A 119985-nucleotide genomic window follows, 5' to 3' on the forward strand; every position below is an offset into this window, starting at 1 on the left:
TTCATTGGAACGTCAGGAGAGAGGAAGCTTCTGGAGATTGTGTTTTTTCAGCCTGTTTTTCTACATATTGTCTCTATGTGAGAGAAAGATGAGAGGGGGAGGACTGTCATGAGGGTGCGAGTGCTTGTGAGTAAGAAACCTTTCCAGGAAAAACAAATCAACATTTATAGAGGAAATGATTTCTTCCGTTGGGTGAAGACCGCTGCCCACTTACTCAGCCAACGTTATTTCCAGTAATCTCTCCCAAGTGAGTCCTCAACCCCACCCACACGTGCTTCTCTTCAGAGTCCAAGCATTCCGAACTGTGCCCCTTGGCCATCACCAGGGGGCTTCAGGTCCCCCAAAGCTGGGTTTGTCAGGGGATGGGACCATCCTCAGGTCAGGAATGGTGACTGTTCTTTGTATCCTCACAGCCATGTTCCTTGTCTGACAGCTCGTATATTCTCCACACAGAAGAAATATCTGAGTGCCAAGACCCCAGGGGGATAGCGCTGAATGCCTTTCCTGTGCCTGCCTTGGTGGGTCCCACCTGTCCTTTGAGAAACTAGACCAGCTCTCCAAGACCCCAGGTGTCAGAACTGAGACCACTGAGTAGTAGTTTCATAGTCATGATTTCCAGAGGTCATGATTAAAAGTGTCATTGAAAATTTGGCGGGGAGGGGGGTTGCCTGGGTGGCTCAGCCGGTTAAGTGTTCCACTTCGGCTCGGGTCATGATCTCACGGCTCTTGAGTTCGAGCCCCACATGGGGGTCTCTGTTGTCATCACAGAGCCCACTTCAGATTCTCTGTCCCCCTTCTCTCTCTGCCCCACCCCATGCTCATTCCCTTTCTTTCTCTCTCTTTTTCTCTCCAATAAACAAACATCAAACAAATTTTTTTCTTCATGGCATCAGGTTACAACACAATGTAAGAAAGAACATCCTAGTTGTAGACATTCTCTAAAGATGAAAAGAAAGGTAGTGAGTTCCTGCCACCAGATACGTTCAAGCAGAGACCGGAGGAGAATTATCTTTACAAAGAGTATTTGGATATTCTTTCAACAAATATTTGCTTCCAGCAACCACTGGATAGATCAGAGCGTGGGGTTTGGATTAAAATTGGGAGGATTCTGGAGGTATCGTCATCTCTGTTATCTCTGGCACGTTAGCTTTCGGGGTCTCTCTTGTTTCATCTATAAAAGGAAGGAGTATGGAAGGGTGACAAAGAACAGGACCTAGTCGTCCCACTGTGGCAGCATTTGCTAAAAAATACAAGTGTGGGGCTGTAGGGGCACCTGGGTGCCTCAGTCAGTTACGTGTCCGACTCTTGGTTTCAGCTCAGGTCGTGATCCCAGGGTTAGTGGGTCAAGCCCCACATCAGGCTCTGTGCTGACAGCAGGAAGCCTGCTTGGGATTCTCTCTCTCCCTCTCTCTCTTCCCCTGCCCCATGCTCAGCTTTTCTCTCTCTTTCTCTATAAATAAATAGACACTAAAAAATAAAAAATACAAGAGTAATGGTAAGGGTATTTGTACCAGATGTCTTTTACAGCAGGGTTTATATTATTTGAAAAGCAAGTGGAAACCTTGTCATTATATCAGTGGGAGTTACTTATTGGTAAATAAATTACAATATATCCATTAGTGCAACTTAACAGCCTAGTAGTAGAAAGCTGATGCTAGAGATATGTGTGCCTTGGCCTGGGCATTTGATCTTGATACACACACACACACACACACGTGTGTGTGTATGTATCTGTATATATGTACATATGTATATATGTATATATGTATATATACACACACACGTGTATATATATGTCTATATATGTGTATATATATATCGATAAGCAATTACTACGTGTGGCTTACTGCATGATTCAACTATATGCATGCACCCATAAATCTATCTTTGCCATGAGCGTAAAAAAATCTCATGAGCAGATGTGATTGGTTAATACCAGTCGTGTCCAGAGGTGAGACTAGAAAAGGAGGAAGGCTTATCAGTTATAACTAGATCCAGGACCATTCAACGGAAAACTCAAACCACCACCACGACGGAAACAGGGGCTTAAGTAAATAGGAGCTTTAGTTTTCTCTCACAAAAGGAAGTTGAGAAGTAGGTGGTCCAGAACCAATGTGGTGATAGCTAGATAGTCATCAACTCGGGCTCCATCTTTCTGCGTCACTATCCTTGACTAATGGCCTCTCCTCAAGGCCACTTGTGGTCAGAGACAGTGGTTGGTGCTCGGGCAGCCTCGTCCAGGTAGGAACGTGGGGGAAGCTATTTGTGCCTCGTCCGCAGGCGCGATCTCAGAAGTACTGTCAAACTGTACCTAATTGCAAAGGAGGCTGGGAAATGTAGTCTTTCAGCTGGCCGCAATAATTGCGTGGTATTATATTGCAACATATTACATTTTATGATATCAGGCAGGCTCAATAACGTTAGAAAACTCTAAGAAGGCTATGGAGAATAGATATTGGGTAAGCAAGTAACGGTCATTGCCACAAGATGATTAACATTAAAAAAAAATAGACTTCCATGTTATCTGGCTAAATGCAATGAGAATGCATTGCTTTATAATTTAAAAAATCCAATTAGGAAAGGTTAACATTTTTTTTTTACATTCATTTATTTTTGGAAGACAGAGACAAGGCATGAGAGGGGGAGGGGCAGAGAGAGAGGGAGACACAGAATCCGAAGCAGGCTCCAGGCTCTGAGCTGTCTGCACAGAGCCTCACGCAGGGCTCGAACTCACGGACCATGAAATTATGACCTGAGCCGCTCAGCGGACTGAGCCACCCAAGCCCCCCAGGAAAGGTTTTTAAAAGAGAAGGAAGGAACTAACTTGTCTTAGCACACACCATGAGCCAATCAGGCATTTCATGTGTCAACTCATTTCATTGTCATGGTGACCCCGAGGAGGAGAGTGACTACCCCTTCTCCTTTCAAAAGGGAGAGTCCACGATGCAGAAGGATGACACAAATTTCCAAAAGTCTCGTTGTCACCGAGGAGCTGAGTCAGGATTGGAACCCGGGTGTGTGTGATTTTAAATTCTGTGCCACAATCTCTAAGACCCTTCTCAGGAAGGAGGGGAAAACACCAAAAACCCAAACACAACTTGTGTGTGATTCTAGAAGCCCAGATCTGGAAGGGATGGGATGCCCTACCCTATCATTAGGACGAGTACTGGACAGTGAACACGGAGTGTTGAACTGTCTGATCTCTGATGGATGTTATCTAATGGGCAGGCTTCGGAGGGCACCAACCTGTATTTCCCTCTCGGATGTATTCATTTCCTGGCAATGGGAATTTTTTCACTTCTCCTTCCTTTTTGTTTCTCTTGCTGATTTTCATGCAAACATTCAAACAAAGACAAGGAGGTGAAAAATAAAGAATACGTTTTCATTCCCCACCCCCCGTTTCCTAATATAAGTCTCATTACGTCAGAGGGACAAGGACAAGATCAGTCTTACACAAACACTGGGTTCCTCTCAGATTTTCATCCATGTGGCTTTATGAGGGAATCATGGAGGGGAACCTACCACAATAATACCGTTCCAGCCAAGATGCTGTCTTGAAGTACTTTCGATTCTAGACCGGACAGAAACAAACATAAAAAGAAGATACTGCCTTCCTCCGTCCTGCACCACATTGAGGCTGGACCCTTGGTCTCTCTATCTTACCAGAGATATAGTTTTGTCCCTGAAATGTAAGTGTTCCTCAGGGAAATAGGAACACCCTCAACGCAGAGTCTTTTCCATCTGGGGTCTTGGCGTGTCCCCTAAAAACTCCAATACGGGACTCGTCCTGCCCTCTTGAAGCCTCGAGAACGAGTTGGAACTTCCGACGAGAGCCTGTTGAATATTGGCACATGGCGGGCACTTCTGCTAAAGTGCATCATGCGCTTGCTTGGGTGTGTGGAAGGGAGTCTTCCCTTCCCTTCCCTTCCCTTCCCTTCCCTTCCCTTCCCTTCCCTTGCTGGGGTGGAGTCTGAGTTTCTTTCCTCACCTGCTGTGGGAACTCCGGCCAATCGCTGCCCTGGCTCTGTCTCCTGGTCTGTGAGATGGTGACAGTCGGTTCGTTTTTTCTCCCCCTGTAGACTGTACATCCTCCGCGGGTGGGAGAAGGTGTCCTTACTCCTCCCTCCAGGCAACAGCCACCTCCAGAAAATGTGGCTGCTTCTGGGGTCAGAGCTCACCAGGGGCAGGGCAACCCGTCCGGCTGTGCCCAAAGGGTTCCCAGACCCGTGCTCGGGCCCGCACCCCGAGGGGAACCCCCAAGACGGAATCTGAAGGAACCAACGCGTAACTGGAGAACAACCCGTCGGAAACCGGTGAACGTAGCCAGGTTTCGACCTTCACCTCCCAGCTGCACCGACAGCGGGACCCCGGGATCAGACAGAACACCGGTAAGTGAGGCGAACAGCCAATTTCTCAGCGGGGAAGACGTTATTGGACTGGATTCGCTGTGCCTCCGGGGCTAATCCAGGACCCTTGAGTTTGATGCTTTTATAACGTATCTCGGGATATTGGGTTAGGCCTGACTTTATCTCAAGCAGTTGGACCGAGTGAGCGCCTACTGCATACCGGCCGTTAGGTTAGCTTCCTTGCATATTCACTCTCTCAACAGCCTAGCTGAGTGTCCCAGTCGGTGCTAGGAGCCGTTGCCCAGCCTACGTGGCCCTGCTGCAGCCTGGCGGGTGAGCCGGCAGGTTCTAGAGTCGGTCCGCCTGGCTGTGAGTTGCGGCTCTCCCACTTACTCACTCCGTGGCTAGAGCAAGCTGACTGCGCTCCGCAAGCCTCAACTTTCTCGCGGGCAAAGTGGAGGTGACGACGCCAGGGAGCATAAAACAGGAGATCCGCACGGAGGGCTGGGCCACACCGTGTTCTCTGCCACGTCAGTAGATGCCAGCTCTGAGATGCGGGGACCTAGATGGCCCGGGCCCTGGGGGTGCACAGGTGATGGAGGCCCAGTCTCAGCTCTGAGACATTTGTGGTCTAGGGGGAAACACGGCAACATGAGGCTGGGATCCCAGGGCCCTCTTTTCCTGAAAGAGGACATCGAGGTCCACCAAGGTTCAGTGACTCACCAAGAACCCTCAGGACACAAGTGGAGGTCCCAGGATTGTCCTCGGGGCGCTTTATGCTGACCTGCCTAGTCCCTGTCATGTGGTTCTTCTCTTCTTGGGTGCCTCCTCTCGCCCAGAGGGAGATCATTGCATTTAGAGAAGGCCTGGAACAACCCCGCCACCGTGTTTCTTTCTGGGTCTGGGTGAGCGCCCAGGACGTGGGTACGGTCAAGGACAGGAGGGGCCTTGACCTTGGCAGATCTGCCTTTATCTGGAGGCCTTTTGCTTTGCACAGCCCAGCAGAGGAGGGACGGGAGGCTGGGGAAAATGCCGGTAGGCGTCGGTGAGGCTGGCCCTGTGTAGAAACGTGGGAAGGAGACTCAAGAGAGATGTGGGGGAACTTTCTAGTCTCTGCTGCTGCCCCTATCAACACACTCACCTTCAGCATGATCTGTGGGGTCTAAGTTACGCTCAGCGACAGGTGCTGACACCGGGGCTCCGGCAAACGTCTTCAAGGTCCACAAGCCAGGCGTGTATATTCGCTCTGCCTTTGAAACGCCCCCTGCCCAGCATTCCTCTGCCTTCTGGTCCTCTGCACATCTGGGTGTCAGGAAGTGGCTTTCACCCCCACCTCCTTGCGCAGTCTCCATCCAGGCTGGGCCCCAGTGGGGTGCACCTGCAAAAAGGAGCTAATTCCTACACCGACTTTAATTTCTAGCAGAAGGGTACCTTCCGGCCGGCGACCTAGTGGGTCGGCCCCATCTGTGAAGTGGAAATAACAAGAGCGGCTCCCAGAGGCTTTCCTCTGAGGATGAGGGACCATGGACAGCTGGAATCTATTGCCCAAGCGTGGCCTAAGTGCTTCCCCAGAAGGAAGTCATTTCGTCTTGACCGCACACGCTGAGGTAGGGATCGGCGCGGTGACCTCGGCTTTACGGAGGAAAGAAGCAAGTCCCGGAGAGCCGGGGCGAGTTTGTGCCTGTGTCTAAGTGGGAGTGAATAAAGGAGTTGGGGAGCTGGGGACTGAACCGGATGGCGCAGAAACTGAGTCTGGGACCCAACCCGAGGCTGGGGGCAGAAAGAGGGAGATGGGTCTGGGTTCAAATTCGGCCACCGTAGCTACAAAGGCACTGAGCACTGAGCCTCGATCTCCTCTTTTGAGCAAATAAAACGGAGCCCTGAAGGGTTTTAAGCAGGGTGGTGACATAGTCTGTCGTGTGGCTAATTGTGTCCTTCTGGCATGCTAGCCTGGGAATCCATGCCAAACCCCCAGGACAGTACCCGGGCCTCCGTGAGAGATTCCCCCCAAAACAGTCCTTGCTCCTTGGACAGGTTTTGTCTTCCCAAATAAATTTGCAAAGGGTGAAGACCTCTTGCTTCCTCTTGGAGCCCCCCCCCCTGGGTGCTCTCCAAGCAGAAAGGATATGAGCAATGCTGTAGAAATTCTCGAAGCCAGAGCTCTTGGAGGCGCCTGCCCGAGGCTGAGCCCGGAGGGGGGGAGAAGGAGAACAGAAACCGCCCGGGGAAACAAACACACCAACCTACGAACAAGGCCTGTGTTTGTTACAGAAAGAGAAAGGGCCCATTCAGCTCTGGGCCCTGGGTGCCCAGCGTTTCCTCCAGGCCCAGAGCTCCAGGCGGCTCTGCCTTGTCCTGGGACACGGCTTCCCAAAAGCCACCTGTGACCCCTGGCTGCAGCTTTGGGGCTCTGGGCTGAGGCCTGACGCATCCCCCAGTTGATGAGGATGAAGGCAACTGCCTTTTCCCCAAATGCTCACCAGAGCGGCTGAGACACCTCTGGCCTTGCCACACAGCCTGGGTGGGGTTTCCTTTTCCCTTCCCCTTCCTCAACTCGGTTCTTGGGATCTTCTCTCTTCATTCACTTCTGAAGCCCAGGGCCAACAGTGGAGCCATGGCTGGAATGGAGAGAATTCCTCCAGCTATCTTGGGGTGGGGCGGGAAAACGTAGTAACATTTATTGAATGCCTACTACGTGCCAAACATTCTGCTGAGCCTTATTAATCCACTACTCCCAGCACAGCGCAGAAATGGTTGGATCTGACTGAGAGTCCCTTCTCTTTCCAGCACAAAATCCACCCCACGGGGCTGGGATGGTGAGAGCTAGGGTAGGGAAGAGGAGAGGCTACAGCGAATGAGGAAGCCCCCAGCACACAGCAGGTGTCTTCAAGAAATACACCTGTATCCCGGCTCTGAGTTTCTACGGTACACTTGTAAAATGGGAGGAGAGAAAGAACGACTCTGCATAAGCAGTTCGTTTGTTTCATTCCACGAGCATTTAACAAGTTATTTACCGAGTGCCTACCGTGTGCCAGAAACTGTGTAGGGGCCAGAATACATCAGTGAAAGAGGCAGAGAGTGCCCCCGCCTTCGTGCAGCTCGCATTCTCACGTCACATCAGGGAGAGGGATTCTTTCCACGCGTTTATCCAGCACGGCGTGTGGACGGCCTGCCTGTGTGCCAGATGCAGTTCTTCGCCCTGTGTTCGCAGACCACGTCCCGTGAGGCCAGGAGGGAGCATTGCCCTGGGCCGGACTGCACCTTTGTGGGAACTTGAGGAAAGGGGTCTTCTCCTCGGACATCTGCCAGAAAAATTGTCCTGACCAGTATACGAATAGAGAGTAACAACCATGTGATGGTGTCGCCTGGGGTCATGCAGTGAACAAGCTTCACTGAGGAGGGGCTGTACCCCTGGGGCCACTCGGAAGCCACTAAAGCCTCCAACTCTGAGGAAGGCTGTCTGTGCTGTTCCAGGCACGGGACTGGCTCCGTCACGACAGCAGCAATAATAATTGTTTTTAGCTTTTTTTAAGTTTCTTTTTATTTTTGGGAGAGAGGGAGAGAGAGCGGGAGCAGGGGAGGGGCAGAGAGAGACAGAGAGAGAAAGAACCCTAACTAGGCTCTGCACCTCAGGGCAGAGCCCGATAAGGGGCTCGAACCCAGGAACTGTGAGCTCCTCCCCTGAGCTGAAGTCACGAGTCGGAGGCCTAACCTACTGGGCCACCGAGGTGCTTGGCAACAATAATAATTTTTTTTTTTAATTTTTTTTTCAACGTTTTTTATTTATTTTTGGGACAGAGAGAGACAGAGCATGAATGGGGGAGGGGCAGAGAGAGCGGGAGACACAGAATCAGAAACAGGCTCCAGGCTCCGAGCCATCAGCCCAGAGCCTGACGCAGGGCTCGAACTCACGGACCGCGAGATCGTGACCTGGCTGAAGTCGGACGCTTAACCGACTGCGCCACCCAGGCGCCCCAACAATAATAATTATTAACGAAAATTAGAGCTAGCATTTCCTAACGACTCCCTGATGTTCCAGAAACTGTGCTATGTGGTCCTGAATTCACTCAGTTTTCCTAGCACCCTATGAGGCAGTGTCATGGGCTGAACTGCGTCTCCCCCAAATTCGTATGTTGACGTCCTAACCCCCAGGGCCCCAGAATGTGACCGTTTTTGGAGACGGGAACTTTGAAGCAGTGATCAAGCTAGAATAAGGTCATGAGTGTGGACCCTGGTGTAATAAGGCCGGTGTCCTTGTAGGAAGGGGGATTAGGACACAGACAAGTACAGAGAAAGACGGGAAAGAGGAAAGACGGGGAGAAGACAGCCGTCTACAGGAAAGAGGCCTCAGAAGAAAACGCTGCTGATACCCTGATCTTAGACTTAGAGACGCCAGAATAATAAGGAAAGAAATCGTTGTTGTTTAAGCCACCCAATCCGTTGTTGTTTAAGCCACCCAGACTGTTATGGCGGCCCCAACAGACTAATGCAGGTGAAGTGCCATTTTCCCCATTTTACCCCTAAATACAAACTAAGTCTCAGAGAGGTTATGTGACTTGTTCCAAGTCACACAGCTAAGAAGTGGGGAGATGAGTTTAGAAGTCAGATCCGCCTGACCCCAAGCCCATGTGCTTAGCCACACTGCACTGGACAGATATTTTCGTCTTTGATGCTCTTTGGGGCCTTCCGGAGATTCGGTTTTAACTACATCCCTGCAGGTAAGGAAGTCAGGGGGAGGGAGTCTGGCACTGAGCCCGCCTCCACACCGACGTACCCTTCCCCGGAGCAGACCCCGAAGAAGCAGGCCGGCGGGCTCTCTTCTCGTCCGGGCGCTGCCCTTAGAGCCGGGCCAGGCTGAAGAAACTGTCCATTCATTTTGTTTTGTTTTCTAAATCATCTTGGTCTTTGGAGGCAGTGACCTTTAGAAAAAGAAAGAAAAATACAAAATATTCCAAAGACAGTGAGTCATCTGAAAAAGTCAACTCGAGACCAGGGCGCAGTGAGCTTTGTCACGAGTCAGATAGTAAATATCTCAGGTTTTGCCTGGCACGCGGTCCCCACGGCAACTACTCAGCTTTGCCTCCGTAGCCGTAGAGGATATGGAAATGAATGCGCGTGGCTGTGTTCCAATAAAACTTTATTTATAGGTACTAAAATTTGAATTCTACATCATTATCCTCTGCCATGAAAAATGTTACCTCTTCTTCGGATTTTTTCCTACCACTTGAAAATGTAAGATCTGGGGCGCCTGGGTGGCTCAGTCGGTTTAGCGTCTGACTTCGGCTCAGGTCACGATCTCGCGGTCCGTGAGTTCGAGCCCCGTGTCGGGCTCTGGGCTGACAGCTCAGAGCCTGGAGCCTGTTTCAGATTCTGTGTCTCCCTCTCTCTCCGACCCTCCCCCGTTCATGCTCTGTCTCTCCCTGTCTCAAAAATAAACAAAACGTTAAAAAAAAAAATTTAAAAAAAAAAAGAAAATGTAAGATCTATTCTTAGCTGGCGGGCCCCACGAAGACAGGCACTGGGTCGGATCCGGCCCGTGGGTTGTGGTTTGCTAGGGGCTGCTGTAGACAATCGTGTTTGACACTTTCTGCGAAGTGATTTGCGAGCTCTCTGGAGTTGCCGAAGCCTGACAAGAACGATTTTGCGTGTCCCGAACCGCACCAACCGCGTGTGGTATGGCCCAGGTTGTTACCGACTGCCCAGTCAGCCCCGGGCTTCCAGCTGTCGGGGTCACCTCTGTCTCCTGTTATGTAAGACACTCTTTCTGAAGCCCCCTGATGCAGGGATCAGGAGTCCTGGGAAACATTCCCAGACTGCCCGCCCCCTGGCTGTGCCTGCGTGTGTGTGCCTCAGTTTACACAGAACGGTTTTAAGGATCGGATGATATTAAAGATGCAGAGGGGCACCTGGGTGGCTCAGTCAGTTGGGCATCTGACTTCAGCTCAGGTCATGATCTCACGGTTCGTGGGTTCAAGCCGCATGTCGGGCTCTGTGCTGACAGCTCGGAGCCTGGAGCCTCCTTCGGATTCTGTGTCTCCCTCTCTCTCTGCCCCTCCCCCACTCATGCTCTGTGTCTCTCTCTCTCTCAAAAATGAATAAACATTAAAAACAATTTTTTTAGGGGCACCTGGGTGGCTCAGTCGGTTGAGCTTCCAACTTCGGCTCAGGTCACGATCTCGCGGTCCGTGAGTTCGAGCCCCGTGTCGGGCTCTGTGCTGACAGCTCGGAGCCTGGAGCCTCCTTCGGATTCTGTGTCTCCCTCTCTCTCTGCCCTTCCCCCCACTCACGCTCTGTCTCTCTCAAAAATAAATATTAAAAACAAAATTAAAAAAAACTTTTTTTTAAACAAAGTCAGGGTGCAGATAGCACAACTATCACGCAAGTCACACATGTAATTTAATACGGAAAATGCTCCCGTAACCAATGAAAAGAAGGAAATGAGCTTGACTCAGATTTCATATTTCTATTTAATCCAACATCTCCAATATCATTTCAATATGTAATTAATAATTAAAAATGGAGATATTTTATAAGCTTTTCTTCGTGCGAAGTCTTTGGAAACTGGCTGGCCTGTCTTGCAGTCAGGCTGAGCTGGGTTCGAATCTCAGCCCCTTGCATAAGTAATGGCCCCAGTCTGAGCCTCAGTGTCCCCACTCTGGCCTGGGAGGATTGCAGAGAGGATTACAGGAAGAGGCTTGTATGGAGCTTTCGGCAGAGCAACCCCCCGACACCCCCCACATCCCCCTGCACTGCCTTAATGCCCAGAGGGTGAGGATAGCTGGTCAGACAGAGGACAGGACCGGGGTGGGGGGAGGGGGGGGGCGGAGGTGGCCAAGAAAGTGGAAAGAACTTTCCAGGTGTGGTAGGAAGGAGCCAGGAGGGAGGGGCTGCCCCGCCCCGGAGCCCTGCCCTGCCCTGGGCCCTGCATCTGGCAAGGCGCTGAGTCACCTCTTGGCCTTGAGGGATTCCTGGGAGGGGCGTGCAGGGCTGCACGTCCCACTGAGGCAGGCAGGGCAGAGGGAGGGTGCCTGTCCGTGCCAGCTCTCTCTCTGCCCCAGCAGCGCCAGTGGGGAGAAAGACCCAGGTTTACAAGCAGTAGCTAAGGGCCCTCTTGGGGCTCAAGGACGCCAATCCCGCCCTAGCCCTCCTGGAGCCCAGAGTTCCACGAGGGGAGATAGACCTGTAATTTTATCCCAAGGCAGGTGGGCGTTGAGTGCCAGGCCCGCCTTCCAGCTGCAGTGACCGTGGCCTGGGCTCCCATCTCTCTGAGCTGCTGTTTACACGTCTGCAAAGGGAGCCTAAATAACACTTTCTGTATTGTAAATAACGCTGCTCTAAACATAGGGGTGCATGGATCCCTTTGAATGAGTGTTTTTCTATGCTCCGGGTAAATACCCAGCAGTCCCCTCGCAGGGTAGTTCTATTTTTACTTTCTGAGGGGCCTTCACACTGTTTTCCAATGTGGCCGCACCGGTTTGCATTCCCACCCGCGCAAACCAAGAAACAGACCCTTAGCTCTAGAGAACACACTGATGGCTACCGGAGGGGACGGGGGTGGGGGGTGGGGGAAAGAGGGGAAGGAGATTGAGGGGTGCACTTGTCACGATGAGCGCCGGGCGATGTGCCCAAGTGCGCCCTCACTAGATCGTACGCCTGAAACTAACCGAACACTGTATGTTAACTAACTGGAATTAAAATAAAACCTTAAAAAAAATTCAGGTCAACGGAAGAGTTAAAACAAACCCTTAAAAAACAAAACAAAACAACAACAACAACAACAAAACAAAAAAATACCTTCTCTGCCCTGTTCTTTCCAGACTGCTTCGGGCAAGTATCAGGGAGATGGCCAAAGGCTTCCGTCTGGTCAGGCGGAGAGGCTCCACGGAGGCCGGGCGCCTTCACGGGCTTGTTCTCCACTGTATCCTCAATTTCTGGGCTTCACGAGCCCTCGGGAAATGTTTGTTGAATGAATGAAAGAGAGTGAGTGGCAAAGGGCATGCTGAGAATGGTGTCCACTCGCCCAGGAGGTCTTGTGATTCCAGAGCAATTCCCGGTGAGACCCCAGGTGGGTGTCAGGATCCAGAGAGGTGAACCCAGGCTTAGGGCGCTCCCCGCGGGCTCCAGGAGCCTAGAAACACCACCAAAGGAGAGGAGACCCACTCCCTATCCCCGGAGTCCCGGAGGAGTAACTGACATCAGAGAGAGGACACTAGGAGACACTGGGCTCCTCCCGGCCAGCAGGACACCCAAGGGGGTCAGCAGGGCGCAGAGCGCTGGCCGACCGGCTTGGGTCTGGTTCAGCTGCTCAACACGTGCTCTGCGCCCGACCACGTGGGCCTTTGTTTCCTCCTCTGTAAAATGGGCAGTTTCGAAGATACACCAGATCCAGCCAGAACGTTCCCTGCTTTCCAGAGACACCCGGGTTCCCCTTCCTGGTCAGTATCTGCCCTTCCCCCTGAACTAACCCAGCTCTCCGCCTCTCCCTCTGCCAGTTGGCCTTCGCCGCACTTCACGTAAAAGGAATCCCGCAGCGACTTTGTGTCTTTGCGTCTTCTCCCTTCTCGTCCCTCCTTTTCTTCCGGTAAAGGTGCTCCCGTTTGCTCTTGGGGACCCACCCTCTCCCGGACTCCATGCCTACCCCTTCCTCCCCCAGCCCTGCATCCGGGAGCGGGCAGGTGAGCCAGACCATGTGGTAGCTTCCTAATGTTGCCCTAACAATCTACCAGAACGTTAGCGGTTTAAAACACCAATTTATTCTCTTACCATTTTGGAGGTCTGACATCTGAACCGAGTTTTACTGGCCAAATTCGGGGTACCGGCAGGGCCACACTCCCTCCAGAGGCCTTAGGGAAGAATCCGTACCTTTGCCTTTTCCAGCTTCTAGAAGCCATGCTGACCTCTGCCTCAGTAGTCACGTCACCTCTCGCTGCCTCCCTGGTTAAAGACCTTTGTGATTGTGCTGGGCTCACCTCGATGGTACAGGACAATGGATGTCCCCATTTCAGGATCCTTAATCTTTTTTTTTTTTTCAAGTTCATTTATTTATTTTGAGAGAGAGAGGGAGAGAAAAAGAGGGCGCCAGAGGGGGAGGGGCAGAGAGAGAGAGGGAGAGAGAGAGAGAATCCCAAGCGGGCTCTGTACTGTCAGCACAGAGCTTGATGTGGGGCTCAAACTCAAGAACCGTGAGATCCTGACCTGAGCCGAAGTCTCGAGTCGGACGCTTAAGAGACGGACCCACCCAGGCGCCCCTCAGGATTCTTAATCTAAATATCTGTGCAAACTCCACTGCCACATAAAGTTACGTATTCCTGGGTCCTGGGGATTAGGACGTGGACGTCTTTGGTGGGTCATTATTCAACCAACTACGTCTGGCCACCGGGAGCATCCCTGTACTCCTTCCTTCCTTCCTTCCTTCCTTCCTTCCTTCCTTCCTTCCCTCGACCTCCCCGCCTTCTTTCCTCTCTCTCTTCCTCTTTCTCTCTCTCCTCTTCTTCCCTCCCTCCTCCTCCTCCCCCTTCCCCCTTCCCCTTCCCAGAGCCACTACTGTGCCCTGCCTGCCTGGTTCCTGCACCTGCATTTTTGAAACTGTGGGGGCCTCAACCGACGTGTTGCTGGGGAAAGCACTGAGTAACTACAGTGAAATGACTTTAAATCCATTTTAGGGGTGCCTGGGTGGCTCGGTCAGTCAAGCGGCCGACTCCTGGTTTCAGCTCAGGCCTCGATCTCCTGGTTCATGGGTTCCAGCCCCGTGTCGGGCTCTGTGCCGACAGTGCAAGGCCTGCTTGGGATTCTCTCTCTGTCTCTCTCTCTCTCGCGCGCGCGTGCTCGCTCTCTCTGCTCCTTCCCCACCTGCTCTCTATCTCAAAATCAATAAAATAAACTGTAAAAAATAAATAAACAAAACCATTTTAAAACGCAGACTATCAGGGAAGGGAGCCAGGCAGGAATGTAAATGACTATAATCCAGGGCAGAGGAGGATACGAGTCTTGGAGATAACAGACCGACTGCTCAAGTCCAGGCCTTGGCCCCTGGGTTGCTGCACGCAGTTCATGGGACAGAGACCTAAACAGGTAATTATGGTGGTTAAGATAAGGGCTGTAATAGAACCCGTTGCAAAGGACTGTGGGAGCTGAGAAGAAACCAAAAACTTTGCCCCAGAAGCCAAGGGGAAGCTTCCAGAAGGAGGGGCCTTGTAAGCTGGGACTTGCAGAAAATGTCAGGGCTTGAAGAGCCCAGAAGGCGGGGAGGGTGTCCCAAGCTCAGGAGCGGCATGGCCAATATGCAAAGGCAGAGTGGACTCATGGGGTCTAGAAACGGCCGAAACAACAAGTCTGTGGAATTGGGAAGCTTGGACTCACGTTCTTTGCCGCTCCCCGCTTTCCAGGGGACCCAGGCAGGCAACACGGTCTCCCTGAATGTTTGGAAAATGGAGAGAATCACACGCACATTCAAGGCTGCTGCTGTAGTCAGGGTCTGGAGAGATGGGCGTGTGGCACGTGGACCTGCCGGCCGGCTGGTGACCAGAGCCGGATGCGACAGCAGGGTCTGGACTCGCTTTCCCCCCACATGGGAAAAGTCCCCAGCTGTCAGCGTCTCTAAGTCTGTGACACACCAGCAAGACACTGTAGGGTCCCCGGGACTTCCCAGGGACCTCAGACCTCTTCATGACTTCAGGAATGATAACAGCTGTCATTTATTGAGTGCTTAGGGTATACTGGGTGCCTCACATGCCTTATTTCTGACCCTCTGCAATTCGACGTTATCGCCTGCACTTTATAGATGAGGAAACTGAGGCACGGGACAAATTATGCATCTGGGCTGCACAGCTAGTAAGAGACAGAGCTGGGATCCGGGCTTTGCCCTGTCTGTGCCTGGGTGGGCACGGGGACATGCAGTAAATGTCTGAGGACAGATCGGCAGTGCTTAGGAGTGGAAAGTGGTAGGCACAGAACGAGAGCATTAGATCCTGCGGGTGGGGGACAGGACACCCAACGGTCCCGACTGCTCCCTCACAATCTTTCCGCTGTGCGTTCTTTATTACCTGGGGGACAGGGAGCTCAGTCAGGAACCTGAGCTCTGAGCTTGGCATGAGATTCAAGGGACCTTGAGGAAAGTCTCTCCCTGGCCTCACTCTTCCCGTCTGAGATATTTGGGTGTAGCTCACTCCCATTATCAGACCCTGCCCCCACAGGATCCGGTGAGCGTGAGCAAACATTTTATAGCAGGCAGGGCCCCTGTGGCCAAGATAAGCAGTTCAGGAGCCTGGCCCAGCCCTGGTAAGTGGGACATGGGAGGAAGGAGAAAATTCCTTTAGTGTTGGTTTGGGTCTTGAGGAGCAGGGGGGAAGGGGGTGAAGTGCGGAGAGGTGCGGGCAGGGTGCTGCGTGAGAAGGGCAGCAGGGAGTTCCAGCGCCCAGCCCTGCAGGGAAGCCGTGTCTCCATCAGAGCTCACCCTGGGGTACCCACTCAAGGGGGAGATTCACGTAATTCAAGTGCCTGTTTTCTCTCCTGTGGAACAGGTGGTAAGTTACGTAACGTGTGCGTGGCGTGTCTGTGCTCAGCGTACGTGGATAAAACTATAAACCAGCCTGTTGTGTTCTGCCTCCAGACACCCGGCCTTCTTGGTCGGGAGAATTTCTCTGTTTGGTTCCCCTGGGTTCTGGACTGGTCATAACCTCTCGGGCCAGCCGGGAAGGCCAAGCTGCGGTATGGAATCTCGAATCTCTGACCCCATGCGACGTCCAGGAGCTCAGTAAAAACCCACCTGCCCACCCGCCCTGGCGGTTCTGGTTGGTTGAGTGGGACGGGGTGGGGCCAGATCCCCCGTGGGATCTGGTGATTGATGGTTATCGTGTTTGTTTCCCAGGGCCACCTTAACAAATTACTGCAGACTGGCTCGCTTAAAATAACAGCCATCTATTCTCATAATCCTGGAGGCCAGGAGCCCAAAGGCAGTTTCTGGGCCCCAATAAGGGTGTCAGCAGGGCTGAGCCCATATCCGGGAGGAGAATCTGATCCTTGTCTCCTCCCGCTGAGCACAGCTACTGACGATGGCTGGTTTATGGTTGCACCACTCTGAGTTCAGCCTCTGTGGTCGCATCACTTCCTTCTCTGTGGCCAAAATCTCCCTCCGCCCACTCCTCACAAGGACACTTGTGATTGCATTCACGGCCCCCCTGGGTAGTGCAGGGTGATCTCCCCCTCACAAAATGCTTGGTTTCATCCCATCCGCAATATCCCTTTTGCTGTATGAGGGACCATTCACAAGTTTCGGTGATTTAAGATCTGATCTCTTTGGAGGCCATTACGGAACCGACCACAATTATTGTCCCCCTGGCCTTCCCTCGGGCAGGGCAATGGCTCAGCAAAGCTAAGTGACTTCCCCGAGGGCACACAGCTCTACAGAGACCCCAGCCTGGATTCGCTCTCTTCTATATTGCAGTCAACCCGGCACAACTGGATTTACATATAGTGATGGGACAATTCATAGGAGAGGCTGATAAATGGTGCAGATCGTGTGCAGCAGAAAAAAGAAAATAGGATATTTTCATTTGGGAAAAGAATATGGGCACTAAAAGCAATCGCCTGCCCACAAACAGAACAAAAAACGTCATCACTACCAAGGGGCCCAGGCTTCTCACTTCGGGAAAAGGGAATCACCGCGTCTGGACTGGCTGACTCCTGAGAGACGTGACGGTCTCTGGAGTTCACACTGTGCCTGATTCCTGCAGGGTCACGCGAAGTTATAGCTAATTCCAAGAATCGCCCCTTCCTTAATAAGGAGGTGCTGGGTTCCCAGACAGTGACTCAGAGAAGGAGCTGGTAAGGTCAGCAAAAACAAAACAAAATAAAACAAAACAAAACAAAACGAGATGGAAAGAAAAGAAAACCAAGAAAGAAAGGGAAAAAAAGAAGGCACGAAGCCCTGAGATAAGTGCCATCAGCCCCTCCCTGTCACTTCTACCTTCACTGCAGTGAAAAAGTGAAGCTTCCTCTCATCCAGGATACATGAATCATGAGGGATTTTGCTTCCTGCTTGAGAACCATCCGCGGTTTTCACCTGAACCCGATGTCGTCTAGATAAAACTGTTGAGGGACAGGCGGGTGGGCGGAAGGAGGAAAGCAGGATGGTGGAGTGTCACATGTCAGAAAGAAGCACGACACACAGAATGTTCCGGAAGGACAGGATCCAAGATGGTGGATCGCGACGGTCGAATCCCTTCCCACCGTCCACGGCACACAACGGACGGCCTTCCAAGTGAGGCCATGTGACCAAACCGTGGCATGTGGTTTGTGAGCAGAAGCGAGGTGGACAATCTCCAGAGCGAGTCTTGAAGGGGAAGCACGTCTTCGGCTCTCCCGCTTCCTCGCCTTTCCTGGTCACGGAGGTGGCGGAGAGCGGGGCACCACATAACATGGGTCCGGGAAGCCCTGATCTTGTTGGGTCCCGTGCAAGTGGCCCCGTGGGTTGTGCAACCGGGGGCCCGATGGATGGTGAGCCATCGCCAACTCTGTATTCCAACAAATAACCCTCTATTACTGGGCAAGTCAACTCTACAGCAATCTGTTCCTCAAACACCGTGGGGAGTTCTGGCTAAGACAAGACCTTTCTTGAAATGGGCATGATTTGGGAAGCAAATCCCACCTACAGAGTCCTGTCTAGAGTGCCCCGATGGCCGGAGAGCAGCTGGCCATGCAGTGCCACGTATGACCGTAAGCCCCAGCCGGGCAAAGATCATGGAGTGCATCAGACGGTTCTCCTCACGGGACCAAGGGTCCGTGGCTCCCACCGCACATGGTGGGGCTCAGCAGGCACCTGCAAGCTTAGCTTCAAACAAGCCAGACTGAGCAAAAGTCACAGAGGGTTCCCACATACCTCCTGCCCCTCCCTACACAGGCACAGCCTCCCCCACTATCGACATCCCCCCGCAAGGGTCGTGCCTCGAGGGTCGTACGTTTGTTACAACCGATGAACCCACACTGGCACACCATGATCACCTACAGTCTACGGTTTACCTTCGGGCTCCCTCTTGGTGCGGTACATTCTGCGGGTTGGGACAAATGTATAATGACGCGTGTCCACCATCTTACAGAATACTTCGACCGCCCTAAAATTTTTCTGCGCTCTGACTACTCATACTTGCCTAGCCCCTCTTCTCCCCAGGCAAACACTGATCCCTTCATTGTCTCTATAGTTTTACCTTTTCCAGAATGTCATAGAGCTGGAATCATACACTCAGTACATAGTCTTTTCAGACAGCCTTCTTTCACTTAGTGACGGGCACTTAAGTTCCTTCTATGTCTCTTCACAGCGTGGTGGCTCGTTTCTTGTCAGCGCTGAATGGGGTTCCATTGTCTGGATGGACCGCGGTTTATTTATCCACTCCCCTACTGAAGGACATCTTGGTTGCATGATCTGTGTTTTAATACACTCTCCAGGTGATTCTGAAGGTCACGAGCGCTTGGAAACAATATCTCGGGGAGCCTGGGTGGCTTCGTGGGTTGAGCTCTTGGTTTCGGCTCAGGTCATGGTCTCATGGGTCGGGGGTTCCAGCCCTGCGTCGGGTTCTGTGCTGACAGCAAGGAGCTTGCTTGGGACTCCGTCTCTCTCTCTCTCTCTCTCTGTCTGCCCCTCCCAGCTCTCTATCTCTCTCTCATCAAAATAAATAAATAAACTTAAAAAAAAAAAACAATATCTCCATACTACACTTCTACCATTAAAAAATCTTTTAATGTTTATTTATTTTTGAGAGAGAGAGACAGAGCATAAGTGAGGGAGGTACAGAGAGAGGGAGACACAGAAGCCAAAGAGGCTCCAGGATCTGAGCTGTCGGCACAGAGCCCGACGCGGGGCTCCAACTCACGCCGTGAGATCATGACCGGAGCCGGAGTCAGATGCTCAACCGACTGAGCCACCCGGGCGCCCCTCTACCTCCACAGATTTGACATTGCAGCCATTCCCTTTGCCTGAATGCCTTTCTTCCTAGCTCTGCTTACAGCGGTCCTGCTCATATTTGGGGGGCACCCAAAATGCCACCTTTTCCAGAATGCACAGTCTGAAATCATGACTCCCTGGGGACGTCCGTTCTGGCCGGAGCTGCTGGCCCCCCCCCACTGGAATGTGAGCTCTTGCAGAAGGCATCCGGTTTTCTGCAGCTCTCAGCCCCTCGTTCCAGGCGGGGTTTACAGTAGCGCATAATAAATGCCGTAAGCTTGAATCATGCGCTAGGACGGCAAGCTAGGAAGGCCTGCGTCCGGACTCACAAGCAGGCAGGCAACGTGGCAGAGGGATTCGTTTCACACTCCCAGGAACGACATCTTACATACACATGTCTCTCCAGACCAAAACATGTCCAAAAAAAAGAACTGATAAGATCGTTTTTTGTTTTTTGGGTTTTTTTCCCCACAACGGTGAGGAAAAGAAAAGAAGTGAACATAAACCAAGTACTGTCCATCTGCTGGCACTGTTTTTTGGTGTTTGGTTTTGGGTTTTTTTTGTTTTGTTTTTTTTCTATCTTCTTCCTCCTCGCCACCCAGGTGGGTGTGCGGAATTGTCTCAGGTAAAGACGAGTGATGCTCAGAGACGTTCAGTAACTTGCTCTAGGTCACACAGCTTCAATGTGGGCCCAGAGACCCATAGGACACACAGGACCGCCCTTCTTCTGTGTCAGTTCACTTCGAGGGAAGGGCCCAGGGGGATGAGAAGGAAACCTCTCCCAGCCTGCTCTGTGTCCTCTCGAAATCGCCACCTCTTCTAGAGGCACCACACCTCAGGCAGGCTGGGCCAACGGGAGGCGTCGCGCGGGACCTCTGCAAAGCCCAGCAGGCGCGCTTGTCATCCCACAGGCCGTTCGCTGGGCCAGGCCTCGTCTGGTTAGACGCCGGCTCAGTGTATAAGTGGAAGTCATAAAACAAGCTGTGTGGAAGTGAGCAGCCCGTCCCCGCCCGGCAGAAATCGACTCCGTGAACATTATCAACAGCCCGTGGCAGGCGGACGTGGAGGAGGGACAGGGACGCGGGCCACGCGAGCCCGAGTCGGCCTCTCTGGGCCCTCACGGGAACACCTTTGCGCGGACGGCGGGCAGTGGGGATGAGCGTCCGTGCTCAAGCCTCGTGTTTTAGCAGCACCTGCCACCTCGCAGGGGGTTAGAAATCCGGGGACCGCCACGCGCTCGGGCTCCTACATCGCTCTAAACTTCAGTCTCCTCGTCCGTGACGACAGTAAGGGGATCTGCCTCTGGGTGGCTGTGGCGATTCGGGGACATAATGTAAACCACGGGTGCCTGCTCAGGACAACCTTGGAGAGCGGCCACGACCGCTGTCTCTCCAGCACCTGCTCTGGCCCAGGATTTCTTCGCGGGCTGCTTCCTGAGCCCACAAGCAAAAAGGGGAGGAAAACGTAATTCCCGAGGCTCCCGGGAGAACAGCGTCAGGAGGAGAGCCGGAAGGTGCAAGTTCCTCTTCCCAATTCTGGCCACTGCTCCTGCTCCTGCGGGCCAGGCCTCTGGGGCTCGGTGAGGGGCTGTGTGGTTCGCCCACCGGGACTGGAAAGCCTAAAGCACGCTGAGTGAAGGCCAGAACTACCCACATTCGGCTGCTACGTCCCTGTTTGAAATCCACGTGCCGAGTTCACAGGATGCATCCAATGCCTCGCCTGGTTTTCCCTGCGGGGCTGGGGTGGCCGGAGGGGTGCGGGGACACAGCAGGAACCAGGGGACAGAGACAGGCACGGGGGCGTTGGCGCCTGGAGCATGCCTGTGCAGACTTGGGTTCAGATTTCGGCTCTGCCCGCTTACAGCGTGTCCTCAGGCAAATCTGCTACACTGAGGCTCCGCGGTTTCCTTCCCCGTGCAAGGAGGTGAGGGAGAAGAACCCATCTGTGCTAAGGATCCACAAGTATGCACGTAGCCTGCCACGTCCAGGGCAGGGCAGGGAGGGGCTTGCAAATGGAGGCCACCTACCCCGGGGCAGGACCTGGTCACCGCTGAAGGCTTCGGCAGGCCAGCACAGGGAGCCAGAAGCGTGTGCTCCTTTCTGGATTCTTCCACGCACCCCTCCTCCCCCCTGAGCCCCAACCCCCCACCTATTACCCTCTACTACATCCTGGAGCCCCTGAATTGGTAGAGGAACCAGAATTCGTGGTGGCCCTTTTGGCTAGCTGCGATGCTAGGTCTCGAATATACAGACAAAACCCTGGAACATGAAAATCAGATAAAAGAGTCACTTCAGGTCACACAGAGGGTAGGAGAGAATCAGGATTCCAGCCCTTTTCCCTCCAGGTCCCAGATCCAGCATCTTTCCATTAAATGCACTGGCTTGGGGGCGCCTGGGTGGCGCAGTCGGTTAAGCGTCCGACTTCAGCCAGGTCACGATCTCGCAGTCCGTGAGTTCGAGCCCCGCGTCAGGCTCTGGGCTGATGGCTCAGAGCCTGGAGCCTGTTTCCGATTCTGTGTCTCCCTCTCTCTCTGCCCCTCCCCCGTTCATGCTCTGTCTCTCTCTGTCCCAAAAATAAATAAACGTTGAAAAAAAAAAAAATTAAAAAAAAATAAATAAATAAATGCACTGGCTTGAAGGCCAAAGAAACCTTTGTGGTGGAGAAAAGCAGAACCTCTGGGAGCGATGCTTGGGCCTCCCGAAGACCTGCCCAGGGGGATTGTTAACTGCTTGTTAGCAAACATCTACTGTACTGTGTAAGCCTATAAGGGTTTTAAATATTTCACCTAAATTCTCACCACTGCTGTCCACAAGGGAGGCATTATTATGATCACCAGCCTCTATTTCACACCAGGAAATTGTCACATAGTGTTTAAGTGGCTGGTCCAAGGACACACGATTCATGGGGTTGAAAGGTTGGACTTGAATCTGGGCAGCCTGGATTCCAGCTTCCTGCCCTAACTAGAATGATGTGGAAGGCTGGCCAGGCTGTGCCCTGCGCAGGTGGAGGCTGAGATCCAGCGCGAAATCTGCTCTCTGGGCTGTGCAGGCTGGCACGGGCTGCTGGGGGGGACGGGGCACCTTTGTGTGACTTCCACCCAAGGACCGCAAGCCAAGCTTGTCCTCCTGGGAACGACAGCAGCTGACCACATCGCACCTTTGTCATTTGCACCATTGATTTTTTTTTTTTTTATCTTGACCTTCTCAAAGCCATTTAAGAGCACAGATAAAAAAGCAAAGCGCAGAGAGGCTGTGAAATGCAGCTCAGCGGCCAGCCACAACGGGAAAAGGCATTTGAACGCGGCCAGCTCAGACATTCTTCCTCCGGTGGATGGAAGTGAGTTCTGGACCAGTCTGCCCGGTGGGCAGCTCGGCAGGTGTGGCTGGCTGGCAGGGCCACACCGTTGGCCTGGCGATCCCTCTTCCAGGAATCCATATGGCCGAAATGCTCATCGGCCCCAGCGAAGACCTCTGCGGAGAACATGGTTTGTAAGAGTGGAACACCGGAAACCACCCTGCACGCCCTGGGAGGAGACTGGTCCGAGCCACTATGGTGCGCTCAAATGTGGAGTACCAAACAGACCTTGAAGTGAAGGCAGTAGCTCTGCCTGTGATAACAGCGGATGTTCACAAGGTCTAGTTCGGGCTCAGGACATTTCGTACAGCGCGAGGCTGTTGGGGTGAACGCTGTTTTCGTGCGGGCATATGGATTCACTCGCCGTGTTGCAAGCAGCAGAGAGCGGGGCTGACGCTGGTCTGAGCGCGGCTGAGGGTGGACAGGTTCCGCAGCTCTCAGGGCTAAGGGCCCGGACCCGGAGCCAGGTTTCCCGTGTGACTTGCACCGTGTGACTCACTGTTGCCGTGCCTCAGTTTCCCTGCGCAGAAAACGGGCGTGCTCGCTCCTAGTACTTTCCTCTGGGAGGTGTTTTGAGGATGGAATGCGTGCAACCCTGCGAGGCTTTGTCTCTGCAGGCCTGGAAGACAGTAAGCCCTGGAGTCTTCGCTATGTTGAAGCCCGGAAGAAAGTGCTGGAGAAATGTGCTCAGCCGGCACCGGTCACTGGTTGTCTCTGAAGAGTGTTGATTGTTGAACTCACGCATTCCACAGCGTGTAACATTTTTGGGAAAAAGAATGCAGTCGGGCAGAGAAACAATTGATGTCCAAAGGAGACCCTTGTTACCGGCCTTCGAGGATAGGTCAATGCCTCCTTCTACTACATTCCCTGGAAAAATGGGTGGGTAGACTCCGGACTCAGGCACAGGACTCACCACCCAGGCTGCCGACTCTCCCTGCCCACCACCTCCCTGGGTCTGGTGCTCATCACTGTCAGTGTTCTTAGCCCCTGGGGTTGTCCCTTTATAAATCGGCTTCCCCCGCAGGCTTGGGAGCTCCCCAAGGACAGGGACTGCTTCTAACCTGTGTCTCTGTGTCTCCACGCCTGGGCTGGGGCCTGACACACAGTAGGTGCCGAATGAGGGTTTGCTGAGTACTCAGTCTTGAAGGCATTACTCGAGGGTTGATACGTGACCCAAGGGTTTATTGGAGGAAGTTTCTTCCACAGTCTGACAGTAAACACTCCCTCTGACCCCTCTGGAATGCTCTTGGCACTTGTTTCCAAGTCAGGCCCTGAAAAATGAACCCTGTGTGTTAATTACAGAGCGAAACAATGCATTCTGGACTCCACCTCGGGGCGGCCATGTGGTCGGCCAGCTGCTGCAGAGGCTGTCCCCAGGGAAGGGACCTCTAGTCCCTCCAGGCCTGGGCGATAGTTCCCGGCATCCAGGTCCTCCAGGGGCCAACCACAGAAACCAGGGACCCACTTGGCATATCAACAGGAAGAGTTGTTATTGCCATGCTTGTGGGCATGCGCCCGTATGCACACCCACAGCCCCCCAAACAGAACAAAAGCAAAACCAAAACGTGATAAAAGAAGCAATGAGAAAAGGTTGGGGAGAGGGGGCCAAGAAAGGGACAAACAAATGTGTTTGTGGGCCATATAAAGCCCGTGAGTTCCCACTTCCCAAAGTTCTTCCCCATTTTAGAGATGAGTACGCTGAGAGGCAACAGCGTGCCCAAAGTCACCAGGAGTTAGTGCGTGGTCCGGGATGAAGTTTCTGAATTTCTGGCCCAGAGTCTCCCCTCTGTTTTGTCCTTGAGGCCGAGGGTCTGTAGGCTCCAGGGGCAGGACTTCTCAGGAGAGGAACAAGGGCCACCTGCCTCCCCAGCAACCCCCACGCCCACCTTTCCCCAGGAACCCTTTGTGACAGGGGGTGCTCAGTACTCACGCATCAGGTAGCTGATGCTGTCACCCCAGGAGGGGGCCAGAGATGAGGGACTGGGGCTATCACGTGAATACTGGGATCTGGGTAGACAGAGGCTTCTCTGAAATTGGACGTTCATGGGGAAGGAGGACCAAGGTCAGCTTTGGAGCTGTAGACCAATCTGGGTTGGAATGCGAGCTCTTTTCCTTCTAAGGCAGGTGAGTGTGGATAAGTGATGGAAGCTTCTGGGTGTCAGAGTACTCGGGTTTAAAATGGGACAGCACACAAGTCTGTGTGCAAGATCGAGTTCATATAAACGAGGCCCCAGGGCCCAAGCAGGTACTCCTAGGTCCAAGAATGCTGGATGGGCCAGAGGTGGATCTTGCAAGAGAGAATGTAGTCCTGTGTGTTTGTAGGAGGTGAGATCAGTGCTTCCCTGAAGGTCAGCACAAGGGGGTCCTCCTCTTTATGCTGAGACAGTTGTAGTCAGGGTCACAGCTAGTACTGGGGACAGAGACTCTCAGAGAGACCAGCTCAGGGCTTATAAACTCAGCTCCCAGCTCCCCCAAGACGGGCCGGGAGCGGGGAGCGGAGCAGAGGTGGGGGAGGGGAGGCTTCAGGGCCCGGATGGGGGGAGGGGATGGGAGGGGTGGCTAGCACTGGCCCCGGGAACAAAGCCTCCAATGCCCAGGACCTCCATTGGCTGTGCGACTTCGGGAAAGTCACTCAGCCTCTCTGAAACCCAGTTTTCACAACCGTAACAGGAAAAGTAGCAGATCGCAGGCTGGCGGTAGGGAGTAACCGAGTACGTAAAACGCTAGCGCGTAGTAGGTCCAAATCCACATGACGCCGGAGGTGGCCCCTCCCACACACCGGCTGTCCGGCCTCCCCTTCCAGGGCCTCATCTTCCCTGCCTGGGTTCATGGTTTGTGTCCGAGTAATAGTTACCAAATGGCAGTCTTTGGCGTATTACATTTATGATTTTTTTTACCATAATCCAAACACATTTTGCAAAATTTATTACTTCGTATCTTTTGAAAATTTAATGGATCCCCTTATAGAAGCTGAAATAGAAAAAAAAAAAAAATTAAGGCGAACACGACGTTGCCGCTCTAAGTGGAGAAGCCGTCTTGCTGGTCATGAACTGAAGTCACTGGTGAGAATAATCACAACCCAAAGCCAATGGGGTGTTAAATCCTGGCTGGGAAGGACCTGGGCACAGAGGCGGCTCTCCTTGTGAGAGAAGAAAAAGCATCAGGGAAGCATTCGGACCAATGCCAAATCAAGACTTGCTCCCTGGTAGGACCAGGAGGGCATAAAGGGTTAACTTGGGAATCATTTCCATCCTCCGTGATTCATTTAATGCCTCGAGTAATTCAGAAAGTGATGCTGGGGGGTCCCCACCCCATCTCCGTGAGGTTCACACACCAGGACAGGGCGCCTGGGTGATCCTGTTGGTCCCTCCTGCTGAGGCTCTCAGGAATCTAGAAGGGCCGGCAGGGCTGGGACATCGCAGCTGAATGGGAAGGAAGGTGTGTGGGGTGGGCAGAAGCCTGGATGGGCAGGGGTGGGGTCAGGACACGAGCACAGTCAAGGATGCCCGAGGAGGGCCCGATTGCCAGTTTCCTCTCGGCACAGGCCTGTGCCCATGAGCAAGCTAGGAAAGGGCTCTCAAGCTAAGAACCAACTCTGCCTTGATCTTTAAAAAAAAAAAAAAAAATTTTTTTTAATGTTTATATTTATTCTTGAGACAAAAAGAGACAGAGCATGAGCAGGGGAGGAGCAGAGAGAGAGGAAGACACAGAATCTGAAGCAGCTCCAGGCTCCAAGCTGTCAGCACAGAGCCCGACGCGGGGCATGAACTCCTGAACCGCGAGATCAAGACCTGAGCCAAAGTCGGACGCTCGACTGACTGAGCCCCCCCAGGCACCCCGACTCTGCCTTGATCTTGGACTTGCAGCCTGCACGGCTGTGAGAATAAACGTGGTTTAAGCCACCTGGTCTGTGCTATTTTGTCGCAGCAGCCTGAGCGGACTGAGGCAGGGAGCACGGGGCCCGTGGCTGGGTGTCGAGAGACTTCATTTCTGTCCCTCTTCTGCTAGTGTGACCCTTGGCCAGGGTTGCCCTTCTCTGGGACTCAGTTTCCCCATCTGTAAAGGCAGGACCATTAACTCTACAGGTAAGGGGTTCTGACCTTCTGATTACAGGAAATGCCTGCACCTTAGCTGACCAGTGCTGAGGGTCCAGAACAGGATGGCACCTGGGGCTGGCAGGCTTCAAACCGCCTAGAAGCACCCCTAGACGCCTAGAAGCACCCCCAGATGCCTAAAAGCACCCCCAGACGGTGGCGGCAACCCGGGTCAGGAATCTCACACAGCACTTTTTGGGATGGTCTGGGGTCAGCACTAGGGAATCTCTGCAGGCTCTGAGAGGCACAGGACACACCTGATTAAACATTTGCCCGCTTTGGCTCCTTTCCAGAGCAGCAGACACCGCCCTGCGCACACACGGGCCCAGGGCTTAGGCAGCAGTTTTGCGATCCGGGTTTTTATTTAACTCGAAGACAGATACAGAGATACCTGCTCCCTCCCTCCCACGTCCCCCACCACGCTGCCCAGCTGACCTTGGCTCCATGCAGGATCAAGGTCAGGCAGGGCCTCTCAGGCCACCCTTGCGGGGCAGAGAGCTGGAGGTCCTCATGCTGAAAGTGGGGGTCTGGATTCCCGCTCTGCCACGGGGTGGGGGGGGGGCGGTGCATCTGGGCAGTGCCCCCACCTCTCTGAGCTCAGTCTGTACTGTGGGCTAATAATCAGTCTGTGGGCTGAGCCCCCTGGGCCTCAACCCCGCCCCCGCACAGCCTGCTCTGTGAGCTCATTGCCGTTCTCATGGGCCACTCTTCCCCTTCTTGACCTTCGTGTTTCTGCCTGGGCCGCGTCTGCCCTTCCCTGGGGAGGCCGCTGGTAGGGGTCAGGCTCGGGAGTGAGCGGTCTCTCAGAGGGGTTTTTTCGCCTCCATCGCAGATAACAGGTGATGCTAGAGAAAGTCACCTCTCCAACGTCTGTGCAGCCGGGGGGGTCGGCATTCGGGTTTTCTTCTCGGGGCCGCGGGGAGGACGAAGGAACGTTCTGGGCCATCACCGGTAAGAACCTTGATGAAGGACAGAGTCACTTCCAGCGATGCCATCCCTAACCCTGTTGGCTGGCTCACTGTGCCCTGTCCCGCCTCGGGTTGAGTAAACATTTCCTCTTTTTGCCCCTGTGCCACACTTACCTCTAAAGGCATGTCCCCTGCTGGGTTTTACCGTGGCTTTGGCTTGTGAGGATGGTGAGTGCCTCCAGGGCAAGGACTGGGTCCCATTTACCTTCCAAGCCCCCAGGTCAGCAGCCTCTGACCAGAGCCAGCTTCTTGAATGAATGAATAAGTGGGTGAGTGAATAACTGAAATGACAATGACCTTCAAGCCCCGTGGGAAAATGCTCTCGGTCTTTGCCAATCAATAGTGATCTGTGCCCCACTTTCTAAGTCACGCCCTAGACAGCGGTCGCCAGGCTCAGATGCATGCCACAGTGATCCGCGGACCAGACAGCTGGGCGGGGCGGGGGAGGGAGGCCGGAGAGGTCACACAGCCCGGCCCCCGTGCCACACAGGCCCCCTGCCTGTCTCGGCGGGCGAAGAAGGAGTGTCGCACACGCCCCATCTTTTCATTCAGCCCTCCCTGGTGGCGGGCTCGTTGGGCTCATCGGTCGTGCGGGGACCAGCTTTCAGAGAGTTTCTTTAAATTGCACGCGAGGGTTGCCCTGGATGAGCTTGCCAGATGCGAAGGACCTCCGCCTGAGGGAGAAGACCCTGATGAGGTTGCCACCACCCCATTTTCACCTTCAGCCCCGGACGGGCCTGCATCCTAGAGGAGCACTGAGGCAGACTGGCATTTTCTTAAGGATCTCAATCAAATACCAAGAGGGAACCCAAAGAGACTATATCTCTTTTTTTGGGGGTGTGCCATGCTTTATTTTATTTTATTCTCTTTTGTTTTGTTTTATTTTATATTATTATTATTTGCATTTATTTTTATTTTATTTTATTTTATTTTATTTTATTATTTTCTAGAACACCACAACGATCATATACCTACTTCCTCAGAGCCAATAGTGTTCACATTTTACTTTTATTTTTGCTTTTATTTGCTGGGGCATTTGAAAGTGAGATACAGACGCAGTGACCCACTGACCTCCGAATACTCCAACAAATATTTTCTAACAATAGAGGCACTATCTCACCTAGCCACATTCTATACCTCAAATGAGAAGACACATTCCTCATATACTCAAGATATATATACTCCTCATATATAGAATATATATCTCATATATATATATATCTCATATATATATATATATATCTCATATATAGAGTATATATATCAAGAATATATACTCCTCATATATTCAAGACACATTGAATACTCGGTGCAGATTCAAACATCCAGAATTGTCCCCCAAGTCATCTTCATGGCATTTTCCCCCAAATCAGAATCCAAATGAGATTCATGCAGTGTTGTTGTTTTTTTTTTGTTTTATTTGTATAGGACACATTTTAAGTCTCTTAACCTAGACGCGTGTCTCCTGTCTGCACCTTTTTTTGTCTGCATTTCTTTTCCCTGACATCGGCTGCTGGTCTAGAGGAGGCTAGAGGTCGTGACGAATGGCCCACACCCTGGAAGTGCCCACCGTCCCCTCATCCGCCTGCCACTGGTTCCCAGCTGGGCCTGAACTCAGCCATTTGCAGAGCTCCCCGGAGGTGTTAGTGAAGGAACTTTCCTGACCTTCTCAGAGGTAAGGGGGTGGCACATTCATGGGGGCCCAGGAGGGCCTGAACAGAAGACGTGCTCTGCAGATGAGGCACCACGGTCACATCAGAGGTCACCCGGCAGGAGGTCAGGCAGGTGGGGGCATCTGGATGACTCTGGACCCTCGCACACCTCTATCACCTGCCGGGCCTCCTCCGGCCAGAGTGCCGTCTCCCTCCCTGTGCCACACCCCCACTGCCTTCTCCCCTCAGGTCCAGGAAAAGCCCTGCACCCCCCACAGACTTTGCCTCCACCCCTGCCCTGGTTCACCGTAACTTCCAGATTGATGAAAACGTTCCACGTCCCATCTAAAAATGCACACGTACATACAAACGTGAAACGAGAGAAGAGATACAGCTGGATGTCAGCGGACTTAACTGGGATGAGAAAGAGCCTCAGGCATGACCTGAAAAGCTGAAACCGTGCAGAGAAGAAGGGATAGATCTGACTAAATCAATCAGCTATAATGAAAAGTCAGACAAACTCTGGGGGGGGAGAAAATGAACCATGAAAATTAACTTCTGACACTTCAGATCTCCAACCCGTGAGCTTTGATCTGTAGAACTGACACCCATAGTGAGAGTTTGGGTTCTCTCTTGGGATACAACAAGCTATCCCCAAAGTAACGGCTCGTAAAGACAATCGTCGTAGGCATCTGCTCCTGATTCTGTGCCCGGACAGGGCTTGGCATGGCCAAGTCTTCTGTTCAGTGACCCTGGTCACCAGCGAGGTTGCCACCATTCACCTGGCTGGCTGTTGGGAGCTCAGCCAGAGCCCTTAGCTGGAGCCTCAGTTTTCTTCCTGAAGCTTCTCTTGGTGGCCAGACTGGGCCTCTGACAGTGTGTTACCCCATGCGTGGCTGCCGGCTTCGAAGCGAACACGGGCAGGAGAGGGGAGGCTCCCTGACGGCTGAGCCCTAAAACCCTCCCCGTGCTATTTCTGCCTCATTCTATCTGTTACAGGAGGTTGTACAAGTCACCCAGATGCAAGGGGGCGAGGCATTGAACGCCAGGGGACGCGGTCCATTGGAAACACCCAAGTAACATTCTGCCACAATAAGAAATTAAACAAAATCCCAACCGAAAAATCGACTATCGGTAAGAATAAATAATTCATATAAGAAATACAAAAGGCCGGGGGTGCCCGGGTAGCTCAGTTGGTTAAACGTCTGACTTCGGCTCAGGTCATGATCTCACAGTCCGTGAGTTCGAGCCCCGCGTCGGGCTCTGTGCTGACAGCTCGGAGCCTGGAGCCTGCTTCCAATTCTGTGTCTCCCTCTCTCTCTGCCCCTCCCCCACTCTTGCTCTGTCTCTCTCTCTCTCTCTCTCTCTCCCTCAAAAATAAATAACCATTTAAAGAAAAAAAAAAAAAAGAATTACAAATGGCCAACAGACAGCAAAATATAGCCAACCTAACTACTGTTGAAGAAACACGCATTTGAATTTCACCTAATTTCTCCCTACCCGAGGAAGGAAGAGGGCATTGACAGGATTCACAGAGCTGGGTTGGCGTGAAAATTTCTGTGAATCTTCTGGAGGGGCATTCTGATACAATGTATCAAGAATCCCTAAAAATAGTGATGCTTTTGAGTCAGCAATTCCACAGTTGGGATTTTCCAGAAGCTTTTTGTAAGGAAATACTTGTAAAAGTGTACAACGTTATTTCAAATAGTAAAAGACTAAAAGTAGATGAAATGAAGCGTTGCATTGATTTGGTCGGAATACAAGTCAGGAAATGACATCTCAGTGAGTTTGGCATTTAAGCCACTGACCTGGCATCAGGAAATACTTCCCAACCTTCCTGCCTTGTGTCATCCGCAGACATTCACTTACTCATCTGTACCACAAATGTATCGAGTGCCTCACGGGGAACAGTAGTTCCCTGCGCTCCAGCCCCTGCCTTTGGCGTGTTTTCACAGCCTTTGGAGAAAAATAAATACAAATATTAATTACTAAGTCTAACACGATATGAACAGCACGGATGAATGCGTGTTGACAAGCCCACCTCTTCCATCCAGAAGGCAACTAAAATTAGGTCCAAAAATGAATAAAATCGTACCTAATGCTGGCAAAAATGAAGGCAGACAGGCCCCTGGGGGGAGCATATTAAGTGACGCACCGTCCTTGTCTTCCAATAGAAGCTCGATTAAAGAAATTATTATGTATCCATTAAATGGAGCTCTACATAACTGAATAGGGAATGATGTGAAACCATCGCCATGATATTGCTACACGAAATAAAAAGATTTCTTTTTATTCTATTTATTTGATTTTTAAAAAATTTGTTTATCTTCTAACTGAACAGTTTGGACAGCATGTCCCCAATTGTGTAAAGCATACAAAAGGGAAACTTTTGGAAATATAAACAACCATTGTGTGGGTCGGAACATCTGGGGAGTGGTCTTTGGAGGGGGAAGAAAGACTCACTGCTTATTTTATGCCCTTGGGCACTGCCATGGACCCAATGTCTGTGTCCCCCACCCCCAAATTCCTATGTTGAAATTCTAGCCCCCTCCCAATGTGACGATACTAGGAGGTGGGGCCTTTGGGGGGTGGTTAGGTCACAAGGGTGGAGCCCTCGGGAATGGAATTAGTGTCCTTAGGTAAAAGACACCCCAGAGATCCCTCACCCCTTCCGCTGGGGAAGGATGGAGTGAGAACACTGCCGTCTGTGAACCCGGAAGCTGCTTTCTACCGACCTTAGTCTTGAACTCACAGCCTCCAGAACTGTAAGAAATAAATTGTTGCGTACACCACTCAGCCTATGGTGTTTTTGTTACAGCAGCCGAAATAAACTAGCGAGAGTTTTTTTGGACTCGGTGTGTGTGTTTTATGAAAAAAACTGTAACAAAATATTTAAAATGTCTCAAAGACAGTGTTTGCACTAGGGCCTCTTAGGTTGCCTTTGAAATTCACTCATGGACTGATCCATTTGTTGGTTGATTCATTCAACAATTTGGTGGCAGTCACATCCCAGGTAGGAAGACGCAGAGGACTGGACTCAGAGTCTAGGGGATGACCCACGGGAGCAGGCCCCAACCAGCGGGGGGCTCAAGAGACAGTGACGCCCTGCGTCGGCTGAGTGCATGTTGTGGGGCCGTGGAGGGGGCAGCCGGCAGGTGACGGGCTACAGGAAGAAGGGGCCATCTGAGGTGGGCTTTGAGAGGGTGAGTGAACTTCTGCCAGGTGGGGAAGGCCAGGGAGGAACTTGGCATCCAACAGCACAAACAATTAATGTTTCCAAATCAGCTGACCTATTTGGCAGGGATGGGAAATTCACAAGCCAGAGGGAAGAGAGAAAAGAGGAGAGGCATCCAGATCGGGCAGAACATGGGAGGCATTTTGTAGCTCATCACAGAAGGAACTACACTTTTTTTCCCCCCTCAAAGAGAGCAGAAAGCTTCTCTCGCCATTCCCAGTCACCATGACAACCGAAGACTGTGTCAGTGACACAGCGGCAGGCGGCTGAGAAGTTCTGGTTGGACCTCTCACCTTTCTGTCATTCGGGGTCCCAGTTAACAGGACTGGCGTACCCATGGCTTGATTCCTGGAGGTGTGACCCTGGGCGAGTCACTTTTCTCTCTCTGAAGAACCAGCAGCCCAGGATCAACCAGCTCTCAGGATTGGTCCAAAGATTCATGTGACATTGACCTTCCTCGGGTGCCACCCATATGAAGCTCATCATCATCACGTGCCTGAGCTCTGTCCTCCAGGCATGTAGGTGAAGGCTGGCCACCCAGGCACCTGTGGACAACAGCCATGGCAAGCCCCACCGTGCTCTTTCTCTCCTGCGTCTTAAGCGTCCTTCAGCCAAGTCCCCTTCCTGGTTCCTACAGCCACTGCCTCAGGTCGACGTTCATCATCTCTCCCTTCGGACCAGGTCACCAATGATGTGTCTGCTCGGATACTTCCTTCACACAAGGGAAGACGTCAAGCTTTTCTGAAAACACAAATCTGACTATGTCTTTCTCCTGCTTGCCGTCCTTCCGCGGTTCCAAGTTACCCAAAGGGCAATCAGAACTCTTTTGAGGGTACACAAGGACCTTCCTGGCTGGCACCAATCTACCCCACAGACTCAGTTTTCGACTCTCCAACCCCTGTACTTGGTGCCCAGGAAAAGTGATCGCTGATCGGTCCTGAAGCATGCCACGTTTCCTCCTGCCTCCTGCCCTCCGCAGGCTCTTCCCACTGCCTGGAAATATGCCCTTCAATCCCTGCCTTTGTCTGGAAGAGTTACCTCCAGGGTTATGGCCCTTCCGCACCGCCCCGATACCTGCCTCCCGGGCTGGGTTAGGTGGCCCTGGTCTGTGCTCCCATACTCTCGGGGCTACCTCAGCCTGGGCAGCCGAAAGGGCCTGGTTCGGGGAAGGCGCTAATCGAATGACGGAATGGATGACCCCACGCCAACCTGGTGCATGAGTGAAAGCCCTTTGCTTGCAGTTCCAGATACAGCCGCCCCTGCCTGGGAGCTTGCATGGCCTGTGAAAATGACTGGGGTGTCACCTTCCTCTCTGGGAGCAAGTTTTCCTTCCAAGGCCCTTTCCAGATGTATGGAACATGGTGGGGGGGGGGCGGTTAGCATCTTCCCATTATCAGAAGAGAGATTATGTCTGAATACATAGATTTCCCCTATGAGTGGCCATGTTTAAATTAACTTCACAGGGCTTCTGTGGACCAGTGGGCCCCAGAACACATCTTGTGAGTTCTGCCTCTGTACCTGTTTGGCCAATGGGGCAACTGAGAGCAAGAGACTTCAGGCCCCAGGCCCGCTGGTGGACGGGGCCAATCCTGAGGTCGTCCCAGCATGCCTTGCCCTCTGGGCGCGGCCCGACTCTTCTCTTCTCTCCACGTGGACCTTTACGGATCTCAAAACTCTCAGGGATGGGACTACTGCTCACACTTTCACAGAGGAGGAAACAGACCCAAAGAAGCACCGCGTCCCAAGGTGAGAAGGGTCCTCAAACTGAGGCCATACACCTGCAGCTGACACACACACACACACACACACACACACACACAGCCCATATCCCGAAAAGCAAAGAAACGTATTTCTGGCGACTTTAAAGGGCACAAGCACATGGAGATTGCCGGTATCTTAGAGGCCAGAAGGAAATACAGAGCAGAAAGCCAGGCAGGAATTACCGAAGGAACATGAAGTAATACATTCCCTGAGTGGTGTTTACATGCCTACAATTCCACCATGACCCTCCAGAAAGCACTTCTTGCTGACCTACTTATTTCCTTCTAAAAACCGAATGGCTCTAAAACTAAATATCCTGTGCTGTCTGGAAGTCAACATCATAGACAGCGTGGTCCGCGTCCACATGCAATGTTTAGGAAACACGTGTAATGCTCTATCTTTAATACAAAGGAGGAATCAAAGGAAAACGATTTGTAGCACGCCCATCTGGATCGCACTGTGCAAATACCTGGGCCCGGCTGCACTGAGAAACCATAACAAAGCAGTCAGCTTGCCCACACCTATAAATAAAAAATCACCACGAACACAATTACAAACGCAGACCGACATGGGTGTGTTTTGCCAGTGACTCAAAGCTTTTCTGCGGGTGACGTGATTTTCCAAAACAGTGAACAATTCTTGGAAAAACCCCAGAAGCCGACAAAGCACAAACGTCCCTTGATGGGTACGGTAGTTGCATTCTAGAAACTTCAGGGAATGTGAAAACCCTGCAAAACCCCCTCGGGCGTCTACGTAAAATGGAAGTAGCCTCTGAGCTCAGATCCCTAGAAAACACGATTTTGCTTGCATGGATGGCCAGTGGGAGATTTTTCAGTCGGGTGGGCGGTGGAGGGATCTGTGTTGTATGGTAAACGAGCCAAGCAGGGAAGGGCAGCGTGCCCATGGCATGGTACGTGAGGGTGGAGGCAGATAAATAGGATAGTAAATATTATCACTGTCACTTGTATACTTTTTACCACGTGTCAGGGGCTGTTCTAAATGCTTCTGATAGATATATAGATATAGATGATACATATAGATATAGATATAGATGATAGATATAGATATAGATATAGATATACACACATATGTGTAAATACACACACATATATATATTTTAATTTTTTTTAACATTTATTTATTTTTGAGAGACAGAGGCAGAGTATGAGCAGGGGAGGGACAGAGAGAGAAGGAAACACAGAATCCGAAGCAGGCTCTGGGCTCCGAGCTGTCGGCACAGAGCCCGACGCGGGGCTGGATTGAACTCACAAACCGTGAGATCGTGACCTGAGCCGAAGTCGGACACTCAACCGACTGAGCCACCCAGGTGCCCCTATATATATATATATATATATATATATATATATATATATTTTAAGTTTATTTAATTTGAGAGAGAGAGAGAGAGAGGGAGAGAGAATGAGTGGAGGAGGGGCAGAGAGCGAGGGTGAGAGAGAATCCGTGGCAGGCTCTATGCTGTCAGCCCAGAGCCCAATGCAGGGCTCGATCTCACGAACCGTGGAATCATGATCTGAGCCGAAATGAAGAGTCGGGCACTTAACCGACTGAGCCACCCAGGTGCCCCTAAATGCTGCTCATAGATTAACTCATTGAACCCTCACAAAAACCCTATGAGGCTGGTCTTACGAACGTACCCATGTTACAAATGAGGAAACTGAGGCACAGGGTGCTCACAGGACTGCCTCGGGGTCACGCCGATGAAAGGTGTTTAGTTAACCACAACAAATGCCCATGAGTCCCCACCGTATGTGGTGGGGGGGGGGGGGGGGCGGAGCTGTGGGAGCATGGAAATTCGTCCTGCTCGGGGTCCACGGGAGAGAGAGCTAATGCTTCCTGAGCACCTGTTCTGCCGCAGGTTCCGTGCCGGATGGCACCGCAAGTCGTCTCAAAGGCATCTCGGCTCTGTCCCTTCCCCCCACGGGCACTGCCTGCCCCAGGCCGGGACTGTCTGTCACGGGGACAGATGCCATCGTCTCCTCACTGCCCCGGACACTTCCAACCTCACTGCCACACCTCCACATGGCAGTCAGACGCATCTCCCCACTGCCCCCCGCTGCAGACCTCGGGGTCGCTCCTCACCCTGGACGGGGCCCGAGCTCCTGGTCAGCCCTCCCGCCTCCCTCACAAGCCCGCCCAGCCTTCCCCTCGGAACTCCAGCCCCCTGGCCTTCGCCCCGTCCCATCCCACCCACAGGGGGTGCTTCTGGCCATTCTGGCCATGGCCGGTTCCTTCCTGCCCTTCGGGCAGATCTCAGAGCTGAACCGAGGCCCCTGATGGCGCTAGGGCCGGCCACCCACCCTCCCCTCACTCTGGCTCCCTCCTCGCTCGTCTGGCGGCTCAGTATCACAAAGTCGTGTCACCTGCCTCCTCTGGAGTCCACGGGCCACCGGGGCAAACACCAGTTCTCTAAGGCACCCCGGATTCTCCGTGCGGGCGCACAGCTGGCCTCCACGTAGCCGGCTACACGGGTGAACGAGTGAGTGAGAAATAACGGAGCCCCACATTTATTTTTTTTTATTTATTTATTTTTCAACGTTTATTTATTTTTGGGACAGAGAGAGATACAGCATGAACGGGGGAGGAGCAGAGAGAGAGGGAGACACAGAATCGGAAACAGGAGCCCCACATTTAATGCCCACGCAGCTTGTGAGGTGAACATTATTATGCTGCTCTTGCGAGGGAGCCCGTGACGGCCTCGATGAGTCTACTGCCGCTGGACCCGGACCCAGCCCAGCCCCTGGGTGGTCCTCCAGCCCAGGAAGTGGGGGTGGCTTTCACAGGAGTGGGGGGCACCCACACATGAGGCTGGGCGGCCGGGCGGGGAGGCCTCCGGGGGCTCCGAACTGCACTCCTTCCCAGAGTAGATTCCTCAGGCTTGACTCACCCCCTTCCCAGGAAAACGTGAAGCACCGCCTTGAGAAGGTTCCAGAAGGGCTACCGCGTCCGTGGGCCGCGCAGCGGCCCGGTGGCTCCGCGCATTTGGGAGTCAGCCCCGGGAGAAGCGAGGCCTTGCCGCTTGGCTCCCCAGATAGATGACTTAATAGAACCCCGCTGGTAAATCCCTGTGGGGCCTCATTAGGCCCAGGCCCAAAACCTTGGGCCCGTTGTTTCTTTAGCCAAGACTCGGGGTTTGCCAAATTCCAGCCAGAGGACAACACCCACAAGCCCAGAGCGGAGAGTGAAGTCATCAACTGGGGAGGGAAGCGGGAGACAGGACAGGTAAGCTGGCAGAGAGCGTGGGCTCAGGCCGTCGGACTCTCAACTCCTCCCACCTGCAGGCAGCCAGACTTCCTTCCGTCCTCAGTTTACCTCACTGGAAAATAGAATGGGCCTGGGCGTGTCCATCACTGGACACGTCCCCGGATTGCTACGCAATTAAAGGAGAGAGCGATGTGAAGCAACCGCCTCTCCCTTAGTCTGAGAGTCTCTCCCACATGAGTGAGACCCTGGGATCTGTCCCTAATGCGGGGACACCCGTACGCCCAAATCATGTGGCCGTTCGTTCAAAGAAGGAACCGGCCTGAACCTTGTTCTCCCTCATCTTGGGAAGGCAGCCTGCTCATCCTGGGCTTGGGAAGAGAGCTGCAGTATCACCCCGGGGCCAAGACAACGGTTCGGGGCTGGGAGGCAGGCAAGGGGAGGGAAGGGGGAGGAGGAAGCGGGGCCTGTGCATTTTGCCCGGACTTTATCGCTGGCAGAGTGCTGTGACATTCTGTACCTCGCTCGTGCCTCACAAACAACTCGGGGGCAAAGTAATATTAAGTCTGTTATGCGCTTGAACACACAGAGGCACAGAGAGGTTAGGCGGCCTGTTCCAGGGCGCACAGCTGCCAGGACTCAAACCCAGGTCTTCGGATTCCAAGCCCAGGCTCTTCTCTCCTGCTCTGAGCACGTTCCAAGGGCATTTGGCGTCGTAACTGGTAGCTGGGGAAGGACTACAGGTGTGGTGAAGACGACACGGGGCTGGATACGGACCCTGACCCAGCTGTCTAAGGCCTTTCGTGACCCTGGTCCAGCCAAACATGAGCCTCTGCTCCCGCCTCTAGAATGGAAATTATACATACTCTTGCGGTGGCCGTAACAATTAAAAGGCACACACATCTAAACAAGGCTCGGCACTGGGCTTAGCACATACTCGGTGCTTTACCGAAAGCAGCGGTCTTCAAAGAGTGACGGATGGTTCATGCCTCTCAATTTTCTCCCACTGAACACGCAGGAGAGGTGATGACATCGGTGATGCACTGCTGGGAGGAAATCTCACTTTTGCACAATTCTTATCAAAGGGGCTGTAGCCGCACCCCTGGGTCCCCTCTCAGGATGCAGGTGGAATGAGAACATCATTATTACAAGGTCACCTTGAGTCAACAACATGCCATTCCGGGGTGCCTGGGTGGCTCCGTCGGTTAAGCGTCCGACTGCGGCTCCTGTCATGATCACGCAGTTTGGGAGTTCGAGCCCCGCGTCAGGCTCTGTGCTGACGGCTCAGAGCCTGGAGCCTGTTTCAGATTCTGTGTCCCCCTCTCTCTCTGCCCCTCCCCTGCTCACGCTCTGTCTCTCTCTCTCTCTCTCTCTCAAAAATAAATAAACATTAAAAAAAAAATACAACCCACCATCCCCACAGGCTATGTAATAAAGTGGTCCAGTGAGCCAGCCCTAAGACCCAGGCTGCCTGCATTCAAACCAAGCCCTATTGGTGAGCCTCGCGATGTAGAGAAGCTTCTTTGAACTTTACTCGTCCCTGCTCAGTCAGCTATAAGTGGGATCATAATCTGACCTACCTCCCAGGGCTGCAGTGAGGATTCCAAAAGGTAGCATGTGTGTTTCGTAAAAGGATTTTTATTATTCCCCCAAAGCAGCAGATATTTTGTACCTTCACAGTTAATAGTGATAGCACTTAACATTTTTTTTTAATGTTTATTTATTTTTGAGAGGGAGAGAGACAGAGTACGAGCAGGAGAGGGGCAGAGAGAGAGAGAAGGAGGGATACACAGAATTGGAAGTAGGCTCCAGGCTCTGAGCCGTCAGCACAGAGCCTGACGCGGGGCTCGAACTCACGAACTGCAAGATCATGACCTGAAGTCGGACTCTCATCCAACTGAGCCACCCAAGCGCCCCAATAGTGATAGCATTTTAGTATGCATGCATTTACAGCCACTCCAGTGCAGAAGGGGTTAGCAACGCGATCCCTTTCAGGTTAAGTTTGGGACCATCTATCTATTTCTGGTCCATAGACTGTGAGCACAGGTGACTGGGTGTCAGTTTCAAGCCCCATGCTCCCTCCCTTTTCTCACCTACAGCGACCTTGCAAGCCACTGCGCTCCCAGTGGCACAGGTACTACAAGGGGGAGGGCCCCCTGACTCAGATCTGACTTTGATCTAAGCAAGAAATCACTTATTATGAGAAGTCCCCGGGACACCGAGGATTTTTGTCATTGCTGCATAGCCTGGCCAAACCCGCCTAATACAGTGAGACGTATCGATCCTGACTCTGGCAAAAGAAATTCCTAGTGGTGAAATCCCAGAACTTGTGAGCGAGATCGTTCGGGTTTGGGTCGTATTGCTCAAGCTGCACTGGACTGTGCAGAAGTAAAACCCCAAATCTCAGTGCTTTAAACCACAAAGTTTTATTTCTTACCTGCCCTGTGTGTCTGGTAGACTGGGTGAGGGTCGCACACTATGTTGTCCTACCTTTCGGGGCTGACACGACCACCCCATCAGGAGCGTGGCAGCTCACTGTCGCAGGGGGAGTGACCTGCCCAGGCTCTTAAAGCTTCAGCTTGGAAGCCCCACCCACCACTTCCTGCTCGCACCTCATTGGCCAAGCCGGGTCACATGGCCACACCTTGCTTCGGGTGACGAGGGAGTCCTGCTTCTCGAGTACCCTAAGTCTGGCCAGAGAAGGGGAACCCCTAGCAGATGACATCAATGAGAGCCTCCAAGTTACAGAAGAGCCACCGTTACTTTGCCTGCTCCCCTCACCTTGACTTGAGCCTTATGCTCAAGCTTCTTTGGACTCATTGCCTCAGTTACCCTAACTCTACTGAGTTATCTCTGGCTGTCTGAAACCCCATCGGCATCCTCCAGGGAGAAGGCTCTCCCCACACGTTTGCCTCCATTAGCAGACTGAGAACCTCTTAAGGTCAAGGACAGCGTCTTGTTCCTGTTTCCCCACTTCCCAGGCCGGCAGAGCTCCTGAATTATTTTTGAGTGAATGAATTCTTGTTGGGTGTTTGGGCAGAGGCAAGTGCTCCCGGATAGCCAGCGTCAGCCTCGTCAGACTCCCACTGAGGTCGGGAGCCACGGCAGAGGCAAGGCTTGCTTGCCTCCGAGGGCTGTTTTGACACGTGCTGTTGCAATTTAAGTCATGAGCAGAAAGCCCAGTGGAAATCACTTCCTGACGATTCAATCCGGTTTTAAGCCTTGTCTGGGATCCTGGCCCGGCCACTGGCTCACCACGTGCCGTGGGCAAGTTCTGTCCCCTGTCCGGACGTGGGTTTGTCCGGGAGCCGGGAGGGAAGGACCTGCTCAGCTTCCAGGTTGCAGGAGCCCACGTGGCCCAGCCTCCTGCACAAAGAACCCTGGGCCTCCAGCTGCTTCGGAGATGCACGAAGCCTGTGGGTATTCACTCTCAGAACTTCATGCACGACGTCTGCTCACCCAGGCCCCCCGGGGCTCGAGGAGCCCCGTGATGTGTCAGACCTGATCTAAGCCTCTGCTCTCTCGGTGGACTTTTGTGGTTTCTGGAGAAGCCAGGAGAGCTGGGGCTGCTGGGGCTTCAGTGAGCGCCCAGAGCAGGGCCACGTCTCCCAGGACCAGAGCACATCCCCCTTTTTCGTCCCACCTGCCTGGGCCACCTCCCTCCCCGCCACCCCGCCTGTCCCTGAAGACGCTTTGCTCCAAGTAGCAGAGGGCTGTGACTATAGCTTTACTCGGCCAGTTTTGTCTCTTTTTGCTATGGAGGAGTCATTCGTATGCAAAATGTGTACTGAGTGTCCACTATGGTCCAGGCACTGTTTTATGCACAGAGGACACAGTAGTGACAAAGACAGCTGGGGTTCCTGTCCTCCCGGCCTTTCAGCCTCCTGTGGAAACCAGGCAACAGACGAGCTAGCGGAAACACCTTCTTCCATCAGCGCTGACTGCCACGGAGCAAACGGGAAACAGGTTCGTGTGATAGAGGAGAATGTGGTGTGGGCATCTTTGGATAGAGGCCATCTGGGAAGCCCTGCTCTGTGGCTCAGAGTTGAACTGAGATCTGGATGGCATCAGTGCCCTGGCTGAGGAAGGCGGGCACGCCCAAGGCGTGCCCCTTGGGCAGGGGATTTGTAGGGAACGAGAAAAAATTAACATGGGTTGAGAATGTATCACGTGCCAGGTTTTTAACATACAGTGTTTTACTTAATCCTCCTAAGACATTAATGAGGTAGGATGGTTTATGTCTATTCTAAAGATGGGAAAACTGAGGCTTAGGGGAGGAAGTGACTTGCCAGAAGTCACTCAGCGGGGAAGTGGGACTCAGGATATGAACTCAGTCCCTGTGGTAGCGCATTGAGGTCTCAGTCGTTGGGGCCTTAACGTTGCTTTGTGTATCAGATTACTTTATTCCACGGACAATCTGGACTTGTGTCGGTTGCCCTGTGCACTGTTGGGTGTTTAACAGCATCACTGGCTTCTACTAGAGATACCGGTAGAATCAGATACATCTCTTTAGTTGGAAAGACTGAAAATGTCTTCGGACATTGCCAAATGTCCCCTGGAGGCCAAATCATCCCAGTTCGGAACCACTGGCCCAGAACTTCCATGACTGTATCTTGGGGAAGACATTTCTAACCTGTGGAAGGTGAAGGGATACACCCTGTCTTGACAGGCCACCTACAACAGGCTGAGCTCTCCAGATTAGCTCAGACCTTTCCTTCTTTTCCCGAAAGATGTAACCAGTCGCCCACGGGACATCTCCAAGACCATGTACCCCACGTACCGCAACTTGCTTGAAACCAGGTTCAGAATCTCTCTGTCAACCCTCCTAGTGTGTCCCGTCTCTGTGAATAGTTTCTCCAGGCTCAGATTTGCTCAAGCCGGAAACCTAGGCATCGTCCTCACTCCTCCCTCTTTCTCATCCACCTCAGGCAGCCAACTGAATCGTGTCGATTCTATCTCGGAGCTCTTCTCGGTTCCTATTGGGACCCACTGGCTCAGTTATGCATACCGTGCCCTGCATAGGGCACTTTGAATCTTCCAATATTCCTAAGGAAAGAGCTCTCAGGAACAAACAAGACAAAGACTAGAAATCCAAAACTGGGCAAAAGATACCAATAGAAAGTTTTTAGTACAAAATACAGACCGCTTTCAAACGCATGAAGAAGGCGCATAGCTTGATACGACATAAAAGATGATCAAATCAAACAGTACTGAGGGACCACTTCTCACCTGTCAGATTGGTTTTAAAAATTAAATATTAACAACACGTTCTGTTGGTGACATTGGGCGGAAACTGGATTATTGCTGGTGAGACTGTAAATTGGTACAAGTTTATGGAGGGCACTTTGGCAATACTAGGAAAGTTATAAAAGCATTTACCCTTTGAACCAGCAATCCCACTTTGGGGGATTTTACCCAACTGGAAATCTTGCTCAGTTACCAAGTGACATGCGATATTGCAGCGTTGTTTGTGGTGAAAAGCTGGAAACATACCTAGTATCTATCAAGTGAACACTAATCAGATTCTCTAGTGATCCGTTCAGTGGAATGCACGTAATGTCAAAAAAACACTAGGATATTCTTTATGTGTTACCAGCTTCGGGGACTATTGTTACTTGAAATAAACACGGGGCAAGGTGTTGTAAACAACGTGCTAATTTTCACACAATAGAAGCAGGGGTGATGATCAGGGAGGGGGAGCCCGGCTGGCTCAGTGGGTAGAGCATGCAACTCTTGATCTCAAGGCTGGGAGTTCAAACCCCACATTGGGTGTGGAGCCTGCTTAAAAAAAAAAAAAAAAAAAAAAAAAAAAAGAATCACGATTACAAAAATAAACTTCTTCCGCGAAGTGGGGTGATAATCATAGATGTTCATACAGGAGTGTGTTTTCTCCGGGAAACTCAGAACGGATATACGCAAAAGTAAGATAAATGGTTTTTTATGGTGGGCGGGGCGAGGGTGGGGGTTGGGAGCACAATGGAGAGACAGGAGTGGGAATAAGAAATTTTCACTTGTCCCGCTTTATATTGCTTATTTGTTAAGCTATTAGAGTATATTCCTTATCCAAGTTGACTTAACGTTGAAACAGTAGCAAAATTAGCACAAAAGCAGTCCAAAGGAGAGGGAACCGAAGTGAGAGGGGAGAGAAGGCTCCTGAACCCCCGTGATGAACCCACTCAGGCCCCTTGGGTTCTTGGCCCACAGGCAAGGAGCTGGTGGAGATAATGCAGGGTTTAAAGCTCCCAGTTCTGCTAGAACAAACAACCCCAGACCATCCAGGCAGCCCTGAGTCAGCACCCAGCCCTGTCTCTGCATGCGGAGAAATGACTACAGATGAGTCCGGGAAGAACGTGTTCCTACCCCAAGCTGACCTGTGTGGGCCAAAACACAGGTGTTTCCCAACCACCGGAGGAACCACACAACTGTCCGTGGTGGAAGCCAAGGCTGGGTCCCAGAGTCAAAGCCAAATGGGGGCCGAGGATGTTGCCTGGATAACTCAGCAAGGGCAGAGTTCAAGAAAGAAAGCTTCTGTGATTGTCAGCCTCATGGGATCACAGTGTGGCTGAACGGAAGATTCCAGCTCTGCCTCTTAACAGTCACTGAAAGGTCCTGATAAGTCGCTTTTACTCTCAGAAATCAGTTTCCCCAACCTGTAGGATGGGTATACTTGTGCCTGGCTTGCGAGATAGTTGGGAGGTCAGAAACAAGGTGTGTCAAGAGCTTAGTCTTCTGTGCTAAGTTCTGGGTAACTTAACACAGGATCTTTCAACATGGAACTTTCAGCTCTACCTGGAGGGGACCTACGCCAAGGGGAGGGCTCTGAGCTAGTACCTGGCTATTCACTAGCTTTACTGGGTTTAACCAAGGAACCAGCTCAGGGATGACAAATGCCCTAACCGTGTGCATACGCTCCCATTTTTGTTCTTTGCCCAGGGCAGACATCACTAGTTGTTATGAAGGACAGACATCACTAGTCGATATGACACAGAGAATTCTCAATACAATATACTCCAGGTGGCCATTTCTCATCCACCGCCAGGCGGGAGAGATGAAATCCATTTATCCACTCCCGACTGGTCTTCAATACCCCATTACAATTTTGCCCACTGGTATCTCTGATTCCATGAGAAAGTAAAAAAAAAATTGATGTTTCTTCATTTTTGAGAGACAGAGAGAGACAGAGCATAAGCCGGGGAGGGGCAGAGAGAGAGAGGGAGACACAGAATCCAAAGCAGGCTCCAGGCTCTTAGCAGACTTTGAGGTCAGTATTAGTATTCCTATTATTAGGGAGAATCTGTCACCTATTATACAGGTGACAAAACTAAGGCTCAGAGAGTTAAAATGGCTGCTTCTCCAAGGTCCCTGAACTGGTAAGCCGATTGAAGGAATTTCTTGCCTGTTTAAATAACTGGTAGGTGGCAGGACAGACCCCTCCAAACTAAACCTGTCTGGGTCAGACTTCTGCCCCGTGATCAATGACCTAGGTTTCTTCTCTCATTGTTACATTTCATTCTGAAGTTTACCTCATCGTCCATCGTGGCTGCTGGAGCCCCAACCATTGCATCTCATTCTTGCCATCATTAACAAGGAAGCAAATTTATTTATGCATCCTTCCTCCCTTTAAGCATATTTCTTAGATTTCAGCTACTTCTACTTCGAACCTAGTATTGTCCAAAGCTTAGTCACTTACAAAGGAAACTGGAAAATATATTTATTTGGGCCGGTTTTGTGTTAAAATCTGGTGTCCTATTATGGAGAGTGAAGGGGAAAATGAATAGAACCCATTCTTTCTTGGGTGATTTGGGGCTAAAACAAGGGCTTGGGCTGGGCATTAGTTTATTCATTGTTCATTCATTCCTTCCTTCATTCATTCTTCAAACAAATATGTAGGAAAGGTCTACTTTGCGCTCATCTGCTTTTCCATTCTGGGGATTCAGGGAGACGAAGACACAATCCCTACCCGCCTAGGTTCACACTCCAGCTGGGTATCCTGGTTCCAATCAGAATACGTTTTGTGGCTTCAATGAATCGTATTCCTTCTCTGAGCCTCAGTGTTTTTGGCTGTAGAATTGTCGCAGCCCATAACTGACGCGGATCCCCCAGTTACAAAACTCTCTGGCAGGGTGTGTCCAAGGGGGAGGGGAAAAGAAGAACCGCAAAGAACTTGGCCTCCGTTTTCTCCTCTTGGAGATAACACTCACTCACTTGCAGCGTTATTGTCTGCGTTGGACGGACCCTGGGGAAAGACCCAGCAAGGTGCCTGGGGGAGAGGAGAATCTTTTCTTCTGGCCCCACGTCTGTTGCTCTGCTCCAGGGCAGGGGAGACTCCTGGCCACGGAAGGAGATCCGTTTGGAGTTTGAGAGCTCCCAGAGAATGTAGGGTTCCCAGGGTTTAGAGAGCCGTGAGGCGGGGCTGGACTTGGGAGACACCAACCATCGCTCCCTGTCACCCCCTGCAGGTGTCCCCTGCTCCGGGACTCCTCCGGCCTCGTCTCTGTCAGTCACTGTGGCAATTCTCTGTGAGCTGCAGGAGCTTGGAGCCACCAGCCTGGGTTCAAATCCTGGGTCCGCCTCTGTGTCCCCCTCGAATTCGTATGTTGAAGTCCTAACCCCCAGGACCTCAAAGTTGACTGGAGACCGTCACTTTCTAGAACTAGTTCAGTTAAATGAGGTCATTAGGGCGGGCCCTAATCCATTGTGACTGTGTCCTTATAAGAAGAGATTAGGACAGAGTCACACAGGGCGGGGAGGGGGGAGACCCTGTGAGGACACAGGGAGAAGGTGGCATCTACAAGCCAAGGAGAGTGACCGCAGAAGAAACCAGCTCTGCTAATACCTTGACCTGGGACTTCCAGCTTCTGGAATTGTGAAGAAATACACTTCTGTAGGGTAAGCCCCGAGTCTGTGGCACTTTTGCGAGGCAGCCCTAGCAGACTCATACAAGCCGTGGGATGCTTTTTTCACTTAAATTCTCTGTGCCCAGGGGCACCTGGGTGGCTCAGTCAGTTGAGCATCTGACTTCTGCTCACGTCACGATCTCCCGGTTCGTGACTACGAGCTCTGCATCGGACTGGCTGCTGTCAACACAGGGTCCCCTTGGGGTCCTGTGTCCCCCTCTCTCCGCCCCTCCCGCGCTGGCACTCTCTCAAGAATAAAAACGCACATTAAAAAAAAGTTCTCTGCGCCCATTTTCCTCATTTATAAAATGGGAATCACAAAAGTATCTCCCACGTAAGAATGTTCGGAGGCTTCCAATATAGAAAGCACTTAGGACAGGACCCGCGCAGAATTAGCACGCAGTGAGTGGGAGCTATAATCGCGATGATTACTACCCATCTACCTGCCCGACCAGAGGTCAAGGGCAGGGTTTCCTCATCAGTTCCTGGACCTTCCAGCATTCAGTGAAACAGCAGAACACTTTGCTCATAGTAGGCAATATTGTGGGACAAGTGGGTGAACGAATGAATGGATAGATGGATGAATGAATCATCAGTCAATCAAGCAAGGCTGTTTCAAATGTTTCTTGGAAGAAGATTAAAGTGCCACAAAACTATGTGGTCAGCTGATACCTCTCTAATACCGAGTGAGAAACGCTCAAAGACAAAGTGAGTGCCCGAGTATGAAAAGAGGGGTTTTCTTTACTCGTGGGGAGGAGGGGCAGTGGCGGGCACAGTCACCACCTCCCAGCAGGGGAGAGCACCTGGGCCCTGGCCAGAGGCTTACCTGCATCTTGGGAGGCTGATGCAGCGTGTGTGGGGGACGCAGCGGACGAGGAGGACGTGACCGAGCACGCAGGCAAGCATGGGCAGGGTTGAGATGTCAGAGAAGCAGTGAGATGGGGCTCCGGCTGGGCTGAGTGATACCCGCACCCGTGCTGGGCACCCAGAAGGGCTTGTCTACCCCAAATACCCCACGTACATCGGCCTTTCTCCTCCTCTTTGGTCTATTGAGTTTCGGCTTCCCCTCCCCTCCCCACCCCTCCCCACTTTCTGGTCAATGATCTCTCAGCTCTCCCAGCTGTCACCCCAAAGCCTGTTCTGTGAACCTAAGAAAGCAACGGAGAAATCTGGGATCACTACAGAGAGTTCTCTGGCTCTAAAACCCATATGATTCTGCCCAGAGCTAGAGGTTGTAATCAGCAAAGATTTCCTGGAAATGATGAGGTTGAAACCCAGTTATGTTGGAGATCAAAGCCAGACGCCCCAAGCCAGCCTGCCTTCTGGTAACATATCCATCCGTCCATCTTGTCAACATTTATTAGGCACCTACTGTGTGCCAGCCGGGGGTACGCCAGTGACCAGGAGATTTTTCTCAAAGAGCTAGCTAGCACCCAAAGAGAAGAGACAAAATTGCAATAGAAAATGAGGCCTCTAGGGGCGCCTGGGTGGCTCAGTCGGTTAAGCATCCGACTTCCGCTCAGGTCCTGATCTCCCAGTTTGTGGGTTGGAGACCAGCGTCGGGCTCTGTGCCGACATCTCAGAGCCTAGAACCTGCTTCTGACTCTGTGTCTCCCTCTCTCTCTGCCCCTCCCCTGCTCGTGCTCTGTCTCTCTCTCTCTCTCCCCCAAATAAATAAACATTAGAAAAAGAAAATGAGGCTTCTTTTTTTTTTTTAATTTACTTTTATTATTAAGTAATCTCTATGCCCAATGTGGGGCTCGAACTCATGACCCCAAGATCAAGAGTTGCATGCTCTACTGACTGAGACAGGAAAAAAGAAAAAGAAAATGAGGTCTCAGCGGGAGGTGGGCATCCTACGTCCTTCCTCGGGGTGCATAGTGAAAGCTTCACCTCAAAAGAGCATCCTGGAAGGCCTCAGAAGTGACCCACAGAGGTGCCTCCGAGAATAAGGTGGCTACAAAATCCCCATGAACTGGAATACTAGAAATCATTCGAGCTGTCCCTGAAAACTGGTAGAGTGGACAAAGTTTGCTTCCCGTCGCTCCCTGGGGAACTGCCCTGTGCTCACTGGCACCATCTGCTAGAACTTTCTGCCATGCTGGAGTTCCATCGTGTGTGCTGGCGAGAGGACAGTGGCCACTGGGCACGTGGGGCTACCAAGCCCTTGAAATATGACGACTTTTAAATGTCATCGCATTGGAATTAGTTTACAAGTAGCCGCCCGTGGCTCCTGGCTATGGCATGAGTGCAGGTCCGGGCATTCAGGAGGCCGCCCCCCCAGACCTGCCTCCACTGTTTCCTGGCGCTCTCTCCGGGACCCTCTGGAGAGGGTGGGTGAGGATACCGTAGCCCCTCTTCTGCCTCAGGACACAGCGTCAAGGGTCCTTGCTGCTAATGGAACCCCAGGTCCTGCCCCCACCCCTGGCAGAGGGGTCTTCCTTTCCCCCCCTTCCAGCTTCTCCCCTTCCCTTCTGGTATTCTTGGAACAAAATCTTTCTTAGTTCAGCCATTCCCCAAGCAAACGCCTGCAAGGTCCGTGTCTTGCGTTGAGCCCAGTCATCTTACCTCCGGATGGAGAGGGCTCAAAGGGGCCAAGGTTCTTCCCTAGAGCCCTGCGGCAAAAATAAAGAGGAGAATCCCACTATTTAATACCGCAATAAATCATACCTCCTCATACGACTGTCACGCCCCACAGTGGAGAAAAGGGTGAGAGGCCAGGAAAAGACAAGCGTGTCCAAGGGAACAAACAGCATGTGCAAAGGGACAGAGGCAGTCAAGCCCTCCAGCAGCCAGAGTGCACCGTGGGAGCCTCAGAGTGACTGATCCTAACAGTGGGTCGCTGCGTGTCTGCAGCCCTCCCCACAGCTCAGAGGTCACGCCCATCTCAAGGTGAGGTTCTAAGAGGTTAGACAATCTAGCCAAGGCTTCCCAGGATATAAACCCAGGTCTCCTTGCCCAGCAGCTTCAGTTCCTGCAGACGGCCTGGGAGAAAGGAGGGAAGTGAGACGGCAACTTGCCTTGAGCCTGGGGTGCCCCAGAGGTGGGAGGCCAAGCCCCCCAGCAGGGCGCTGAGTCAAGGGAGCCAGCCTAGACTCTGAATCATGCAGGTGACTCCAGAAACCAAGAGACCAAGCTGGCCTGGCACCCCAAAACGCCAGCCTGTGGCCGAACACGCACACCTTCCCGGGCTCCTATTAATAATCAGCCACAGGAAGCCTCCCTTGGTCACTCACCTAATGATTAAACCCATTATCACCGCTTCAGACAGCTCAGCCTCACTGCCCCTGGCGGTGGGGGAGGGGTGGCCAGGGAGGAGGTGATCTCATCAGCGAGGCCCTTTTCCCTTTCAGCAGAGGAGGTGTGGCTGCGGTGAGACTGGATTCAGAGTCACAAGACGAGGACAGAGAGCCAGGTGCATTGTCTCTGGTTGTCTGGGTCCCTCTGGCTAGAGTGTTAGCTCCAAGCTGCTCCCCACCGACATCACATAAAAATGCGTGCAGAGCCCCTTGGCTTTAGAAGGCACTTGGTGGTTTAGGAGAAGAATGTGGGTTTGGGGGCCATCCAGACACGGTGGTGAGGAACATACTTGGGAGCTAGACCGCCCCGATTTGGTTTCCAGCCCTACCCCTTACTCGCTAGGCGTCTTGGGCAAATGACTTCATATGTTTTCTGCCTTGGTTTTTCCACTTATAAAGCAGGGATGGTAAAAACAGTACCCTACGTCTTGGAGATGTGGCGAAGGTTAACATTATTACACGCAAACGGTTTCCAACAGCCCCCGGTACCTTTGTGCTAAATCGGTATTAACTATGCTTGCTAGAAATATTATACGAAACGTTGTCCCATCCATGCAACGGGATAAATATTATATGTTGTTAGGAACAATCTCCTTGCCTCGTGGATGCTGGGGATAGCGGTGAGGGTTCCCATGGGGTGGTCGTGTTCCCTGTCTTGGCCCAGGTGGGTGCTGTATATTCTCGGACGTTCATTTTATAATTATTCCACTATCCTGCACGCGTAACGTTGGATGCATTTTCTGTTTCGGACAGGCTGTATTTTATGATAAGAAAGTAGAAAAGAAAGGTGTGGGCAGACTTTTTTTTCAAACGCAAAGACGTTCATCATAAACGGTTATGTGAAAAAGGCAGGTCATAACAAAGTCAATAGTTACTTTTACAGGCTGTCATCCAAATACCTACTTACAATTAAATGCTATCATAAACTCTTAATACATATTTACCCATACATGCAAACATACATATCCACAGAAAAATTTCTGCGGCAAGAAGCACCAAAATGTTAACAGAGATTCTTACTGAGTGTGGGGTTATTGTAATTTTTTGTGATTTCTGTTGGTGTTGTATGTATTCAGTGCCTATCTGAATTTTTTTTTTTTTTTTTTTTGAGAGAGAGAGTGAGCAGGAGTGAGGAAGTAGGGCAGAGGGAAAAAAGAGAGAATCTTCAGCAGGCTTCATGTTCAGCACAGAGCCCAACACCTGGTTGGATCCCACCGCCCTGGGATCACGACCTGAGATGAAATCAAGAGTCCGATGCTCAACTAACTGAGCCCCCCAGGCACCCCATGCTTATCTGAATTTTTTTTTTTTTTTTTAATTTTTTTTTTTTTAATTTTTTTTTTTTCAACGTTTATTTATTTTTGGGACAGAGAGAGACAGAGCATGAACGGGGGAGGGGCAGAGAGAGAGGGAGACACAGAATCGGAACCAGGCTCCAGGCTCTGAGCCATCAGCCCAGAGCCCGACGCGGGGCTCAAACTCACGGACCGCGAGATCGTGACCTGGCTGAAGTCGGACGCTTAACCGACTGCACCACCCAGGCGCCCCGATGAATTTTCTAATAGCTCTACATGCAACGTTTATTTTTGAATCGTTTTTGTTGTTGTTCTGGGAGCAACCATTTCTGTGGCATTTCCTAGTGTACGACACGCTCAGGATTAAAGCGTGGTCTGCTGACCCTGGATGCTCATGTGCTAAAGGTGAACTCACTGTCTACCCGGACAAGTACACCTTTAGTCTCGATATAAACTGGGGATGGCCTGTTTGCTTTAAGGAAGACTGGGTGACTCTGAATGCACCTCGGCCCCAGACGTGGCTCTGGGGGCTCCGGCTTCACCTGGCTGGCCGGTGGGACCGTGACAGTCACCTCTTCTCTTCCTCCTCCTCAGAGACAGCCTGCTCGTGCCACTAGCTCTCTGTCCGGCAATGACTGTGTCATTAGTCAACTCTGGGCCTCAGCTTCCTCATCTGTGAAATGGGCACCGACGTCGCCCACTGGTCAGGTCGTGGGTGGGCGTGGGGGGGGGGGACCTTCCCTCTGAAAAGTCCCATGGGCTCCATAACCCACCTGCTCAGGTGCACTTTGACCCTCCCCAGATTGTGGAAGGGCATGTTGGTTTCCCCTCTACCTCCCCCCCCCCCCCGCCCCGCTTCTTTGCATTCCTGATTCGGGTCCCCAGTGACGGTGGGAGGGGACCAGCAGTCAGGAGCCAGTGGGGAGACTTAGGCTGGCTCAGGCTTAACCTCTGGTTCACTCAGAACATCAGTCAATGATCACCTGTAAGGGTAAGGGGATGCATCCTTGGGAGGGGGTGGGGGAGGAAGCAGAGTAATGTTCTGAAAGTCCAAAGGAGCATACAAAACCTGGAGGAGTGATGGGAGTTTTGAACCAACTGTCTGCACTTAACATTCAAATCTCCTTCCTCCCTCCTTCCTTACATTCAGTCAGCAAATGTCCCTTGAGTCTTGCCTGCCCTGTGTAAGTTGGCGTGTTCCCAGCATAGAGGGACCGTGGCCCCTGCGGACTCACAGGCAGGATCCCAGCTGTGTGAAGGTACCCGGCGTGACCGGCCAGGGCAAGCGGGCAGGTTTGACTGGAAGGTGCAGTTGTTGCTGTAGGTAGTGGTGACGGTAGATGGTCAGGCCAGAGAGGGGGGTGGAGAGCAAAGGGCCGGCAATTTTCGGATGAGCGGCCGCCAAGCATACATTCAGGCTCCTCAGAGCCCCCGTGACCTCTCAGAGAAAATGAGGGGAATCTCCCAGGGCTCTGTCCTCCTTAGAGATAAGGAATTCTCCAGCTAACTGACCTACATTTACTTGATAACCTCCTGATTGAATCTACGAAGGACCTGCCTTCAGACAAAGCCAACTTGGAGTGAAACTTATCTGAGAGCTACTGAGAGCTGGAGAGGCAGGGGCCTGGTGACCTCAGGCCCTGGTTCAAGCCGTGCCTGAAGCCAGCTTCCTCTGGACTTCACAGCTATATGAGCCCAGAGATACACCCTTCTTTTTTTTGCTTAAGCCATTTGAAATCGTTTATGCCACATCCACATTAGAGAATTATAACCAACAGGGGCGCCCGGGTAGCTCAGTCCGTTAAGTGTCCAACTCTGGGTTTCGGCTCAGGTCATGATCTCCTAGGTTCATAAATTTGAGCCCCACATCGGGCTCCGACAGTGTGGAGCCTGCTTGGGAGTCTCTCTCTCCCTCTCTCTCTGCCCCTCCCCTGTTTGCTCTCTCTCCCTCTCTCTCAAAAATAAATAAAGCTTAAAAAAAAAAAGAATTCTAACTAACGAAAAGAAAGGAAAACATGCAACCTCCAGGGATCAGTAGGTGGCAAGGTCATGGTCACCCATGCCTCATCTAATGGCTGCCTGCTTCAATATCCCTTTTCCAGAAAGGCTTTTCCAGACCTTTCGGAGTAGGTTAGAATCTTGGGTCACTGAGTCTTCTAAGACTCTCTATTTTTTATTTTTTATTTTTTAATGTTTATTTATTTTTTAGAGAGAGAGAGAGAGAGAGAGAGAGTGTGAGCAGGGGAGGGGCAGAGAGAGAGGGAGACACAGAATCAGAAACAGGCTCCAGGCTCCCAGCTGTCAGCACAGAGCCCGACGCGGGGCTCGGACTCACAAACCGTGAGATCGTGACCTGAGCCACAGTCGGATGCTTAACTGACTGAGCCCCCTGGGTGCCCCTGAGACTCTACTTAAGGACACTTAGAAGTCCACGGGCCTGCCATTGTTGTATTTATCCCTTTGTTCCTGCCCCTCACGCTGGGCCTGAGTGGCTTGTGAGTGCTTGACAACTAGGTATTGAATTTGAAAAATGAACTGGTTGGAGATGCATGAGAGGTTTCCAGGAGGGAACTGACATGTGGCATGGCCTTGGAGGACGGTGATCCAGTCCGGGGGAGGGGAGGTGCGAGGCAGCTGTGGGGGCTCAGCAGTGACAAACCAGCTCAAAATCCTAGGGGCAGGATCTTTGTTCCTTTTTCTTTTTTCTTTCCTTTTTTTAATATGTAATTTATTGTCAAATTGGTTTCCATTCTTTTTTTCTTTTTTAAAATGTTTATTTTTGAGAGACACAGAGCACAACTGGGGCATGGCAGAGAGAGAGAGAGAGAAAGAGAAAGAGAGAGAGGGAATCCCGAGCAGGGTCCTCACTGTCGGTGCAGAGCCCGATGCGGGGCTCGAACCCACGAACCAGGATACTGTGACCTTCGCCGAAGTCGGACGCTTAACCCACTGAGCCATCCAGCTGCCCTGGCAGCTAACTTCTTCCCCATGTCCCATATCTACTTGGGGTCAGCCGGGGGCTCTGTTCCATGCTTCCTCCTGCCAAGCCCCAAGGGAAGTCACCTACACTGTCTGGGGTAGTGCTTGTGGCCGAGGCAGGAGAGCAAGGTGAATCCCATGCTGGCTATTAAAGGTCTCATCCTCACTCTTATGTGGATCCTGAGAAACTTAACAGAAGACCATGGGGGAGGGAAAGGAAAAAAAAAAAAAAAAAAGGTTAGAGAGAGAGGGAGCCAAAACATAAGAGACTCCTAAAGACTGAGAACAAACTGAGGGTTGATGGGGGGTGGGGGGAAGGGGAAAGTGGGGGATGGGCATCGAGGAGGGCACCTGTTGGGAGGAGCCCTGGGTGTTGTATGGAAACCAGTTTGACAATAAATTTCACATTTTAAAAAAATAAATAAATAAATAAATAAATAAATAAATAAAGGTCCCATCCGAAGTGACACAGGTCACTTCCGTTCCCCATCTGTTGACAATGAGAGGCACACCTAACCTCAGGGAAGTAGGAGAGCTGAAATGGCGGGGTGGGGTGGGGTGGAGAGCACCCCTAGTGTTCCTCCCCAATGAATGGAGTCTCCATAGGGGAAGGGGGTGTGTGGGGGGGCTCTCTAGAAGGAGAAACATTGTGGGCCAAGGTTCAGAGGTGAGGATGTTGGGGGGAAGCAGTGAGTTACCCAGTGCCTGGGGGAGGGAGAGGAAAAGTCCGGGCATGTGCAGGGGCATGGGCACAGCCACTCCAGGAGGGGGTGGGTGGTGAACTTGGCCGGCAGCAGGAGCAGTGGAAGGTTTAATTAGGCAGGACCTGTGATTAGGCTGCTCAGGACGAAGCCAAGCAGAGGCTGAAGGGAATCGGAGAGGGCCGATGACACCAGGGCGGCTGGCGGAAAGCCGGGCAGGAGCCCCTCGGAGACCCTCCGAGAGCAGCACCCTCGGGCCCGACCCGAGGAGGCCAGGGCGTGGGTCCTTCTGCAAATACGCTACAAATATTAAGTACACACTAACCGTGTGCTGGCTTGAATCCCGTCCCCCCAAAATTCATTTCCACTGAGAACCTCGGAATGTGACCTTATTGAGAAATGAGGTCTTTGCAGATGCAATTAGTTAGGGTAAGATGAGGTCATACCGGATTAGGGTGGGCCCTTAATTCAATCTCACTGGTGCCCTTATTAGAAGAGAGGATCTAGAGACAGAGACACCCAGGGAGAAGGCCATGTCATGACAGAGGCAGGGATCGGAGGGACGTGGCCACAAGCCAGGAGACATCAAGGGGTGCCAGCAGGCACCAGAAGCTGGGAGCATCATGTGCAAGGAAGGATTCTTCCCCAGAGCCTTCAGAGGGAGCAGGGCTCTGCTGCCCCCTTGTTTTTGCACGTCGGGCCTCTAGAGCTGTGAGATAATGCATTTCGGCTGCTTTAAGCCACCCAGTTCGTGGTAATTCGTTACAGCAGCTTTGACAAACTCGTACGAACCAAGAGTGAAGAGAAATTGATTTTCCATGGGCCCAACCTCGCGCATCTCTTTATGTTCAGAGTACGGGATCATTTCGTGCCCTGAGCACAGGCTTACATCCAGCCTCGCATGGAATTGTTTTCCAGCCGTTTTTCCCATGGCCCACCGCGGGATGTTGCGGGGGCAGACCTGCTCTCAGAGCACTGGGAGAATTTACAGAGGTCCACGCATGGGCTCCGCAAGCAAGTCGACAGATCCCTTCCCCTCCCGACAAAATCTGAGCCAGGCTGCACGAAGTAGGGAGAATCCAGAGAGAAGGACTTGCGTCCCCCCACTTACTCCACCAGTATCTGCTGGATTTCCGTATGAATCGGGCACCATGCAAGATGCCAGGGGTGGCGGTGGCGATGATGGAGTCTGCTAACAGTTTATCAAGAGCTTTTTATATGCAGACACTGTTCTAGGCACTTGACATGTGTTAACTCCTATATTGCTCACAGTGACCCTAGGAGTTAATTCTATTATTACTCTACTGTTATGTGGGTTGTTTGGTTTTTTGTTATTTTATTTTATTTTATTTATTTTTTTAGAGAGCGAGCCACAGTGAGCAGAGGAGGGGCAGAGAGAGAGAGAGAGAGAGAGAGAGGGAGGGAGAGAAAGAATATTCAGCAGGCTTCACGCTCAGCACGGAGTCTGACATGGTCAGGCTTGATCTCGGGACTCTGAGATCATGACCTGAGCCAAAATCAAGAGTCAGAGAGTCGGATGCTTAACTGATTGAGCCATCCAGGCGCCCCTGTTTGTTTGTTTTGTTTTTTTCTTTTGATGAGGAGGCTGAGGCAGGAAATCAAAGCACTTGCCCAGGGGTGTAGAGCTTGTGAGTGGTGAGGCCGGGAGGGGGTGGGGAAAGCTATTGTTTTTCCTAACAAGATTTGCAGAACTGTTTGGCCAGGAACTTGATAAATTAAACCCTTAAAAATAAAGGGAAAGGGACTGAAGGAGGTGGAGGCCTGTGCCTAGACACGCGGTTAGAGTAATTCCATGGAGGAAGCGGGGAGAGGAGTAGGGCTACAGTAACCAGAGGGCAACTGGGATACTAGAAAGGGTCGCGAACTGCAGTGAATGTGTACTCCTTGAGTAGAATGATCTGGAAGGGAGGGAGATAGGGATTCCGGAGGATGGGGGGGGGGGGGGCAGTACTCTGGAATCCCTATCTCCCTCCCTTCCGGATCATTCTACTCAAGGAGTACACATCCACTACAATTCATGGAGCTGGGGGATGCTGGCTTTTCAGGGACATTTCCTCATCCCAGCAGGAAAGAAATATGGCACCACGACGTCAGGCTTATACATTGTGGTGGAAAGGTCTGATGGCTTCTCTCACCCGTTTGTTCTATGTGCATGCGGAGGGGACGGAGGTGCAGGGAGGTGGGGTAACTGCCCAGGTGTCACAGCCCCTATGGGAACCAGGTGTTCTTCTCCTGAACTCTAGCTTTCTCTCGGGTCTCTCTCAACCCCGAGTACCATTACCTTCCAAGAAAGAGGGTGGGGAACAGGTGAGCCCTAAGGTCCTTTTCGTCCAGCTATTCTGTGATAAAACTGAAGGTGTTGCTAAACAGAAATTTCCAGAGGACATTAGTCCAGAAACTCCAGTCTCATCCTGTGACGGATTTGCAGCACACACGCATTTACTAAGCAAATCTAATTCTATTGCTGACCAGCGAGAAAGAGAAATAATTTAAACAGCTCAACTCAATTGCACCCACATTTGGCTCCAAGGGCTTCTGCTGCCTCAGCTGGTCCGGGCTGGGGGATGTGGGGGTGTGGGCGGCTCGGGGCTCCCAGGCGCACTCTGTAGGATGGGCATCTTCTACTCCCGTGTGCATCCGGACTTGAGCCAAAGTCCGTATTTCCTATAGTGTGGCCACCTTGAGGGAGCTGGCTGTGTTGGGTCTATGAGACAGGGAGTGTGGGATCCAGCGGGTTTGGACTCTGCAATCATCGCCTTTCAACCTCGTTTTAGAAAGCCTCAGCTCTGGGGCACCTGGGTGGCTCAGTCGGTTGAGCGTCCAACTTCGGCTCAGGTCACGATCTCACGGTCGGCGAGTTCGAGCCCCGCGTCAGGCTCTGTGCTGACAGCTCGGAGCTCAGAGCCTGGAGCCTGCTTTGGATTCTGTGTCTCCCTCTTTCTCTCTCCTCCCTCACTCTTCTTCTCCTCTCTATGCCCTTGGTACCTTCCCTCCCCTGTCCCTGAATTTGTTCTCCTGCTCACTGCCTTCTGGAAAGTTGGGGTTCCCATAGAGCAACTTTGGGGCCTCTGGCTGCAGGTCTGGGTTGCTCTGTGTGCACCGTCCCAAAGACTTCCTCACAGGGGCAGGAAGGGGCCTCTCTTGGCCAAATGCCCTCCTTCAGCACACATACTAGTGTTTTAATTCGTTATCGAAGGAGTAGGCAGGCTCCGCCATCGTTTTAAACTTGACTCTGTATCTTTGGCGGGTAACAAACCACAGGTGCTCAATAAATGTTTGTTGAAAGCCAAAACAGAAGGTAAAGGAAAATGGATGCATGTGAGTGGGGTAAAAAGACTGCTAGATCTGGGAAGGCCTTCAAATAGCAGGGTGGCTTCGGAGGAGGCAGATTTTTGTTCACGACCATATCTGCAGGGTCTAAGACTGTGCCTGGGCATAGTAGGGGCTTGATCCGGGTACTGAATGAATGGGCTCAGTGTAGCCTTTGTGTTGCACGGATGGGGAAACAGAGACTCGGTCCCCTGAGGGAAAGAGCTTTGCCTTCTCAGTCCTTTTCCCCCCTGTGGCTGAGCACAGACCCCAGCTCACTGCAGTGGCTCGATAAATATTTGTGGATTAACAGGAGAAATAAATGTCAGGGCGTATGGAGGCAGACGATGCACAGGGAGCCAGGTCCCTTGGCGTGAACAAAGCACCGGCAGGTGGAGGGAGTGGGTTTATCATCAGCCAGAAGCCATAAGGCAGGGGGAAGGAGACTGGAGCCTGCAAATACAAGGCCTGGCAGGGGCCTGGGGACAGTGACAGGGTCTTCCTTTACTTATAAAATGGTGTTCTTCCAGTCCAGTGGTTCTCACCTGGCTGCACCTTAGAACTACCTGGAGAGCTCCCTAACCTTCTGATTAATCTGGTCTAGGACGGGGCCCAGGCAGGCCCCTTTCAAAAATAAGTTCCTCCGGGGATTCTCATACGCAGCGAGGGTTGAGAACACCGAGACCATCTTCAAACAGAAACAAGGAACGGGAGAAGGACAGCTAAGGGTGGAAAGGGTGCTCGAGGTCAAGTACTGGGAAGCAGAAGAGGAAGGGGTGAGGACCCTCCCAGCCACGGCTCCCAGGGGCGGGGAGAAGGCCAAGGGCGGGAAACTAGTGGGACTGGTGGGCTTAGAACTGGGGAGGGGCAGAGGCAGGGGCGGCTCGGCTCGCAGATCAGGTGGGATGGGGTGAACCAGACGGATGAGATTCAGCGGGAGCTAGGATTTCAGGGGAGAGACAAGCCAACAGGGGGACATGGAGGGACAGCCGCTGGCAGCTGGTCGCGGGGAAGCCGAGGAGGCAGCCTCGGGAAGGCGGTTAAATGGGGCTCGGAGCTAAGACCTCGAGACTCACTCGGAGGAAGTGGGGAGCAGCCCACAAGGGATGTCAGGGCGTGGCGCAATGGGACTCGGCGGAAGAAACTCCGAGACGCCGAGGGGGCCGTTCGGTCACACGGAGACACACGGAAATCCACACGCACAGGCACGAGCGTGCACGTGGCCACGCGCGAGCACACCAACGCTCCCCCCCCACCCCGACCCCGTGCACACGCGCCCGCGGCACACGCGGAGGCCCTGGCTTTCCGGGCGAGAGAGGCGACCGCCGAGCCGAACCGCAGCCCGGCCCGGGAGGGCCCTCCCCGCCGCGCCCCTACAAAGGCTTGCGCAACAGGCAGCGGTTCTGGCGGGCGCCCGCCGCGCTCTGCCCCAGCCCGGCCGGGCCCGGCTCACTGGCGGGAGCGGGAGGAGCGCCGGGGAGGAGGGGGCGGCGAGGGGTGTGTCCCCGCGGTGTGCGGGCTCGGGAGGGGCGGGGCGGGGCGAGCGCGGGGGCGGGGCCGCGGCGCGTATAAAGTCGCTCTCCGCTCGGGCATAAACAAACCTAGCCCGGCTCGCCGCTTGGACGCCGGAGCGCACGCACAGCCTCACCGCTCTCTTCCGCGCCCGCTGGCCGCCGCGCCTCCAGCCGAGCTCCGGCCTCTCTTGCCTTCCTCCCTGTACCTTGGGTAAGCCCGACACGCTCTTCCTGCGGGGCAGGGAGGCGTCGATCGCCCACGGGTGCCGCCGCAGCCCCTGGACCGCCCTTTGTGGTCCCCGAGCGGCAAGTGCGTGGCGACCCTGCGGCGCGGGGAGCAAGGAGGGGCTTTGGGGCGCGGCCGCCGCTGGAGTGGAGGGGTCGGTTAGCGAAGAGGAGGAAAAAAGATCCCCGCCCACCTTTCCCCAGCCGGGAAAGTGGGATCCTGAGGGTCGGGGACGGCTGGAGAGCCGGCCGGGGAACACCTTGATCGCGCTTCCCAAAGGCACCCCGGAGTCACGGCTGGCGTCGCAGGCCTGAGGGCGCGCTGGAAGGGGGAGCCGGAGGAGGGCCTGGGAGAGTGCGTGTGTGTGTGTGTGTGTGTGCGCGCGCGCGCGTGTGTGTGTGTGTGTTGGGGCGGGGTGTGTCCTCGGAGTGGGGTGTCTGGGGAAGCAGGGCTTGAGCGCGCGTGTGTAGAAAGGAGGCTGGTAGGGACCGCTCGAGCTGAGGCTGGAAAAGGGGCCGTGGGTGTGTCTGGTTTCCAGACTGCGCCCCGAACCGATTTGCATCCGAGGGGCGGGGGCCGATTCCGCCTCGAAGCCAGGGTGGGGTGTGTGCGCGTGTGATGGGAGGGGGAGGGTCCGAGTGTATCTCGACGCGTGCCGTACGCGCGGGAGCCCGGGTCCGCCAGCGCCGCTGGGCCGGGTGCGCACCCCGAGGTGGCCCGGGGTTGGCGCTGTGGCTGCGCGGGAGAGGTGGCCTGCTCCAGAGGGGTCGTGTGGGCAAGTGGCGGCCCAGCGCTGGCCGGGGCTGCGGGTGGCGTCATTTTCGCCTCCGCCCACCTCCCCCGCTCGCCTGGTCTCCCAGCCTCCGGGACCCGCCTCTCCGGCCCTCCGCGGGGAAGAGCAGCTGGAGTTGCTCCGACGTTCCCAGGAGATCCGCGGTCCCTGATCCAGCCTGGGGCCGGGAGGGCAGGGCGTGACGAGCGAGGTGGGCTGGGGGTGGGGTGGGGGGCGACAAACCGCCTCCGTCGCTTTAGTGACTGAAGCCCGGATTTAGTGGATCCTTTCCTTACCCGCCCCCCGTCGCCCCCGCCCCCCTCCCGGAATTTTCCCGTCTGTCGCCTCTGCTGTCAGATGTCCCTGTGGGTCAGCGGCAGCACCCGTCTGTGGCTGGGAAGAGGGAGGTGCCTGGCAGCCAGTGGGGGAGGGCCCAGGCTCAGCCCTTCCTCACAGATGTCCTGGCCACTTGGATTTGTCCGCTTCCTTTAAGTTCCTGGGGAAAGATTGAAGACTCAAAGAGAGTTCAGCCCGTGGCCACACTGGAGAGCTTTATTCTCTTCGTCGCGTCCATCGGCCACACTTACTGTTCTCAAAGAGCAAGATATCTAAATACAGACCTGTGTTCTCGCTGTGAAAATGCAGTGTCCCCGCAAACCCTCCAGCCGTGCCTCCTGTACCGAAATTCGGCGTCGGTACCGGCTTTCGCTAACGTGAACTGAAGTAAGCAAGGTACAGAGAGAGCACATCCCAGCACCTGTTTGCAAGGGGTTCACCCATTGCGGGGACAAGTGCAGGGAAAGGGGGGGAAGTGCTGATGTGGCACCTGGCATGGGGGGGGGGTAGGTGAGGAAGAGGTGGAGGTGATCCCGAAGTGGAGGGGGAACTGCCAGAGGGACCCTGCCCTGGTGTAAGGGGTCAAACCTATAAAATGCCCTCACCTGTGACTTGTTAGTTTTGTGGGACTTTGTCCCCCACAAGAGGCTGAGAAGGAAGGCTTTGCCTCCCTCGCCCTGCAACCTGATGATACCTGGCACTTGAGAGGAGTTCAAATCCATGCACTGAATGAATTGAGTGGCTCCTTCCCTCTGCCCCATTCCCCTCTAATGTCCCGGGTGGGGTCCCAAGCAGGCAACTGACCTTTGGGGTGGCCGTGTTGGATTTGGCTTTGCAGAGAGACCTTGGAGCGCCTGTTTGGGGGTCTTCTCTCCCCCAGAGGGAGATCTCCAGGCGCGACATGCAAATTCAGGATTACTTACTGTCGGTCTGATAATTTGGAATGGAATGAAAAACCCACACAAGTTCCTCATCCAACTTCTGCCCGTTTTACAGATGGAAACTGAGGCCCAGAGATAGGGTATGGCTTGTCAAGGCTTAGCCAGAGCTGGAACTTCACCTTCCAGACCCCTCTGGTTGGGACTGAAGGTGGTGAAAGGGGTTCTTGGTCTTGATGTTGGCCCCTCTGCCGTGAGGGGGGAGGAAATCAATAGGATCCTCACTGAGTTTCTGGCGAGGAAACTTTCCGGGCGGAACGTGGTCATCCTTTATTTATTTAGTGTAAATCAGATTGTTCTTGAGAGCTTAGCAGAATCAGACTAGCGAGCAGGGGCTCCCGCTGAATTCTGGCTGCCCCCTCCAGGTTGGACCTTAGATCTGAACAGAGCTGGGGAACCCTCCCCGCCCCACCAGGCTCATGAAACTTCCTGGCCTGAGCTTGCCTTGGCGTGGCTGGGGAAGAAAGATGGCATTGTGTTTTCCTGGTGGCCCAAAGCTTCACTTCTTTCTTGGGACCCAACTCTGGAGAATCCCATCCAAGGCGTGACTCAAAGTGGCTGTGCCTCGGGGAAAGGAAGCCAGGATGATGACTCAGCATCTAAGACTCTGGTGGGGAGGAGGCCTGACTCAGGCTGGGAGGGGGTAGAGGGGCAGGGCTCTCTCTCTCTCTGTCTCTCTCTCTCTCTCTCCTAGCCCTCCACTGCATCCCTGCTTTCCCTTTCGTCCCTGGGAGAGTTCTGCCTGAGCTGTATTGGCTCCACTGAGTAGATCAGAGAAACGAGGCTCAGAGAGTTTAAGGGACTTGTTTGCGGCCACCTGGCTGAAAGTGGGAGAGGCAGCTTTGGACCCAGAGAGCCAGACTCCCAAGCGTCTGTTCTTTTTCACGACAGCATGTTGGGGTGACCGGGAAAAGCTGGAATGAAAGGTCCAGAGATGCAGACGGGAGCTCCCTGCCTCAGTTTCCTCTCCGGTAATGTGGGAATGACAGACCATGTCTAGTGGAGACCTGTAAATGTTAATGGAGTTAATCCACATACACAGCTGAGAGTAGTGCCGGGCATGTGGGAACGCCATGTAGGTGTTTGCTGTCGATGATATCCACAAATTACATTTCTCAAGGCATTTCCTTGGCAATCAGTGTCCGGGACTTTTGTCCCAAGCTTACCCATGCTAGTGAAAGTGCCTCCAAGTGCTGAACTCATGTTTTGCTTCTTGAAGCTCTTCCAAAAAAAAACAAAACAAAACAAAAACTAAGCTTCTGCAGACTGCATAAAAATGTGATGAGAACCTTGTCCGAAATGCAGATTTCCAGGCCCTGCGAGTTTGGGAGGGGCCAGGAATCTGCACCTTTTCAAAGTTCCCTGCACTGGATTAGAGGGAGGGAGTAACGAAGGCAGCCAGGGTTGAGGACGTCTGCTCCAGAGCGATGGGCGGGAGGGAAAGGAAAGGAGAGGCCACGTGTCCCCTGCTCCTGTGTTACCAGACCGGGGGACTCCATAAACAGCCCTTACCTGGCTAAGGTGCCTTGTGGTTTCAGTGTTGTCACCTCATTCAGTTGAAAGATGGGAGACATTCTTGCCGTTTCTCAGGTCAGAAAACTGAGGGTTGGGCAGGTGACCTGTGTGTCTCGAATCAAGCGAGTGGGGTCCTGTTCCAGGTGAGCTGCCCTGGACCTTTCCCCTACCAGTGTCGACCTTTCCCACCCAGACCCTTCTGGACCTGTTTTTGAAGCATGTACTTGGCTTCCTGGATTTGTTTCATGCTGCCCTTCCTACCTCCCTGATCTCAGTCGGGGCCCAGGCCTGCCTGTCTCCTTGTTCTTTCTGTTTCCATTTGGAGACCAGAGATGGATGGAAGGCAGCGTCTGCTGCAGAGCTGGAGGTGAGTTTCCCGATACTCTCTTGGCCTCCTCCCACACCAGCCCAGGCTTATTGGAGGTGGGTGCGCGGAGGGACTGGGGCACTTTGGGTGCGTGTGGAGCCCAGTTCTCCAGGGTGGGTGTTGTGAGAGGTGAGGGAAATCGGGGGGGTCTGATTTGGCATTACAGAAGGGAACAGATTACAAATTCAGGTCCATGAAGGGACTTTTCTGTGTCCAACCTTTGCCTTGCCATCTTACATTTACTAAAGACCTGCCCGCCCCCTACCTGCCGGGGCTCTGCCTCTAGGCTTTTCCAGTCTAACAGGGTGTTCCTCCAACTGAGCCCATAGGAGATGAGGCTCATTAGCCCTCTGGGGGGCCTTGAATGGCCTGCTCAGGGGTTCATCTTTTGTTCTGTAGTTTTTCTCTCTTAAGTCTGTGGCAACCTCAGTATACGTGGGGATGTTTACACCTGTGTTCAGCTCTGCTTGAAGAGATGGATGGGGGCCAGGACTCCATCCTGCTCCCCATCTAATCCTAGCTTTATTCCCTTGGCTTTGAGAAGATTCTGAGCAGCTCTCTGGGCACCACCCACATGTGTGTTTGAGCAGCAGTCTTAAGAGGTATTCAATTCTGCGGACTCCCAGCTAGGAACCCTGGCTTCCTCTCCTCTCTCTTTCTAAGCATTGAACTTGCCTCCTTTTCTCCAGAACGCCCTTCCTGGCCTTCCCCTCCAGGCAGGCTGGCATGCTGGGGTGGTGCCCTCCTTGGATCATTCTGGGCTGAGTCTGCTTACCTTTTTCCTGCAGACTTAGTAGGCACTTAACGTTGATCAGAAGAAGCCCTCCATTTCTTAAGGAAATAACTTGGGCCGTCTTGGTGTAGGAAAGATTGGAAGGCCATCCAGAGTGTAGAAGCAGCGAGACCATCTTGGGGAAGGATCCTGTCTGTGTGGCCATCATGCCATCTCTGGAACAAAGGGTTTTGTAGGAGGAATCTACATCCTTGCCCTGTGCTGGCATTGGTTCCGTTGGTGTGCGTTTGACAAATTATCTCACGGACCATCTGGTGCAGCTTGTCCCTCAGATTTGCAGAAGAATCCTTGAATCCTACCAGTGTCCTCCTTTGGACTTGCCATCGTTCTGCTTGTCCCCGCAGACAGTCTTCTCTCTACCAAGCCAATTTATCGGGCTGCCAAAATTCTACTGAGAACCTTCAGGATGATCCCCGGGGGGTGTTGCAGAGAGGGGGTGGGTGCCGCTGGATTGCGAACCCCTCCCTCTTCCTGCTCTATGTCCTGGACCCTCTGGCTAGTTCTGTGCTCTGGTTGAACCCAGAGAGGAGGTCCCACTTCAGCTCTGGCCCCGGTACCTGTGGAGTGAGTGCAGCAGGGGTTTGCCTTGTTTGGGGAGATTCCTTTTTTGTTTTTTTTTTGTTTTTGTTTTTGTTTTTGTTTTTGTTTTTTGGTATCAAACGATTCCTTGAATGCCTGCTGAGTTTCGGGCTCCATGCGGAGCAGGAAGGGGCCCTCCAGGAATTCCTAGTCTGGCTCTCTCCTCCGCGTGGCAGTTGAACCCTTTTATTGACTTTGAGAACCCTGTTCTCGACTTCTGTTCCCCTAAACTGGAGAGCTCTCTTGAGGGTTCAGGAAGTCCATCCGTGTCACTTACTAGGTTGATTACATAAGAAGAGCATGGAGAGTTAAGGCCACCAACTTCTTCACCCTCCCAGAGCCTTGGGTTTCAAAAGGTCCAGAAAATCTCAAGAGGACCCGTGAACTGCCTTGTAGGTTGATATCAAAACCTCTCTGGCAAGAAAGAACGGTATGCACAGTAAGGCAGCGGTTTCCAAGGCATACCCCAAGGCTGCTTTCCTTGAGGTTAATGCAGGCATGAGTCTGTTCTCTGGAACCTTCGGGAATTGCAGTAGTCGGGGAAGATGCTGTGCCTAACAGCAGCAGCACACATTGATTTCCACCCCCCCCCCGCCCCCCTTTTAAATTCTGTCCTATAAAGAGCCCAGTGTGCTGGAAAGAACACCACTTTCATGTGGCTTTGAAACCAGGCGTGTTATGGAGGGGACAAAATCTGGGCCAGTTGCTGACATTCCGAATCGATGCAAGCTTGCGAACACTCCCCCCTGGTCGGCCTCTTTCTCTGCTTCACTACAGGCCTCCGGGAGCCCGCTGTCTGCCCGCCCCTGCCCCCCACACTTGCACCCACGTGGAAAGAGTGGGTGCCGGCCTTTAGGAAGTCATGCGGGCCTTTGCTTTGGAGCCTCAGGCTACCCCTCTGTAAGCTGGGGTGACAGTATCCACCTTCTGCCAGGGACCTCCGTGAGCAACAAATAGAACAGTGAAGCGAACACTGTTTCAAAGTATCGGAATGGCCGAATCAGCAAGGCTCCTGGGGGAGAGCTAAAACGGAAGGCTTTCTAGGGGTTGTGAGGCAGAGTAGGAAGGTCTAGGGCACGGACTCCGTCCAGAGCCCGGGCCACTCATCGGGGCTCGCTGTGGGACTGTGCAGGTGGAGGAGAAGCTCGTGACTCCCTCGGCCGATCCACATAGGAAAAGCCTCCCAGTTCATCCTTAGGACGTCCTGCCTGGACAAAGGGTGGGTGTACAGTATTCCTGCGTATTGAGGCCAAGTTGACTTCAAGGTCAACTTTCCCCTTTAACCTGTGCTGGCTTGTTGCTTGGTGACTTGGGGCACATTTCTGAACCTCCCCGTGCCTCAGTTTCCCCATCTGTCAAATGGTGCCCTGACTGACTCCTAAGCCAGTGCTCCCGCTGCCTCGTCAAGGCTTTCGAGAGTCACGGGCTCTGTGTGTCCCTTCGCTGCCCCCGTGACTGGTTAACAATTCTCTCGAGGCCTCACATTGCCTGAAATGGCCTCTGTCCACTGCCCTCCCAGGCCCCCCGGGGTCATGTTCTTCTCTCCTCTGGGCCAATGCCAGTCTTGGCTTCCCTCGGAGCCCACGAGGTCCAACTAATTGCTGACTGTCTTCTGGGTCTATCGAACCGGAAAGGTATTCGCCCAGCTTTCCTTGGGCTGTCGTTACTCATTGACGGACGTTGCTGACGGAGGGGAGACGTCCATGGTGGTGCATTGGGTCTGATCGCTGGAAACCCACGTGGCACTTGCTGCACTTCCGTGGGGTCCCCCTCCCTGCTGGGCCTGCTCTGGGCCTCACGGGTGTAGAACACACAGGCTGGGTCCTCCCAGATGTCCGCGGGTCTCCGTGGCGACCGGGAAAAGTAAATGCACTGATGAATTAAGCAGCTACCCCCTTGTCCGTGGTGTCAGTTACGCGCGGTCAGCTGAGGTCCAGAAGCAGATGATCTTCCCTCTGACAAAAGGTCGGAAGGCCAGCAGTAGCCTAACGCTATGTCACCGCGCCTGTGTCACCCCCCCACCCCCCGCCCTCACTCCATCTCTTTCTGGAGGCCTTTTACCACCTTCTGTCATCATAAGAGCAAGGGCAGACGCAGCTCAGTAAGATATTTTGAGAGAGAGTTCGTACTCACATAGCTGTCGCAGTATATTGTTACAGTTGCTCTATTTTATTACTAGTTATTGTTAATTTCTTACCACGCCCAGTTCGTACATTGCACCGTATCATAGGTGTGTGTCTGTAGGAGCAAAAGGGGTGTAGAGGGTTCGGTACTATCGCGGTGCCAGGTGTCCCCTGGGCAGGGAGGGGGGATCTTGGAACATACCCCCCCCCCCCCGGTGGGGAAGGGGGGCCGCTATGCTATGTGCCAGATTCTACGTTCCGTTATTTAACTTAAGCCACCCTGCTACTTTCTGGGAGCCAGAATAGTACCCATTTCACACACGAGCAAACTGAGGCTACGAGGCCAGAGAACTTGGCGGGGACTGTAGAGCTAGTACATGATGATTCTGCCCCCAGCTCCCGGTGACCTTTCACTTGTCTCTGGGGGGTTTCCTCCAAATTCCTTCTGGGGAGAGCGGGTGGGAAAGGAAGAAGCGGTCCAGTGAACGGGGCTGGCAGCGGGCGCTGTGGCCTGGAGCCGCGTTGCTGGCCCTGAGGGGGGGCGGTGTTTAGCAGAAGGAGATGTGTCCTGGCCTAATTCCCTGTCCTGAGGGTTGGCTGTCTGTGCTTCTTGGAGACAGGGATGGCGGGTACCACACATCCATCGTCATGCAAGGTGGGGCTGGAGGACTGGAGGCCGGACCGCTGGGCTCCCACTCACTGTGTCCTGGGTGTCCTTGCCCTGTCCCCCTGTCTGCCAAAGGACCGCCTTGGCCCTTTCCAATCTGACACTCTGTTTAGGGGCTTTCCAGGCGGTGGTGGAGACCGGCAGGACCTGGCGTCCAGCCCTCGGCCTCAAGCCCAGGGAGGACCCTGCAGCACCAAGCGGGATCTCGGGGAGCCTGAGGGGAGTGACCCCTGAGTGTGGGCTCCCGGTGGCTCCTGGCAGGGGGAGGCAGGTGGGGGCGCTGGCCAGAGCACTGCAAACCAGGCCACCTCCTCCCAACCCCCACCCGTCCCTCCCTCCTGGCGAAGAACATCTCGATCACCTGCAAAGCAGCATGGAACTGCTCTCCTGAACGAGCCGTGTGGTCTGGATGCTGTGGATTTGAACCCTGAGAAGAAACGGTTTTAGGAAGAAGGTGGTGGAGAGGTAATTGTGGGCATCAGAGGCTTCTGCCTCCCCGCCACCCCGCCTGCCACTGGCTTTGTGCCATTTTAGGACAGTCCCTCGACCCCTGGGGCTTTGGACTCCCCCTTGGTAAAGTGAAGGTGGTGACAGTGGTGGCCGTTGGGGGGATCCTGTGACTCTAGGAGAGCGTAGCCTCGTGGAGGGACAGGGCAGCCGTGCCTGCGCCTGGGGGGGAGCAGGACTGTGAGCTCGGTGGGGCAGGGCTGGGTCTGTTTGTTCATGACCTGTCCCCAACTTGTCACACAATAGGGCCTCGTCAGCGGAACTGTTACAGGTACGGTCACACTTTGCTCAGTGCTGGGCACACAAGAACCTACAGGAAGCAACCTCTGAATGCGTCACTGTTTCAAACTGTGCTTCCTGGAGCTCAGATGGTGTTTGAGGGTGGGCATGGGGGGCATGGGCGGTGGAGACCCACGGTGGGCTGGAGGAAGACAGGGGGGCGGCAGGCCCTTTCCCTGGCTTTATCCAAAGCGCACGTCAGCTTTTTTGTTGTTGTTGGTCTTTGCTAGATCTGTTTTTCTATGTTGAGCTTCCTTATACAATTTCTTCTAGACAAACGGGTTCTGGAAGAAAAGTGGGAAAAGTTTTTTGGGCTCAGGCAAAGGAGAATTGGGTGAAGGCTGGCCCTGGACTGGCCCAAGTCAGCAGAATTGGGCTGAAAGCAGTCAGCTGTCTCTCTGCCCCTGGTAGGCTGAGCCTGGCACAAATGGTGTTAGAAGCTTCCTCTGCTTTATCCAGTCTCCCTGCAGACTTCAGAGTCCCAGGGCACTTATGGATGTTCCTTGGTCTAGACCAGGGTGTCTCAGCCTCAGCGCTATTGACAGGCGGGGCCAGATAATTGGGCTCCTGTGCACTGGAGAATGATCGGTAGAGGACCTGGCCCGTCCCCATAAGATGTCAGTAGCATCTCCCCGTCGTGACCATCGAAAATGTCTCTGAACATTGCTCAATGCCCCCCGGGGGACAGAACTGCCCGTTTTTCTCGCGAAACACCGAGATAGTTCTTAGCGGCCCCACCAGAGCCTCCCCACGGCCCCCAAGGGCTCTCAAGAGCAGTAATTCTCAAACACTCGATATGTAAGAGACCTGCCGCCTCACATGGGCTGGGAAGCTGAGTTGTAGGAAGGAGGAGGAGGTGTGGGGTAAAAGAGGCTTCACCAGGAGCACGGTTTGGAACCCGTGCAGGCTGGGATCAAACTCTCTTCTGTTCTGGGAGAGAATGAGGGAGCTCGTGGAGGCTGAGATGCCGATGTGATCACAGCATCTGGAAGCCAAGAACTGACCAGGCTGGACGGAACTATGGCATATGCTTGAGGCCGTATAAATGGAGGCTTGTTTAAAGTCACTTCACTCTTGCTGTTCAGCAATGATTTAAGAGTGAATTTAAATGCAAACATTACCGTTAAGCTGCATAAAACCTGTTCGTGTATTCCGCGGGGGAGTTGTGGTCCAACTTTGGGAATGAGATCGGTTAGGCTCCCTGTCCTGGGAGCCCACAGGTGGGGGGCTGCTCTGCCTGAAGGAGCCCCTCACACTCTCAGCGTGACAGGCCAACGTTGCCAGAGCCCTGGGCTTCTGGAAGGCTCCTTAGGCTGTGTAGGCGAGGTGTCCCACGGGCCAGGGTCTCGGGACCATGAACGCGCTGAATTAGCAAGGCCGACAGACCTCTGCTTTTCATGCCTCCTGCCTCCGAGCTGGCAGCTGTCCAGGAATGCTCACAAATATAAAACCGACTTTGTTTTCAGAATGTTCTGGAGCATAGACTCCAAAGGCTGCATAAAGGCATTCTTGTGGGGCTGGTTATCTACTGGGGAAAATCGTGCTGGGGCCCCAGACCAGAGCATCCCCGGGGATCCGCCCACGGAATGCCATGTGTTGGCACGGGGGGTGGGTGCAGGGTGGCCCCGGTGCTGTTGACAGCTGACCTCTGAGAGGTGCTTCACAATGAGACTCTCCGTGGGTTCTAGGAGCCGGGGCTTCAGAGGATTTAATAGGCGTGCGCGCTCTCTCTGGCCCTTACACCTCTGGGGTGTGGGGCACCTGGGGGGGCCAGGGCCCCACCCTGGAAAGTAGCAACGTGAGGGCTTCGGTCAGGCTGGTTTTCACCAGCTTTCCCGATTCTGGAGGTCTGGGCTGTGACCTGGGGGCCCTCCGACTGCCCTCCGTCACTTACACCTTCTCCCACCTCCCCCCGCCTCGGCCCGCAGCACCTGAACACATTCTGGCTTCTTTGTGCCTCGCCCTGGTGTTGGGGGCACTTCGTTCTTCTAGTCTGATTACGGAGCTCCAAGAATAAATGCTTATACCTCCCGCTTCCAGGTTAAGTTCCCAGAAGTAGGCTTGGTACGTGTCACCACCCAAAGTTGGCTCCCCAGGGAGTCCATTGTGGTGGCTTTCCACCATGCAGGACTCTGCCCCTGCCCCTGCCTAGCTCTGCGGAGGTCACCTGCCCATGTTAGAGCCAGGCAGGGACCTTTTCTGGCCCACCCTTCCTGCCCCCCCGGCCCCACCCCTGCCCCTACCCTTCCCTCCATCCTTTTCCCCCCACCCCTGCTCCCCATCCCTGCTCTCACCCCCTCCCCCTGCCCCCTCACCCCACCCCTGCTCACCCATCCTGCTTCCTGCATCCCTGTCGTCACCCTTCATCCCCCTCACCCCTGCCTCTCACCCTGCTCCCACCACCCCTGCTCCCCATCCCCGCTCTCACCCCTCCCCCTCCCCCCACACTTGCTCTCCCACCCCTGTCCCACTCTGCTCTCCTTTTCCCCCCACCCCTGCTCCTCATCCTTACTCTCATCCCCTCTCCCTCCCCCTTCCCCCCACCCCACATCTGTTCTCCAATCCCCACTCTCACCTTCCATCCCCTCACCTTCTGCCTCCCCAGCCTACACTCCCACCCCCTCTTGCCCACCCCCCTGCTACCTTGAAGGTGCTCCCCCCCCCCCAGAATCCCCCTGAATGTTCAATCCCATCAGACCCCTTGAGCTGGAGGTATTCCCCGGCCTGGCCCTGTCCTCGCCAGCAACGAAGCAGAGAGCCCCGCACACAGGTGGGCGTGGTGATGTCTGTCTGGCCACCCCCTCTTTGGGGCTATTCTGAGGATGAAGAGGGATGAAGCTTCGGCCAAGCTTGCAAACGGGGAGCCTCCTGGGACTTCCTCTCTTTTCGGCCGTCAACCTGGGGCTGCCTGACTTCGGGATCGGTGAGGGGTGCCCCCTAAAATGCGGCAAGGTGTAGTCCTGGTTGGTTATTTTTGCTTTTGTTGCCCTGGCCTGAAGCGGCACCCCCCAGATATCGCTTAGACCGACGTCAAAGAGCCGACTGCTCACACCTTCTGAAGCGGCATAGGCCACACGGTCGATGATGTTGTAATAACTGTGTAGGGTGACCAGGCCTGTCGTGATCCTTTCCTAATGTATCCAGTTACTCTGTTGTATACAAATGAATGTCAATTACCATTTAATAAGAAGAAGAAGAAAAAAAGGCCGTGAGGAATGCCCTGGGTGTGGGGGTTGGGCCGGGGGACTGCATGTGAAGACTTGGGTTGGAACAGCAGTCCGTCCATTTTGTCAGAAAGGTAGTTGCGTCCATGGGCCTTGGTTTCCTGCTCCAGGGAATCCGCCTCCGTGGCCCCGGAGGCGAGAGTGGCATGGGCCATCGGGTTTGGGGCCTTGGGACTGTGATGGGCGTGCAGGAGGTAAGGGCTGCAGAACGGGGTTCATTCCCCGGCCTCGGATTTGCTTCCTTCCGGGAACCATCTCAGCAGGAAGTGCTGACCCCACGCCCTTTGTTCCTTTGCAGGCAGGTGACAGCAGGAACATGTCTCGGGAGCTGCAGGATGTGGACCTCGCCGAGGTGAAGCCTTTGGTGGAGAAAGGGGAGGTGAGTGGAGACCTCCCCTGACACGCACACCCATACGTATACTCAGAATACAAACACGCACGCGTGTGCGCAGGGGCCCGCGTGCGTATGCACCTACACGTGTCCAAGAACGCCAAAGCCCAGATCCACCTTGTCCTTTTGGTCAAACGTTTCGCGTCGAGAAGGCCTCCCTGTTGGAGACGGAGGCCCTTGCCGTCCAGCGTGGACTGGAAAAGCCTTTACGTTTGCCCAGTTGACGCTGTACTTTAAACTACATTCACATCCTCGTCCTTACGGAGCTGTGTAGCTGCCTGTGATGGTACATCTTTTTATTTTTTTCTATTTTTAAAAATGATTTTTTTTAATGTGTGTTTATTTTTGAGAGAGAGAGAGAGAGAGACAGAATGCAAGGGGGGAGGGACAAAGAGAGAGGGAGATACAGACTCGGAAGCAGGCTCCAGGCTCCGAGCTGTCAGCACAGGGCCCGACGCGGGACTCGAACTCACGGACCACGAGATCACGACCTGGGCCGAAGTCGGACGCTTAACCGACGGAGCCACCCAGGCGCCCTGCAGCCACCCAGCTTTACAGTAACACTATGAAAGCAGCCATAGACGATATGTGAACAAATGGGCTTGTTGTGTTCGAATAAAACTTTATTTACACAAATAGGGAGAGGGCCGTAATTTGCTGATCCATACTGTGTACTGTCCCTGCTCCAAATTCATTTCCTTTTCTACTGGAGTCTATGACAGAGTCTTAAAAAAACCACCCAACCGACGGTAGGGAATACAAATACATATCGATACGTTCTTACTTCTTCTTTTAAAGAGTCATGTGAAACAGCATATAGCTCACTTTGCTTTAGTCACTTAACGAACTACCTTGGAGACCTTTCCAACGTCAGTCCACAGAACCCTTTTCCCTTCCCGTTTCACAGCATCCCACCAGCTTTATTTGACCAGTGCCTTGTCTCGACGTGTGGGTCTTTCCAACCCTTTGCTGTCACCGGCAGCGCTGATGGGTATTTGCAACACTTGGACCTTGGATGTAGGTCATTTATATGTGTGCAGGTGCGACTCTAGGATAAGTTCTCAGACGTGGAATCTGTGGGTCCAAGGGTAAATGCATTTTTAAACACAGTATTTCTGTTTTTCAGGCAGCCTAGTGGTGTCCTTGGAAAATCTTATTTTCATAACAAACACCTAAGAGGTTATCAACTGTGGGTTACCTGTCTATCTCTAAGCGAATATTTGCCCTTTCTTTCAAGGTTTCGATGGGAGTAAATCTTCCAACTCCTTAGACTGCTCAGCAAAGTGTCTTTGGTTTTTAATTTTTTTTAATGTTTATTTATTTTTGAGAGAGAGAGAGTGAAGAAGGGGCAGAGAGAGAGGGAGACACAGAATCCGAAGCAGGCTCCAGGCTCTCAATGCTCAGCACAGAGCCCGATGCAGGGCTCGAACCCATGAACCGTGAGATCACGATCTGAGTTGAAGTCAGCTTAACCGACTGAGCCACCCAGGCTCCCCTCAGCCAAGTGTTTTCAATTAGAATTGCTTTGGGAGGTTCTTCCTGATGGCTGTCCTCAATCTGGACGGCTGCTCTGTTGACCCTTTGAAGACTGGGGCTACACAGAATGGCTTTTCTGCTCCCTCCTACCAACACACACACGTACATAGGGTGGATGTCGGCCACCTTTGCTTCTGCCTGAAGTTACCAGCCTCCCTGGTGCTCTTTACCCGGCCCCAGGGTGTGTGAAGCTATTTTAAGCCCCGACCGTCTGTTCTTCAAACCCCACTGTCCCGAGGGGTCTCCGTGCGTATTTCCTTCCCCTCTTTTGCATTTCTCTCTGCTGGGCTGTCTTCTTTCCCGGTGCTCGGTGATGGGGTCTGGCTGGGGCTTAGTTTTCAGAGGATCCGTCTCTGGGCCAGAAGGAAAACTTGCCGGCCCCGTCTCTTGGAGACGTTGGCCACGTGTCGCTCCACTTTCTCCTCGGAGTCACGTTTTCACTGATCCCCAGGGGACACGGACAGCCATGGAAGAAATTTAGGGACAGTGACAGGGTCAGGTTTGAGTTTAAAAGTGTAACGTGGATGGAGACAGGGAGACTAGTTCATAGGAAATGGCATTCCTGTATCTCTCAGGCTTGGGGCCGGCTTAGACCTTCGGGTCTTTTTTCACCAAGGCTGTAGTCGGCAAGGAATCTGGGTAATGCATCTCCTTTTCTGCCGGACTGCTATTCTTTGAGATGAAAAGAGAAGTGTCTCTTTGTAAGAAATTGGAGAGGCCCCACAGAGGAGGGAGGGTGGAAACAGACTCAGGGCTCGGACAGGCCCGTGTATTCCAACATTGTTTTTGTCCCCTCCCTGGCAACTGACAAAACTGACCATCTCTCTTGTCTCTCCACAGACCATCACCGGCCTTCTGCAAGAGTTTGATGTTCAGGCAAGTAGAGGGAGTGCTCTCCCGTCTGCCTTCCCTGCTCTGCCTTTTCTGTTTCCTTCTTTCCATTGGTTGAAGAGCGTTGTTCGGACACGGGGGGCAGGGGAGGGGAGGAAGTTGCGTCAGCTGGTTCTCCACAGTCAGCTCCTTCTCCCCAGAAAGAAGCTGGTTTGAGTTCTGGCCCAGGAAGCAAGAGCCCGTCCCCCCCCCCGTGAAGGCCGGAAGGAGAGGCTGAGGTGTGGGACCTGTGCGGGAGGGAAATGGGGAGCAGTTGGGTGGGCTTGGGACCACGTGGGAAGCCGAGCAAAGGCTTGATGTTCTTGGCTCTGCTTGGGAAAGTGAACCCAGCCTTCTCTGTGGTTTACTGGCTCCATCCGCTCTCAGGGTTGGCGCAGGCACTGGGGGTGTGTCTGGAGTTTTGTCCAAGAACAAGTTTTCAGGAGAGGAGGCTGGCTGGTCTTGGCAGAGGGGAGGGTCAGAACCCCAGGAACTGTAAGCCCTTGACTCATTATCTCAAGGCTGGCATGGGTCCCACGCTGTGGGGGACCCTGATGGGATGTGTCCTGGTCAGTATTGGGTCAATAACACACCCTAAGTCTATTTTTTTTCCAATTTGTGTGCGTGTGTGTGTGTGTGTGTGTGTGTGTGTGTGGTGAAATAGACGTAACATTCAACACCATGACCATTTTTAAGTGTTTCGTGGCATTAAGGACATTTATAATGTTGGGCACCCATTACCACCGTCTGTCTCCAGAATTCTTTCCATCTTGCGAAACTGGAAGCCTGCCCCCATTAAACACTAATTCCCCACCGAATCCTCCTCCCAGCCCCTGGCCACCGCCGTTGCATTAAGTGATGTCGTACAATGTTTGTCTTTTTGTGATTCGCTTATTTCACTTCACGTAACCGCTTCAAGGTTCATCCGTGCTGTAGCACGTGTCAGATTTCCCTGCTGTTTCAAGGCTGTATAACATTCCATTCGGTTTATCGGTTCGTCTGTCAGTGGGCACTGGCTGCCTCCACCTTTTGGCTGTGGTGCATAATGCTGGTATGAACGTGGGGTACACATTCCTGCTCCGGAACAGATTTGCTTTCAGTTCTCTTGGGTGCACGCTCCGAAGTGGAATTATTCGATCATGCGATTATCGTAGCTATTTCAAAGCTTGGGCATTGATTCGGAGAAACCTGGAAAGCATAGTTTATGTGTTTCCTCTGAAGATAATTCCTTATATTTCTGTCCCTCTTGGTAGTTTGCAAAGCGCTCTTAGGTGCTCTGATCCCAAGGCACAGGTGGTTGGTAGAGCAGAGAACGGGACCTCTGGCCCCACCTGCCGGCCCAGGCCCACCCTCTAGCCTTGAAGGAGATGGTGTCCAGGCAATGGTTTCCCAGGAGGGGGCGGGCGAGGGTGCCGCGCCCTCCTGACATCAGCAAAGGGGTGACCACGAAGGGAAGCCTCAGCGAGGGGCTGGGAGAGACAGGGTAAGGTCTACCCACATGGTCCACCAGGCTGGGCCGGGCCCGCTCATTTAATCCCAGAGCTGTCCTGTGAGGTGGGAGCTTTTTTCTGATTGCCCATTCCTTTGTTCCTTTAACAAATGCCTGTTTTGTGCCTGGCATTGTCTTAGGCGCTGGGGACACAGTGGGGAGCGTGACAGGCGGCGATCCTTGTTTTCAGGAACTTAAATTCCAAACTAATCGCTCAGCACTATTGAGCCCTGAATATATGCTAGGCGTCAATTCTGAGTGCGTTGTGTGTTTTGCTCGTGGGGCACCTCATAACGATTCCTGTCTCCATTTTGCAGAAGGAGAACCCGATGCACAGAGGGGTTAAGTAGCTTGCCTGCAGTCTCAGGGGCAGAAAGGAAGAGGGCTGGGGTTTGATCTCAACCAGTGTGTTTCCAGAGTGCATGTTTAAAACCACGGCTTCTGACTCCCCAGAAGCGGGGGAAAGTAAACACGTCAATGCCAATGCCAACGCCAATGCCAGCTACCGTAGGGGTTTTGAGGACAATAGCTCGTGCTGCGGTCTTGGGTTGACGGGGTCTTGGGAAGGCTGTCTTGGGTTGAGGGGGTCAGGGAAGGCTGTTGGAGGAGGTGACGTTGAACCTGAGACTGATAATGATACCTGGAGCCAGTCACGTGACCAGGAGAAGATTAGGGACCGATCATCCCATGCAGAGGGATGGCCCTACATCACACGCAGGGCCCCCCACCCCCCACCCCTGCTTGGATTCTGAGCCTTCTGAGGGTGAGCTGAGCTCTTCGCTAAGCTAATAGGCTCAGTCTTACGAGGGGATCACAATATTTGCGCTGAATCTGAGTGCTGAATGACACCCTTTCAAGGTTGTCTCCCAAAACGTTAACTTTGTATAAAACTATATTAATGCGGATTGGGCTCCTAAACCTAGTTGACTCATGGTGTTTATGAAGGTTTCCTTCCACCTGCCAGCAGTCTCCAGAACCACGGGGCGGGGGTTGCTGTGGCATTTTCCTCCGGACGATGCGTTGTGCCATGATGCTGTCTGCGTCCTGACGGGTTACTGACCACAGGCGCAGAGGCGGGCAATGACAGAGCCTTGGTCAAGGGTGGCTGCAGGACAGGCCAGCACAGGGACTCACCAGGATTCACACGGGGCTCTGGCAGGATGTCTCCTGCCTGCTGAGGACTTCGTGGTCCCCTGTTGAGCCAGGCCAGGGCCCGGGGCTTCCTCACGCTGTCTTGCTGATCCTTCAGGGACCTGTACCATCATCCCTGCTTGGCAGATGTGGAAACTGAGGCTTCCCGGTGACCAGCAGCTGTGAAGGGGCCCCACTGAACCAAGGCGGTCTGACCCTGACCGTTTTTCCTCAATTATTGCAGCGATAAATGTGGAAGGGCCAATCTGGGCTAGATTCCAGCATCGCTTTGCAATTCCTGTCGGGAAAAAAAAAAAAAAAGAAAAGCCTGGCCCCGTAGATAATCTGAAGGATGCTTTGGTGGGCTAACGTTTAGCCCATTGAAGGCAAGCCGATGCGGGAGTCAGGAGTGGATGTGCCTTAGCGGTGCCCCACTGTCCTCTGTGCCTCTAGTTGGTTCCTCACTGCTCCTTGCGGTGGGGCCCCACCCAGCCCGGCAGTTCCTTGGAAGTCAAGTGTAAGGAGTCTGAGCAGCCTTTCTGTGTGTGTCCGAAAGCGGCCAATGTTATTTCTTGAAAAATATTCGGTGCTTCAGCATTTTGACTAACTCTAGCAGATTCTTTGTTCTTTGTTCTTTTCCCGAAGCACAATTCCCCCCCACCCCCCCACCCCCCAAATCCAAACACACACCGTCGCCCAGAGCTTAGCAGCAAGAAACCGCTGGAGGGTCTGTTGCCCGAGCTGCTGGGCTGCCCGCCTCAGGAGAGGCCCAGCTGCCAAAGCGGTGGCCTCGTGGCCTTCTGTCTTCCTGGTGGCATCATCTCACGGTGGGCAGTTTGCTTTGGCCTGCGGGATGTTTTGGGGCAGGTTGATTGGTACCCGGGCATGTGAGGTTTTGCAACCTGCTCTTGGGACCCCACTTTACCTGTCTTTCCTGGAGACCCTCTGGGACCCTCGGAGCACGGGGCTGGGTGGGCACGGCTGAGGTGCCATGACTGCAGGAAGGATGTAAGATGAGGTGACTCTGCAGAGAAGTTCCTGGCGTCAGGATCTAGGTAGCTGTGTTTGCAAATTTGGTGAGTGGGGTAGGTGGGAGTGTTTCGGGTTCCAGCTTACTTCCTTTGGCTGGAATCCTGGAATCCAAGAATATCAGGGCTGGCAGATGCTTTATGATCCAGCCCTTCCCTTTCTGCTCCAGGCAGGGAGGCTTGATGGAGGGCCACTGAGGAGGGGGGGCGGGAGGGAGCCAACGCATATCCGCACATTGATTGTCTCAGGGCTTTCTTCCCAAGGTGGGAATGTTACCCTCTCCTGCAGATGAGAAATCAGTCTGGAGATGTTAAGAAGGGTCCTCGCCAAAGGGTGCTATAACCCTCAATTTTGGCCCATGTGACTCTGAGATCTGTGATAATTATGGGGGGCGTAATAGCTGACTTCCGGGCATTAACTGTACCCCAGAAACAGTGCTGGCCTCTCCTGCGTTGTCTCCCTCATGCTTACATCAGCCCTTAGGAGAGGTGTTAGCACCACCTTATTTTATAGTGGAGGAGACAAGGCTCAGAGAAGGTTTAGGGCATCTGGCCGGGGTCACTGAGAGCTGAGATAGATGATGAAGCCAAAGCCAGTCCCCGGGGCCAGGAGTCAAGGTCCGTATAACCAGTAGGGGGAGGGGGGGCGCAATCTGCCGCCCACTGACCCTCACTCCTCCCCTGAGACAGGAAACTCTCTATGGCCCCAAATCGCCTCTCTTGTTGGCTTTGCTGTTTCTAATTCCTTCCACCTGGATCTTTAGTTATTCAGATAGTTTGATTTGATTTCGTTTCCATGGGAATCTGTGTCTTTGTGCTCCCCAGGGGTCCCTGGGCAGGGAGCTGATGTCACCCACAGGGCCTCCCGGTGCAGGGCATTGGGGGCTGGGGCACAGGAGGTGGTAGGCAGGGTCTGCTGGGGTCTGGCTCCCACTCTGGAGCCCAGTCTGATCCTGGGGTGGGGGGGGCGGGGGGTGGGCAGAAGTGATCTCCCCCCCCCCCTTTTCTTGGAAGCAGAGCAGCTTCTAGGGAAAATGGAAACAGTGACCTTTTACTAATTTCTTTTCACACAGTTGCTTCTTGTTTCCATGCTCCCTGACTGAAGGTGGGCAGAACTCAGGCTTGGAAATCCTCAACCCACCGTTTCCCATCTCTGCCCTCCCCCGGCCCCACCTCCCAGCAAGGCCACTGGAGCTTAGAGCGAACCCTTAGTGACAGATGGCAAAGCGTTCATCTGGGTCACCGAGAAATGAGGCTTGCCTCTTGTGCCCCCCTCTGCGGGTTTCCTGGGGGTGAGGGGTGGGAGAGGAGTGCCTCTCCCACCGAGCACCCCCATGGTGGGGCTTGGCTCTCCCCGGGTCTGTCCAGCCCAGGCTGTCACGTTCACCGAGGGCAGATGCCCGTCTCCTGGTGTCACAGGCCTGGTGCAGTGGACAGAAGCGGGTTCTGATCAGCTCTGTCTTTGCTAGTCGTGTGTCCTTGGCCAGTGGCCCGACCTCCCAGGGGCTTTCTCTTCCGATCTGAAATTTGGGGGAGTATCACCACCCCTGAGAGGGTGTTGTGAACATGAAATAAACACAGCATGGGACTCAGCACGCAAGCCTCCCTCTTCTGCTGGACGGATGGATGCTGGGCGCTCCTCCCTCTCTTTTCTCTGATCCGACAAAGACCCTTCCTCCTAATTCTTTCTTCCTTGGAGAATTGGTCTTCCCCGTGGGTTCCGGCTTCCCTCTGTATTCCCAGGCTGATGCCTGTCTTCCCGCAGCGGCCGGTTTCCTGACTCTGTAGCTTTGCTATGATGTGATGACAGCATTAAGGAAACCTGAGAAACGGGGTGTGGGGGGGGCAGCCACGAGTTCCACTGGACGTCTTTGAGGTCTTATCTTCTAGGGGCACCCGGCGTGCCTTCGGCAGCCCTGGGCTCGGCTGGGAATTAGGACCCGGTGGCCCAAGGGCTTGTCCTGAATCTTGACTCCACCGTGTGTGTGTGTGTGTGTGCTGGGATGCACAGAAGCTGGCTTTTTCCATTTGTGAAATAGCTGTCATGGCGTTTGCCCAGTAAACCGATGACTGTCCCTAGATGGAAATAGATAATATATGTTTCTTCCACATGGGTGGCCCTCCCTGGCACCCTTCATCCCTTATCTGGTTCTTATTTAATGGGAAGGATAAGATAACAAGGATAAGGCATAGCCAGCCTACCCCTTCCCCACTGTGGGCCCTGGAGATGAGCCAGGAAGACGGGGGTCGGGGGGAGGGTATAATTTACAGAAAGGACGGTGATGGGGCGAGCCCTTGGCATTTTCTCTTCAGCCTCACTTGTCACGGTTAGCCTTTCCTGCCCCAACAAGGCTTGAGTTCATGCTGCGTTTGACTAGCCAAAGAGTGCCCTCTGCCCTTGGCCACGCCTTGACCAAGATGTGCTAGACTGAGGGGAGGGGCAGCCCAGCACCCCAGCTGACTTAGTGTCTGTCTCAGGGTGTCATCCCTTAGAGTCCAGAGCATTCAGCCTCTCCCCAGGGCCTGCTGGGAAGGAGGGGGTTGGGGAGGGAGGTGGCGGCAGCTGGTCTCAGAGCTCCCCTGGATCACTCAACCCGTTGACTTAAGCCATTGGGACCCCTTGTGGCTTCAACGCTGATTATCTCTGCGATGGGCATCCATAATAAGCAGCATCGAGAGAGTTCGCAAAACACTTCCCAGTGTGTCTAGCTCGGTTTTCGTCTTGGGAGCAGCTCCCTGAGCAGATAGACTTATTACTGCCCTCAGTTGACAGCCGAAGGGATTCCCAGACGAGTCTGGTCACTTGGCCAAGGGCACGTGCTGAATCTATCACTAGAATTAACATCCCTCCACAGATACTGCCCTAAACAAGGAGATGTGGCTTGTTGCCCCTCATCTGGAAGACCTGTGAATGTCACCTGGTCCCAGACTCCTTCAGCCTCCTGCTCTGTCTTCCTGGGCATATGGTTTTTGTCCTCATGCTCCTAAGATGGCTGCTGCACCTCCAAGCATCGCATTCATATTCCAGGGAGGAAGCAGGTGGAAGGGTGAAGGGAAAAAAATCAAAAGGCCACGTTTGACTCTTAAAAAAACAACACAAAACAAAACAACTGTCCTCAAAACTCCAGCAAGTTCTGCTGACATGAGTCAGAAATGAGTCTCCGGACCACCCTTGGCTACAAGGGAGATGGGGGAGGAGAGAATTTTATCAGACGCATTGCTGGGAATTCTGTCGCAAAGGAGGGAATAACAGATGTTTAAGAGGCCAGCCAACACACTCAGCCCTGGCTTATAGAGCTCCAAAGCCAGGACTCAGCCGAAAAGACGGACACTCTTGGAGGAACACTTCGTGGTAGGTGCTGTTTTCACCAGCTGCCATCTTGCAAGCAGTGTAGACGGCAGGGATAGGGTGGAGCTGGCTGGCAGGTGGGAAGTGGCTATGAAATGGCTCTTTGCGCGGGGGGTAGGTGCTCCAAATAAAGGAACGGTGCAGCACAGAAGGGCCTGCCCAGCCCCGCGATGTTTGCGCTGAGACCCTTCCAAGTCAGATACCCAGCAGGCCTGCTGCATTATGGGGGCAGACACACGTTGCGGGAGGGGCAGGAGGAACCAGTGTTACTCCTTGATTCCACGTGCCAGTGTGTCCCCCGCGCATGGCCGTGGACGGCTGGTCCCTGGAGATGCCGGGGAGACGGAAAGCCATCTGCGGTCACATCAGCGTGGAGGGGGAGCGGGGCTGGCTTAGAGAATTACAGTGCGCCTTTGCATTAAAGGCTTCCTTTCTTCATGTAGCACCGGGCACGTGGGGTAAAACAGAAGTCAAAGAGCACAGGCTTTGGACCGTCTCGGGTTCGAATCCCGCCATGCTGTTCCGGCTGTGTGACCTTGGACAGATAACTTACCCTCTCTCGGCCCGTCTCCTCCTCTAAAATGCGGGCAGGTGTCACCCAGTGGAGGTGCTGCGTGCCTTCAGGGACGCAGCGCTCAAGGCAGGGCCTGGGTACAGCGGGAGGGCCGACTTGGTGACTCCTGGCCACCCTGTGCCGTCTCTTCTATGCCGTGAGAGAGCGCCTTTTCCAGAGGAGGTGAGAGGAAAACTCTTGCGCCCTGGCTTTGCTCTGTTGCACGCTTCTGGCTGGATCTTGTCTGTGAGCAGGGACTTCTGAGATCTGGCTCTGAAGTGTGCAAGGGCTGAGGTTGGAGACCTGGCTGACAGAGGAACCGAGTGTGTTATTTCCAGCCCCCGTCTCAGCCAGAGAGAGGACCCTTGACGAGCCCCAAGACGGGCGCCTTCCCGTATCCGGCAGGAGGCCGAGGAGTATCACGGTGCCTTCTCTTTGGGAGAACGTGGGGGATTGTGAGGTAGGTCCCTCCTTACAGGACACTAGATAGTGATTCATCCCCACGGAGACAGAATGTTCCTTTGGGTCTAAAGAGGACAAAGGCACGTGTTTGTGAGTGTTTGAATTCCTCCATCCAGTCTCAGGCTCAGTCTTGGCTTTGGCCAATGGAGAGAGACCACCAGGGCCGGCTCAGAACTGTGTGTGTGCGTGTGCAAGCACATGTGTGTGGATATGTACGTGGATGTGTACACACATAGGTGTGCACATGGGGGCTTGTGCATATGTATGTGCACGTGTTTTGTGCATGCATGTGCGTGCATGTGTACATTATATGCATGTGCGTGCATGCATGCATCTGTGACTTAAGGAATGGGCACAGGAAAGATCGTACTTGGCCTTTCCTCTTCCTCCTGCCTGTGTGGGCTGGCGGACACAGAAGGGGAGGCCTGATGGGTCCAGCACCAGCAAAAGGGCCCGGAAGACTCAGGTTCTGATCCTGGTTCTGCTACTACAAGCTGTGTGACCTTGGGGAAGTCTCCTCAATTTCTTCATCTGTGAAATGGGATAGATAGGCATAGCTGGGGGCGTGGAGGCTGGGCTCCCTGCCTGCCTCTTGGTGGGCACTTGGCAGATATTGCCCCTCAACGTGGGCTCACCCGGACCCAGGGGACGGTGCCGCGCCTACCCATCTGCACCGCGTCCCTTCCGCTTTCGGAGACCGGATGGGTCGTGCTTCCAAATAAGGCTAGCCATGGCCGAAGCTTCTCACCGGGCTAGGGGTGAGGGGGCGGGGCCACAGCCACGACACTCCTGTGGTTCCTCTTGGGGGCAAAGCGTAGGGCTCAGTGGGGCTCGTGCAGTCCCGGGAGGTTTTACACCAATCCTGGGAGACGTCACTGCAATCCCGGAGCTTACGAGAGGCTGCTTGCCGAGACTCTCACGGCCAGTTAAGGGGCAGAGTGGAGCCTGGACCCAGAAGAGTCAGGACTTTCTAGAGAAGTTATGTTACTCTGGTCATTTGGTCTCGGGTGTTTCACCAGCGGCCTGATGCACCTGCTCTGCGCTCTGACCGTGTGCCAGGCCTCGGGACAGAACAGTAAGCGGGGCAGGGGCAGCGCCTCCCTTCTTGGACAGATTCAGTTCTGGTTCCATGGCCGTGTAATTTTAAGGCCTCCACAGAGATGAGTCAACTCATCCCCACCCCTGGGTGCTGCCAGGGACATCCCTGATGCCGCCGCCAAGGGGCGTCCCGTATCTGCCACCAAGATGGCTTCCAGGCACCGCATTAACAACGTGTGCTACCACGTACGAAGGGTGTCCTTTCCTCCCGGCACTGTGTCTCAGACCACAGGGTGACCTCCTCTCCTGAGAAGCTGGGGTGAGGGGGCCCACTCCTGTCGTACAGATGGCGACCCAGGGCCCAGAGGGGTCGAGGGAGGGCAGGGCTCGGCTGTGAACCCCGATGACCCCAGGCTGGCGGGCGCTGCCTGGCCTGGCCTGGCCTATTTTTAGAGGGCGCCATGTGGGTCAGCTGGGGAGACAATGGAGAATGTGGCCCTCTCAATGGGCCATTGTTCCCAATCGGCTTCAACGCCAGGGCTGGGCCCAGCAGATGATCCGTGGGGCCCAGGCTGTTGCTCCCTCGTCTGTGGATTTTTCCACTGTTTTTCCAGTGTTTATATAGGCGCGAGCCAAGGGTCGGGCACTGAGGGGAAGAGGGAGGGGGCCAGGCGGATGGTGGGTTCCATGGTCGGGAGACTCCCTCTGTGGCAGGTGATGAGGCAGGCGGATCCTCGTGATGGGGCTGGGCCTGGGCGCTGACGGGGAGGGGGGGGTCCCCTCCGCGCTGTGCCCTGGGTGGGCCTGTGGGCCTCACCTGGTGACCGCTCACGCACCCCGGGACGTTCCATGGTTCTCCCGTCTCACACACGCGACGGCAGCCTGGGCGCTCCCCCTTGGTTGGTTATCCGGCACCCCACTTGCTTGCTTCAGGGCTCTTCAGGGCGGGGGCTGGAAGCCCCCACATCCCCGTGCTTGGGATGGGGGAGGGAGCGGCTTCTTGCTAACAGCACGGGTACCGCGCTCCCCGTTCTGGAGGTGGAGCCTGAGAACTGGGGCGTATTTCCTTATTTTTGAGCCAGGTTTCCCAGATCAACAGCCCAGCCGTTGACCTCAAAGGATGCTGGGGGTGGGGGCTACCCTGCTCCCCTTCCCACCCTGCCCCTCCCCCCTCAGTGGGTTCTACACCCTCTTTCTTGCTGTTCCCAGAGCACCATGTCCGCACGTAGCAAGCTCTTGACACGTGTTACTGCAGGCCTGGGGCCCACCCCGCTACCCCAACACTAGCCTGTGAGCTCTTACCGACTCCTCTCGGCACACGCATACAGTAGGTGCATAATAAATGTCTTTGGGTAAAGTCGCACTGGCTTAAGTGGAGAAGGAGCAGGGGTGGGATTTGGTCCCCAGCCTGGTAGACTGCGTGCGTGTGGCTACACCACTCTGCCTCAGAGGTGACCCTTCACAGGCCTGAGATCAAGGGGCTGCAGGCACAGTCCCTCCTGCCGTGTCCTGTGGGCCTCCCGGCATCCCCCAGGGCTGGCAGGACCCAGGCCCGTTTCCATTGTGCAGGCAGCTGGGGGAAGGGGCTGCTTGCCCAGATCCACGGGGGTCCTAACTGGGGGGGGGGGGGGGTCTGGCCTGTTTCTTCTTCTCGCCCGTGAGGGCGGGACACAGACCTCTCCCCTGCACTTGGTCAGTGACCGATATGATTCACATCTAGGCTGGCTTCTGGGAGCAGGTTAGACGGCGTCTGGAGTGTTCCCTCTTTGGGAAATGAATGTCAAGTGCTAACCTAACGTGGCCTCCTAAGGAGGGAACATGGTTTGAGTCCTCGCGCCTCTCAGACTGTGAGGGAGTAAGAAGCGTGTGGGGAACACTGGCCTACCGGGTGGGTGGGTCCTGACCGTGACTCTGGGCAGCCGACTTGGCTTCCCTGAGCCAGGGTGGCAGCATCTGCCAGCTCGGGGATGTGCCACCCTCGCAGGGCCCTTGTAGGGATGCAAGACGTAGAGGGAAATGGCTCAGCGCTACCCCTAGAACGTGGGAGCTCTCAGGGTCCTGTCCCCAGCATGCTGGTGGCCTCCCCCGTGCCCGCACCAGGTAGGAGGAGAGCCAGGAGTTGGGCGGGGGGGGGGGGGGGGTGTGAGGACGCAGGCAGCGCTTGGGAGGGGAGGTCACGGCTCTCAGACATGAAGAGGGACAGGTCCTTGGAGCCCCTGGGGGACTTTGAGGAAGGTGGGAGCCCAAGACGGGGGTGGGCTGAAGGTGAATCGAAGCAGTGGGTTGAGAAAATTCATGACCGCCACCCTTTGGAGAAGTTTAGTTAAAAACTGGCAGGTGAATTTATGGGCTTGGAATCAAGGCAAGGCCTTTTTTTTTTTTTTTTTTTTTTAATTAGGATAGAGGAAAAGTAAACATGTCTTTAGATCTTTAAAAAAAAAAAAAAAATTCACAGTATAGTCCTGAGAAACGTGGGGCTGACTGGCTGAGGGAGCCAGCTTGAGGCCACAAGCTGGAGCACCGGCCTTGACCAAGGGAAGAGGGACCCCGGCCCTCCAAGAAGGGAGGACAGGACAGAGATGGCTACGGCATCATTGAGGATTCTTGTCGTCAACTCAAAATGCCTTAAGGGGGCTTGGAAGTTGTTGGCCTGTGGTCCGAAAATCCTAGATGATGGATGCCATCAGCAGGACCTCCTTTCTGTCTTTTCCGTCTCTGGGCTGGCTGTCTGTTCAGACAGGCCTTTGCCTCATGGGAACAACATGGCTGCTGCAGATCCCCCCGCCTCCCAACACTGCTGGGTCAAGTCTAATCCACTTCCCCAATAGCTGCGGTTGGCTCTGGTTGTCCTGAGTCAGCTCTTCTGCCCTTCTGTGAACCGGTCCTGTAGCTGGGAGGGGGAATGCATGAATTAGCCTTGGCCCATGAAACATGGGCAAGCGTTGTCAACAGACCCACTAGGATGGACGGGGAGACTGGAGTGGATTGCCGAAGGAAATTGGGGGCTGTTCTTGGAAGTAGGGATTGAATTTGGGGCAGCCCCAGGCCATCAAATGCTAGTCACCGTTGTAATGACCCTGTGGGACGGGTGAGACTTGGGAGCAGGGAATCTAGGAAGCTCGTGCTTTGATGACCTCAGTTTCCCAGATGGAGAAACCAAGGTCCTGGGCAGAGAGGGCCGCTGGGGCTGGGGCTGGTGCCTTCCCCAAGTTTTGCGCAGTTAATGGCACAGCCTGAGCCAGGACTCTCTTCTTCCTCCTGACTGAGTTCTCCTTCCCTCCCTGGTTCTTGGAGGAATCTGCTGCCCAAAGGCCAGGGCCCTCCTCACCAAATGAGAAACGTACTCGGAACTTCCTCAAAACACAGTTGGAAATACGCGGGGCGCCTGCCGTCGGTAGTCACAGCCACACTGATGCTCCAAGTGCCACATCACAGGCCCCTCTGTCTGCTGTCTTTCCTCAGGAGCAGGACATCGAGACTGTGCATGGCTCCATTCACGTCACGCTGTGCGGGACCCCCAAGGGAAACCGGCCTGTCATCCTCACGTACCACGACATTGGCATGAACCGTAAGTTTCCGGGAGTCTCTGTTTCTGATGAGCCAGTTCCCGCTGAGGGTGGACGAATAGGACAGCTAGGAAGGGCTGGTGGCAGGGAGTCTAGCTGTTTCTCTTTTGCTGGCACTTCCCGGAGCTGTTGGGGGAAGGGATCTTGCCACAGACTGGAAGAGTCTGGAATGCACCCCATGGGACACAGAGTTGACGGTGTGCCTGGGCGTGCTGGGAACCCGGGCTCTCCCCTGTCCGCGTGTGACAGTGACATCTTTTGAGCAACGTGTACTGTGGTTTTTAGTATTTTCAGAGAGTTGTGCAACCATCAACGTACCCCATTTAAGAACATTTTTATCACTCTGAAAAATCTGTACCCTTAATCTATCGTGCCCCAGTCTCCCTTACTCCCCAGCCTCCGGTAGGCCCTAGTCCGCTTTCTGCTTCTAAAGATATGTGTACTCTGGACATTTTCTGTATATGGAATCTTCTGTATATGTGCTCTTTTGTGACTGGCTTCTTTCCAAGTTCATCCATGTCGTGGCATGTGTTAGCACTTCCTTCTTTGTGGCTGGATGATATTCCATTGAGTAGCTACGCCATACTTTGTTCACCCATTCTTCAGCTGATGAACACTCGGCTGGTTTTTCCTTTTTGGCTATTCCAAATAGTGCTCCCATGAATGTTTACAATGTATTCTTGAGATTCCCAGGAAGTGTCAGCCTATGTGGGTCCCCCATTTTTCACGGACGCTAAAGGCATAAGGTCTACTGCATGTTAAAATCACACAGAATAGAAGTGAGTATTTCTGCCGGTGATTCGGAAGGCGTTTACAGCCCTCAGGGCCAGGCATCTCTGTAAACCTGAGTGTTGCAACACTGTGCAAGTGTGGTGGTGTTACGCCCCCATTAGAGATGTTCACGGTCATCAATAAGCCAACTGGGCCAACTGGGGAAACAAAAGACCCTAAGACCTCTGTGGCTATACGCGATATACATCTATTCCTAACTCATGTAATAACTCTTGGGCGTTCTGTGGGGCATCTTTCGCATGGGGATTCCGGGACCCAGGCTCCTACCAGCTGTGGCACCGCCATCCCCTGGGGTCTTAGCGGCTTCTGCATCTGGCAGGTGACGGCAGAGGGAGAAACCTATGGGAGAAACCTACAGACCGGGCAGCAGGTGTTAACAAGAAACAGCGAGCACTGTGTGCTATTGGCCAGAACCTGGTCACATGGCTGCCTCTCATTGCAAGGGAGGCTGGGAAATGTAGTCCTGCTGTGTGGCCCAGAAAGAAAATGGGGATGGTTTGGTGACCAGGTGGCCATCTTTGCCTCAGGCCCTCAGCAGTCGGGAGACTCCTCCAAGGCCACGTAAGGAGTGAGGCTGTCCGTGCTTTATCTCCTAAGCGCCTCCTTGTTTGAGAATTGTGTGCCCTGGCCATTATTTCCAGCGTGAGGCTTTAGGAGACCCAGACAGAAAGAGAATAGCAGTGTGGCAGCCCGGTCCCACACTGGGGACATCACAGCCACAACTGATAGGGGAGAAGCAGGGCCCGGGATGGGAGTCTCCTCCCAGCACCAGCTAGAGGCTTAAGCTTCAGCCACCAGCACATACAGCAAAGTTTATTGACCATTTCCACCTCCGTGCCCACTTGCCTTTCATCACCAGAGGGACGGGGCGGGGGGTAGAGGGGGCAGGGGGGAAGGAGGCAAGCTTCTTTCCTGTGTGTTCATCCCCCCCCATGGATGGGGGTGAAACCGGCAAAACGCCTCACATGCTGCTGAACACCCTAATGTAGTCTCTCCTTCCTTCTTCCTTGTCTCTGTCCCCTCCCTGTTCTGCAGACAAAACGTGTTACAACCCCCTTTTCAACTCCGAGGACATGCAGGAGATCACACAGCACTTTGCTGTGTGCCACGTGGATGCCCCTGGCCAGCAGGACGGTGCTGCGTCCTTCCCTGTGGGGTAAGACCTGGAGGCTGGCACCCCAGGAGGCGGAGAGGATGGCCGCGCAGGTGGATGGGGGGCAGGCGTTAGACTGGGTTTTCCATTTGTTTCATTGCAGAAAAAAAAAAAAAAGAAAAGGAAAAGAAGAAAAAAGAAAATATGTATATATATATATATACATATATATATATATATATATATATATATATATATATATAAAACCTAAAATGTACCATTTTAACCATTTTTGCGTGTGCAGTTCAGTTGCATTAACCGCATCGGGCATTCGCAATGATGGGCAGTCGTCCCCACCGTCCGTCCCTCTCCAGGCCTTGTCACCATCCCAAACCGAAACTCCGTCCCTCTGAAACACTAACCCCTCATTCCCCGCCACCACCCGCCCCTCCGATTTCACCCACCCAGGTAGCTAGTTTGTTAATAGGTGGGCATGAATGACCTGGGCAGGACTGAGTGGGAGAGGACCTTGACGAGCAAAAATAGTTAGGAGAGAGTTCTAGAAAGGTTGGAAGAAAAAGAGAGGGGATGATAGGAGATTATGTTGATGAAGTCCTTCCTGTGGTCCAGGGTTAATTTTTTTTTTTTTTTTTTTTTTTTTTTTTAATGTTTATTTATTTTAGAGACAGAGAGACAGAGCAAAGCACGGTCAGGGCAGAGCAAGAGGGAGGCAGAATCTGAAACAGGCTCCAGGCTCTGAGCTGTCAGCGCAGAGCCTGACATGGGGCTTGAACTCACGAACCGTGAGATCATGACCTGAGCCGAAGCTGGACGCTCAACCGACTGAGCCACCCAGGCACCCCCAGGCTTAATTTTTATATGCACATGTCACTTGCACTCAATCCTTACGGCTACGTGGCTGGTGTTGTTCGCTCCAGTTCCTGGGTGAAGAAACTGAAGGGTGGAAGGGCTAAACATTGCTCAAGGTCACACACAGCTAGTTTCATTGGGGAGTCGCAGAGTCTGCTGACTCCAAGGATCGCGTTCTCGTTAGAACGTCAGGTTCACTTGTCCGAGGTGTTTACACCGCCTGCTCTCCCCAGCGTGCAGCCAGCGGACAAGCTGATGGGTGCACAGGACAGTTAGTGTCACCGGTGGGAGGCAGACGTCTCAGAGGCACCTCCTTGCAATGCTGTCATTAAGCCAGGATGGGAGCAGGTTCTTGGGTTTCAAGTCTCCCAGAAGGGACCTTCCTGGCATTCGCAAATAGATTTCCTTATTGGTGTTCAGAATTATCCTTCGTAATCAGCCTTTATCAGAGTAGGCATACATGGGGCCAGGACCCAAAATTAAAAGCTTTCTAATACAGTGGGGACACCGTTACCTGTTAACTAACAGATGGAACCAGAGATCTGTCAGGAAATCCATTTTTATTCGGAGCCGTGGTGTGAAAGACTTGAGGTAACCTGGTGGCTCTTAGCTCTCCACGGGGAGATTTAAAAACTATTCTAAGATTGGGGCCTCACCCCCTGGAATTTTCATGAAGCTCACCTGGAGGCCAAGCTGCAGTGTATTTGTCCCTCCCACCCCCCCCGCCCCCCACTAGCAGGTGATTTCAGTGCGTGGCTGGTGGGAACTCGGCCTGAACGGGCCCTGGCTTCTTCCCGCCACCTGGAGTCGGGGGTCTCCTAACACGGGGTGCCGTGTGCACCTGCTCTGACGGCAGCCGAGGCCTTGGGGAAAGGGATGATTCTTCGAGTTCTTCCGGGGAAGACGAGAAAGGGAATGAGAATGTGCAAGAACTCTGGCTGAGGTTGTGGGCCCTTGGTGAGGCAGAGGTCTCCGGCCTCCTTTCTGGAGATTCCAGGGAGGTGAGCCCACGGTGGCTTGTGAAGAAGCAGAGGGAACAGCAGGTGCGAAGGCCAGGAAGAGAGCGGGCCCCGAGATGCCTCCAGAGACACCGGGGACAGGGTTGTTCTTGGACGAGAGGAAGGAACCAGCCTGGGAAGTGGCTCCTTATACTCCGGGTGTCTGACAACTGGTATCCCCACTGGAGAGGTGGGCACAGTGGGAACAAGAAACCCCTTGTGGGCCCTGCTGAGGACTTGGAGAACAACAGGAGACTTGTTCCCCGCGTTCCGCGATGGGAAACCGCCGCCTTAATGCACGGACGCGGGACAGCCTGCAGACTCCGTGGTCTCCAGCGTGGGTCTGTCCTCACCACTCCCGCCTTCTCCATCCCTGCGGTCGTGATCCAGTTTTGACAGAGGGGAGCCTCCCCCCCGCCGCCCAGCCCTCTGTTAACAGGAGCTGTGGGCCCAGAAGATGTGTGAATTGAATTGAAGCATCCCAGTGCCTTAAAATCTCCCTGGCTTATCCATTTCCCAAAGCCCCCCGGGCCCAGCTCATCAGCGTGGCCCAGTTCTCTGCAGTCTCTCCAAGCTCCTTGCAGAGCATCTCTGGGGGACACGGGCGAGAGGGGAAGGACTTCCCCGTGGCCCGGAATGTCCTACGGGCGAGCTGCCGGGAGGCCTCCTTTTGGGAGGTGAGCACAGGAGTCTTGAAACCCTAGAGCCCACGTGGGATGCCGTGCCAAGTGCCCGCCCGGCCGGGAAGCCAAGTCACTTACCCCAGCCTCAGTGATGTTTCCGATCTGTGCGCTGGGGCAAATCATGGCAACCTCACAGAGCCGTTATTGTGAAGGATTAAATGGGCTTCTAATGCTCCTCAAATGCTTGGTGCGGAGCAAGGAAGCAATCGATCAAGGGTCAGTTTACAAAACGGGGAGGATTGGGATGGGGTGTGGCCTTGCACGGGGCAGGGGGTGTGCAGGCAGGTGCACGTCACTCACTGCTGGGAAGGAGGGCTGCGGGGGGCCAGGCAGGGGGCCTGGGCCCTGCCCTTCTGGCGTGTCCCTGTTTGAGTGATTCATTTCCCCTGGGGTCTGGCTCTCGCTAATGGCCTCTGTATGGCTTCTCCCAAGGTACATGTACCCCTCCATGGACCAGCTGGCTGAAATGCTTCCTGGGGTCCTCCACCAGTTTGGGTAAGAGTGACAGATCTGCTCCCCCACCAGCCTGCCTTCTCACTTGTGTCTCTCCCTTGGCCTTGACCTGGCCTGGCCACTGAAATGACAGATTTAGAGGTCAGGAAAGGAATTAGACCTCACGCTTGGTGAAACTGTTTTCAGACAGTCTCTCTAATCTGTCTCTCGCCGGCTGGGCTTTTCTCCTTGAGCCAACACATCACCTGCAGACAGCCACCCTGCCCATCCTTTCCGTGCCCCTTCCTCTTTCGCCGTTTTCTCCTACCGACGGAATGTTCTGGAATAGGGTTGCCCCAGCCCTCGGTTTCTCCCTCCAGGCTCTGTTTCTCCAGAGCTCTTTCCCTTTTAGTTGGGCCTTCTGTGTGAAGATAATACCTCCGAGTTCTTGCCCGATTTAATTCCATTCCGAGTTTTAGAACGTAAAATAGAGCTCCAGAGCGGGAAGAAAGCAGTGCCATAACGGGCCCTCCCATAAATGTCAGACGGTCTCTCAGCGCTCGGGCTGCAGTCGGGGGAGAAGCGAGCAGGAGGGCCGAGTCTCTCCGAGGTCATGTCAAGCCGTAGCACTTGATGTGTTCCGGGTCCTCCAGTCACATCACGGCAGCGTGTCCCCACTCTGTCCGGCTCTCCAGCCACGCTCGTGATGCCCCCCGGGACAGATGCTGGGGGCGGCGGGCTTCCTCGGGGACCAGGAGCGGGGCAGGTGTTAAGAGGGTCGTTAGGGCTCCCCTCGCTCTTTCCTTCTGCGACATGAATTTTCACTTCTGCTTCCAGGCTGAAAAGCATTATCGGCATGGGGACCGGAGCAGGTGCCTACATCCTCACGCGATTCGCGGTGCGTTCTTGGGCATCTTTAAAAAAAATAGCATTGGGGCGCCTGGGTGGCGCAGTCGGTTAAGCGTCCGACTTCAGCCAGGTCACGATCTCGCGGTCCGTGAGTTCGAGCCCCGCGTCGGGCTCTGGGCTGATGGCTCAGAGCCTGGAGCCTGTTTCCGATTCTGTGTCTCCCTCTCTCTCTGCCCCTCCCCTGTTCATGCTCTGTCTCTCTCTGTCCCAAAAATAAATAAACATTGAAAAAAATAAAATTAAAAAAAAAAAAATAGCATTGCATTTTAAAGAAAGTTAAGCCAGGATGGAGGAGGACAATTGGAAAAGCGTCACAAAGCCCAGAACGAGGAAAGAAATGACCCGTGATTTCATTTCCGAAGGGAGATTCACAGTTCACAGTGTGGTTTGTGGTCCAGAGTCGTGTGTGTGTGTGTGTGTGTGTGTGTGTGTGTGTGTGGACTCACGCACGTACTTAAAGCTTTCCTTTTTCTTTTTCTTTTTTTTTTTAATTTTTTTAATGTTTATTTATTTTTTGAGAGAGAGAGAGAGAGAGGCAGAGCATGAGCGGTGGAAGGGCGGAGGGAGAGGGAGACCCAGAATCCGAAACAGGCTCCAGGCTCCGAGCTATCAGCACAGAGCCCGACGCGGGGCTCGAACTCACGGACTGTGAGATCATGACCCGAGCCGAAGTCGGACGCCCAACCGACTGAGCCACCCAGGCGCCCCTAAAGCTTTTCTTGAATGTTCCTCAAACGCACTCTTTCATCCCTGGTTTCGCTCACCTAGCAGTGGCTTGTGGGCAGGTCCCCACGTCACCGCGTGGTCTCCTATACTACCTCGGTGATACCCCCATGGCTTTTGGGTCCTGGCTGATTCTGTATTAGAATCTGAGACACATGGCATTCACGGGACCGTGGGCCCAAGCCAGGTGCTGCTGAGTGTCACGTACCCTTGCCAAACACTCGTTTGGAAATGCAGCCACGCTCATTTATGCGACCGTGGGTTTTCCGACCGCCCATTATTTGCTGGGCTTTGTCAGCGGTTAGAGACGCTGGTGTGGATAGAACGTGGCCTGACCGTCTAGGCTCTGAGCAGACCAAGGAAGGTCTGTAGTCTACGTTAGATGGATGTATCTCCCAGGAGTGGTCACTAAAGAGCGGCTACCTGCCCTGCCTCACTTGGAGGCTGGAGGTCTGATACACCCCCCTGACGGCTGGGTAAGAGGAAGTGCAGGCACAGGCGCCTTGCCCGAGGCAGGTTTGCCAAACACGCACTCTTGTGCTTCCTGCTTCCTCCCCCCAGGCTTTCAGGGGCTCGGTCCTGTGTCTGCTGAGCTGGGGCCTCGGTTTTGCAAGGTGGGGGGGGAGGGGTGTGGGATTTGAAGTCTCTTGAGAGCAGCAGCCGGCTCTGGTGGCCCCCACCAGGGCCCTTTCCTGGTGTTGTCTCAACCTTTGGTTTGACCTTTAGAAGTTCGCGGTGGCTGAGATTTCTGGGCTGCCGCTCACCTTGTGTCTTGAATTAACATTAACAGTTGAACAACCCGGAGATGGTGGAGGGCCTCGTCCTCATCAACGTGAACCCTTGTGCCGAAGGCTGGATGGACTGGGCCGCGTCCAAGGTGAGGCTGGGGGCCAGGGCCAGGCAGGTGGAACAGTGTGCCCTCCGAGACCTCTCCTGGCCTGTGCGCCCCGCCCCTCCCCTTTGCTTTGCTTGGAACAACAAACGTGACCTGGGCCGTTTGCCCTTCCGAAGATGTTGGTAGGATGCTGCGGTCTAGACCAGACATGCCACGGGGACGTGAGCGCTCGAGCCAGCTTAGATCAGCATAGCTTAGGTTAAGAGGTATTTGCTGAGGACCTAACACGTACTGGACTTTGCTCAAGACACAGGAAACAAAAAGATGAACAAGGCAAAGGCCTCTGATCTCGGGAACCCACCCACTGTCGATGGAAAAGAGGGTGCATTTGGTACCAAACCCTGCCACTTAGTTTGATGACCGCGAGAATCAGCTACTGTGCGCGGAGTCCTTGCCAGGGGCTGTTTGTACTCTCTGTCGCTGTACGTGCGTGACCTCATTGAATCCACACGGTGACTCCAGGAGGTGGGATTGTCGTAAATGACGTGTTATAGAAGAGGAAACTGAGGCTCAGAGCGGTTATGGTTCGTGGTGCCCAGGGGCCCGCAAAGCTAGGCAGCGGGAGAACTGGGGCTGAGTGCGGATCCCTCGTACTCCGTGGTCCTTGGGCCTCACCTCGTGCCTCCCGGTCTCGTCCAGCAGGTGTTTGAATGGCACCTTGACCCCAGCACTGCAGGTCTGGGAATACAGAGGGGCCGGACACAGGCCTGCCCGGGGGAGAAGGGACCCACGCTGTCTCGGGAAGTTCTGCTCTGGCCGGTGTCCTAGGGCTCCTTGTTTATCTTTTAAAAACGATTATTGTGTTTTCTTCGTAAAGGCGCCAGCATTTGCCAAGGAGAGGGGGGAAATTGTTCCAATTGAAACAGGACAAAACCTCTCAGGCCGGGGTGATCCTGGCTTCTCATTTTGGAAGTGTGTTTTTGCCAAGTTCTGGGTGGCTGTCGCGGACAGAGCTTTGAAGGGGTTGTGCCCCTCCCCCCTACCTCCCACCCCTGTCTTGGCCGCTCTTCCTGGAACGTTCTGCCGGAACGCAGGAGCCCGTCCCTCCCGTCTGCGTGATATGCGGGAGTGGAGCACACTCCCTGTTTTTTATTTTATTTTCCAGGAAAGGAAGTGATGTTCCAGTCAGCCAGTTTGGCTCCTCTTGTAACTGTTCTGAGCCAGACGTGGAGGGCCGGGGACATTGACCGTTGGCTAAAGTGCGGCCTGAGGAATGTCTGTGTGGCTTTAGTATCTGTACCGTATCCTTCCTTTCCAACCCCAAGAGAAAAAAAGACCTGTATCCAGAGTCCACTATGGGTCAGGCGCTGGCGTCAGATCCTGTGACATGGGTACTGGCCTCATGCTGTCCTCACCTTGGCCTTGTGACTTTGAAGCCCCCGGCCACCTCGGCTTGTAGGTGAGAGGCCTGAGGTTCAGAGGCTCTGCAACCTGTCCAGGACCACACAGCTGGGATCCAACAAGACCTCCGATCTAGAGAACCCCCAGGTCTAGAACTTCTCTATCCTGCCAGTCCCTGCCTGCCTGACACGGAAGTTGGTCAGCATACATTTATGGAGCTCCTGCTGTATGCCTCAGCATTTATGAAGCCCCTGCTGTATGCCTATCCCTTATGGCGCTCCTGCTGTGTACCTGGCGTTTTGTTGGGGAGAGGTAGAGAGGGGAGAGTTGGCAGTGTCTTTAGTAACTCAGGATATCCAAAGAGAGGATACTGGCTTGAGGGGGGAAAATGTAGAGGATGATACAGGAAGGCTAGTTCAAGGTAAGCAGGTCCCCTGGGGTCTAGACTGGCAGAGTTCAGTGTGTGTTTTGAAGAAATGGATAGGGACCCCTTGTTGTGAGGACTTAGTGTGCTACGGCCCAAGCTAGGAGAAGGTTGGCTCTCTGTTCAGCACGTGTCTGCCCTGCATGGGCCCCTGAGAATAAGCGATTGACAGAGACCCAGGCCCTGCCTTCCGGCGCCCCCAGGTCCAGTCCACAACTGGGACTGGAACCAAATTCCCACAAGGGGGCCGTCCTCAGCCCTGAGTGCCGGGGAGCCCAGGACTTCCAGTCTGCCCCCGCGGGCAGGGAGGCTTTGCTGACCTAGTCTCGCTACCGCAAATGCGGGCTTTCTAGTGACACCTGCCTTTGCCCTCCCCAGATCTCCGGATGGACCCAAGCCCTCCCAGACATGGTGGTGTCCCACCTCTTCGGGAAGGTGAGTAACGTGGACCAGCATTCTGTCATCCACGCTGAGCGAGTGTGTGCTGCCCGTGCGTAGGGCACAGAGACGAGCAAGACACAAGCCCCCTGGGGATGCCTACCATGTACATAGCTGACGGGATCGGTTTACAATCAGGTTTATCGCTCACCTTTTTTTTTTTTTTTTTTTCAAGTTTATTTTTATTTCGTTTTGAGAGACAGAGCGAGTGGGTGAACAGGGAGAGGGAGAGAGAGAGAATCCCAAGCGGTCTCGTGCTGTCCGCGCAGAGCCCGATGCGGGCCTCGAACTCACGAACCATGAGAGCACGACCTGAGTTGAGATCAAGAGTCGGGCGCTTAACCGACTGAGCCACCCAGGCGCCCCTGTATCGCTCGCTCTCTTTTTAACGTAAGGCTGTTTTAACTAGCCTGATTGAACTATAGTCAACTGCACGCATTGGGAATACAGAATTGAGTAGATGTTGCCGCGTGTCTACACCCGTACACCCACACTGCAACTGGGGTAGCGGACATCCCCATCACCAGAGTCCCCTTGTGCCTCTTGCTAATCCTCCTTTCCCTGCTCGTCAGGCAGCCTCTGCTCTGCTTTCCGTCACTAGAGAGGAGTTCGCATTCCCCAGGTTTTCATATAGAAGTGGCATGATGAGGTATGGAGTCTTGCTCGAAAAGAACAGCAAACAAAACCCAAAAAACAGCTGTGGCTTCTCTCGCCGCACGGTTATTTTGACCTTCATCTCTGTCGTTGGGTTTATCGGTAGTTCCCTCCTTTTTAGCGCTGGCTGCCGTTCTGTGTGTGAGTGTCCTGTGATTTGCCCTTCCGTCCGCCTGTCGATGGGCATTCGGGTTATTGCCAGTCTGGGGCTATTACAGATACGACCTGTAACAGACACACCCATGGAGTTTGCTGTGTGCCCCGCTCGGTCCTAAGGACTTTTCAAGTATTAACCCATGGAGTCCACTCAAGAGCTCCGTGAGCCATGTGAAAAGTACTAATTTGATTCCCACTTTGTGGATGAGGAAACTGAGACCAGAGAGGTTGACTGACTCGTGTGAGGTTGCACAGCCAGGGAGAGGTGGGGCTGGGATCAGAGGCTATGTGTCTTGCTCCTGTATCCAAAGCAGGGCACTGACCATCTGTGCTTCTGCCGATGGGCTGTTCTGCGGTCACCCCAGGCGGGCCCCTGTCCCTGTCTGGCCAGCCGGCATGGCCCCCGACTCTGGCCGGCAGCCCCAGGAGAGGATGTGCAGGGGTCCTGACGCAGGCCCAGACACCGAGAAGCCCCTCGGTTGCCCAGCTCGAGGGTGGCTTGCTCTGTTTACCGTGTGGCCCACTCAGCACTGTCTGTTCCCGAGCGGGAGAGTGACCTTCTGAGATGTGACCGGCTGCTCTCCTCTGGGGCTGGCCAGGTGCATCCACTGGGCTCCTTCTTCACATTATTTCCTGGGCCTGCTGTAACAGCCCCTCCAAACCGGGAGGCTTGCAACAACAGGAACTTAACTGTGTCGCAGTTCCGGAAGCCAGCACTCTGAAAGGGGGTGTCGCCGGGCCACACTCCCTCCAGTGGCCCTAGAGGGACAGTCCTTCCTTGCTTCCTCCAGCTTCTGGTAGCTTCAGAATCCCTCCAGGCTCTGCCTCCGTCTTCGATGACCTCTCCGTGTCGGTCTCCAGTCTCCCTCTGCCTTTGTCTTAGAAGGACCCTTGTCATTAGATTTAGGACCCACTGGGATAATCTAGAATGACCTCACCTCAGGATCCTTCACTTAATGATATCTACAGAGACCTTTTTCCCGAAGAAGGTAGCCTTCACACTTCCCCGGGGTCTTGACGGGGACATAGCCTTCGTGGCCCCCCGGCAGCCCTCGGTGGCCTTCTTCCCTCTTCCATGCTGCATTCGGTTTGCGATTCATTTTCTTCACCCTGAGTGTATAATCTGAACCTGATAGGAATATGGAAACAAACAGAGCCAGCTTCTGAGTTTCCTTGCGGGAGAGGGCATCAGGTACAGAGGGAGAGTCTGGCCTGATTCTACCCCACGCGATGTGAGGCATCTGTCGATGCCCCCAACTTGCCGCGGTTGTGTTTTGACCTGAAACCCCAGCACAGCTAATTCTTCAGACTGTACAGTTCCCGATTTTCTTCTGCGTAGGCTCTTGGCCTCTTTGCTGCTTCAGTGATCAGGGGCTGTTTAGACAATAGCTCGGGCTTGATGTGGGGCCCCCTCCGCTCCCTCCCTGTCCTGCTCTGGTCGCCACTGATCACATCAGGCCGCTTTGTGAAACCTTCAGCATCCGCTGTCGTACAAATGAGAAACAGAGCAAGCTCGTAACTTGTTTGTTTGTCCCAAATCACATTCGGAAAGGAACCAGAGAGAGGGAAGGCTGCGGCTTCTGCAAGACTCCGGTTGGCCCCCCTCGGGAATTGAGATGGCCCTTCTTTCCAGCAACTTCCCGGGACTTGCGGGAGTTGGTTTTGTTTTTCCGGCGTGAAAAACCTCTCAGCTCCCCCTTAAAACCATTAATTGCTAACAGTTGCATCACGTTTATTATTTACAAAGGGCTTTTGTGTGCACAACCTCTGTGAAATCCCATAACCTGCAGAGGTAGGTAATACACACACACACACACACACACACACACACACACACACATTTATTTTTGAGGGAGCTAAGGCTCAGAGAGGTGAAGACATGTACTCCCGTCCCTCACCCCCCACCAGAAAAAAAGAAAAAAGAAAAAAAAAAAAAACAACCAAAACACTGATGGATCCAAGCTCCAAATCCAAGAGGACTGACTTCAAATAAAAAGTCCCAAAGTCATGAGCCCAGAAGGGCCTGCTTTGCCCTGGCGGGTTTGTACTCCTTTCTGCTCTCAGCTGATATGCAAAGTCAGACTGGCTCCGGGTGGGGACTTCCGCTTTGGGGACGGTGTCCTCAGGCTCCAAGGCAGTCGAGCGGATTAGACGGTATTGTCTCTGTACCCTGTATAACCTGAAGAACATGAGATAGCGGTGGCTGGCCTGGGACCAGTCCTAATGCGGGGCACCTCCCCCCTCTCTCCACGCAGGAGGAAATGCAGAATAACGTGGAAGTCGTCCACACCTACCGCCAGCACATCGTCAAAGACATGAACCCCGGCAACCTGCACCTGTTCATCAATGCCTACAACAGGTGCGGTCACGCGGTGGCCATTTGTCAAGGTCCTTTTGTTGGCCTGGAACGGGGCAGGGGTAAGGCAGAGGGGGTTATAACGTTAGGAGGAGCTGCAGCCCCTGAATTCAAGCAAGTAGATTACCCGGACAGGGGTGCGCCTGGGAGTCAGGTACATCCGCGGGTTTTGAGTGCTCTGCAAGGCGCTGAGCCACCACTCCAGACAACCCGGGCGCGAGAGCACGAGGAGGGGAGACGCAGTCACGCCCTCGAAGGGTTTTGAGTGATTGCCTGTGTCCCGGCTGGCCGTGGGAAGGGCCAGGTGTGGGAGAGCTAAGAGAGCGAGCGAGCGAGCAGAGCCCTGGGGGAGGAAGGGGAGGGAGGAGTCCAGGAAGGCTGCCGGGAGGTGTCACTCCAAGAAAGAGCATGTTCCTCCAGCCTTGGGCAAGGGGCTAGGCCTCTTCACGATAAGTAGCTGCTGGCGTGGACCTCGGCCAGGGAAGGGGACATCTCGGGAACACCGGTGGCAGCTGGGGGGACGGTCTGCAGACCCCGGCGTGGTCACTCAGTCTGCCGGACCGGCTCTACCAGCCCCCTTCCCAAGCAGGGGGCGGGAAGGAGCCACAGGGGCCGTCTCTGCTCACGGCCAATAACTTCACGAAGGGCATTAGTGTCTGTGACAAAGTTCAGCGTCCGTCTCTTCTTCCCACCCGCCCAGCCTCTCAGTGCGGGAGGGAGAGGTAGTATCGCCCGTGGGCAACTAGAGACGCGGTTCTCAGCAGCGCATTTCTTCAGCAGACGCTTCCCGAGGACGGGCGCGGTCAGGCTGTGGGCTGGGCAGTGGACACACAGAGACCAGAACACCCTCCCCGAAGCCCCACCCACTGCCTTGCCCTCACGATGCCCATAGGAATCAAGGGGCTTCTCTTAAAAATGCTGGGACACCGTGACCATCGTCCTTTCCTGTTGAGGAAACACGGGCACAGAGAGATTCAGCATCCTGCCCGAGGTCACACAGCTAGGACGTAGAGGGACGTGATTTGAATCTGTCCGGGGCTCCAGGCCATGAGCTGGAAAGGCCGTCGGTGGGAGCTGCCAGGAGACGACAGAGAGAGAGAGGGGGGGCGGCTCGGTGTAGGTCCGCAGGGACAGAGTCCAGTGGGAAACGGTGGCAGGGTTTGAGATGAGGGGGGTGAAAGGATCACATCTAAGATCTAAAGAGATTGGGTTACTGTGTGAGAGGACTCCGAGTTGGGGCTAGAGAGACTCAGGGCTCCAACTAGGGGGACGGGAGGTATGGACCCTCTGTGGTGGAGAACATGGCCTGTATTGCTATATGTATATATATTTAAAAAAAAGCCACACTGGGGACAAGGAAGTGTCTCCACGGGAAATACATGAGTCCCGCTGTCCCTGAAACCATTGATATGGACCCCAAGAGGCTGTGATGTCCCGAGAGCCGTGCGGGTTGGGACACGGGTCGTTTGCCAGAATGGCCAACGACGGGACCCCCTGGGATGGGCGAGACGGGAGGGGCCGCCTCCGGGGCGGGGGCGTCTGCCCGTGTCACCCAGTGACTGTGCGTTCCTTGCCCGCAGCCGGCGAGACCTGGAGATTGAGCGGCCCATGCCCGGAGCCCACACAGTCACCCTGCAGTGAGTGGATTTTCTCCTGTTCATCATCTGCGTAGCCTCGCTCGGCCACCGGCAGGGCTCTTTCTGAGTTTGGTTAGCAGTGCCACCCGGTGCTGGGACATCGGCGGCGGCGAGCCCGGGGGTGCCTTCTTCCTAGGAGTCAGGCATGACCCAGCTTCACTTGCCTTCTCCTTGTGCAAGCGTTGAGCTCCTGGGATGTCCCTGAGACGAGGGTCGGAGCCTTGGATGTCAGGGAAAGAGTCCGCTTCGGATAGGACTTATTAAGCACCTACTTTGTGTCGAATACGGTGTTAGGCTTTGCTTTCACAGAGCCTGGAGACGAGTCAGACACGGGACAACCCACCCTAAAGGCTGGCAGGAAAATACGGTTGTGCATACCGCTAACTGCATTCCCCCAGTAATGTCTGCCTTTTCACAGTTTCCTAAGTGAACTGTATTATTTGATACCTGAACTTGCCACATGCCATTTCCTTTGTCAGGTACGTTCCCTCGGTCTCTGATCTTGACTCACGGCAAAGTCCTACTCCTCCCTCTTTGAGGGGAGGATGCTTGAGGCTAAAAACACCAGGCCACGGAAATTCTCTGGCTGAAATTCATACTAAGGCGTAAAGGACTGCCAACCCAGTTTATCCGAAAAGCAAAGCAGAGGATGAAAGGAGAAGGAAATAAAAAGAGCAGAGGCTACTACTGGGGAAACGAGAATAATTTTTTTTTTGGAACCCTGGTCCCAGCCTGGCGGGCCTGGGAGCGTGTGAATCTTTCAGTGAATTTCGTGTTCCCTCCCCTCTTCTCTCCCTGCCCCCAGGTGTCCTGCTTTGTTGGTGGTTGGGGACAGTTCTCCTGCTGTGGATGCCGTGGTACGTAGAAATCGTCCACCTGTTTCTGTACGTTGTTCAACAGTCCAAATCTGCTTGGCCTTCGGACAGAGGGCCCAGACCCCGGCTCCTTGGCCCGGTGACTGCCAGTCCTGTTTGCTTGGTCGCGGGCCCTCTGACTTTTCTCCCAGGCGCCATCACCTGCCCGTCTGCCTCCCACTCGTTTCCACGGACGTGTTTGCCACTTGGCTTCCTGGCCGAGACACTCTGCTCTCGTCTGGGAACCCGTTTGCAGACCTGGTTGGCGCCTGATTGTCTGGCGGGGCAGAGAGACACCGGGGAGTGGGGCTTAGACAATGCCTTCTGGGTCATTCCACCCCTGATTCCCACCTATGATGTTGTGGAGGCAAAGCAAAGACTGCCTTTCCAACATGCCCCTAGCAGGGGACAGAGGGACTTAGGGGCTACTGAGCAGAGTCCTAAAGTGGTGATGTGCCTCGTGCAGTGGGCTGCAGAATGAGATCTGCAAAAGCTCATTTGGCAAAGAGCTGAGAGGTCTTAATGGACTGTGGGCGTCCTGTGATCTAACCCACTGGGCGTAATCATAGGATGCATCAGTAGAGATACACTTCTCACATCAGAGGAGGGGATAGCTCTCCGGTAGGCACTTCGAACATCACAGGTTACATGTGGGCATTTTGCCCAATTTTGGATGCACTGCTAAGATGGTCACTGACAACGCGAAGAGGGGAAGCAGCTTATAGTGGATCCCAGTCTGCATGGTGGTCAGGACTGGAGATGTGGAACTTGTAGCATCTGTGGCTGCGACTGGTGAAACAAGGCCATTCAATTAGCAGCTCTTTCCAGAGTCTCCTCTGGGTTTTAGCGAGTCTTCATAACAACCCTTTGAAAAAGACATTCCCCCATTTTCTTGATGACGAAACTGAGGCTCAAAGAAATTGCCCAAGGTCGCTGCACGACAAGGTTGGAATTTACGGCCACCTTGCTTAATCTCGAAGCCCGCGTTCTTCCTTCCATGCTAGCGGGAACGCTGGGGTCGTTGATGCCAGTGGCCGGGAAGTGAGGAGGGGGGAAAGACTATGACTGGGGCTCCAGATAGAAAATTAGCACATTTCTTCCCCTTTTCCCTGTCCAGGTGGAGTGCAACTCGAAATTGGATCCAACAAAGACGACTCTCCTCAAGGTACAGACACAGTGAGGGGGGTTGGTGCGAGTTCTTTCTTAGGAACCCCTGGTCGGCCGCAAGATTGAGTCGTGCCTAACTGAGGCAGAGCTGGCGGTCAGAAAGCGTAGAAATGATGATTTCACGTGCATGCATTCACAGACGTCTCTTTGCTGGGCGCTGGCTGGACACTGAGGCTGTGAAGACGAAAGGGACCCTCTCTGGGACCCTGAGAGTCCGTGGACTCTGATGAGGGATGGCCTAGAGTTGTGCGGGCAGGGGCTGTGCCAAGGGTGGGGCTGGGGCGTTCCTCCGAGAGGGGCTGGTGCCTGTGGGAGAGGAGAAAACGCCCCCCCCCCCACCAGGGGCCGTGGAAGAACATCTCCTCCAGCAAGTTCCCTAGGCCTTGAGGCCGGGTGGGGGGTGTGAGCCCTCCCTGACCTGACCGCACGATCCAGCCCGGGAGGCATCTGATGCTTACTGAGGAGGGGGGGCCTGGTCCCCGGAACTGGCTCTTTACGCACATTTTCTTCCAAGATTCCCTCACCAGGAAATTGCAAGACGGGAAGATGGCAGGCTTCGGGCCTGAGGGGGCCGCTGATGGGCTAGGGCGGGGGCCCCTTTGTCTAAGTTACCCCAACACACCTGTTTGTCTGGACTCCGACAGCATCCGGGCTGCTGTCCCAGGACAGAGATGGACAGGCCACAGTCACTGCTGACAGGGAGAGGGGGAAGGAACATTCTAGAAGGGTGGGTTGGTCTCCTGGTGTCCATAACAAGTACCACCAGCTGGGTGGCTGAAAGTCACAGGAGACTGTTGTCTCCCCATCCGGAGACTGTAAGTCCAAAGTTAGGGTGTCCCTGGCTTGCGGCCACCTCAGTCCCATCTCTGCCTCCGTGCCACCCAGCCTTCTCCTCTGGGTGTCTCTGTGTCCCAATATCCCGCTGGTTTTAAGGACCATGGTCATTGGATTTAGGGTCCACCCTAATCTTAACTCATTCCGTCTGCAGAGGGCAGGTGACCTAAGAAAAAGTGGCCGATTTGATGGTGGATGGAGATCCAACCCGTTTCAGCCTGACTCCAGACAGACTGTCCCCGCTGCACTCCTCTGCCCGGCTGCCTGGGCCCTGGAGTTAAATTCTGGCGTCCCGTCCCTGCATTCCCTTACCCAGGGTGCCTCAGTTAGGTCCCTCAGCTAGCCCTCAGGGTCTAGCCTTAAGACTCAGGGCCTTGGGATGGCCCGGCCTCGGCCACTGTCACACACGCCTGCCAGACCTCTGTCTCTCCAAGCCACCTTCACCCCATCCCACCCTGCCGCCCGGGGTCTCCCGAGCCCTGGGTCCGGCTAATAGTCACACGTGCCTGTGGCAGCCTTGACTGAGAGGTGGCAGCTTTAGCTTTGGTGAGTCAGTAGGAACTTTGGAAGCCGTGGCATTTACCAGGGTGACCGCTGAAGAGACCATTAGGCCTCTTAGATGGAGCCGTTTCTTTCTGAGGGAGTATTTATTTATTTATTTATTTATTTTTAATTTTTTTTTTAACGTTTATTTATTTTTGAGACAGGGAGAGACAGAGCATGAACGGGGGAGGGTCAGAGAGAGGGAGACACAGAATCCGAAACGGGCTCCAGGCTCTGAACTGTCAGCACAGAGCCCGACGCGGGGCTCGAACTTACGGACCGTGAGATCATGACCTGAGCCGAAGTCGGCCGCTCAACCGACTGAGCCACCCAGGCGCCCCCTGAGGGAGTATTTAAAGAGAATGTGCAAACAGGGCCTCATACAGTGAGGGCTTTTGGGTCAGACGGACCCTGGCCAGAGCCTCACCGGGGCTTTGAGCTCCCCCGGCGTCGGCCATCAGGAAGGCACAGGTCAGTGCCGAGATGGACTGTAACCAGAGCGGCCCTGCTCCGTGGGGATGGGTGTTTCCCTGCCTGTAATGTGCCCAGAGTGGGGGCAGGGCAGCAGCAGGAGGGCGCCCACTTGGGGGTACCCCTCTTCTGGGGCGTCTGGCACTAACCAGCTTCCCTCTCTCCTAGATGGCGGATTGCGGTGGCCTCCCGCAGATCTCCCAGGTGAGCCCCACCTGCCACCCCTCCCCAGGCGGAGGGCAGGTGCCTCTGTGGCCTGTTACTACCCCCTCGTCCCCCGCCTCCTGCCTGTCCCCCACCCCACCGTCACATCCGCTCACACTGTGGACGCGTTACTGTCTATACACGGTGCTTGCACATCAGGGCTTGCGTGCAAGGAAAATAGGAACCCCCGGGGGTTAGATCACACCGGGGTTCACAGGCGTGGAGGGGTTCGGTTGCACAGACACAGCTTGGCAACCGTGGACCAGAATCTAGATGAGCCTGACCTCAAAGGCCACGGGCTTCTGCTGGAGTTCAAGGCCCGGGCAGAGGGGGCAGGCAGGAGGTGAAAACAGAGTGTGTGTTCATGTATGTGTGTGGGGTGAACGCGTGCGTGTGTGCGTGCGCAGACGTGTCAACATATCAATCAGCACAGGGCGTTGGCTGCACCGTCACTGGACCCTCCAGTTCCCCAGCCGTAAATAATCCCACCGGCCTAACAGTGGATGGACTTTTTAATCTATGTCCTTGATTGTATATTATTACAGTTCTCTGCTCTTTTTTTTTTTTTTTTTTTTTTAAAGTTTATTTATTTTTGGGACAGAGAGAGACAGAGCATGAATGGGGGAGGGGCAGAGAGAGAGGGAGACACAGAATCGGAAACAGGCTCCAGGCTCTGAGCCATCAGCCCAGAGCCCGACGCGGGGCTCGAACTCACGGACCGCGAGATCGTGACCTGGCTGAAGTTGGACGCTTAACCGACTGCGCCACCCAGGCGCCCCCCTGCTCTGTCTTAAAGTGAAACATTGTGTGACTTTTTGGTCGTCCTTTCCACCCATCTGTGGAAGAGGATGGAATGATGCCTTTTCTGTCTTTCCTTTCCTCCTGCCATCCTCAAAGGGGCTTCAGAGCTTCTGTAATCCAGCGGCAGTCGAATCTATCTGGCTCTTTCTCTAGCTGTATGTACCCTTCGGCCCTGCGCCGCTGAGCTCCCTGGGGAGCCTCCTTTGCCGCCGTGGGCACGCGCCTGGGGTTTTTCTCACCTGCCAGGGTGCTGGGGGGGACGAGACTGAGGGCACAGAGCATCAGAGGCGTAAGTCCACGTCAGGCTAAGTTTTCCTCCCAGTGGGTCTCCCCAGCGGGTGATCCAGGTCGGACCCCTGTGTGCCTGGCGAGGGGCTTCTTATCCATGAGCCTATTGTCCGGACAGTGAACCCAGGTTGGGGAGATCGAACAAACCAAACTTAGATTCACAGAGGGGAGAAGGGCCGTGTGCCTTGGACCAGGACCTGACATAAATATTTGAGGAGTGTTTTGTTTTGTTTTGTTTTGTTTTGTTTTGTTTTGTACCTCTAGGTACAAAATAATCCACACCCATCAATAAAAATGCGAAAATGCGGGTGAATAAGAGAATAATTTACAAACAAGCTTTACTCGCTTCTAATCTCCTTTTATAGTTGCATACATGTGTTTTCCTTACTTTAAGCAAAATTCGGATCATTTTGCGTGTACATTTTTCATCCGTCCACGTAACTTGATAGCTCAGAGCCCTCCTCCTTTAGTTAAAAAACGCTCTGTATTTTTTTTTTTTAAGTTTATGTATTTATTTTGAGAGAGAGAGAGTACGAGTGGGAGAGGGGCAGAGAGAGAGGGGGAGAGAGAATCCCAAGCAGGCTCTGTGCTGTCGGTGCGGAACCTAACGTGGGGCTCGAAGCCACACACCGCGAGATCGTGACCTGAGCCAAAATCACGAGTCAGATGCTTAACCAACTGAGCCGCCCAGGCGCCCCTCTGTGTAATTTGTTTTTAATGACAGGACAAAATGCCGCTGCACAGATACACTGTAATTGATTTTTCCTGACGCCCTATTGCCGGACAGATATAAGTTATTTCTGGTGCTTCAGAGATCCCTGCGGTGCTACAGAGATCAGTTCTCTGATTAATTTCATGTGGCCCCACCAGTTTCAAGGATCGTCTGGTAGAAAAGGGAGAGTCTCGGCTCTGAGTCCCCCAGTGAGCCGGCGATGGCTGAGAGGTTCATCTGGCTGCCCCCGGAGCTGTCCCAACAGAAAACAGTCTTCTCTTTGGGGGTAGTGAAGTGTTTCACTGGGGGTCGGAAGAAGAGATCCCCGAGAAGTCGATTTCTGCATCAGGTGGATCCTGGATCTTGACTCATTGCTCTGGACCTTCTCTCACTGCAAGCCCCTCCCTCCAGAACTCTGTACAGAGGTAGAGGCACAAGTGGCCGTTGGTGGCTCGGTTATGCTCTCCGTCGTGTCCCCCTCTGCTGCCACTAGAAAAGGACAAAATCCTTTCGGTGTTTTATCTGCTGTTGCGTTATGCCTGTCTGACAGCTGGGAGAAGCCAGAGAAGGATGGGGTGTCCCAGCCATCGGAGGGAACAGATGGGCTCCCAGCAGAGCCCTGCTTAGACATAAGTGTGAGTTAATACCCGCACATTAGCGGTGGAAGCTTTATCCATGCAGCCTGCCCCCGAGATTCCTGCTGAGACGGCACAACTCCAGGACGGGCTAGGGAGACAGGGGCCAGTTTTCCTTCCATTTGACCTCCCTCCCTCTCCCTCTCCCAACACTGGCCTTCCCTTCCTTTCTCTGTTTGAAATGAGAACAGATCCAACCCTAACCGTAGTTAAAGCACATTATGGATGTGTGCCAACAGCTGAACCAGCCCAGGCTTCCGGGAGACCAGTCCAAGGAGGACCGTTTACCGTGTAATCCCTCCCCTTTCTGCCCTTACGAGTTGGGTGCGAGTTTACGGAGGCCGTTCCCATCCTTCATTCCATTTGAGAGGGGAACAGTCCTTAGGGATGAGAACAGCAAGTATTTATTGCAGTGTCACGAAAGGGGAAAGATTGTTTCTGCCGCCATGCTGGCACGCAAGTCCCTGGCTGCCTGCAGCCCCGACTTGTACCTCTTGTCACTTGCTTACCGTTGTCACACAAACCCCAGAGGACATCTTGAGCCCAGTCTCTCTTTTAAATGACATGTGGCTCTTGGTAGAATAGTGGCAGGAGTTGGTGGAGGTGGGCGGGAGCACTGCCTCTGCTGATGGCTTCTTCACGGGGTAGGAGGAGTAAGAGGAGAATAGACCCAGGGCATTGCATTTGAGAGTTGTAGTTAATTCAGACTGTGAATATGGCCTTTACTTGGGAGCATTCACCCCCCAGTTCAGATTAAGTGAAATTTGGGGGAGTAATTGGTAGAACCGGGTGTGTTCTTGGCATTCCCAACTCATTTCACTCACAGTAGCCCCATTGATTTGGTTAACTGGTTGGCCCGACTATCCATCCATCTCTCCATCCATCCATCCATCCATCCATCCTTCCTTCTTCCATTTTTTTCTTGTCTTCCATCTGTCCATCCTTTCTTTTCATCCATCTGTCGATCCTCCTTACTTATATCCGTCAATCTTACTTCCCTTTTATTTATTCACCATCCTTTCTTCCTTCCATCTCTCCAGCCATCCAGCCTGCTCTTGAGGCTGAGAATGAACTGCCTTGAGAACACAGAGTTTAGAAAGCCCTGGATTAATCCGTAGGACCCACCCACCACTAACTAATGGCAGGACCTTGGATGGATTATTTGCCTCCATGACTGTTGGCAATGAAATCTATGTGAAAACGGCACCAACCTCGTATAGTTGTTGTCAGGGGAAAATGAGGTAATGCCACAAATGCCCTCAGCTCCGCGGGTGGCACATGATGTTGGTGCCCTTACATTCTAGAGGCTGAGTTAGACACATCAGCTTATCAGTGTAGTCTTCTTTATAGAACCTCTCAGAAGAAAGCGTGGCTCTCTGTTCTTGTTTCACAGGCGAGGTCACATAACCTGATCAACCCCCACCCCCACCCCAGCTATGAAGTGAATTTGAAATTGTTCTCCCCAGCCAAAGCTGACTTTGGTCCCCGTAGTATCTCATCGCCTTTCCTTTCCTTTTGTGTGTTGTTCTATCAACATGTGGTGGCCTTCTCCCTCGGGTCAAGCTCTTCAGTGAAGGTGACCACGGACACAGCTCCACGTGGCCATTCATGGTCTGGACCTCCGGCGACTGACCGCACCCTCTCTCTTTTTGTCTCTTGCAGCCGGCCAAGCTTGCGGAGGCCTTCAAGTACTTCGTGCAGGGCATGGGATACAGTAAGTGTGGCATTTCCAAGCAGGTGGTAGGTGGAGGGCAGGTGTGGGAATTGAAAATACGATGACCCGAACCGGGTTTGGATGAGTATTCTGTGTCACCTTGGCCACCTTCAGCTTTTTGCAAACTAGGAAGGTCAGGAGAAGAAATACTTAGGTGTGTGGAGGACGGAGGGCAGCGTAGAAATTCTAGTGTCTCCTTTATACCACAGGGGCTTCTTCTGTCTCCACTGAGCACTGATGAGCAGAAGTTGTTTTATAGCAGGGAATTTTCTTTAGATTTAGGTGAGGACTAGCTCTTTAAGCACCAAGAAGACAAGAGCGAAGCCATGAAAACCTTTTACCTGTTGCCTACATGCTTTCTTAAGAGACTTCCAGTTGTAGGTGATGATGTTGGTGTTGATGGTGATGATGAAAGAGTGTTAGTACATCCTTCATTATTTCTCGTTTCGTCATCGCGACCATTCTATGAGAATACCCTTCTCTCGTTTCACAAATGATGGCCCTAGGCTTTGAGACCTGAAGCAAGGAGCAGAGTGGGGATCTCTGAAAGTTCTTTGAAAAGTGTAAAGCTTCTGTGCCAGCAGGTGAGAAAGTCGCTTCTGCTCAAGACGGTGCGTCTTTGCTAACTCATTAGATTAGGGAATTGAAGGATAAATACGAGCATAATTCAAGACCTTGTGGTTTCTCACTTGATGACTATAGTTTGTTGGACACCTACAGCCCCTGTTCATAAATGCAGTCCCGTGGCCAGAACAGGCAATGCCGAGTTCAAGCAGCTGGGTTCCAGCCACAGGTGGTGCCCGTTGATGTGTGAGCCATGATGGGGTCCTTTTGGCTCTTTCTGCCTACTGTGTAGAATTATAATTTACGTGCCCATCTTAACTAGGAAGTCTGAATGTCTAAACTCTTCTGGGTTTCCCCCCCCCGCCCCCCTCTGAGACTGAAACTATTTGTTCGTTTAAAATAGTAATGGTGTGTTTGGTAAACTGACCACAGTCTTAAGATTGGCCTCAGCCATGTTTAGTTTCTAGAGAGGCCAAGAGCTGCTGAGCCTGATTTATATACTTCGGGCAGAGTCTGTGTCCCGAGGTGCCCTATCCCAACAGAAAACATCTGCCTGTGGGTCTCCTGCCTTTTGATCCGCTTTCCCCACAGGAAAGTGTGCGGGCAGAGACAGTGCCTGGAGGATGCCATCGGGCAGGCTTCATTTACCTGGCAGGGCGTGCGTCATGATTCGTTTGTCTTGGGCCTGCCCTGGGTTTGGATTTCTGCCTTGAAAGTGTATTCTGGGGAGAAGGAAGTGAAAGGCAGGTTTTGTTCCATCCGACACACACACACACACACACACACACACACACACACACACACACACCAGCTTCTATTTCCAGAAAGCTGAAGCATCCGGCAGGTTACAGGGGAAGACGGCAGGAAGGCATTTAGTCCCAGAGGCGTCAGCTACAGAAAAAGCGCGTCGTCGTCTACTCGAGCGCCTGCCTGTTCAATCTGGGCCAGGCCTGGCTAGCTCTTTGCCCCCGTGACACCGTTCTGTAGTCACCAGAGCCCCGCCAAGGTTGGTCAACCTCTGAGATTTGGGGTTGAGGAGTAGGTGAGTGGCAGAGGTGAGAATGATCTCAGTTCTCTCTGGATTTAAACACTAGCTCTTTGAGAAGGGAATTCAGTACAGCAAGGATGAATTCTCTTTGTGGGTATGTGTCCCAGAAAGCCAACTCCCACGCCCATGGGGCGAATAATGTGCCACCTCAGATGGTGATGTCTGTTGTTCAGCGTGGCCTTCACAGTGATGCTTTATTTTGGATGATGTGCTAGCTTCCTGTAGCTGCCCTGAGAGCTCCCCACACCCTGGATGGCTTAAAAAAGCAGAAATTTATTCTCTCATACTGCTAGGGTTCTAGGAAGCCAGAGGTCCAAAATCAAGAGAGATGCAGGGTCATACTCCCCTCAGAGGTTCTAGAAGGCTCTTTCCTTGCCTCATCTCAGCTTCTGGTGGGAGCTGGAAGTCTCTGGTGTTCCCTGGCTTGTAGCCACATTACTCCCATCTCTGCTCTGTGGTCACGTGGCCTTCTTCCGTGTGTGTGTGTGTGTGTGTGTGTGTGTGTGTGTGCACGCACGCGTGCGTTTTGCAGGGCTGTTCTGTCTCCTCTTCTGAGGAACCAGCCATTGCATTAGAGCTCACCCTAATCCGGTATGGCCTCACCTTGTCCTACTGGCAAGGACCCTATCTCCATTCTAAGATTCTGGTCGATATGACTTGGGGGAGGGGCAGGGTTCAGTCCTGTACTTCCTTTCACTTTCTCAGCCACCTGCTACGTGCAAGGGCATTTTCAGTCCCGAAGAGTGGACGGTGCCATTGATCGCTCCTGGAAGCTCACAGGCTTCTCTGGAAGAGATGGCAGGTGATGGCTGGGCCACAGACTTGCTGTGTGGCCGCGGCTCCCCCTGTGGCGGATGGGTATCAGCCCAGCCGGCCTGGACGATCTTCCCCACTCCAGAGGTTGTGGGTGGTAAGGGGTTGTGGTACACGGGCACACACGTGGGTTTTGCTGCCAGGGGATTGGCATTCCCATGTTACTGATGGTGACGGAAGGCTCCGAGTCGGACTCTTCCAGAGTCACACAGCTGTGGAGCAAGTGGCAGATTTGGGCTTCAGACCCACCTGTAGGTTCAAGCCACCGTGTGGCCGCCTGTCCTTACCCCCATCAGAGCCTCACTTGTCCGCCTCTGTGAGCGGATACAGGGAGGACAGAGAGCCTGGTGGCCGGATCGCCCCAAGGATGGACAGGTCAGGCACGGGGAGGCACCATTGCCGACGGGCAGGTGCTTCTGAGGTTCTCCCCTCCCTAACCCGGTGCCCCCCAACCCCTCTCTCCCCAGTGCCCTCGGCCAGCATGACCCGCCTGATGCGCTCCCGCACGGCCTCCGGCTCCAGCGTCACGTCCCTGGAGGGCGCCCGCAGCCGCTCCCACACCAGCGAGGGCACCCGCAGCCGCTCCCACACCAGCGAGGGTGCTCGCCTGGACATCACCCCCAACTCCGGGGCCACCGGCAACAACGCCGGGCCCAAGTCCATGGAGGTGTCCTGCTAGGCGGCCTGCGCCGTGGCCGTCCCCGGACTCTGGGCTCACGCAACCGCCCTTCCTCCAGCCCTTCCCGCCCTGCCTGCCACACCACACGTAACTCGTATTAACCCAAAGCTTACGGTGTAAGACAGCTCTGGGGGGACAAAGTTAGACCGGGTTTGTCGAGGGCGCCTCTCCCATCAGGGCAGGGCGGGCAGACCAAAGGAAAAGAAGCATCTCCGTGTCCTGTGCTCATTGGCGGGTGGCCTGGCGGCCGCCCTCTTACCCTCCCTCAGAGACGCCAAACTGCCAAAAACAAGACGCACCGCCCTAGACGCTTCCTAAATCCAGGCCTAGGCTGGTTCTAACGGGCATTTTGTCGGAAGCCCAGCCCCTCTACTTCCTGTTTCCTCTCCAACTAAAGAACGACTGACCCAGTTTCTGGAAACAAAACCCCGTTCTGATTTGGGTAGGGGGAGAGCCGCGGATGGCGGGGAGCTCTTTTAACTCGGCAAAACAGGAAGCGGGAAAAAGGTGGACTTTCTGTGGAGGCTAGAACGCTTGGAAAAACAAATCTACGCAGTGAAACGTGAAGAAGTAGGTTTTTCAAGTTCGTGTATATATCCACTTTTTAATGCCGAAACACACAAGGCTGCTTTTCTGGCATCCTTTCAACGGGTGGTGAAAGCGGGCGACAAAATCTCCGGGCTTTCCCAGAGAAACGGTCTTGGCAAACATTGGTGTCATGAATTCAAGTCTTTGGCTCAGCTGTCTTGCCTCCTCCACAGCCCCAGCTTCCTACCCCAAGTTCATGAGTGAGGGATCATGTTGTTTGTGGGGAAGATCATTTAGGTTTGCACTTGCTTTCTTTGAAATGGAGGGAAACATTCCAAACAGCTGTACCTGGACGTGATGAGTCTCCACGCGGGGTGGGGGGGGGGGGGGGGGTGGGGGGGGAGCAGGGGCAGGGGAGTGGGGGTGGGGGGCTGTTTGGGTTATTAGATATAAGGGATTTCTGTGGTTGTGATGGGATCCAGAACAGTTGTGATTGCAGTCGATCCCACCCTGGTTCCCGGGAATCTTGTGTGACTGAGTTAAATCTGGATCCCAATCTTTGACAACTGGGGTTGAGTCTGAACTTGACGGCTGAGTGTTTCTGACTTGGTAACATCACTGGATCTGCGGGTAGAACTGTTCTGCTCTTGTAGGGGGTGGGGATTCACACAGGGAGTGGTGGCTGAGAAGATGTAAGGATTCTGGAAAGTTCCATGGGATTTCCTTCCCTCTCCTGCCGTCCCCTCTTCCCTGCCCCTCTAACCTTTCGCTGAATGGGGCGGCACCACTGACATTTCTGGGCAACGTGAGCATAGCTGTCTATACTACTGCCTTTTGATTTCATTTGGCTAACCATTTCTTATAGGAAGTTTGATCAGAGTGGATGGATCGCTGCGAATCAGCCGCTGGGGCCTGGTGCTTTCTGGGACCCTAGAGTTGGTAGAAGGAAGTATTCAAGGCTTCTAGGTTGCTTGAGGGGCAGTGACTCAGTTGACTGCACCTGCCACCTGGGAGACTTCCCCTGACCTGTGCAGAAAGGTCAGGGGTCAGGGCAGGAGTGGCTGAATCCAGACAGGAAAAAATGTTGTGTACAAGGCTTTCCAGAGGAGTTTCTTAATGAGATATTTGTATTTATTTCCAGACCAATAAATTTGTAACTTTGCAGTGGCTTGTGTCTTTTTCCTCTGAGAGATCGTGTGTGTGTGTGTGTGTGTGTGTGTGTGTGTGTGTAGCCCAACCGTATAGGGAGGGGTCCTTCCTTACCTGGGACCTCCTGACACCTGTCTTGGAGCATTGCTGTCCCATAAGAATATGAAGCAAGCTGCAGATGTTAAGTGTAAATTTTCCAATAACCACATTCTAAAAGGAAGAAACAAATGAAATTAATTTTAATAATATATTTCACTTAACCCCAGCATATCCAAAATATTACCATTCCAACATAGAATCCATATAACAGCTACTAAGGTATTTCACCGTCTTTATACTAAGAAAACAGTGAGTATTTCACACCATAGCATCTCTCAATTCAGACCAGCCCCATTTCAGGGGCTCAGTACCTTGGGCCAGCACCGTGACAAAGGGTTAAAGCTTTTCAAGCTATATTTAGAAGGGAAAAATTTTTTTTTTTTTTACGTTTTATTTTTATTACAGGAAAGCATGTGATAAGACCACTCCCTTCTCACAGCCAGTGACAACTGCTATAATGTGTGTTTCCACTGCACTGAAAAATTAAAAAATTAAAAAAAAAAGTAAACACAACAGGTTTTAGTATCACCTCCCATTTTTATTTAGGCTTTTTAGGCTTAGTTTCAAATTTACAGAACAATTGCAAACCTAGTGCCGAGTTCCCATAGACACCCAGTTTCCCGATTCGTAATATCTTCCTTTATGGTAATTGACCACAACTAAGAAATCAACACTGGCTCATTGCTATGAACAGAGCTCCACACTTTACTGGAATTTCCCTAGCTTCTGTCCCAGGATCCCATCCAGGATGCCACATTACATGCAGTCCTCATGCCTCCTTAACTTCCCCTGGCTTATAACTGTGTCTCAGACTTTCCTGGCTTTTGATGAGCTTTTTGAGAAGCCCTCGTCAGGCATTTTGTAGAAGGTTCCTCGATTAAGGTTTCTGTGGTACTTTTCTCATGGCTCAACTGGGGTGGTGGGTTTTTGGAACGAAGACCACAGAGGCAAAGTGCCAGGCGATCAGCATGACGGGTCAACGAAAGAGTTACCCCGGATGCGGTTGACCTTGAGCACCTGGCCGAGGCTGTGGTTCCCAGGGTTCTCCACTGCCCTGTTACTTCTTCCACTGTCCCACACTCGTCCTGTGGAAGGAAGTCACTAAACGCAGCCTCTGCTCAAGCCCACCTCCCCTTTTTAAAATGGTTTTAATGTGGGGCGCCTGGGTGGCGCAGTCGGTTAAGCGTCCGACTTCAGCCAGGTCACGATCTCGCGGTCCGTGAGTTCGAGCCCCGCGTCGGGCTCTGGGCTGATGGCTCAGAGCCTGGAGCCTGTTTCCGATTCTGTGTCTCCCTCTCTCTCTGCCCTTCCCCCGTTCATGCTCTGTCTCTCTCTGTCCCAAAAATAAATAAACGTTGAAAAAAAAAATTAAAAAAAAAAAAATTAAATGGTTTTTATGTTTATTTTTGAAAGGGGTGGGGGGTGAAGACAGAGGGAGACGCAGAACCCGAAGCAGGTTCCAGGCTCCGAGCTGTCAGCACAGAGCCTGATGCGGGGCTCGAGCTCACGAGCTGTGAGATCATGACCTGAGCTGAAGTCGGACGTTTAACCAACTGAGCCACCCAGGCGCCCCGTCCACCTCCCCTTTTAAATAGCGATCGTGCTGTTACTGGTATTGGCTTTTCTTCACTGGAGGAGTTTCTTAAAGAGTGCTACTCACTGAAAACTTGAAGTCTGCCTTATGGTACCGTGAGTGGATACATGTCGTTTCAGAAACTGATTTGGAATGGCAAGGAGTTAGCACAGCGCAGAAGGGCAAGAAGGCATTCCCAGCCAAGGGGCCAGTGTGGACGCCAGAGGAAGGAAGACGAGTGCCTTTGTGAGGAGCCTGTAGTGTAGACCGGGGCGGGTGACCTTGGAGGCTGGCAGGCAGTGAGGCAGTAAGAGTTGTATACGTGTGAGATGACGATTCCATTAGAGTCACGTGTAACTACCCAAATGTGACCACTGTGTGACATAATAGCTTATGCTTCTTTATTAAGCTGAATAGTGGCGTCGGGGCAGATCTCAACAGAATTTCTAGGTAGGGATAAGCATAAGAATATCTTGAGATATCTGCCAACCGGTGATATCGGGGTTCGTTGCCTACGCTTAAACGGAAGAGTGTGCTAAACCACAGTTAGACTGAACACAGAGATGCATTTGACCCTCATCCTAGTACGTGGCCCCTGAATTCTATCCCCGGACTGCTGGTCGGGCGACCTCAGGGTAAAGAGTTCTGCTCTAGCTGCAGGAGAAGTTTTTTCCAATCGGCAAGAAGCACCTTCTCTGTGTCAGGTCCTGTGCAGGAGTCAGAACAGAGAAAGGGCAGGTGATGTTAAAGCCGAGAAGCAAGTTCCATAGCATCAGGTGCATACATCAGCTTTGGGGAGTGGGGGCATGGCGCAGACCCCCGCTGGACCCGCTGGGCTCAGCTCCTCGGGGCTCGGGCTTCCAGGGAGGGCGTGAACTGTTACAGGGGTTTGCATGCACCAGCAGCTACCGAGAGATAGGATACCCAAGAGGCTTTTCGCCAGCTGGGAGGTCTATTTCTGTCCTCCTAGCTACTTGTTTTGGTTTCTAGCCCCAGACCCTTGGGTTTCGGTAGTAGTTGGGAGACCAAGTGTGCTCTGAGATGACCCATGTGCAGGATCTGTGGGGACGGCCGAGGGCTTCAACTGTCGCCCTGTTCATTGTCCCTTCTCAGACACAACCTCACTATTCGTCCGTGGATCGGACCCTCGATGTATCCCCGATCCATCTGGTCACGTACTTGTCTGGGGCTTCATAGGCTGCGGGGAAATCTTTCAACGGTGTCCCACGTGGATTCCCAAGGCGGAAAGTGAAACCTGGCCTTGTGAGGTTGGAGACCAGATTAGGGAGGGGACCTGGGGAGCACATCAGTTTCGTTCTTTGCAAGATCAGATTTCTCTGTGCCTCCAAAGCCCACTAAAATGGTGGCTCTTACCCAAAGGCTGCGACCTTCAGGTTCTTAGATGCGGAACGAATCAGGTCTTTGTGTCTCCTAAGGGAAAGAATAGAATTGATTCAGCTTGATTTCGGTATCCACTGGCTGTCCAATCCACTATCACTGGGTTTGTCCTTCCCAACCCCCTCTCCCCACATGACTGCCTCAGGGGTTCTAAGCAACCGACGTCGTTGTGGCCTGTAAATCGCCATGGGCTGCGCCCAGTTAAATTCATTGACAGCCAAACTCACTGTTGCTGGACAGACCCCTCCTTATCCCTGCTCTGAGAAGTATTTGTTTAATGCCCCTGTGTGACAAGGGCATCCTGCAGACACGGGCCCAGGAGTCCGTGCGGTATTTATGATGTGTATCCCCATAGGTGTCCTTTTCTCCGATACGAGCATTTCTTTGGCATCTCCCGGGCCAGCACAGATGCCCGGCACCAAACAGGAGGCTTTTGTTAAACAGACAAACAGTTCCTCGAATGATAGCAATATTGAGCAAGTATTATTGTTTCCCCTTTTTAGCCTTTATCTGTGAGGACGAGTTATCTTTGCTTCACCGTTACGAAAGCCGAGGCTCAGAGAGACGAAATGGTTTGTCCAGTCATTTCTAAAATAAACTACATCCCTTGCTGCCTTTTAAAACAGTTCACTGAGCACATGACTAATGCAGCCACTATTGACGTCTTGGGATGCTAGAACATCAGTTCGTTCCCTGGACGGGACACAGATGACCTTAAGGCTCTTATTGCTTGTGGGGATGTTTGTCTCTCTGTTAAATAGTCTCGCCCAGGCTTGGATGACCTGTCTTTCACTGTGTCTTCTCTCTGCTTCTTAATTCTTCTGTCTCGTCCTCTGCTGGCAGGCTGATGCTTCCTCATGGCTATCAATAAGCCGGCTTTTAACAGCTTCCTCTCCCTCTTGATGGGAGTCATTTTGGCTCAGTTCTCTACTTGGAAGGAACTCAGGTGCAGCAGGCCCTTAGACTTCTGAACACGTAGGATGCTTCTGCATTTTTATTTCATCAGGGAGGGGATCGAGAGCACTGGGATCTCGGCCACATGCTTTTTTTTTTTTTTTTTTTTTTTTTTTTTTTTACCTTCACAATAAAGTGCTCTGGCCGTTTTCCCCCAATCCCATTTCGTGAAATTTCACCCACCTGATACATCAGAAATGTCTCCCCTAATCTACACATTTCTCTTAATCTGGGGCATCTATAGGACTCTACGATCTAACTTCCAATTTTGAAAAAGGTATGCGTCAGGATAGAAGTGTTCTGGGAAAGGATTCACGTGGCCATTATCCTTTTCTTGGCATTGATTCTTTCCCTGACTTTATTATAATAGCATGATGTGTTTCGGGGTTAGTGAACGAGGGGGATTTCCCCAGAAGGCATCAAACGTGTCTTTCACCCCATGTACTCGGCCATAGGCACATCTGTTCACGTGGCTATGCAGGTACTATGTAGTGCCCCGGGTTTGGGAGACAGAAAAGTATGGCACCCTTCCTGCCTTAAAAAAGCAGGGTGTTTAGGGGCGCCTGGGTGGCTCAGTGCGTTAAGCGGCCGACTTTGGCTCAGGTCATGATCTCACGGTTTGTGAGTTCCAGCCCCGCGTCGGGCTCTGTGCTGACAGCTCGAGGCCTGGATCCTGCTTCGGATTCTGTGTCTCCCCCTCTCTCTGACCCTCCCCTGCTCACACTCTGTGTCTCTCTGGGTCTCAATAATAAATAAACGTGAAAATTTTTTTTTAAAAAAGCAGGGTGTTTAATCAAATTATAGCACACAATGAAGACATAAAAAGAAAAGTTAGGGGATCAAGCAGCATAGGATTAAAATAAAAAAGCGTTCAATCAAACATTGGTGACACTTCTTCTCTATATTTGTTACTCTGAAATAACCATCTAAATGAGTAAAAGTATACAGGCACATACCCTGACTCCAATTTTTGCTGTCGTTTTGCTGGTTATCCCCCCATTCCTGAAGAAACTGAAAATCTGCCAAGAATACCTGGTTTCGTTAAGTGCTTACCATGCGCCAAGCTCGGTCCTGGAACCCCGAATGCCATTTGCATTTTCCACATCACAACATCGCCGCCACAAAGGCAGGTCCCATCCCATCATTTTCTGCATCTCAGAGCTGAGGAGACGGAGGTGCAGATGGATTAAGCGAGGAGTTCCAGGAAAGACTGACGTGTGCAAAGATCCACTCGACCC

General features: G+C 53.4%; 1 protein-coding gene and 3 long non-coding RNA genes across 7 annotated transcripts; 3 read left to right on the forward strand and 1 right to left on the reverse strand.

The window, feature by feature from the left end:
* The first annotated feature begins 24645 nt into the window (after positions 1–24645).
* LOC123585431 lies at positions 24646–26334 on the forward strand. The gene is made up of 3 exons (XR_006706161.1): positions 24646–24759; positions 25603–26073; positions 26292–26334. It is a non-coding gene; the product is annotated as an uncharacterized LOC123585431 (long non-coding RNA).
* A 284-nt stretch (positions 26335–26618) lies between these two features.
* On the forward strand, positions 26619–28568 carry LOC123586759. The gene is made up of 3 exons (XR_006706930.1): positions 26619–26720; positions 27562–27680; positions 27911–28568. It is a non-coding gene; the product is annotated as an uncharacterized LOC123586759 (long non-coding RNA).
* A 15889-nt stretch (positions 28569–44457) lies between these two features.
* LOC123586760 lies at positions 44458–46968 on the reverse strand. Its single transcript, XR_006706931.1, has 2 exons — positions 45525–46968; positions 44458–44679 (listed from the first exon to the last, which is right to left on the reverse strand). It is a non-coding gene; the product is annotated as an uncharacterized LOC123586760 (long non-coding RNA).
* Positions 46969–59671: 12703 nt separating this feature from the next.
* NDRG1 (N-myc downstream regulated 1) lies at positions 59672–114738 on the forward strand. Of its 4 annotated transcripts, none has more exons than XM_045453601.1 (16): positions 59672–59790; positions 72204–72284; positions 74673–74708; positions 87215–87320; positions 89146–89266; positions 92187–92249; positions 93024–93084; positions 94609–94695; positions 96857–96913; positions 99982–100085; positions 101663–101719; positions 102525–102576; positions 103691–103738; positions 105757–105792; positions 109891–109942; positions 112835–114738. In XM_045453601.1, the coding sequence occupies exons 2-16, from the start codon at positions 72222–72224 to the stop codon at positions 113044–113046; spliced, it is 1155 nt and encodes a 384-aa protein (XP_045309557.1). In that variant the 5' UTR covers positions 59672–59790; positions 72204–72221; the 3' UTR covers positions 113047–114738. The 4 variants fall into 4 exon arrangements, with proteins under 4 accessions (XP_045309557.1, XP_045309558.1, XP_045309555.1 ...); XM_045453599.1 differs by lacking the exon at positions 59672–59790 and adding an exon at positions 61065–61309; XM_045453602.1 differs by lacking the exons at positions 72204–72284; positions 74673–74708.
* The last annotated feature ends 5247 nt before the right edge of the window (positions 114739–119985 follow it).

Source organism: Leopardus geoffroyi, chromosome C3 (genome assembly GCF_018350155.1).
Source record: "Leopardus geoffroyi isolate Oge1 chromosome C3, O.geoffroyi_Oge1_pat1.0, whole genome shotgun sequence".
Lineage (NCBI taxonomy): Eukaryota > Metazoa > Chordata > Mammalia > Carnivora > Felidae > Leopardus > Leopardus geoffroyi.

What these genes read in the sequence shown, in the direction of transcription:
- NDRG1 (XM_045453601.1), top strand. Translation starts at nt 72,222, where the DNA reads ATGTCTCGGGAGCTGCAGGATGTGGACCTCGCCGAGGTGAAGCCTTTG. An exon ending in CCACGACATTGGCATGAACC is followed by an intron (nt 87,321 to 89,145) that starts GTAAGTTTCCGG and finishes CCTGTTCTGCAG; the next exon opens with ACAAAACGTGTTACAACCCC. An exon ending in TTCATCAATGCCTACAACAG is followed by an intron (nt 100,086 to 101,662) that starts GTGCGGTCACGC and finishes CCTTGCCCGCAG; the next exon opens with CCGGCGAGACCTGGAGATTG.